General features: G+C 39.9%; 3 protein-coding genes across 3 annotated transcripts; 2 read left to right on the forward strand and 1 right to left on the reverse strand.

The window, feature by feature from the left end:
- Window positions 1-239: 239 nt before the first annotated feature.
- OTC (ornithine transcarbamylase) lies at window positions 240-36,290 on the reverse strand. The gene is made up of 11 exons (XM_058829194.1): window positions 36,192-36,290; window positions 35,201-35,280; window positions 32,240-32,384; window positions 31,570-31,651; window positions 16,433-16,520; window positions 11,057-11,210; window positions 4,048-4,170; window positions 3,326-3,379; window positions 3,071-3,220; window positions 2,429-2,566; window positions 240-414 (listed from the first exon to the last, which is right to left on the reverse strand). The coding sequence occupies exons 1-11, from the start codon at window positions 36,288-36,290 to the stop codon at window positions 355-357; spliced, it is 1,173 nt and encodes a 390-aa protein (XP_058685177.1). The 3' UTR covers window positions 240-354.
- A 2,892-nt stretch (window positions 36,291-39,182) lies between these two features.
- Window positions 39,183-77,816, forward strand: RPGR (retinitis pigmentosa GTPase regulator). The gene is made up of 15 exons (XM_058862355.1): window positions 39,183-39,242; window positions 41,503-41,628; window positions 48,565-48,657; window positions 51,201-51,263; window positions 52,784-52,942; window positions 54,392-54,541; window positions 59,511-59,669; window positions 66,602-66,757; window positions 67,299-67,423; window positions 68,534-68,713; window positions 69,624-69,789; window positions 71,059-71,165; window positions 72,900-72,965; window positions 73,575-73,622; window positions 73,963-77,816. Exons 1-15 carry the CDS (start codon window positions 39,203-39,205, stop codon window positions 76,408-76,410), a joined length of 4,086 nt encoding a protein of 1,361 aa, XP_058718338.1. The 5' UTR covers window positions 39,183-39,202; the 3' UTR covers window positions 76,411-77,816.
- An 8,214-nt stretch (window positions 77,817-86,030) lies between these two features.
- LOC131574624 (uncharacterized protein DDB_G0286299-like) lies at window positions 86,031-92,222 on the forward strand. The gene is made up of 5 exons (XM_058829208.1): window positions 86,031-86,084; window positions 87,111-87,446; window positions 87,664-87,703; window positions 88,978-89,066; window positions 90,036-92,222. Exons 1-5 carry the CDS (start codon window positions 86,031-86,033, stop codon window positions 90,255-90,257), a joined length of 741 nt encoding a protein of 246 aa, XP_058685191.1. The 3' UTR covers window positions 90,258-92,222.
- Window positions 92,223-104,911: the final 12,689 nt, after the last annotated feature.

Here is a 104,911-nt window from a genome sequence, read left to right on the forward strand (position 1 = left end):
TGTAGGCACCAATATCACACAATGCAAGCCCCACCACACCTACATGTAGACTGTATCGTGCCTATGCTGCTGGCAGACCCAACCATTAAGGTACAACCTTGGAGTGTTTTCCATGATGCTGATCCCTAAAAAGAAGGGCCAGCTTGGAACATCCAGGTGAAAAGCAGCTTCTGCAATGGTGTTTATAGTCTTGAACATTTTCACCAGTGTAATGCAATATTATACAGATAACTACATGGTTTTATTAAAAAAAATCACTCATTGCCTTGGTCCTTTCTGAAGAAGATCTATGTGTTTGCAGACCAGAATATTCTGCTGATGAGGAATATTTTTCTCCTGGCAGGAATCCAAGCATCAAAATGTGGGTTTTTGTAGCTGTGGTGAGTAATCTGTCAGCAGGGAAACCATGACAGCCTAGAGGAGGAAGAGAAGAAAAAAATCCAATCACATTGGAAACAGATACTCCATAAAAATAAATAAAGGGGAAATATTTTTCAGCTCTGAAGCCTTGTGTTGAAAGTTATTATCCTGACAAAAACGGCACACTTAGATTTATTTGCTAGAATTTCTGATGATGAATCAGGCAAGAGCTGAAAATCAGTTAGGATGTTCTGTATTGTAGCTGATAGATTTTCTCAGTGTGGACAAAATATATTAATGGACATCTTAGGAGCAATTCACAGAAGCATTTAGATCAAATGGTGAGGCCCTTTTGGCATGTTGTGATGTATTCTCAGCTACTTCTAGGAGATGGTGTAGGTACCCAGACATCACATGGGCTGGCTTCTGGATTTCAGCAGTTTCCATTAGCATCAGTGAGAGCCACACTAGAATATGGGCTCTGAAATTTATCCCAGTTTAGCTATACTCTCTATAGTGACACATGGAAAATCCTCACTGAGGTTAAAAGTGTGCCATCCACCCCTCCTGCCCTGCCTTAGGCACAGCTGTGAAATGGGAAAAATGGGACTGTCAGCTAAATAAAATGTGGTGTAGCAGCAGCTCTGCTGTCCCTCCCACGTCTGTGCCCACAACAAACCCCACGCTTGCCTGGCTTTGACAAGGCTTTACCTGGTTCACACTGCTGTGATTTCACAGCAGCAAGGTCTGACTGCACATTGTTATTTTGGCCCAGCACTGGATTTGTGAGGGCTCTCCAGGGGCTGTGATCTTGCTGCCTGTCCTTCCTTTCCCCTCATCACTGCCCAGTGTGACAGGTCACCCCAGGCACACAGAGGTGGCAGAATCACAGCTCTGCAGCCCCTCAGTGCTGCCCGTTCGTGGCTGCACTCAGCCCTGCTTGGATCTACAGCTGAGCAAATAATCTGGTCTTCAGTTTTCTCTCTGTGCTGAAAGTGGTAGAAAATACTGTATAAACAAGACCCATACATTCATTATTTTTTTAGGTTGATAAAATACAAAGATGACATTTTCCTTTCCCCGTCAGTCCCCCCCAGAAATGTGCATCTGGAACCCAAATAAAAGGGCTTCTTTTTTTAAAAAAAAAATAATTAGAAACATTGCAAAATTAAAATAAAAAATCTGAGCATTTTTTTAATTTTAAGGACAAAACTATGAATTTAACACAAATTTGTTCGTAATTTTGACTGTGTCCAGTGTCTGAGGTTTTAGCAAACATACCATTCACCCCCTTATTTCTTCACTTGGAGCTCATCTAGACTTCATCTCAGAACTGTGACAATGCCTCTCTGTTTTTCTTTTCACCCCTGAAAGTTTTCACTAGCTTTTGTCAACTTGGTGGAACTAAAGCCAAAAATAAATAATAGGCTACTGAGATCTGGCAGTGATTTTCTGAAATTCTAGGAATGCTGAGAGGGGAGTTATGGTTTATGTTAAATGCCAAGTGTCCTCTCATGGTTCCCATGGATCACACATTGTTACCCACACCATAACTTTTCAGGATCTTTCAAATCTTTGCTCTTCCAGCATTTTCTCAGGGAAAGTTCCCATTGGTGTCAGCAGCAGCTTTTCCTGAGAGAAAATAACTGGTTTTAAGTGTTTGGGAAACTGTAGTTTCTAAGAACAGATCCTGGGACCCCAGCGTTTAACAGGTTTTAATTGAGAAGTTGAATTAATCATTAGAGTAAATCCAGTGATTTAATTACCAAAAAAAAAAAAAAAAAAAAAAAAAGACAGTTTATATTGCAGATTTCACTTAGTGATAAAGCCTGGGTCAAGCAACAGCAGATTATCACCAAAATAGATCCCATTTGTGCCCAAAAGTATTTGTGCTGCAATGTTGTCTGTGTCAAAATTGTGATGTGCTCTGGGGTAAATTTGAAACATGTGTTTTAACATTCACTATTTATTGTGGAACCAGGTTGAATTCAAGCCTGTTATGTAAGGCAGAACAGAATTGACCCTAACCTCCAAATACTGTTATCTTCTTTGGGTTTTTTTTTCTTACCATAATTGTCCATTTTCTGTTTTCAGCCTCTTGGAAAACCAATGACCGTGGAGAATAGAATACTTCATCATCAACTTCTTCAGGTTTTCTGGGTAAACAATGTAAAAAAGTCCAGTTGGAAGCAGCAGATTTTGCAGTCTGTAGATTAAAAAGCATATAAAATAGAGACATATGTGAGGACATTAGTAAACTTCTTAATGTAAAAGGGTAAAAAATTTTATATTAACTCCCACTCTTGTTATTTGGATAATGAACTCAGAATTCCACGGAATTTAAAAGAATTCCTCATTTGTTAATAAGATGGGAATATCTCCATGCAAGTCTGTAAGAGTTCAATGTTGACTTCACAAAAGTCAGAAAGTCACTCCAATTTCTCTGACTTTAGAAGGGAAGTGAAGACCTCTCTGCTGTACATGCTCTGGAGCTGGATCTCATTGGGCAGCTCTGAAAGAGGCCAAGTCATGTGGAATGTATGGCATAACTCAAACTTTGTTATCTCTGTAAGTTTTTTAAGCTGGAGGGAGGTTTGCATGTGGCTTTTCCATGGCCCCACTCAACCCACAAAATCATGCTGTGTTGATGTTGATTCTTATAAATACAAACTGTAAAAATGCAAATAAAACCCAAAATCTCAGTTTTTACCTGCATTGTAATCTGATAACCTTGAAAGGCCTTTAGTCTTTCTTTTTTCTCTTCTTCTTGTCCCATGCTTATCCACGTGTCTGTAACTAAGACATTGGCACTGTCTGCAGCTTCCAAAGGGTCTGTTGTGAGAAGTAACTTGGTACCACACTAAAAGGAATAAAATAAGGAAGATCACTAAGACAAGGAACTTCATTTATAATGAAAATAAACTCTGCTCAAACTATTCTACTAGGCTGTTTCTTAGGCTCCTACCTCTTTGGAGTTCCGTTCGGTTATTTTAGTTATCCTGGGGTCTGGTTCAAAGCCCTGACAAAAGAGATGATAGGTAAGACATCATGGAGCATGTATAAGATCTTCACTAATTAAAAATAATGGTTAGAAAAATATTTATTGAACCATTGGCCATGGAAGAAGGCTATCTTTCAGAACTGTAAAACTTGAGAAAACTGTGTTAGTTTTGTTGAAAGTTTATTTTGGAGATAAAGTAGCAGAAAATGTTCTAAAAATATAAGAAAAATGTACTTTGACAGTTACAGAATTAAATGCATATATAACTTTTTTTTTTTTTTGTTCTAAACTGATTTTTAAAAATATTTTTTATTGTATTACAATGCAACATTCTAAAATGCTGCACCACTAATTTAAACAAAATGAGATGCAACACTTCCACCCAGCTGATACAGGCTTAATTTTTTTTGGATCAGGAGAGTGCATTGGATGGCTTGGTAAGGCTATATTAAATGGAACTGATTATACTCCTGTCATGTATTCCCATTTGTGATGTTGGACTCAGTAGAATCACTCCTGCTTTGCATCCAAATAACTGGATCAGGATTTTGTACCTTGGCTCTGAAAAGAGGCACTCCAGATAGATGTGGGCACCCCCAGCTGGGGCCCTTGACCAATGCCCGAGTGTTTGAGACAAGCCTGGGTGAAGTTTGCCTTCCTTTCTCCACGGGCTTGTTTCTGCTCACCCTGGGAGTGGCAATCCGCAGGTGCGCTCCCAGCTTTGCGGCGCTCGCCATGAAGGAGTGCAGGACGTTGTTGCCGTCCCCGATCCAGGCGATGGTTAGCCCCTTCAGCCCTCCATAGTGCTCCTGCCAAAGCAATCACAAGCTCTGGGGTTACATTCCAGAGGAGCTGATGGACAAGAGGGAATGATCAGAAGGGTCTGGCTGCTTTCAAATGCTACCTGCATGGAGCACACCTGGAACTACTGCTCCGACAGGATGGTCACGGAGGGAAAGCCCCCCAAGTCATACAAGAAGGCCCCAAGTGCTGCTCCTTCCCCTAGAGAAGGATACATTGGCACACGTGGCACGTGGTGAGGATCAGGCTGAAAGATTCAGCACCAGACACAAAGTGATTTTAGTATCACTGATGTACAGCTGCTCTTTGGGCCTCATAAATATCAGTGAACGTTAGAAATTATTACTTTATAGACAGTCCTAGTGCCTGGAATAGAACTCCTTCCAGCTTTCCCCCAAACTGTGAAAATATCCCTGTGGAGATTTTCTCTGGCTTGGTTGCCTCTACACACTGTTCCATGTGGCCATGGCAGTGGCCATGTCCTGGGAGTGCATCTTCACCCCACAGCTGCACAGGACAGCAAAGAGCAGCAGTGTGAAAGCAGCTGTGCCACTCATGGCCTGCAGCATTTGTTCTCCATTGTTCAGCCAAAGAGTGCAGGGATTTTTTTAAAAATGTGGATTACCCCAACTTGAAACAGCATTACAGAGTTAACTGTGGCTTTGCCTGATAGCATCCACAGCCTGGCCATGTGCAGTTACTCTGTCCTTCCACCCCAGCAGATAAGGCCTGAGGAGGGACAAGAGTAACAGGAGTTACATATTTCCAGAGCAGGACAATTTGAGGCTCCTTAATGAACCTTGTTTTAAATATGCGCGTTTATAGGCACTTAAGGTGATACCAAAACTTTTACAAAGATGTAACCATATTCTCCTATAACCCTGCTCTGCAAAACTCTACCTCTTGAAAAAATTTCTGGAGAGCTTTTTATTCTTAGTTCAAATCTGGGCCATGCTACAATTGCATTGTAGTAGCTGGAAGCCAGAGAGTATTTCAACACTTCATGTGACATGATTCAATGGCTGTCAGAGAGGATAAGCATCCACATTGTACTAAGTGGCAACCTTGCAGGCAGTTACAGAAAAGATGCCAAAAGACTGAACAGGAAAAGGGCTGGGACTACCCCCTCCTGTCCTGGCAGCAGCTTCTCCTAAACAAATAGTTTGTGAAGCTGTTCCAGAACAAAGTTATTAGCATTTCTTCCAGTGACCATAATTTTGAGTCAAAAATAGTAGTACTTGAAATATTGAATGACATTAAAATGCTGTAAACAACTAAATCTGATAGAGTCCTAGACTATTCAGGTTTAAGGGCTAAAACTATGTATCGCAAAAATATCCCTTTTTTGGCCAAAATTTGTTAACAGCAGGCTCATTGGCAGAGGTTGTATGCAAGGGCATTTACGGGAGAACAAATCAGAACTTTGTGGACATGGAAGTTATTTCAGTATAACCATTCTTCAGGGTTCCAAGAATCTTTCAAAGTCCTTCCACATCTCCTAGCAATGGTGCTCCTAGGAGAGGGCCAAACTGAAGCATTTATTTAAGGTGTTGTTTCCCCTTAGGGATTACTGATAGCTGAGATCAGAACCCACAGCTAGAAGCAAGTGAGACAGTCCTGAGTTTTTTTCATCTCACTGTTTAAAAATAGACATCTCAGCCTTAATACTCAAAGCATTGACTAGAGTCACAAATACACTGCTATGTTAAACAACTTCACCTTATTGCCAGCTGCTACTCTGCGTTAAAAGCAGCACAGTGCATACTAAGTGCTGTCCCCTGTTTTCCCAAGCTACAAGCTGTTACAGATAAAATATGGAGAACTGGATGTGTCTGTATAATGATCCCTGATATGCACTGCCAATTGCAAACCACATCTGCAGTGACTACTGTGCAGAGTGGACACAGCTGAACTGAATTTAATGGAGATGTTTTGTTAATGGAAGGAGTCATAGCAAGGCAGAATCAAGCTGTGTGTGTGCTAGTGGAGCCTGTTTTGTACCCTGGGCTAGGCTTTGTGCTGCCACTGGTGCGCTGCTGCTGTAATTCAAACCTCTTCATCTAAAGCCAGATCACTGTGACTGTGACTGTACTGCTTATAAGCAAACACACACCCTCAGCTTCCAGCAAAGATGAGGTGACTCTGTTGGTGAAAACCAGAAAATTTGCAGGTAATACAAAAGCTACAGTAAATGAGACACACTTCCCCTCCTTCCTACTCCCTCTTTTATATGTGCTTATGCAATCACTCAGGTGAAATCCTGATAAAAGTGTTTTGCCATGATAGTAACACTCTAAATTAATTGAGAGCCTTTACAATACCTGCTGATCACAAGAACCTCTGAAGATATTTCCCCTTTGCATCCCTCCCCAGTTTTTACAAGTTATGTTATATTGATGTAGGCTTTACTCCTGCATGGGTGTTCTGCAGTTTCATGCTACATTTAGAACATGACTCCTAGTAAAGCCACACACACAAAAAATAACATATTTGGAAAGTCTAGCGCTCTTCTCCCTTATGAAGCCTTTTGGCAAACTAGGAATTGCTGCTGTAGTGCCATAAAACTTGCCTGTTATTCTCATGAAAAATCCCAGCTAAATAAGTAATACCAATTTTACACTCAATTTTTTCACCCTCATGTTGTTTTTACAATGTTTCATTCTGTTCTTATCCATGGCTCTATCAGTGTAAGCAGCCCTGGGAAAAAATAAGTATGCTCAGTGGTTTGACCCTGCTGTATGTGTGGAGAAGACTGGGTTAACTAATTAGGGACGTTTGTGTCTGCCTCTGCCTGGACTTGCTTCCAGCGAGACTGAAACTCTGACACCATTATAGATTAATTCTGAAATGTTTGACCACAACTGTCATAACAGCCCTCAATTAAAACAAGCTTTTGAATAATGAATCAATAATCTGTCAAATTTTAAAATGGAATGCCAGGGACTAATCAAAGCTTTAGCCCTTTGGGAGACAGTGCAGTCCAGTAAATGAGAAACTGGACAAACTTGGATCTTCTGGCTTTCAAACTGGGCTTAAAGCAGATGCTGGGCCAGTTATCTTTCTTACTCCCACACTGCTTTTTTGTCCTGGTAATTGATACAGTATATTTTAGAGGATCAGGACAGGTCTTAGTTGGGATTTCTAATTGTTTGAATAATAAAGATGATGGTGGTGATGAATATGAAAATTGTGATAATTTCAGGTCTTGGGGTCACACAGCAAGGAGAAGTTGAGAATATACTGCAGCCCTTTTCAAGCTGGGCAACATTGCTTGTTATGCCGTTTGAAAAGAAATCACCGATGTATTTCTTATGCCAACCGTTGCTTTCTGAAAAAGAAGGTTCCCCCCAGAGCAGTGACATAAAAAGCCAGTGGCATATGGATCCACTCTAATTACCAGTGTGGCCATCCTGCAGTCAGTGACAAGTGAGCTGATTTGGCCAGTGACATTAATATCAATTGAATCAATGTCAATACCCGGGCTGTCTCTGGAATAGCAATTGTGTGATGCTGCCCTCCAGCCACGCTGAGCCGAGCAGAAGCTGAGCCACAGCTCCTGCCCAGGACACCCAGAGGCACCGGGTGGACTCAGCACGTGGCTGTTGCAGCACAAGCAGGGGAGTAAAGGGGCTCAGTGTGTGCTCACAAACCTCAGCCTTCAAAATCCCCAAACCCTCAAAGTCGGGTTCTTTACATGTTTGCAACCATTTTGAGTGGGTTATAACTCAAACACACTCCATTCAACACAACCTTTAAGAAGGAAGGTAGTGTATATATATGCTAAGAAAAAAGTTTATCTTGGCATAATAGAGGGCATTAACCCTGAACACAATATTAAAGGACAGAGCCAGCTTAGACTTCAAACATGTGAAAGGATCCAGGTTGCTCAGGAGGAAGGCACTGGGCAGGAGGATTCTGAACCTGAGGAAACTCATCCCAGTATTCATGACAGACGCACACTGCATTTCCTGAACATTTCCAGGATGAGAATTTGCCCTGAATACAGAATGAGAATTGACAGCCCTGAAAAGAAACCAGCTGCATTGTTTGGGGGGATGCAATGGACTATACTAAAATAATGATACTAAAATGCACCTGTGAACAAGAAATCAGAAACTATAAGCAAGAAAACATTTTTTCAAAACAAACTGCAATTATATAGTTTCAGACTAAAGAGAAAGTACTCCAGGAGGGTTCAAGAAGGCACACAACAAAATTAATAGGATATATAAAATGGAAGAAGAAAAATGTGCTAAGCATGAAGAGGGTCAGAGTGCATGTATAGCTCCACTGGAAAACAGAGAAGGAAAAAAAATAAAAAAAGGTACATTTTGGGTATGTACTGACAGCAGGGAGGAACAGATCCATGCAGGAAAATATTAATGGGTATAGGGAAGAGGCATTTTTTAAAGAGAAATAAGCTGCACAAAATCTGTAGTTACATTTAAATATTAGGCTAGCAGTCTGTGCCACTATTGTAGTTTGCATATGTGTATAAATCAAATAAAGTACCTTTGCATTGCGCAGAAAGAGTCTAAATGTTATATATGGACTTTCAACTCATTTAAAGAATCAGTGGTACCATTCCACATCCCTGTATTAATCTTCAAGCAGGCATAAATTTCATGACATCTTGCTGAAAATCCCAGGAGAAGCTTGAATAGGGTAAGTAGCAACTAGACCCTGTGGCTCACACCTGTTCAAGAGTTAATCTCACTTTTATGGCCTTGCAAAGTTCATTATATGATTAAAACATTGTTTCATTGCATGCCACTCCAGTCTTCTCCAACTCACTGTACAGTGTAAAGAGAAAAAAAAGGGAGCAGAGGAAGAGGTCAGAAACGGAGAGTTCAGGCAGTGCCATCAGCCACAGGGAGCTGCTGAGAGCTCTCCCCTGCCTGCCCCTCTCTCCTGGATAAGAAAGCAGGAATGGAAAGTGAGTCAGCAACCAGCAGTGCAACATGCCCTTGGCATAGCAGGGTGGCCACCCAGCTGCCCTATAAAGATCTCCTGACAAATTTTGGGCCAAGGAACATGCTGTAAAGAGTCAGGGAGAGATGGGCAGATGGAGGAAATGGTGCTCTGCTTATTGGGCTGAGTGTGAAAGTGCTGCAAATTTAAAGAAACTTCCATGTCTGTCTAAAAGCTGAGCCATTCCTTGTGATCTCTGTAAGTGCTCACTTTGTCATGACACCTTTCCACATCAAATACATCTTTTGTTTGAGCACCAGCTGCTATGGACCTGTTTCCTCATCACCAAAGTCATCCTCCCTGGTGCTTGGTGCAGCAAGGACTCCCACAGCTGTTGGTGCTGTCCTTGGCATTCAAACCAGGGAAAAGTGCAGCCTGTGGGCTCATATTCACCCGGAGCTTCTACCTATACAGGGATGCAGTGGAGGAGGAGCAGAAGGTGATCAAAGGGGCATGTTCTCATCCTGCTCTTTTCCATAGGCTTTGCCCTAAGATCAGAGGAGAAAGAGATGCATCTCCAGAAGGTGACTGAGAGACTCAGAGGTGACTGAGGTGACTCATTGGTCTCTTCATTAACTGGAGGTGGAGTAGAAGACAACTGTGAGCCTGGCTGCTGGAGCCAGTGGCCTAGACAAAACCACGTTTAGGGGCAGAGATATCCATGGTTGTGTGGGATGTGCGTCACAGATTGTTCCTGAAGAGTGTTGCTCACAAGTGATAAAATGCTAATTAATGAGGTGTTTGCAAGACAGAACACCCCACAAACACAACCAGAAGATTCTCCTGACTTATATTTGTACTGACTGTTTACAATGAAATGATGACATCATTACAGCTTACTGTTTTATGCAATTTGAACATTGAGGGTGGCTCAATGTGATCTCACAAATCTCCCTTATCCTGAGGTCTGTAAGCATTTCAGTCTCAAGTTCATCAATTTTTGCTGGTCTCTTCACTGTGAATATAAAAAATTTACAAAAAATACTTAAAATAAGTGATTTTCACCAAACACGATTCTTTCCGTATTTAAGGTTTAAAGCATGAATAATTTAATATTACTGTCACTAGATCTCTCCCACACACTGAATGTCCCATAGCAAAGTCCCCAACAGCCAAGAAACATATCTGATTGAATCAGGAAATTATTCTGCCCTACCGTTTTCAAGCAGTGTGATTTTTATTCATTCAGAAAGTAAACAAGGTCAGAGGAGTTCATCATAGTTGTCAAGCAGCCCTGCGTTATAATAATCTTTTTTATAAGCCAGATTCTCAACCAGTTGTAAACCCACATAGTCCTTCTGTTCACAGATAAACATCTGGTATTCTGTGTGTAAAATATTATCCTGCTGTCAGATCCACTATTACATTAGATAAAAATAAAAATATGATCTCTTTTAACTGTTCTGTGATGTGAGCAAAGTTTAAAGTTGTTAAAGTGCCTGAACATTAAGCATTTGTACTGGTAACATTAGCTGGCTTTTCAAAATAAATTTGTTCAGCCAATTTCCTAACATATAAATAGTGATTCCTTTTAAGTTGTCCATAGATTAGGGAGGAATCGAGAGCAAACTACTGAGTGTTTTTAAGTCAGTGGAAAAACGTCTTCTGGCTTTGCCTGAGACAGATTCTCATCTTTGTCTTAATATGTACAGCCCTCTGAACATTCTTTGAATTGCAGACTAATTCCAATGAAGAACTTAATTTTATGCTTAACTCCAGTCCCACTACAGTTGATAGGACTACATAATTGTTTTAAATTAAACAGGTCCTTAATTATATTGCTGGATGAAGATCTCTTTAAACAACAAGTGTCATGTAATTATTACTTTGAAAAACCTGGGGATAAATGGTTTTGAAGCTGACTTCCCCAAATACTTCCTAAGAATTAGCAAAAAAAAAAAAAAAAAAGTTTTTTATTTTTACCTGAAGAGTTAGGTAATCAGCTAAAATCTGAAGAGGATGGTATAAATCAGATAATCCATTGATTATTGGGATGGTGGCTTCTTTTGCCATTAGGTCCAGATCATTATGGTTATAAACTCGAGCCAAGATTGCATTTGTCATGCTGGACAGCACCCTAGAGATGGCAGAAAATACTCAAGTCAAACATAATAAATATATGCCTATTGCACTCTTCATCGTGCAATACATAAATATTAATGAGAAATGGTAATGAATCAATATTTTTCAGCTATCTGAATAATTTATCATGCCTGCAGAACAGACTCAAATGTAGTCATTTAACAAGCTGCTAATAAGTAAGAAGTTTCACTTCCTAACACAACTATAGTAAGTAAATGAAAACTGCTGCTCTATTTTATATCCTTTTCTCCTTAGCATTTCATTGTAGATGGAACATCAATACATGTTAAGCTCTCTGAACTAAGATAAGAGATTGTGTGATACTGTAACATTTGAAGAATTTGATAGCCTCAGAAGAGATAAGGTATATGATTTTTTTCAGTCTTTCAGCAAAGAACAAATGTAGCATTGACGGAATATTATAGTCTGTATGGTAGCCTGACTTTGTGAGGGTCAGCAATACAGATCTGTCTTAGATTACCACAATTATTTACAATTCTTAATAAACACAGAAACAGAACAGGCTGGGGCTGTTGGCCTGTTTTCTCCTATCTACACACCTGTGTATGGACTCACATGGTATCAGCATTCAAGTAATGCCCAAATTTCAAATTCAGTACAAGGGAAGGGGTTGCAGGAGCCCCTGTACCACTCGGGCATTAACCTCATTTGCTGAAGTGTGAAAGACACAGAGATTAGCATAGTGGATTAGCATAGTATACTCTGAATTTTTTAGATAAATTAAATATGGATTGGAGCTCTTAATTTCTCTGCATTTCTGTGTTTTAATCAAGCCCTGAAGCCTGACTTTGAAGTAGCATTTTGTGTGTTTTCATGTTATCTAAAATAGGACCTTAAAACAAAACAAGGGAAGACTGAATTAGAAATATGTGGAAAAAAATCTTTGCTGTATCTGCCTTCCTGATTAGCCATGACAAATTCTTGCATCTCCTCTTGTGGAAATAAGGCTGTTAATACCATCATCAGCAAGGTCGCTGATGAGTCAGTAACAAGTATTTTCTACTGACTCCAGACATTCCTCACACAAGCAAAGCCCTTATAAAATGTTACAAGATTGCCTGTAGAGCTCTCTCTGAAGAAAAGGCTGTCAATAGAAGCTGTAGATGAAAAGGAGGAACTGAACAAGGTATTTACTGATTACAAAGAACTGGAACAGTTGCTGTTGGTGCCATTATTTCTTAGCTCACCAGTTTCTTTCTCTGGGGGAAACCTGTTCTGTCCTGTGTGCGTGGTTCCTTTTGTCAGCCCTCTCACTGGTAGGCACCCTGAACTAGACACAGCCAGTCCCCAGAAGTCATGGGAAAGGGGCAATCACGCTGGGAAATCGTTCATTTTCCTTAGAACTCTTTTTTCATTTAGGATGTCAGGACATCTGATTTCTATTTGACACAAGCTGATCAAGAAATTAAAGAAAATGGTTCTTTCACAGGGTATGCCATTATGGAAAATTCAGTCATAATCACCAACTAGTGAAAACTGCTGGACTTTCATCTTCAGTCTGTTGATAATAGATATCAGACTTATTAGACACCTACCAGCAGGACATCAGACAATCCTTCTGCCAGCATTTCTAGATGTCATATTTTAAAGTAGGAAAATCAGCTGTAAACAGGCTTTGTTCTTTGTGAAATCAAAATAAAACTAAACAAATAACCCTCACCTGGAGGTCTCTGATTATAGGGCAGTGATTAAGTCTCCAGTAATTGAATCACTTTAAAGGAGAACATGTAAGGCTGGAATTGCATGCGGAAAAAAAGGTCCTGAATAGATGAGTCTTACCAAAGGTGAAGTTTTGGAAGCTGAGGGGCTGTAAGTACAAGTTCATCAGGTGACTACATTTAAGGTTCTTATTTTATCAACCACTAGGTCTTTCTCTCTTTTTATTCTTTTGCAAAACCGTGAGACTATGAACTTCAAAATCCCAGAGCCTGGAAATATGTTATATTGGAACACTGAGTACATTGGAACACTGCATATTTTTCTTTTTGAAGTATTTTTTATTTCTACAGAGAAAACCTGATTATTTTTTTTTTTTTTTCTCTCAACTGTATCCTCTGAGGGATCCAAAATGAAACACAGAGTATGCCTTTTTGGTATGGCAGACCTCTGAATTTGAAAATGGAGCATTTACATATATTTTGTATAGACTATTGCTATGGAAGGCAGTTTTGCTTTTGTTTTGAAAGCTTATATCCATTCAAAGGCCTTAAATTTTTGATAAAACTACTTCACTTTCACTCATAGTCTCACAGGAACAGACAGTGGATTTGTTCTCAGTAAAGTAAACCCATTCCCCATAAATGCAGAGATTGATGCTCTAATAATTCCAGTGGACTGGTAAAATCACCCTATGAGTTCTTCAGGGCTGCCACTGAACCTGATGGCCACTGAGCTTTAGTGATGCCCAGTGGAACTGCTCTACAGTGGGAAATACAGACATAGCACTTATATTTAATTTCAGGTAATATATCAGGCATGTTAAACAGCACTGAAAAGCTTAGAACTCCTTAATGGGCGGTAACTTTTTGCCACTGTGTCAGCGTAAATGTAAATGTCTTGCGAAGCATGGAAGAGCTGATTTATGAGCAGGTAATAAGTCACTGAAAATATGTTCGCAGCAGCAATGCTTTCAACCCTTACCTGCAGCAGTTCTAATAAAAACTGTGACTTTTATGGATCTGTGCCCCTTCACTTTAAGTCTCAATCTCAAGTACTTCAAAGGCCTTCAGAGCCCCAGACACATGGCTGTAAATATTTGAAATACCCTCTGGGTCTACTACAGGCATTCTTTTTTTGTTCTTACATTAACTGAATGAAGTTGGGATGTCATCTTTCATTCACGAGAAGCACCAAGGAATTAACAGTCCAATTGTTCTTTTGGGTAAACCGCTCAGCCTTGATTATGCAGCCAATGGCATTTCTGCTAATGAGAGCAGGAGAGGAGCAGAGCATGTGGGACTCTGTAAGGATTTGGGAAAACCCCCTGTCCACTGTAACTGGTGAGAGCTGTGACTCAGCAGAGGAGCAAAATCCCAGATAAGAGGGAACTTCTCGTGGAAGAGCAAGCAGTGGCAGAGAAAAGGGGGCTGAAAGTTTGCTTGGGAAGTGGCTATTGTAGGAACTTTACCCACAGAATGAGGATGCCTTCAGAAAGGCTGCAAGATTTGCTTGCTTCTATTTATTGCCTTGTTTCTTGTAGTTTACTGTTTGCCTTTTTCCTTTTTTGCTTGTGCAAATGAAGGCCATTCAGGACACTGTAAACAAAAGATTTAATGTCCCTTTATTATCACATTTGGGAAAAAGAAGAAATGCAACTGGCCTATATTAAGCGTGTCTGTGTCAGATTTGCTGTAGGGTTGGTGTCTGAATGGCAGAGAGGCTCCAGGTGACATGGCTGGTGGGACAATGCTTGTAGAGGTTATTGCAGGGAAGTGCTCTGGAAGGGCCCTGATTCATCCTCCTCCTTCCTGAAGGTTTGGCTGCTGGGGTTTGCAGCCAGCTTTGCAGTAGAGCAGATGAGGGCTGCAAGGTGATCAGAGGGAGGGAGCACCTCGCCTACAAGGAAAGGCTGAGAGAACTGGCATTATTCAGCCTGGAAAAGAAGGCTCCAGACTGACCTAATTGCAGCTTTCCAATACCTGAACAGAGCCGACACAAAAGATGGAGAGGGACGATTTACAGGAGCCTGGAGTGACAGGACAAGGGGGAATGGCTTCAAACTGACAGAGAGTAGGTTTGGACTGGATATTAGGAAGAAAATTTTTACTGTGAGGGTGGTGAGGCCCTGGCACAGGTTGCCCAGAGAAGCTGTGGATGCCCCATCCATGGCAGTGTTCAAGGCCAGCCTGGGTGGGACTCTGAACAACCTGAGATAGTGAAAAGTATCCCTGTCCATGACGGGGGAGGTTGGAACAAGATGATATTTAAAGTTTCTTCCTGCCCAAAACATTCTATGATTCTATAGTTGCAGTTCACTTTGATTCTGGCACAGTCATATATCTAGCAGAGAGTGAGAGTTAAGTACTCTCAAACCTCAAGGGACTGAGATTTATGCTTTCTACTATCAACACCCATATGTCTTCCATTTCATCAGTAAAAAAACAAGGAAGGAAAATTTCAAATGTTCAAATGTTTGATTTTTTAAAAAAAAATTCATTTGATTTCATCACAGAGAATAGCAACACACTTCTCAGTCTCTCCCACTGGCTCTGTGGTATTCAGCAGAAGCAATGGAACTCATCTGCCTGATTGCACATTTTGAATTGAGCCTGATGAGCTTGACACTGCATATCTTTCAGCAGAACAAAAAGGACCACTCAGACACTGCTAACCTTCCAACAGCTGGGCCTGACTGCATCAACCTCAGGCTGCAAAAGGGCTGCCTAGAAAGCAAGGTAATGCTAAGAGATGAAGCTTTAATAGCTGGAGTGCTGTGGAAAACTGCAGGAGCACCTGCAAAACATGACCTCATGTTCTGCCAGCTTTCTGCAACATCAGAGGCAGTCCAGTGCAGAAAAGCTCTGAGCTCAGGTCCTCCCTGCCACAGCAGTGGGGACAGGCTGCTGGCCATCCCTGCGGGTGGGACTGGGAATGACTGAGATCTTCCAGGGGTGTCAGAGAAGGGAGCCACAGCCTCCACAGCAGTCCTGACAGCGGGTACCGCTGGGAAGGAGGGTGCAGGAAATCTGAAACTGGCTACAAAGTGTTGGTCCAGTTTTGTGCTACTGAAATAGGGGGATCAGAAAGGCCCTCAGTGCCACCCTGTCACTACTACAGCAGGCTAAGACCCACCAGCAGCTGGCCTGACTAACATAAATTACATCTTTGCTTTTTGATTTTGCTCCAAGGGCAGCAGAAACAGAAGATTTGAGTCTTGCTAGAATATATGTGCTGTCATCAGTGGAATTACATGACTACTGGGGTTCATAAAATTGTTCCATTTGTAAATGTAACCCTCATTAACACTCTATATGCCAAAATAATTCTCAGTGTGGGAAGTGTAGGATAGCTTGAGAGGCTGGAATAAAGGTTGACTGAGCTAGAGATTGTGTGAGCTGATCTGTAAATATTTAAGAAATTTGGACTACGTTCTGACATTTTCCAGAAAGAAAATATCAGCTTCCAAAATTCTGCAAGACAGGTGTCAGCTCAATAAATTACCAAATGCAGTGATCAATCAAGTGACATTTTACCAACCTTGCTGTATCTGTGAGACTCTCATTAGTGCCCAGATGTATATCTTGTGTTGTAAGGAAGGAAGGATGTCCTCCAAGGAGAGCAAATCCTACAGTGAGGAAAAATTTAAAAAAAAGAGAAATTTAACATCACCACCTGATATTTACAGTCAAGATTCAAAATCTTGATACAAAACACATTTACAAAAAGAAAAGCAGAATTCAGCAGGACATGCAAATGTTAAAATGGTTAGCATTTGACACACAACATTTCAAATAAATGTGCTTTGGAATAAACCCACTCAAATGTACAGCTTACTGAAATCCTTAGCCATGAGTTCTGATCTGTGATCACAGGAACAGTCATACAAACTACAGGCTACACGTTGCCACAAGCATCACTGTTGCTCCCTGTTAAGTGCCAGGTAATCCATTCATCACACTGCATTTCTGCTTCATGGGACTCTGCATCCTAGAAGGGCCATCCGAGTCACTGCATCCTTACAGGGATCAACCTTGTCTTTCATGTGAAGTCAGGCAGAAAACCCTAGGCCGCCTCATACACTGTAACAAACTTGAATTTGGTCACAAATGACCAAGTGCCTTAAAAATGATAATGTGAGAGAGAGAAAACTGAAAGCTTTCAGGCCCTCCTTTACCCTGCAATAGTTAGGAATTTGCAAGGTAGTCTGTCGCTGCCCGCTCGGCCCCTTTTTGCCTCGGCTAGCTGTGGCCGATGTCAGCGGCAGGAGTGGGGAACCAGGCAAGCACTGCGAGGCTCAACCTGGAACCTCCAGAGCTCCTCTGCGCTCTGGCGTCGTGGCTCGCAGGGCGACACAGGTTGTGACGAAGGGAGAAAGAGTACTCAGGCTCTCCCTATTTCCCAGGAACAAGTTTATTCCAACAGGTGCAGGGCTGGGATCACAGGGGAGAGGTCTGAGCCGAGACCCTGGGCACCCCCATGCGCCAGGTTTTAAGGACCGTGGGCGGCTCGTATGGTGACCAATGGGACAACAGCCACGGAGGGGTTATGGGTGGGGATTACAATATGCAGGACCAATGGTAGGGACCCGGGGGGGGGGAAAGCAACTGTACAATCAATAGGGCGTCGAGGAAGGGATGATAGGCAAGGAAAGAACTGGAACAAAAGGTGGGGGTTCACATAGATTGACAGGGCTTAGGGGCAGGATTAGGGTGATGGATGGGGAACAATCTGGAAAAATGGGAAGGGTTTACCATGATGGGCACCTGGGGACAAACCATTCTTTATGACCGGGGAGCAACTGGGGTAAACCACCTCTGAACTTAATAAAACCAAGCAATATGGGCGGCAACATCTCCCCCTTTCCTTTTAAGAAACAGAGGAAGGCGTGGGGTCTAGGGGAGCAGAGGGTACAGCAAACCATTCAGGAGAGGGAAGAGGGAAGAGGAGGAGGAGGGGAAAGAGGGTTTACATCAACATAGTTAACTTGCCGTGGGGGGAATAACAAAGAAAGGATAAATTGAATTAAACACTTCCGCAACACCGCGAATGTACCTAAAATAAAAAAAATTACAAAAACAATCTATAATATGGTCCTTATAACAGAAGAGAGCCATCCGGAGACACCCCATCCTGCAGGAGCACGGTGGCCAGTGCGACGTTCGGGGTGGTCATCCTTCTGATGGCTCTCTAAAATTAAAGGAAAACAAATACTTCAGTTAACATAAAGGGAGAGCAAAAAATCAATAGAGAAAAGGGGTTCGAGACATTCCTCCTCCTCGTCGTCCTCGGGGGTTACTGGGGCGGCCTGCACGGACGCAGCGACATCCTCTTGCTCATCTGGTGGCCTGGTAGGATGTTTTGGGACATAAGGTTTCACCCACTTTTGTGGGATCCACCTTAGTCCCTGGGGCGAGGAGACGCAAGCGTAACCTCGCCCCCAGGTCACCAGATCGAATGGACCCAGGATCTTTTGGGTCTCTGGGTCCCGGACCAGCACTGGAGGGCGATGTTGGAGCTCGTAGTTGCTGGTGGAGTTAAAGTGCAGTGCCACTGGAGGATTGGGATTAGTATCAGTACAGTTCAGAAAATTGATAGTAAACAGCGCCTTTGATAGCCTATCCTGAGGGGCGCAACCTTTCATTGAATCCCATTGACGTTTTAGGACGCGTTTGAGCGACTGGTGGGCTCGCTCTACAATCGCTTGGCCGGTGGGGGAGTGTGGGATGCCTCTCTTATGTGTCACTCCCCAACTCTGCAGGAATTCTTCCAGTTTCCTGGAAATGTATGCTGGGCCATTATCTGTCTTTAGCTCTTTGGGGACCCCCAGCACAGAGAAAGCCTGCAAGAGGTGTTTGCAGACATGCTCGGCTTTCTCTCCTGTGTGGGCAGAAGCAAAGACTGCCCCTGAGAAAGTGTCTATGGATACATGTACGAACTTCAGCCCGCCAAATTCGGGAATGTGAGTTATATCCATCTGCCACACCTCACAGCTCCCCAGGCCTCGAGGGTTCACCCCCGCCCCTAGAGAGGGCATGACAGTGGTCTGGCAATGGGGGCATGTGGCCACAATGGCTCTGGCCTGATCCCGCCGCAGGTGGAATTGGCAGACCAGGCCAGGCACATTCTGATGGAACATTTGGTGGCTCAGCTTAGCTTGTTGGAACCGATCGGGGAGCTGAGCCATGGAAACAGGGGCAGCGAGGGAATCAGCCATCTGGTTTCCCTCGGCTACTGGGCCGGGGAGATCTGTGTGCGACCTCACATGCATCACGAAAAATGGTTGCTTCCTGTGGGAAACAGTATATATTAATTTAGAAAGCAACTCGAACAATTTTGGGTTAGAGACCTCCTTCAGGGCAGCGTGTTCCGCTCTGGCAACCACCCCTGCAACATAGGCCGAATCAGTGACTAAATTGAAAGGTTCAGAGAACCTCTCAAAGGCCCTGACGACTGCATCCAACTCAGCAACCTGTGGAGATCCCTCCACATATTGAACATCTGCTTCCCACTGCTGAGTCTCAGGATTTCTCCAAGTCACCACAGACTTGTGAGATGCCCCGGATGCGTCAGTGAACACAGTCAGGGCTTTGAGGGGCTTCCTGCTCCGTACTTCTTTTGGAATTGGTTCGAATTTGGAATTGAAAAATTTGTGGGCAGGGGCATGAACAGAGACCTGGCCCTCAAAACTATCTAAAGCAATCTGGAGTGTCTCATTTTCCCGAAGTAACTGATTAAACATCTCTTTTGTCAGCTTATTTGGGGACTCTTTGTCCCGAGACAAGCTGACTGGTACCCGAATGCATGCAAAGTCGCACCCAGCCATCTCCCGAAGCCTGGCCCGAGCTCTCCCGATGAGCTGAGCCATCAGCTCCTGTGGCTGGGTGACACTTTTGGACCTTTGATGGCTCAAGAAAACCCACTCTATGATTAAGAGGGGATCCTTTGAGCCCTGGTCCCACTGAAAAATCAGCCCACTGAGGTGTGGCATTCTCCCGAGCACAATAAACTCAAAAGGCAGGGTCGGTTCGTACCGATGCGCCTGTCTTTCAACAAGGGCCTCTTCTACTTTCTCCAGGGCTTTCCTCGCTTCTGGGGTCAGGGTCCTGGGAGAACTCAGCTCCTTCTCCCCCTTCAAAAGTGTGAAGAGGGGGGCTAGGTCTTCAGTGGAAAGGCCCAGCCAAGGCCTGACCCAGTTTAAGGTCCCACACAGCGAGTGAAGGTCTGACAAGGTTTTCGGATTGCTGTTTATTGCCAATTTTTGAGGCACAACGGTCCTCTCAGCAATCCGCAGACCCAGATACTTCCAGGGTGGCATCCGTTGAACTTTATCCTCCTGGAGTTGAAAGCCTGCAGATGTTAAAGCCTTAACCACTCGGTCAAGTGATCGGGTGAGTAGATCGTCATGGGGGGCGCACACTAGGACATCATCCATATAGTGATGGATGATGACCTCCCCCATCTCTTTGCGCACGGGAGACAGCAATGAGGAAACATACCACTGGCAGATGGTGGGTGAATTCTTCATGCCTTGTGGCAACACCCGCCAGTGGAATCTCCTCATTGGGGCTTCTCGGTTGAGGGTGGGCACCGAGAAGGCAAACCGTGGGGCGTCATCAGGGTGCAAGGGAATTTGAAAGAAGCAGTCTTTTATATCAATTACGGCCAGATCCCAATTTCGGGGGAGCATCGTTGGGGTAGGCATCCCTGGTTGGAGGGGTCCCATGTCAACAATGATCTTATTGATGGCACGAAGGTCGTGAAGGAGCCGCCACTTGTCTTTCCCCGGCTTCCGGATAACAAATACCGGGGAGTTCCAAGGGCTGGTAGTCTCTACAATATTACCTTTTAATAATTGCTCCTCCACGAGCTCGTTGAGCGCCCTTAATTTGTCTTTTCGAAGCGGCCACTGATCAATCCAGATTGCTTCATCAGTGGTCCAATCAAGTTTTTGGAAGGGGCGCTCTACAGTGGCCGCTATTAAAAATCCCGAGGGGTTTTCGGGATTTCAATCTTTACCCCCCATTGTGACATAAGGTCTCTCCCCCACAAGGGAACCTGAAAATCTGCAACGAATGGGCGCAGGTTTGCCAATTGCCCATCCGGCCCCATAATTTGCACTACGCTCCTTGATACTTGCGCTAATTGAGTACCCCCTATACCCTGAATTTTCCCTGCCACAGGTTGCAGCTCCCAATGTGACGGCCATCTCCTCTGGGGGATGATCGTCACATCTGCCCCCGTATCAAGCAGACCCTTCAGATGGACAGATTCCGCACCCTGCTTGATGCTGCAATCGATGATGGGTTTGTCCTCACCCACTATTTCTGTCCAGTAGACGCCTGGTGCGTGGTCGTCCACTGGGACTCCCTCCGGGACAGGAATATATTGGGCTATGATGTGCCCCTTCGGGAGAAAATATGGTGGGTGAATGCAGCGCGCTAAGAGGAGGAGATCTTCCGGACCCTCTGGGAAGGTGATCGGGGAGATCTCAATCTCTGGGGGTGTGTGTTTAGTGTCCCCGATGGCGATGTACTTACAGTCACATCCAGTGTTTTTCTTGCCTCCCTCCAGTGGATCCACAGCAACTACTGTCCAGTGCTGGGTTTGAAAGAGGATGTCCTTGGTGGTGGTTAGATGTCGCATCCGGTTGGGTGTCCAAGCCTGATGTAAAAAGCCCCCCTCCCCCGCAAGGCCTGCCCCATTTATCGCTTCGCGCGGGGCAGGCTCGCGCAGCTCCCCTAGTTTTTTTTTATTATTGTATTGTTTGCCCTCGCCCCCGCACTGCTCCCTTGGCTAGGATGCCCTGCCGGGCAGTCCCTAGCTAGATGTCCAGGTTGCCTGCAGCGGAAACACAGTGGTTGACGCGCTGGTGATGGTGGAAACTGCGTCACTGCTACAGTAGGCGCTCGTCTCAACTGTTGCGGTGGGATGGCTCTGGACATCCCCATCATCGGCACCTTCCTGGAGCAGGCTTCGATGAGGATGTCTAGTGTCGGGGTTGGGTAGAGAGGCAAACTGAAAATTATCTGTTTACAAATGTCATTGGCATTGGCTTTTGCCACTTCTAATACAAGCTGTTCTTGTAGATTTGCCTCTTCTACTTGCTTCTCTGCCTGGGCTTGCAATCTATTGATAAACTTATTAAAAGGTTCATTAGGGAGATGGAAAATACTCATTAAATTTATCTGGGGTCCCTCCTCAGGTAATGTATTGAAAACCTTTTCTGCGGCCTCCATGACTTTAATCAGGACAGGCTGGGGTAATACCCTGGCCTGCTCCTCTGGCTTGTCCCAATTTCCCTCACCGCACAAGTGATCTAAAGTCAGAGGGACTCCATCTATACATCCATCAATACTGTGCAAGAGGCTTGGAAGGATGGTCTCTAATGATCTCTTCCACCCCTGTTTCCACAACCTGAAGTCAGCTGTGGAGAGTAGGCAGGAAAACAACTCCTTCAGATCACTGGGCACCATTTCGTTTGCAGAAAAGGTAGCTTTTAATAGACCTTTAAAATATTCACTACCTCTCCCAAACTCCTTCTGTGCCTTGCACAGCTCCCTCTTAATTTGGAAGGAGAGGGCTTCCCATTCCCGGGACCGCCCACCCCTTCCACGAAAAGTCACCGGTGCGGCAAGGGGGATTTCTACCTGTTCCGGGTTCTGGCTTCCAGGCTTACCACCTCTAGCTCCCAAAGCATGGGAACCAGGTGTGGGACCGTGGGAACCGGAAGAAAGGGCGTGGGAACCAGGAGCCGGAGGGGGCGGGACTGGAGGACCGACTGAGGAGGAGGGCAAGGGGGAGGAGCGGCAATCAGAAAAGGCGGGGTTTAGGTGCATGACTTCAGAGGGGCCCGCCCCTGAGGAGGAGGAGGTTTTCGAGGGGAACTGGGTGGAGTTAGGGTAGGGAGAAGGGGTGGAGCTAGGGAGGAAAGGGTTGTTCATGGGGGTCTGAAAGGGATTATGGGGAGAAGAGGCACAAGGGAAGGTCCCAGCCATGTGGTCCCCGCCATTTTGTGCCCTCCGGGAGCCCTCTTGAGGATTAGGAGAGGGGTAGGGGAACACAGGGGAACACTGGAAACTGGGGGAAACTGAGGCACGGGGATCTGAGGGTGAAAACTGGGGACTTGCAACTTGGGAAATGTTTAGCTGAGGGTTTGTAACTGGGGAGACGGGGGAATGGAAAAGTGCTCTGGTAACTTGGCCAGGGCTACCAGGACAGGGGTTCTGGGAGAGACGTGGGGAGCCCGGGATCCTGTTACCCTTGGGGGAACCCTGAACAGGACAATTTGCCCTGCAGGTCGCTCCACAGGTCTCCCTCAACTCGGGATCAGGGGGAGAGGAACACGGGGATGGGAAAACTGGGGAAACTGGGGCAGTTTGTGGCGTTTGCTCCTGCATCATTTTTTTTTCTTTTATTACGGCAGACTGAATTAAGATAAACAATGTTACAAATTTGTCAGCCGATGTATCTCCTTCATTCACTAACTCTGTTAACTTTATTCCGACTTCATTCCAAAACTCTACGGTGTTTGCTCTGTCTGGGGTGAAGTTGGGGAAATGCAGGAACAGCCATCTCACAAACTGTTTCACCCTCCCACGAGAAAACCGTCTACTCTCTCCTTCAAGGGTACCCACAACTTGGTAGAAAACTCTTTTTTGCTGTGCTGACAGACGTGCGCCCATCTTTCTAACCCCAGTACAGCAGTTCCCACCACCCCCTGCAGCTAAAGGCACACGTAACAAAGTACGGGTCTGAACCGGGCTACCCCACACTCCCTCCCCGAGGGATTCTCAACACACAGCAGGGGGAGCTGCACACCAACACACAGCAGGGGGAGCTGCACACACTTGCACACCCCCTCGTCCCCCACGTGGGGCTACTCACCCAATTCCAGACCGGTGCTGCAGGAGACGTCCACAAACCCCGAGGCGATCGTCGGCACGTCGACGGTTGCCACCTCGATCCCCGGGAGCAGCACTCGACAAAAATGAGTCTGCTCTACCGGGGTAGCTGCCGCTCACAGTCTTTTGTAAAATCCACACAAGTGCGTAGATTCACCGACTTCTCCGGGGGTCTCCACGCCTCACGAGAGGCCCCGCGTTGAGCGTCATCTGTCGCTGCCCGCTCGGCCCCTTTTTGCCTCGGCTAGCTGTGGCCGATGTCAGCGGCAGGAGTGGGGAACCAGGCAAGCACTGCGAGGCTCAACCTGGAACCTCCAGAGCTCCTCTGCGCTCTGGCGTTGTGGCTCGCAGGGCGACACAGGTTGTGACGAAGGGAGAAAGAGTACTCAGGCTCTCCCTATTTCCCAGGAACAAGTTTATTCCAACAGGTGCAGGGCTGGGATCACAGGGGAGAGGTCTGAGCCGAGACCCTGGGCACCCCCATGCGCCAGGTTTTAAGGACCGTGGGCGGCTCGTATGGTGACCAATGGGACAACAGCAACGGAGGGGTTAAGGGTGGGGATTACAATATGCAGGACCAATGGTAGGGACCCGGGGGGGGGGAAAGCAACTGTACAATCAATAGGGCGTCGAGGAAGGGATGATAGGCAAGGAAAGAACTGGAACAAAAGGTGGGGGTTCACATAGATTGACAGGGCTTAGGGGCAGGATTAGGGTGATGGATGGGGAACAATCTGGAAAAATGGGAAGGGTTTACCATGATGGGCACCTGGGGACAAACCGTTCTTTATGACCGGGGAGCAACTGGGGTAAACCACCTCTGAACTTAATAAAACCAAGCAATATGGGCGGCAACAGTAGTCCAAAGAACTGGATGGATTAGGTATGAAGAATAAAATCCATTTGTGAGCAGGAGAAAGACTTGAGCATCATTGAAGAATATGAAACACTTTGGGGAACTACAAAGGTGTCTGAAGAGTGAATGAAGACATATTACATTTCAAGGGCAGCTCTCAGTTTCTCTGCTGCTTTATTTTAATTGCACCACCAATAGAAAGTTATCACAAGCAACCATCTGACAGACAGGCAAGAAACATCTTTTCACCAACATCTGAGTCTCTCTGCCTTAAACCACGCCTGGTTTAAGTCTGAAGCCTCTTTCTACTGAACCTGAGTGTAAAGTCCCTCATGGCCACACATTGGGAGGATGGGGCCTGATGGGACTGCTTTATGAACTGTCACAGATGCTTTAGCATAAGCCTAGCACAGGACACAGGGTCCCACAGCTGGGGATGTACAAAGTGCACGATTTGAACAGGTTTGTATGTGCCCCTGTAAGGCATTTTCTGTGTGATAAGAACAACTCCCCTTCAGTACAGAAATGTTCTGTAGGCAGATTTTGCCCTGTCACTCACATTTCTGATGGAGGAAATTTTCAGAGAGTTTTACTATGGAAAAAACAGCCTTGTTGAGAAAACACTGTGGGCTGTGAGTCTTTTATTGTGACAAAAATCTAAAAAGAAGCCCATCTTTATATTGCCAGGAAGAGAAAGGCTGCACATAGCACATTAAAGTAGAGACCCCCACTTTTTTTACCAAACTGTGATGTGTTGGAGATGCTGATGAATTTCATGCTGTTAGAGGAAAAAAAAAAATAAAAAGAGAGAGGAAAAAAGAGAAAAAAAGAAGTGGAAAAGGAAATTAAAATTAGAAGAAAAGGTCAAAAGCTGCTCAGGCTGGCTGCATCCATTAGATGGCACTGCCGACAGATTCAGCACTACAGCTTTAGCACAGTGGTTGTGCAGGTCTGTCATACATTACAAACTTTGTCCCACAGTTACTTTTTTAAAGAGGATTAAACCAGGACTGAACACTGAAACCTTTCACAGATAAAACCAACAGGTACAGGCAGCAGGTCTGGGCCCCACAGCTGGGCTCTTCACACAGAGCAACCCTTATTAACCACCTTTTCCTGCCAGCAGCAGGGTTGAGGTGAGGTCTTCTGCTTTACATCAGTTCAGACAGCCTCTGGAGTTTAAAATACAATAGAGAAAAAACAATACTGGCAAATCATTGTCTTTGGATGCCTCAATTTCCTTAAATGTCAGATTAAAAGTAATGATGCTCCAGGTCCCTGATGAAATGCAAATTTCTGCTCCCCTAGCCATTCATTTTATTAAATCGGCTCTTTTTAATTGCTTGTTGTTTTCTTTAAGGATTGCTCCAAATTGCAACAATATTGCAAGTCAGACACAGAAGACTTCTAAGAATGAAGGACCATTTATTCTACTATTGCTTTTTTCACCTCCCCTCTGCAGCTCAGACACAAACACTGTATTTAGAGGACTGTGTATGCAAACTACACATTACAGCCTGTTTATTCAGTGCAAATTTTTAAGTCAAGACCTCAAGGATGAACTGTTGTTGGCAGTAGCTTTTCCTTCCAAAATTCTTATATATATTTTTTGGAGTCATATACAATTATGTCAGTGATTTATTCCTGCAAGTTTCACACAATACAGCAGCTCTGCATTTTAGGATTCTAAATGCATACATTTTGGTACATGACTCACAATCCAGGCAGGCTCAAATGGACATGTTCTGTTTTCTATAAATGATACCCAGGTAAAAAATGGGAATCTGAACATTTATTCAGAATTGCCAGATGTCAGGCAGCCCAGTCAGAGCTGCCACCTGGAGTCTGTGTACATAGCAGAGCCCTGATGTGTTGGGCTTTCTGCTCATGAACCGGCCATCTGTGCAGGGCTTGGGAACATATTTCCATTGAAAACTTTCCATCTGGAAATACAGGAGCTCTATGCTCTAGTTTTGTATATAGTTGCAGAGACAGAATCGTTTCAGATTCTTTCATCCAGACTACCAGTAGAAAGGGGAAAAAAAAATGATGATTTTTGAAGGTATGCAGGCACCAATTCAGCAAATAAACACTGGAGTGCTGTGTTAAACTGGGAGATCTAATCCTCTTTGTTGTCACAACCTGGTCATATCCAAAGCCACATGCTAAATATTTATATGAATCAACAAACTACTAAATGTTCATACTGCAAATCCAGAATAGATTATTACCTCATGTCCACACTTCTCACTACTGTTAGTTTTCAAAATACGTTTTCACACCTCGTGCTGTGGCACATTATTGACCCCATTTATTCAGACTCTTTCAGACAGGACATGAGTGAAATCTTCATCCCAGGCTGTCCCTGCTATGTGGGGCAAAGAGGCCAAAAGGAATACTGTAGTTCACAGGCTGGCTACACAGTTCTGGGGCTGTCACCAGGAGACACACACAGTCATCTTCTCAGACTCAAAAGAAGGATCTTTTTCAGAATTTCAAGACATATGGATTTGCATTTATTAATTTCCTCATTGCCTGCCCAGATTTACAAAATAGAAAGTATTTTTCCATTTAGACTGATAACAAAGAACTCTCCTAGGAAGCAATTACAGAATATCCCTAAAGCAGAAACTAAAAACTGATAAGCAATTTTTAAAAGTTATTTTTAAGCTACCCTTTTAAGTGGAGAGTAAACTAAGAGTGCATTTTGGCCCTCTGTAAAGGGGCCAAGCTAAATAATACTTAGCCACTCCAACAGAAAACAGACCCTGTACCTGTGCCATGTAATACCATCCCCACTACATTAGTTCATATGCTATGATGCAATTATTTCTGTGACTCTGTGTAGCAGTCTTCAGGCATGGCCATCATGTTCCTCTCACCCCACTGTGTAGGAAGAGTGAGTTGGAAGTAATTCCACTAAAGCCAGTGGCTCTGAACCCCTGTAAGGCTGTTAAGATCTTGTATATTCCAGTGTACAACAAAAGAAGGGAGGCTGAGCTTTCCTACCTGCGCTGTTTTCTCTCCATTTCTACCCTGTGAAATATTGTCTGCATTCAGTATTTGTGAAATGGTTGGATTTATTTATGACTTATTCACTAAAACATAACTGCAGCTATATATTCTAAGAGCAATAGTGACAATCAGAATATTTTACACCAAAGCTATAACAAAAACAGAGCATTCACCTTTGTCCCATGCCTGAGGATGTTTATTTTACAAGTAATGTATGACCATGTGAATAGTTCTGTTTTCAAAAAGTACACAAGATTTTATGCAGAATGGGTATGGGATTCTGACTGTGAAGAGGTGACATTTTCCAGTGTAATAGCAGATACGTCACATTTTCCAATAAAATAGCCAGTGACAGAAATAAATCTACTAGGCTCACAGACTGGATTTACTTTGCCACTACTCTGTGGAAGTTACTTCTAGTTCTGCATTAAACTTACAACATCACTACTCATCTTAGAAATGGTAAAATTATATGGATTTCAGAAATACACATTAGAACAAGATTAAAGAGGCAATGAATTATACCTCAAGGAACCATATATTATTCAGTACAGTTGCAATGTCATTAGAATAAAACAGGATGTTGGAAAACCTTAAATATCAACTGATCTATTACAATGAGTCATAAATTAATGTTTTGATAATCTTCAATTGATCTGGACAACTGGGAGAAATGCAAAAATGTCACCCCTAAGTTAAATAAGGGCAAGAAGGAGGACTCGGAGAATACAGACTAAGCTGCCTCACCTTGATCCATGGGAAAGTGATGAAGCAATTAATCCTGGAAACCATTTCTAGGCAGATTAAGGTCAAGAAAATCATCAGGACTAGTTGGCATGGCTTCACCCAGAGGAAGTCATGCTTGAGCACCTTGATCAACCTCTATGATTCTATAACTGGCCTGGTAGATGAGGGGAGGGTGGTGGGTTTTGTCTGCCTGGACTTCATTGTGTCCACTGACAGTGTCTCTCCCAAAACATCCTCCTAGCCAAGCCCTGGATGCCTGGGCTGGATGAGCAGAACATGGAATGGGTTCAGAATTGTCCACATGGCCAGGCCTGAGAGTGGTGACCACGAAATCCAGTTGGAGACCAGTGACCTGTGGTACTTTAGGGGTCCTTTTTGTCCAGTCCTGTTTAACACCTGTGTTAAGGGCCTCAATGATCGAGTGTGGTTTCAACAAGTCTGCTGAAGACATAAAACTGGGAGGAATGGCTGGTACATCACAGGGTCATGCTGCTGTCCAGAGGGATCCTGGCAGGCTGGAAAAATGGTCTGACAGGGGCCCCATGAAGTTCAGCAAGGAGAGATGTGAAGTCCTGAACCTGAGGAAGAACAGCCTCATGCACAGGGACATGATGGGAGCCTCCCAGCTGGGAAGCAGCTTGGCAGAGAAGGACTTAGGAGTCCTGGTGGACAAATTGAACATGATCCAGCAGTGTGTGTACCTTTCCAGCAAGGGTGGTGAATGGTGTCCTGGACTGCACCAGACAAATGCTGCCAAGAGGTGGAGGGAGGTGAACCTTCCTCTTCATACGGCACTGGTGGGACCAAACCTCAAGAGTCTGAATTTGGGATCCTCAGTAAGAGAAACATGGACATACTGGATACAGCTGGTATGTCCATGTTAAGAAAGGGTCACAAAGATGGCTGAGGGACTGAAGCATATTTATTTCTATGAGAAGAAAAGCTGAGAGAGCTGGGACAGCACAGCTTAGAGAGCAGAAGGCTCAGGGGGGAATATTGCTAGTGTATATAAACACCTGAAGGGATGAGGCAAAGAAGACAGAACTAGGTGTTTTCCAGTAGTGCAGTGAGAACAAACTGGGAAGATCCCTCTGAATAGGAAATTCTATTTACTGAAAAGCTGAGTGAACAATGGCATAGGTTGCCAAAGAAGATTGTGGAATCTTCATCCTTGGAGATATTCAAAAGGCTTCTGGACATGGTCCTGGACAACTGGATCTAGAAGACCCTGCTTGAGCAGGGGATTGGACCAGATGACCTTTGGAGATTACTTCCAACTTCAACCATTCTGTTTATTTCTTTTTCAATAATGTTGTTCTTTATAGGCGCAGGGACAGTAGGAATTCTGAAAAGACTCCCATGGTGTTAATATGTCCCAACAAACTCCTAGACACTGGACAGAGAAGATTTTGTAATCAGTGCTTTCCAAGTCTCTACTCTGTAATGAAATCCACTGATTTAGCTGTTTCTGAGAGTTGTAAAGTTTGTTTAGATTAATCTCATCCCCAGGACCTTGCCCTCTCTCAAGTTATTGAAGGGTCAGCTCTTGGGAAGTGCTATTTGAGATGTCTCAGGAACTTCATAAATAAACACTTCAGTGAGTCCACTGCAATTGTCCACTTTCACTAGACATTAGAAAATTTGTATTAAATTATCTTGTTTAGCCAAAATGAACATATGTGGCCCCACATTTGTTTTGAATTAGAAATTATTGGAGGGAGTTATTCATATTAAATGCAGCGGAAATGTATAGAATTTTTGTGGACTGAAAAAACTTCAGTCTGCCTTTGAAGCAAAATCTTAGGCTTAACAGACTTAAGACCAATTAACTGAAGGTGTGAAGTTAATGCAAAGAAGCTAAACTGCATTAAACTCCCTTGTGGAAGCTCTCACTCAGAAATAAATTTGTTTTATTTCACTGAAGCTTAATTCTCTCTTGGATGAATTTATGTGCATTAACTCCCTTCCTTAACTTAATTCATTTGAACTTTCTTGAGCTTCCCCCTTCCATAAGCCTTCAAAAGCCAAGGACTAAGCAGTGTTTCCCTCAGAATACAGAAGAATGAAGGATAAACAGATCCAGAGAATTCATTACCTGGCCATATACCAGGATGGCAGGCAACAAGAAACTGGACTAAAAACTCAGGAATTAAAAGGTGGGTGGTCTTCACAGAAAGGGAATGCACAGTAGTAAGTCCTCATTATCTGAAGAAAACAGAAAGCAACAAGTCTGATTAAAGAGCAGGATCAGCAGACAAATGGCTGTGCCAGACAACACCAAGGCAAATTCAGAAATGCTTGAAGTTTACGTATCTGCTTTTTCCTTCCATTATTTTTACCTTCTCTCTTACAGCTTGTAAAGAAATGTGAATACTCAACAGGTTTCCTGTTCCTTCACTAGGGGAAAGTGAGGCATGCTGGGTCAATTTAAATGAGCGAAGAGCTTCCTTGATGCATCACCATTTCAGAGTTATTTCCTGCTATGAATGCTATGAATGTTATGAATGATGAATGATTTATTTCAGCAGTGCCACTGAATTCAGAACAACTACCATGCAAATAAAGATACCATATGTACATGTTTCAGTGTTGGCAGGACTGTAACCTAAAAGAAAAATGTTCCAGTGCCTGATATTATTAGGCTAATACCCTTGAGTTTTCATCAAGTTATCTTCCCCTGTAGGTAATCATATTAATTTTTCTCCTGAATTTATATAAAGGCATTACTGTGATTTCCAGTCTAAACACATACTTTGAAGTGTAACAATGGTAATGCATATTACATTAGGAAAATATTTATTAGAGCTTGCACAAAATTAAATTTGTGATGCTTACTGAAGTAGATGTTAGGAAATGTATATCTTGCCAGTACAACTAGGAGTTTAGACCAGAAATGCTTACTTCTGCCTGTTACTTTATTTCTGATCTACTGTGTTTTGCAAGATTTTGACAAAATTTCAGTGACCAAAGCCATGTGCTTGTGAAATTAATAATGCAAGGTGAAACACAAGTAGCCACCATTCTTTTCTAATTTTTGATTTCAAAGTTTAGGTTTCTCCTGAGTAGCAATTGCTAAATGCAAAATTATGCAGTGTTTCTTAGTACATACTCAATGTATACAGTTTCACATGAAGCCTTACTGTGCTCAGACCTACCTGTTTCTGCAGATAATCTTGTTCTTGTGCTTCTCTTCTCAAAAATCATGGCCAAAGATTTGCCTTGCATCAAAGGCAAATACTGAAACATGAAAAATGAAAGCACTTCAATTTTATAATCATTATACAGTTTAAAGTATGAAATACTTGTTGCACATTTTAATTCACCATTAAAAAAGTTGCAAAAAGTGGATTTTTTTATCTGTGGTTTTATTCTCCTGCCCTTCAATAAATTTATTAGCTGTGGAAAAGTTAAAGGCAAAGAAGGAATTCTAGGCCCAAAAGCAACTGCATTTTGGCACTCAGTTTGAGCCAGCATTAAGGAAAACTCAGACACTAATTTAATCCCATGAAGGGAATTGTCTTCTCTTTCCTATATTTAGTGCTGCATGTATGCTGTGTGTGGATGGATGAGGTTAGCTGACAACAGGGAGTTAGCTGCACAAACCTGTTTAACCTTTCCACTCACAAAGTCTTCTGAAGTGTTTAAAGAACATCTCTGCAAACTTCACAGGAAGGCTCTTTGATTTGTAGCACATGATTTACAGTATTTAAGAGCTCATGAGATTTTGTTTAGGACATGACAGCTGAAAGGCTTTCTCACAATACTCTTCAGAACAGTATTTATTTCAACATCTGAGGGACCAAAATGACAGTTAAATCATTTTACCTCTCCTTTGTGCTTTATCCTTTGTTTCAAATCTGATGCCATCCACAGCAAATACTTCAGTTCATCAGCTGTGTAGTTCTGTAGAGTAAGGAGGTCCCGACCTTTCAGATGAACATTCATTTGCGCTCGTGTCCCAGACCTTTGGCAAAAGAGCAAAAAATGTGTGTATTTTGCATTCAATGCTAAATTGTACATGTGCTAAAGCCAGTGAGCAAGCACCTGAAATCTCTCCCACTCCCCTCACATGACCCAGCTGGATCATCCTGATAGACTGTGTTAATTAGTTTAACTAACTCCTTCTGTCAGACAGACACAGCAAGCCACTGTGCACTACCTCAATGGCCACTGTAATAATGTTTCAAACTGTATTATAAAATGTAATTAGATATATTTTCTTCTGCCTTCTGAGATGCATACAACTGCATGCTGCCTGTCAAATAAAACCATTCAGAACCTGTAAAATGACTTCTTGTAGACCCCAAAGCTGCTCTTTCAGCAGACAGAATAACAGAAATGGATATCTGTGCTGTTTCTTCCTCAATGCTTTGTGCATGAGTAGATGACACATTCCAACCCCACTCTCACAAAATGTGGTATTTCTATAATTGTGTATGAAACCTCTTCATTACACTGGGGAACAGGGTATAAAAACCCAACAAAACAGCCCGTACCACACAAAAGACATTCTGGACATGTGGTGTTTATACAGTGTATTCTGTCCTCCATCCAGATTTAGGACTTCAGAATTGCCTGAAACTGGATGTTGATAATCACCCACAGAAGTTACATGATGAAATTTCCTCTAGCTTAGATGAGGCATCTTAATAAAAGTCTTGTCCAAGCCAATGTTTCACAGGCAAAAGATTAACAGGGAGTATGGCAGCTCTGTACTTGCTTTTCTCTGGCTCTTTTCTTACAGCCCACCTTAGCACTACACAGCCCACGCTGTACTCTTGCTAAGGTTTTTATGGATATGAGCAAAACATGTATTTTTATTTCAAATCAACATTTTTAGACTGATCTAATGAAATAGAGACCAAAACAGTGTGAAGAAGTGAACTGAGTGCAACTAATACTTTTCTATTTCCAATTGTATTTGTGTTTTATAGTTCCCTTTAGCTCACCATTGAGACTAGGCTCAGAGGCAGTGCCTGTTAATTGCCAAGCCCTGGAATCCACAGCCAGGGAAATTTTCCCAGATATCCCCCCATGAGGCTTTGGACACGGTCCCACGTGACAGCCTGAGCCCCACACTGCAAAGCCCTGGCTGAACAGGGCACAAACCACTGGCCAGATGGACACCAGGGACTGGTGGGCAGAGGTTCCTGCAGCTGCAGGCCAGGGAAGAGGGCTGTCCCTCAGGGCTCTTGTTCCACTTGGATTTAAGCCATTTCAGAACTGTCCAAATTCTTTGTTTCTGTCACATTCCTTTTCAGTAGATTCTGCTTTGGTTTTCAGAGTGCCACCTTCTCAGCTCAGTGCTCTTTGTGTCCTCCTTTCTCTTCTGCCTTTCTTTGCCTGCTCTGTTTCTTTCCTAGTGTCCATCTGCACCCATGGCAGTTCCAGCCAAAGAGCCTCACCACATCATTTTGCCAAGTTCACATGCTAAAGCAGCCCTTGATGAAGTTATGAAGGCTGGTCATGAGATGTCATTGTAAGATATTGCTCTGCTTGGGTTTCAGCCCTTTCAGAGCTTTGCTTTAGAGGGCAGGAACATATTTTCCATGCTGGAAGCTGGAATTCCAGACCACTGCAGTGTGTGCCATGGATCACAGAGGGGAATTCTGCAGTGCCTCGCAAGGGAGCTGTGCAGGTGACAAGGTCCTAAAGCCATGTGGACTCCCAGCGCAAATGTTTGTCTGCTGGACGTTTTCAAGCACATTCCCAGCTCAAAGCAGAGAGAAGGAGAAAATGGAAGCAAGTTTATGGGCATGATCAGGTAGTTTCACACCATGAAAAACAGTCCACGAAGATAAGCTACTGAAATCCACTCTTGAATACCAAGACACTTAGTTTATAATCATGGGGTTGGCTTTAATTTTCACTTGTATATTCTGAAGGAAAATAGTTTTATAACTGTGACTTCTTTAATTACTTTAAGTTTTCAGAACAGGGATTTGCTTTTTTAACTTGTTTGTGGGGAAAAAACTAACCTTGTCCTGCTTTAAAATCCATGCAATTGCTTGCTGCTCCCTACTGTCCTTTGCCTCCTTTTTTCCAGAACAGCTTTGGGGCTGCTCCTTGTTTTTCTCATTTCAGTCTGTAATTCCTTCCAAGGATTTAGAGATTATCTAATCTCAATTTGCCAAATAACAGCTTCTGTTGATAGGTCTTGTTTCACCATCTGGCATGACTGAGAATTGGACTGAGAAATATTCACCACTGATTTCTCCACTGGCAGATAGTGAAGCACTTAAATTGGCTACCTGAAGAGGATTTGGAATTACCATCCTTAAGTATTTTCAAGACATGGTTAAGCAAAGGCATAGCTGTTCTCATATGGTGTTTGACAGGTTGCAAGCAGAAAGTTGGACTAGAGATCTGCTCCTGGCCCCTTGAAGATTCTGTTTTATTGCTATGACCTCCAAGAAATTTGTTCCCTTCCCTGTTATCCATATCTGAAAGAGGGGCAGAAATGGAAAAAAATTCATTCCAGAGAAGGAGCATGAGACAACATACCAAAGTTAAAATGTAATGGGCAGAATTGCAAGGTCAGGCAGTTTGGGCTTCTTCCTTTCTGAGCAGGGACAGCATAACTTTGGACTATTAGCACAGACTCACAGACACTAGGATATCCTGAAGTATCAAACACAGTGTGCTTAGCTGGTTATACCCACAGACAGTGGTGATAGCTCATGCCAACATTATGCTATAATGTTAAAACACCCACCAAAAGTAACAATGCTGTGTGTGGAACTTAACAAATCAATTCTCTTCCTCAGAAAACCAGCTTTACTACAGTTGTTTTCCAAACCTGCTTTTCCATCAGCTCTGTTAACTGCAGAAATTTTCTGATTGGCTGCAGTAAAAATCCAAAATTTCTAAAAAAAATTAACATGCAGCCTTTAGGACCACTCTAAAACTGTAACAAATAAATCATAGAACTTGGAAAACATTTGGTTTTCATATGATGTAATGTAGAAATTATAAACAAAAATTACTGCATATTAGGATTCCTGTGAATGTAAAATTTATGCACGTTGTTTTATAGAACTAATCATTTGTTATATAACAAGTGTTAATTCTATTCTTATTGAAGCTGACCTAAAACAATGAGAAAACATGGAATTAAGTTTCACCTGTAAAATTTCAACCTGATTTTGGAGAAGTGACAAACCTGAGAGGCAGCTTAGTGAAATGCTGTCATATGGGTACTTTCCTGAAATCAGGGGGGACAGGCACAGTTGTGTGGGTGCAGAAAGAACCTAAAGCCAGGTCACAGAGGCAGGTCTGCCTGCTTCACTTTGAATCTCCCATCACATCATGCTTTTTCTGCGTGCCTCCAGGGTATATAGAGACACAAAATAATGAGACAGAGATTCACCTTGCAGCTTCAAGGAGAGAATTCCCTACCCAAATATATTCCCCAAATATGGCCACGATATATGTCTAAATGCAGAAAAGTTACCTATACTTTATTCATATATTTAATGGTTCCAGTACCTGCAGCACACACTGACCTCATGAATAACTATTCCTTCCTGACTTTGCAGCTAAATCTCACAGAACAAATTAATGGTATTCCACAAACACTAAAAATAGATAATACCCCAGTCTCCTGAAGTCCCAGAGCTTGCTTCCTGGTGAGGTAAAAGGACACTGAAATTGCAGGGAAACCCCTCACCCAGAGCCTTTCTCTAGAACACTCACTCCTTCACAGGATTCCGCTGCTTTTGACTCCAGGTTTCTGACCAAATACCACACACCAGATAAAATTAAAGGATAAGCTCACCAAAAATGTTGCAGCAGCTGCTTGCTGGTCCCTGCTAGTTTTGAAATGCTGGTCCCTGCTAGTTTTGAAACCCCATTCAACAGCATCTTCTGTTTGCATTAAGACTTCTCTTAACCCACAAATAAAGTTATGAGGAAGGAAGGTGTGGGAAGCAGAGAGTGAGCTGTGCTGCTGTGCAAATGAGGGAAAACCAAGAACCAAGGTATTTGTTTTGGCTGTTCCAGACAGAGCTGGGTCAGCCTGAGGCTGACCCTGAACCTTCTCTTTGGTCAAACCCTACAGATACAGAGATTTCTCCCAGGGCCCATTGCACCACTCACAGTTTGTGTTCCTCTGTGTGGGCTCATCATGTCATATCATACCTGTGTCAATACTATTTCATAGCTATTTCATGTTAAATATTTGTAGAGGAGCACATGCTGATAGAAAAAGGCAAAAGAAGACTTGAAGGATCAGCACGAGCAAGGTGGCCCCCCTAGGGATGGGACTGTGGCCAGGGGGCTCTAGCACAGCCCAGGCAGGGACTGTTGCCCCTGAGCTGAGCCAAAATGAGGCCCATGGGTACAGAACTGGGCAAGGCATAAAGACTTATTCATGCTTTTGGGGCCCTGAAAAAGATGAAATAGTCTGCATTAAAGAAATCTACATTTTCCTGTTTTTTTTGATTTTTTTTTTGTTTGGTTTGGTTTTTTGTTTTTGTTTTTTTTTTTTTTTTTGTTTGGTTGGTTTGGTTTGGTTTGGTTTTTTTTGGACCAAGTTTTCAATTATGCTGTGGTAGTGTTAAACAGTGTGGGGGCCAGAAAGTGAAATATTGCAGTCTGCCTACCTCCTTAGGCTAAACTGCTTGCTGATAATCTGAAGTAGGTCAATCACTAAATACTAAAGTGATTTCATTAAAGTCTCTACCTTCAAATATAATTGTCAGATAAGATCTTATGCCACCTGCACTGTAGGTGGCTTTGAAATATGACCATTACTTTCTCATTTCCTCCTCCCTGTAAGGAGAGATGCACTAGTGTAAATCAAGGTGATGGCATATCTGTCAGAGAGGGTGATACATTGAAATTACAATGCAAGGAACTTATAATTAAAACATAAAGAGAAAAAGTTTGACTCCGTGGGAAAGGTAGACAGTGAAAAAGCCGTGCGGGGTGATAGCTCCTGGTGGGAATTGTTCAGGACCCCTCATGCTGAACCAACCCTGAGATGCTTGGGAAATTAACCAGTTGTCAGGGGAAATGTCAAACAGAAGTAAAAATCCAAGAGAAATTAACAGTAAGGGAATGGAAGAAAGAAGAAAGAGAAGAAAGAGAAGAAAGAGAAGAGAAGAAAGAGAAGAAAGAGAAGAAAGAGAAGAAAGAGAAGAAAGAGAAGAAAGAGAAGAAAGAGAAGAAAGAGAAGAAAGAGAAGAAAGAGAAGAAAGAGAAGAAAGAGAAGAAAGAGAAGAAAGAGAAGAAAGAGAAGAAAGAGAAGAAAGCCAGGCCATGGTTCTCCTCTTGGTTGTCATCTGGCAAATGACTCCCATGACCATCAAGCCCGGCCCCTGGGGGCTGAGCTTGTGTCAATAGTGACACCCAGGAGAAAAGGCAGCAGATAAAGCAAATGTGGTCAGGGTACCAAGGCCTCCAGTCTCATCCTGCAGTCTCACAGGGAGGGGACAATGCCAATGCCTCTTTGTCATGTCACACCTTGTACCGGGCCTGGCTGAGCTGGAGTTCATTTTCCCATAGCAGCCCTCACAGTGCCAGGCTCTGCATTGGTAGCCACAAAGGTGTTGATACCACACCAATATTTTTGGGTATTGCTGAGCAGTGCTGGCATAACACCAATGCTGTCTCTCCAATTTCCCACCACCCATCAGTAGGTTGGGGGTAGACCAGATCTTGGGAGGGGACACAGCTAGGACAGCTGACCAAAACTAATCAAAGGGATATTTGATATCATGTGAGGCTGGCTCAGAGATAAAAGCTAAGGAAAGGAGGAGGAAGGGCGAGCATTTGTTATTTTACAAAATGTGCCTTCTGGAGTGAAGATGAGGTGCCTAAGTCCTGCTTCCTGGAAATTGGCTGCACATCACTTACTGATGGGAGGAAGAGAAAAAAAATTTTTTTTTTTTTGCTTTACTTTTGTGTATGCAACCTTTCATTTTTGCTTTAGTAAACTGCCTTCTCTCAACCTATGCTTCCTGTCTTATTTTCTCTCCTCTGTCCAGCTGAGAAGGGATAGAGATGAAGTGGATTGGTGGGCACCTGGTGTCCAGTGAACGCCAATCCACCACACCCCTGGACAGAGCCTGCCTGAGCCCAATTCCCATATGGACCAATTTCATGTGGAATGTTAACTGGTATAAGTGAGCTCCTTATCTTCTAGTAGCAAGAGAAATAAAAAAACCCAAAAAGTCCAGTATTGATTTGGCCAACAAGAGCCCCGGGGTCCTCAGGGGCACGACCTGGGCACTGTTTGGGTCAATTTTACAGGGAAGCTTTCCCCGGGAGCTCAGGGCCCGGTGCCGCCCCACCGCCGGCAGCCCGGGGAGGGCTGGAGCCACGTCCCTGGAGGTGTTTAAGGAACGACTGGAGTGACATCGAGTGCCATGGTGGGCTGCCCGTAGGTTGTACCCAGTGATCCCAGAGATCGTTTCCAGAGCAGTGATCTGTGCTCCGATCCCTCACCCTCCTCCAGCCCTTTCCCCGGCCAGAGCAGTGATCCGTGCTCCGATCCCTCACCCTCCTCCAGCCCTTTCCCCGGCCAGAGCAGTGATCCGTGCTCCGATCCCTCACCCTCCTCCAGCCCTTTCCCCGGCCAGAGCAGTGATCCGTGCTCCGATCCCTCACCCTCCTCCAGCCCTTTCCCCGGCCAGAGCAGTGATCCGTGCTCCGATCCCTCACCCTCCTCCAGCCCTTTCCCCCCCGCGCCCTCAGGCCCGGCCCGGGCCCGTTGCCGCCCCCGCCCGCCGCCAGGCGGCGCTGCCCGCGGCCCGGCCCGCCCGGCGCGGCCTCCTCCCGGCCGCCATGGCCGCGCCCGCCGCGGGGACCGAGCTGCCCGTGCCCGGTGAGTGCGGCCGCTCCTCCCGGCACTCGAGGGGAGCGTGCCTCTGTCTGTGCCGGCCCCTGCCCGCCTCATCCCGCAGGTCTCTCCCGGCTCTCTCCGGCTGCGGGCCCCGCGCCGGGCCGGTGCTTTGCGGCGTGTGGGGACGAACGCGTCCGCTGCCGTCAGAGCCCGGACGGGGCAGCCCCGCCAGCGGCCGGGGCAGGGGCAGCGCCGGGCACTCGCGGGGGCGCGGTTAATTCTGAGCATTAATGGTTAGTTTGTGCCGCGGTTTGGCCCACGGTAGTGTTCAAACGTTTGCTCGTTGCTGGGACAACAAACGCCTCGTGTATGTCCTGTGGGATTTAATTTACCGAGTTGATGGGATTCGGTTTCCCAACTGTTGGCAGCGCTGAAGCGCAGAATGGGTCAGGCTGGAAGGGACCGCCGCGGGATTTCTGGTCCCAGCTCCCTGCTGAAGCAGGGCCATCCCAGAGCACATGGCCCGGATTGTATCCAGCCGGTTCTGGGATTTGTCCTGTGAGGGAGACTCCACACCACGCGCGGTCACGGCGCAGGAAAGAATTTCTTCCTCTTGTTCAGGTGCAACTTCCTGAGCATCCTTTTCTGCTCGTTGTGTCTTTCCCTATTGCTCAGCAACACCGATCGGAGCCTGGCACCCCCTGGGTTTAGGTATACACATTAGTAAGGTTCCCTGTAAGCTGTCTCCTCTGGAGACTGAACAGGCCCAAATCCCCCAGCCTTTCCTCAAAAGAGAAATGTTCCTGTCCCCCAGTCATCCTTGTTGCTCCCTTCCCCCCCGGACCTGCTTTGTGAGCTCCATGTCTCGCTCCTACTGAGGAGCCCAGAACCGGGCACTGTAGTTGTGTCAAGTTGTGAAATGTTGTGGCTTAGTCAAATGAATGAGTTACAAAAGACATTGGGAAAATTATCAGCTTTTTGTATACATTGAATGAAGAACATAAAATGTTTTCATGTTAACCCTTCTGAAGGGAAAATAAATGAACCTGAGAGCTCTCTACGTGCTGAAGAGATCGCTAAGAAAATTCAGAGGTGCATGGCTGTCTGGCTGGAGATGAAAACTTAAAACAGTTTTCAGATGCTGTTTAGTTTGTCTATAGTTATGCGTGTGTCTAGGTAAAATAAGGGAAAACTCAACTCTTTCTTTAAAGAGGCTTGAGTTTGTCTGCACAAAGCTTGCTGAGAAAGTGAAAGTGAAAAAACGCAGGTGATAAGTATAATTTATACATGTCTGCTCCATCTGATACATAAAAATAACGTCTTTGCAAATAGGGGAAGCTTTTGCATAAAATAATTATTTTAAATGAAAATTAAATATACAGTTTAAGAAAGAACTTTCAGGTTTTGGAGCTGGGGTGCATCTTGATAAGATTGTTATCATTGAAAGTAAATGCACTTGGATGTCTCAGTGTAACTTTCAGAAACAGTCTACTGTTACTGTATGTATTTCCTAGCATTTGTTACATGGTAACAAAACTTACAAGGAAAAAGTTTCATTTATTCTTGGGGTTTTTTTTTTTAAATCTATGTTTATACGCAGGCTTTGACATTTTAAAATAGGAGGTTTAATTGAGCTTTTGTATCTGAGCTGATACAAAAAAAAAAAAACTGTCTGCAAGGATTTTGACAAATTATTTAACTTGTAAGTTCATTTATTTTTCTGTAGAATTAGTATTTTCTGTCAAACCACATGCCTAACCAAAAGCTGAACAAAGAGTTAACATTCTGTGTTTTGAAACAATGTTGCTAACACTTTTGAAAGTGTGAAGAATTGTGAAAAACAGGCAGACTACAAAGCCTGAAAAGCTGTTTGGACTTTATTTTGGGGTGGTTTTGTTTGGATTTTTTAGATCACGGTTTTATCACTGAAACACAGAATGGTGGTCTTGGAAGAAACCTCTGGAGACCATCTAATGCAACCCCCTTGCTAGAGCAGGTTCACCCAGAGGAGGATGCACAGGATTGTGTCCAGGCAGGTTTTGGATATCTCCAGAGATGGAGACTCCACAGCTTCCCTGGGCAGCCTGTTCCAGTGCTCTGCCACTCACACAGGAAAGAAGTTCTTCCTCCTGTTTAGGTGAAATGAGAGTTTTGCCAACTCATGGTTTGAAGGCTGAGAGAAGAAGGAAGAGAAAGATAAGAAAATAAAATGTGCCAATGAATTGATAGAACGTGTCTGTTTCAAAATATGTGAGGCAAAATTTGCTTTCACTAAAATTGACATTATCTTTTTGTGTTTCAGAATCAGGTGCTGTTTTCACATTTGGGAAAAGCAAATTTGCAGAAGATATTCCTAGCAAGTTCTGGTTCAAAAATGACAAGCCTGTACTTATATCATGTGGAGATGAACATACAGCTATTATTACAGGTCAGTATTATAAATGGAGGATATAGAATCAGAATTGTTTAGGTTGGAAGAGACCTTTAAGATTATCAAGTCCAACCATTAACCCAGAACTGCCAAGTCCATCACCAAGCCATGTCCCCAAGTGCCACATCTATACATCTTTTAAACACCTCCAGGGATGGTGACTCAGCCATTTCCATGGGTATCCTGTTCCATGTAGAAATTTTTCCCAATCTCTGGTCTAAACCCTCCCTGTCACAGTTTGAGGCTATTTCCTCACATCCTCTTGCATGTTAACTGGGAGAAGAGGCTGACCCCCACCAGGCTACAACCTCCATTCAGGAACTTGTAGGGCAATAAGGTCTTCTCTGAGCCCCCTTTTCTCCTACAGCTTCCCTGATAGGACTTGTGCTCCAGACCTTTCTGTGGTCATATTCCAGCTCCTCAATGTCTTTCTTGTAGTGAAGCTGACCTGTATGATAAAAGGTGATACATTTGAAATTTTGAAATAAAAATTTTGAATTAAATTTTGAAAGTTAGGAATCTTACTTGCATCCTGAGATAATACATTAATTCAGGTTGGGGAGAGGAGAGGAGAGAGGACTGCTGTGAAAACTGTTGGGTGCTTTTGGAGTTACTGTGAGGTTGCTCAAGGTTTTCACAGGACATGCCCAAGAACTGTGTGGAGGAAGTTTGTAGTAACTGAGTGTATGACAGGATTTAAACTAAGCATAGCTTAGTTCAGGCTGAATGTTTCTTGTGAATCTGACAATGTTTAGTATGTTAAATATATTGTATCATGGAAGTAACTGCTGAACACCAGGAGTTCACTAGAAATATTCTTGAAACAATAAATACAATTGTGTCTCTCAAGTGATGCTTGGAGTTACTGTTAACTGTCAGAGGAAAATAACCCTTGAAAGAGCAGCTCAATAAAGGATTTCAGAAAATCTTACAAAAATCAGAAATAAATGGAAAAAGTGTTCAAAGAAACTCCAGTGCAATAGAGTAAACATTATTAATGGTTTTTTTATTTTCTTGGAAATGATGGAAACGATGCTCATTAAAGAATTTGTTCATTTTATTTGATTGGAATTTGAATGGAAGGGACTATACTTCTGTGGTTGAGTATGTGTGACGAGTATATTGACAATCAACTGCTGACATATAATAATACTTTGTTGTTGAAAAAAATATATGTGTATTTTCAGGATTTTTAAAATTGGAATGTAGTTATTGCTCATCAATACCCAATTGGTCATGGCTTATTAAATAATTTCTTGAGGATTTCTTGCAATGTTTGCAACCAACATGGAAGATGCTGAATTTTTAGAAAGAACTATTCCAGGCAAGTTAAAAAAGACTATAGATTTCATGGGCTGCAGAACACCCTGAGGTGAAATTACACGATGAATTTTTCAAGCCTAACTTCACAGAAGAAGAATTATACATTAATAGTTTATTTTGAACAAAGCTTGACACTTTTTCTTGGATTGAACAAATAATATTAAATTACCTGTTGCATTAAATTAATCCAGATATAACCTGGGGCACTGTGGCATTTTCCTTTTGCATTTTCTTTCTACATATAATTTTATATGCCCACACCTGAAATAACACACTTTCAGTTCTCTGTTTAAACCAGTCAATTTAAATTGCCTCCCAGCATGTTCCTGGGCCAGCACTGTTAACCCAAATCAGCAGCAGTCCCCTAATTCCCATATTACTGTAATAGTGACCACTTAGATAAAGCTTTTGAAGAAGTCAAAAGAGATTTTCATGCAGCACCATTTCTGTACAATTTCCCCTTCTCTCCATTATTTTAGTATATGCAGCTTGTTTCAAAAGAGTCTCAGTAGCTTGCCTTAGCTGTTGTAGTGGGCAGGTACGCCACCAGGGAGGCTTCTAAATGATCAGATCTTTATTTCCTCAAAGCTTTTGCAGTCAAGGAACTGTGGAAGTATGAGAAAATTACTTCTTTGGTAGAAGAAGTTTTTCTGGATCACTGTAAAGAAAAAGCAAAAGTGAGGGTGAGGTGTGGCTGAACAACAAGCAAAGGTAGAGAAACTGCAAGAGTCGTACCAAAAAGGTGAAGAAGGGAAAGAAAAAGTTCTTCTCCCTCATTTGTTCTTCACACCAGTACATGCCCATGTGCACCTCACATTTCTGCAGTTAGATGGATTTGGATGATACAGTGGAATTAAGCCCTTGGGAATGAACCTGAGCTGCAGTAACACCTGGAATAAATGATCCAGAGGCTCATGCTGATAATGAATTTACTGAGGAGGGTACATACCATGTGGGAAACCAGGAGCTTCTTCAGGAGCTGAACCTGACCTGGAAGAGATAAAAGACAAACATCACCGAGGAAGGGAAAGTATCTCAAGCAGGTGTGTGTTAATGCATGCTTCATTTTACTTTCAGTCTTTATTTACAGGTCACAAAATTTCCCCCTCCTTTTTTTTTTTCCACACCTTGAAAGGGAATGGGAGCTATATTTGTAGGGTATAGTGGGAATATGAAGTAGATTAAAACACAGAAATATATAAATTTCACATTTAACGTGGCTCAGCAATTGTAAGTAAAATAATCATCCGAACAGATACAAATCACTCCTTAATGCTGGATTTGGGCAGGAGAGATAGCTATCACTAGCACCAAATCTTGACTGAATACTAGTGAAGAGAATGTACAAGAGCTGATATTTAGCATTCAAACAAAATATTCAGAACCTTTCAAATACATCTTTCATCTAATCCAGCATCAATATTCCCATATGACTCCTATAAAGACAAGAGTAAAGTAAATATAAAATACTCTGTCTTTTGCCTTTCTAGGTCAGGAGTTAAGAGTCAAAAATTTCATTTGCATGCTGTGGCTGCATGTTGGCATTTAAGGGACCAGTGATAGTTACTTGCTGACTTTGAGTTGGCTTGCAGAGCTAATGGAAAAAATGTTTTCTTCTCCAGGGAGGAAGTTTGGGGTTGAAATTTGTGTTTCTTTATTCTTTTGCTGTCTACCATTGGCATAACCTTGATTAAAATGTCCAAGCAGGAATTTTTTTAAGCAGTGATTTTCTTTAGGTCTTTAATGCAGTCATGATCAATATATATTCCAGCATCACTTGTAATATGTTTCATAATGGCTCTTGCCTCATTTCTGTGTTTTTTGGCCCAAGAATACTAATAGTCCATTCTCTGCATCTTCTATAACTGAAGGCTTTGGAAAGCAATTAATTCATCCTCATGGGAGCTAATGTGAAGAAGTATGAATATGCATACTTTTAAGAATCTCCTTCCAATTCCTGTATATTAAATTTTCTTTCCTACAAAACTCTTAAAGTTAACAGCTGTCTTATTGTTTATTTGCCTTGATTAGAGTGTCCTAGGCAGCTTAACCACATTTAGTCAAAGAGACTGATCCTGTTCACAAGGGGGAAAATGCTGATGAATGAAGACACTTATTCTGAACTCAGTGCTCTGGAGAGAATTGAAGCCCCCAACACAAGAAGGAAGAAGGAAAGAAAGAAGTATCAATTATAAAAGTGGGAGTGAAAAGAGGTGCATATGGAACCACAAGAAGATAGTGTACTCCTAATTTCAGGTTTTGTAAGGCATTAAATATTCAAAGAAACCTTGGAATCTCTCCAGATGTTTTGTCACCAGTTTTCTTCTATTCATTCTGCTTACCAGTGGGTCATCAGAACATGGCACAGTATCTTTTGTATCAACTGCAAGGGAAGGATGAGAAAGATTAGTACACGTTTGTATTGATGTATATGAGCAAACAACGTACAGTGCTGGTTTTGCTTGTGTGATGCCAAATGTCATAAACATTACTGTTATTGTTGCTCAATAAAGTTTCTGAGAACATCATGACTTGCCTGGCAAAACTGATGCCACTCCTATTTCCCTGGGATGTATTTGACTTCTATATGAGTTTTAAATCAACTGTCAACATAATTTATTCGCTAAATAGCTCAAATAAAAATAATTTTAAAAAATAGTTGTGGTGCCTTGGCATTTGCTACTCTGTACAAAATACTACCTTTTATGTCTTATTCAGATACAGTTTCTCAGAAGGATCTTGTAGTAAATATTCAAAGACTGTACATCACTTCCCCATCTTATTTCTCTCCCACACTCATATAATTTAAAAAGAAAAGGGGGGAATATGTAAAAGATACCTTTAAACATAGGTAATTAGAGTACTTGGCTGCCTGCTATAACAAAGCATATGGGATTTCCTCTGATATTTCCTAGCTGCCCAATGAATGCCTTTAGAAGCACTTCATGAACCAGAAGTGCACATGACTGATGGGGTTGCCAGGAATCACAGCTATGATAGCAACTATTCATGAGAAATGAGGTGGGAGACAATCTCTTGCTGAAGTGTTTCACAAAATCTCTATTGCTACACATGGAAGTGCCTTGTGGCTTCCTTGGTAGCCCTGAATTGCTGTTGGTGAAACATCTGCTGGTGTACCTGCCAATGAACACATACTTGGGAGAAATACTTCAGTTTTGCATCAGGATAAGGGTGGAGACTCCTGTTGGAAGCGTGTTTTCATCACCAAAACAGTCTGAGTAGACATTTTCATTATATCCTGTTGTTCCCCTCCTGCCCAGAGTCATAATCTTATCTGCTGGACCTGTCTTGTGCAGCCATTCTACCTGGCAGATGGCCCCAATCTGGATAACAGCACCAAAGTTGAAGCAAAAGCCCAAGAGCAATTTGAGTTTACAAAATTTTGCAATTTGACCCTTGCCTATTTGTCTGCTGTTGGATTCAGTGCATCTGTGTGATGGCTAGGATATCGCAGTATGCAGTTGTGAAATTGGGCCTTTTGCATGCAAAATTATATTGGATTTCTTGGCCGGCTTAGATTGAATCATGTCTGTTCTGAAACTTGATTTGCTGTACAGACTGAGAAACATTGCTTCATTACAGGCATTTGTTTAGGTTTCTCTGCAGTGCCTATTAATTCTCATTCTCTTTCTAAATTAACTGCTTCCCAGATTTTTTATTTGCTGTTATACTCCTAGGAAACCTGAAGTTATAAAAGGCTGTCACTTAGTTGTAAAAGAATGTGAAAAAATTCCTCTCATCTATTAAGCTCCTTGACTTACAAAGCAATGCCTGAGAATTTAAAGACTGATATAAAACCCAGCAGATTATAGGATGAAAAGCATGACCTTGTTTGAATTTTGCATGGATAAAAGAGAATGTGCTTAAATTGAATTAGGGCAGCTTGGCATCATACTCCCACAGAAATACTGCTGTCTTAGGAAAGCAGTTGGAAAGTGTAAAGCAAGGATACAAGGAAGCCATACCACTACAGGATAGATGTCATTTGCTGATAAAAATCCTTTCTGTTATGGTGTGTTTGCTGTCAGGGACAGCTCTGCATGTGTTTGACATGATTACATTATCAAAATTAGGATGGAGATGTAAATGCTGTTAGTAGAACACTGTGAGCATGAATTTGACCTCTGTCTTTCTTCCCTTCCAGCTTTCTTGGAAAGATATAATATTGACACATAGCCCCACGTGCCAAGAATTGTAAAATCTAAAAATTTGATCAGGATTTTAGACACCAGTTAAGCATTGGTGTGTTTTTTTTCTTTTTAACTATGCGCTTATATTTAAGACAATGAATGGATATTTTTATTAGAATAGGATTTTTTTTGAGTAATATTTAAAGCATTGCAATATTGTATTTCAAAGTCTCTGTAAATCACAATCAGAACCTTTACTGGGAACAGCCATATTATTTTGACATTATTATATGAAATTGCTATTATAGATTGTGGTTGTGGTAATTGTAGATGAAGAGGGTGACAAGCTCTATGACCAAATTTTTGTTTAGGATGACAACATGTTGGAGTCCAACACACAAAGCTCTGCAGACCTTCAGAAGTAAACAAAGTCCTTTTAATTGATGCAAAAAGGTGGAGTTTTGGGGAGAGGATGTTGTCTCGTTGTGGGTTTTTTTGATAAATCAGTTTCTATTTTGCAGATTTCTGTTGGAACAAGGGTTTTATTTTCCAGTGGGAACTTTACAGCTTTACAAGATGTGATAGTTTAAAAAAGGAAATTAAATTAGTTCTTTTTAAGGTATTGTCAGTAGTCAGTTTTGGCTAATTTTCATCCCAGATGACAAAATTCTCATCTTCATATACCATCCTCAGAAAAAACACTGGTTGTTCAGAATTATAACAGTTCATTGTTTGCAATGAACTGCAAGTCCAGTGACACATCATAGGAATTTCTGAAAGGTGATTCTAGCATTGTCCCTGTTCAACATTTGTAACCTAATGTTTGCATTTAGGTTTACAAAACTATATGACTGCATGGTGGATTTATACATTCTGTCTTTATATTCAGAACAACAAATTAATACAGTTTGTGAAAATTTATCAGAAATGACAATTGATAGAAATGTATATTTGTAAATAATTTTAAGACATTTAGCAATAAAAGAAATATCCCACTCTAAACAATCAAATAAGCCAAATATTACAAATCAGTACTTGTATTTATCACATAGCTGCGTTATTCATTTATGTCTTTGGGGTAAAGGATGGGGGTGCTCAGTTAGATGTGCTGTTCTTTTATAAGGGGGCCAATGGATACTATGGTTTCTGAACTGCAGGGTCTGTCCAAAAGTACATCTTGTTTTCTGAAGCTGTTTTCACAGCTTCATCTGTGCTGTGATTAAAGATGAGGATGTTTCTTCTTCTGGCTGGGGATTTCTTACTTAAACAATGCAGCTACTATTTTTGAACTGTAAAATCACAAGGATAGTTACTGTTTACACTTATGTATTGAATTGCCTAAACTTAAACCTTACTTTAAAAAGGAAGTAATAAGTTCATTGTGAGTGCATGATCATCTTGTCTTGAATGAGATATTCTAACATATGAATGGATTCTGTCTATGATTTTTTTTTTTCAGGGAAAGGTAAACTATACATGTTTGGCAGTAACGACTGGGGCCAGTTAGGACTAGGATCAAAGAACACTGTCAGCAAACCAACGTGTGTTAAAGGTTTGTGTAATTTTTCTTTTTTCTTTTTTTTTAGATTTTATTTTATGAAAGGAGACCCTTGCCAAAAGGTACTTCATAGGATGCAATCCCAAAATAACCGATTCTTTATTCATCATGTGTGCACATTACTGCACAAGATCGTGAAGATAGCTTGAAAGGATCCCTTATTGATTTTCCATTACTTCAGATTCTGAGTCCTTTTGCATCTAGATTACTTCAGATACATAGAATCCAGTCATTTTTGAGGGCTCTGACTTCATGTAGTATTTGCCTGTTCTGACAAGCCACATCTTCATTTTTTACTGCAGACAATAATCAGATGCTTGGTCGCTGCATTGTCTATGTGTTAGAAACAAGAATTCCAATAGCATTGTGTAACCTCTGTGTCACTGCTTTCTTAGCAACTTTGTAAGTGAAAAAAATCTATCAGAAACTTTTCACAAGTACTGCTACATTTTTAACAAGTATAAGAAATGCCCAAGGGGGCATAAATGTTAATACATTTTTATGAGGCAGTAAAATAAATTCCTACGTGTAGGAAAATATGTTTTCATTACACTGTGATCTTCTTGATCTTTCCTAGCTGTTTTTATCTTGTCAAACAAAGCTAAGTCAATACTTTTTCCTATCCCTTTACTTATGTCAAGTCAGATCTATCCCATTACACATTTCTTTTTACTATTAAATGTTTATCTTCACTCTTTCTGCCAGCAGATCGATCTGTTAGCTTATTGTTAAAAACAAATTATCCTGCTTGTTCAAACTCTGTTCTTCCTGATTTAGTTTATTCTACTGTCCTTTATTTGCTCCTGCCTCCATCTCTCTTCAAATTGAGAATGCATCTGCTCTCAGGTACACATCTTCTGTCAGCCATGTGAGAGATTGATTCTTACCTTGGCTTGAATACATTTGGTTTCAAGTTTTGGGTCTGCTGTCAAATTGCAATGGAGAAAAAAAGATGAAGAAAAGATGACAGCAATTCAAACCACACCTGGCATCCATTGAAAAAAGTCACAAGGGGGGTGTCTTTTTTCTCTTGGCAGTAAGACAGCAGGAGGAATTCCTGGAGCTTTTCTCACTAGCCTTTGGTCATCCCTTTGCTTTGGGAGTGGGGTTGCAAGGACACTTTTCAGTTTCTGCTTGGAGCCAAATGCTTGTGTCTGCATGTTTTCTGAGAAATTATCTTCTGGGTGTTGGTTAGAGATTAATGAAATTGGTTATGAAAAGTCACCATCAACATTATAAATATAACATCTCTCATAACATACAATTGGTTAAGCTAAGTGGGAGGAAGTTTAGGGAGCACAGGCTTCAGAAGAGCTGACTAAGATTATCTCTGAAGCTGAAGAGTGTTGGAATATAAAGATTGTAGGAAGAAGCCACCATTGGAAATGTTATGGTTCCAGCCTGATGGTAGTGGTAGGTAGGTGTTGGATAGAAGATGCAGGAACCTGAATTTGGAAAAATTAAGTTTGCATCTGTGTGACAGACCAGGGGCAGTTCACACTTAAGTTGATAGATACGTTTGGTGACTTGGTAGAAGGGACCTTAATCTGGGTGTTAAAGAGCTGATGAAAGTTGATCTGGAAGGGCTGAAAAAGGGATTGTGAAAGGGATGATTGTTGTTGGCTTTGTTATGGACTAGTGCAGTGGAAAAGCAATTAAAGATTTATTATGTAAAAATAATCCTGGTTTAGAGCATTATATAGGGTATGGGGACATGACTGAGAGAAGATAATTTGTTGACAATGAACAGTAACTGGAGCAAGGATGGAAAAGTCAGGGAGACATTTTTCCTCTCTATTTCAGAAATGGAGTGCACTTGTCATAAGAGAAGAGGAACCTCTGTATTTTCTCTTTCCCACCAAAATAACTCCCGACTCCCCTCACATACATTCCCAGTCTTTCAAAGTGAGCAGACTGCAGAGAAGTGTGTGCCATGGCACTCTCATTGGTGGTAACTCAGCTGAAATTGAGATGGCATGACACATGTAAAAAAATGCAGGCACTAGTCCAGGTAGGGCTGCCCTTGGCAATTGAGATCAGTCATCAGGAAGTGATCACAACAGAGCAGAGCAGAAAAGGGATGTGAGCACAACCAAGGGAGGTAGGGATGGTAAGACAAAGGAACAGGATTTCAAAGATTTACAATAGTAGGGAAAGTCTAAGAGGGAAGTAACAATAGCACTTTTAATGAAAACTGAAGACAGCTTAAATTATTAATTTTACACTGCAACTTAATATATGCTTTGAGGGGTATCCTGTAAATGGTAAATTCCAGGGACTGTGGCATTGGGATGAAGTAACCATCATCAAGCTAAGTGTTTTAAATTTTTAAGGTCTGACCTATTTTCTTATCTTGGGGGAATACTGATTTGATAAGTCATGTGCTAGACTCAAATGGGCAATGAAACTTGAAATAATTCTGTTGGTAAAAATGTGGAAAGAAGAAATCAGAGCTCCCTCTAGAGCATAGAACATTTTGTTGTTGAACCAGCTATCAGCCTGTTTGTAACTTTCTCTCCTCTGGTTTTAATTCTTAGCTTTAAAACCAGAAAAACCAAAACTTGCTGTTTGTGGAAGAAACCACACTTTAGTTTACACAGGTAAGTAACCTCTATTTCATACATATTCAAGATAGGTTTCTTCCTTTGCTTTCATGAAAAATTGCATGAATAACCCCAGAAATGTTGAAGAAGGAAAAAAAAAAAGAAAATGGGTCATCTAAAACTTAGGGATTTGACATCCAGTTCTTAGAATTCAGAATTTTTTAGATTTTTTTAATTTATTCTGAGCAAATGCATTTATAAACTAATGTTAGATAGTAGTTTCCTAGTAATAGACATATAGAAAAATTTCTTGCTGACATTTGAAGTTAACAATTACGAATATTTCCTTTAAAACTTGTAAAGATCTATTGTATTTTTTATATGCATCTGTACTCAAATTTACCTTTGACAAATAATCTTTACTAGTGTGAAGTTATATATTTGAATAAATATAATAGAACTGAACGTTTTCAGGTCTTCAAATTTTGTTGCATATTTGGTTATACAAAATAATCTGCTATTTCAATGACAAGTTGCTTTATTAAGCTATAAATAAATAAACTGTAAATTTAAACTTAAATTTGTGGAGACACAGCATACAGAGAATTTATGAAGATTCTTGTCATGCTTCTATGATTTATGTAATGGAATAGCCATCTCTGTGGTTGCAATCCTTTAGCTTTCAGTAATGTAAAGAGGATTGTTTGATTATTAGGAGGTTTATATATGTGGAGACCCTGAACACTGTAAATAAGACTGTTAGAATAAAATGGAACATATTAATAACAATCAAGTATGCAAGACTGCACAGGGTAAATATTAGTCACCTTTGGTGTACACACTGGCTAGATAATTTGTGGCCATTTATAAATTACATGTCAGTTTATTTATCACATTTCTGTCTGGGTTTGTGTTAATAATAAGCTGTATCTGTTTCTTCATAGATAAGCACTTTAGATGTGAAACATACTAAAATTAAAAATATAAATCTTGAAGTTCTTTAAAGTTGAAGATATCTGTCATCAGCGTTAAATTCAAGATTACCTGGTTAATTAAATTGGAAGTTATTTAAATATTAAAATAAGTAAAATATTTCTAATAAAAAACTAAGTAGAAATATATTTCATTCACAGTACTCAAAATTATCAAGTTATTAATTTCTTTAATTTATGTACTAATACAGCTTCATTTTTTCTTGTATGTGACATCTTGCACCCTTTTCCTCCCGCTTTATCTCAAAATACACATTATTTGTGGAAGAAGCTGCTTTTAGCTGCCAGGGCTACTGGTAGTCATTTTCTCAGAGCTCTTGCAGAAGTTCCAATCACATTTATTTTTACATCAGTCTCCAGAATAGTGGGAAATGCAGTCTAAATACGTGTAAGGCCTTTAGGAAGTTCTACTCCAAGTGTGTGCAGGAAAACCTTGCTAGCTACAACAGAAACTGCTAATTTCAGTTGGAGGGTGTTTCAGGGCAATAGACCCTAACATTTTTTGTGATGTTTTTTCCATTGAAAATTAAATTACTTGCTCTGGTTTCTTCTTTCTGTGTATTACCTGTGCTTTTCTGTATGCAGAAAAAGGAAATGTTTATGCTGCTGGAGGTAACAGTGAAGGCCAGTTGGGGTTAGGTGACACAGAAGAAAGGACCACGTTTCATTTAATTAGCTTTTTTACCAAGCAGCACAAGATCAAGCAACTATCAGCTGGATCATACACCTCAGCAGCAGTAACTGGTGAGAACAATTGCTAATAAAATATATTTATGTGTGTCCAAGCTGGTTCCAGGAAGATATTTAATCCAGCATTCTGTCTGAATATGTGGGTGCATTTTCTATCCTCACTATTAGCCACAGTCATTTTTTGACAGGCAATTGTGTCTTTTAGCAGTCTGGTAAGGGTTGTGTGTCTCATTAACTTAGTTTTTGTGGAAGTTTAGTAGAAATACTTACAGAGGAGGAACAGTATGAATACCCTCAAAATGGAAAAAAAAAAATCTTCAGTTTATTTCCAGGGAAAGCAGTTACAAAGCATGAATCCTATGAAAACTGAGCATCTCTAATTCCACTTGTTGCTGCAACTATTGCAGCCCACTGGTACAGGCTGCACAGCTGTGTCATTCCTTACAAATTTTGGGAGAGGTTGGGCTTCCCACCTATGTCTCAGGTGGAAGAATTATGCCAATTATATGCCACAACGTGCTGAAATCCACACAGTTACAATACTTCCAGTCACTGGGTGGATGGTCCTTTATTACCCTATAATGCAATTTTTCAAGTCTTGCTGTAAAGCAGTTTTTTCTGTACCTGTTTAGGGTAAATTATTGAGGCTGTAATTTCAGAACTTGAGAGAGATGCTAGTCTGCTTGTTTGATTTTTGGGTTTTTTTATGCCAATTGCTGACATTCTCCTGAAATTTTTAGATCTTTAGGACAATTTTGAATTATTTTAGCTCCTAATACCACCTCAGTAAAACTGTAGGTGGTACATTTTTATTCACAACTTATTTCATACCAATAAGAAATACACATAGAGAAGACCTTATCTCTTCTAGAAGAATCTAGAGACTTTTCATGTTGTTCACCACCTTTTTTGGTGTTTTTGTTGTTGTTTTTACTGTTGCCATTGGTCTTTGTTTCAATAGAAGCTGGTCTTAATAAACCTGGAACATCTGCTGTTGTAGTTCAAGGAAAGCAAAGTGAAGCTGGTCAATACAACCACCTGTGAGGAGAACTGAAAGATAAGGCATGAATTAGTGGGATGCCTACCAAAGTCAGAACAGAGAATAAGTTTGGAAGAATGAGAAAGGGGTGACTTGCACCTAGAAATGAGAAGATGCCTTAAATTCACTGTAATATTTTCATACTGACCTAAGGCAACTGAATTATCTCACTCAGTCTTCTTCTTTCTGAAGGAATGTTTTTTCCATAGTACTTTTTCTGTTGGTATTTACGGCCTAACATCGGTTGATGTGCAACTGTTCTGGGTCACTTTTGAAAAGCTTAAGGAAAACCCTCTTATTTCCAATTCCTTTTTTGCATTGTGCTAAGCTATCATTTTATACCCTCGAGATCATGACATTCAGTGGTATCATATAAAGAGTTTCTGAAGTACTCTTCAAGAAATTGATTAATTTTTAATTAGTTTTTGTTTTAAATCTATTAACTATCCATATCTTCATTTTAGAGGATGGGAAGCTCTTTGTGTGGGGTGATAATTCAGAAGGTCAGATTGGCCTGGCCAGTGAAGCCTCTGTCAGTGTCCCCTGTAAAGTGGATATTGGAAAACCTGTTTCCTTTGTATCCTGTGGATATTATCATTCTGCCTTGATTACAGGTAAGAGAACGGGAATAGAGGTTAGTGGAGACAAAACAGTGGTTCTGAAATAGTTGTTTGAAGCTTGATACCCTACAGTTGTTAAAAACTGCCATGTGATTGAAAGTCTCCTATGTAGCTTTTTATCACACACAGAGAAAAAACTTGCAGTTAATTTTATGCATTTGTGCATTGCTGTGCAAAAGTATATTAGAAAGAATGAAATATCAGTTTGTTTTCATAAAGATTATTGCATATATTGTGGATTAAAAGTATGGCTTCAAAATACCAACTTTTCTGAGGTTATTTGTTTTTATGATCAAATAATAAACTTCATCTTCTCTGGAAATATCAGTATTGAACTGAGTTGCTATGTTATGAGAAAAATTTAGTCTTGTTCAAAGTAAAAGATTGTTGTCCAAGTTTGTTGTTTGGTCTTAAAATTTAAGTTTTGAAGTCAGTTAAACTGACAGTACTTGATATGAGGAGAAGCAATACTACTGTGAGCTGTTGTCTGAGCTCCAAACCAAACCACCTCCCTATTGCTTTCCACCTCTTTCTTCCCAACTCTCTATTGGTTTCCAAAGTGAAGATTCCACTCATCTTTTAATAATGCCAATATGGATGAATTATCAGGCAGTATTGATGGCATTATGTATGAGCAGCTATGAATTCCTCTCAGCCATATAGATTTACATTATTAAACTTTACTGTTTGGTCCCCTTAGAGTAATTAAAGATTTCAAAGGATCGATAGTTTTGATTGTAAAGCTTTTAAGGGGTACCTAGGAGCTATTCCATCAGATACCTTTCCCAGATTACTTGATAAATGTTACTTTTCCACATACAGTACCTGTATTGCTCTCTGAGAACATGCTATTAACAGAATGAGAGCTTGCTAGAGTTGACAAATATTAATTAGGTGTTATGCTAGTAGTGTGCAACTTTTATTACAGATGCTTTATTACAGTAAATGAATTCAGTGTCTGGGACTGATCAGGACCTCAGCACCTGTTAGGAAAAATATAGCTTCCTGGACTCAAAAAAAAATGAGGGGGAAAAAAAGATGTAGTAGTAATGTGTGTATCTCTGCCTTCAAGCCAAAAGCTGAAGGTCCAGGAGTGTAGCAGGATATCACAAAAGTTCTCATTAGTAGAAGGGTTGAGGACAGACATCTAAGAGTAAAGAGAAAACAGTGTGTGCCAAGTCCCCTAAGGAAGTGGAAACTTTTAATGGAAGGGGATAAGAAAAAAAGACTTAGGCTTGTACCTGGTAAAGAAAAATGGAGCTTCTTTAAATATTAATAGGAAGAATTAACTGGTTATCACCTATGACAATGAGTTGTTGAACCTGCTACTACTTAAACAGGCCTGAGATGGAAAATCTTAATTTTCAGACTTAATATAATATCTGCAAGTCCTGCATGAATTGGGCTCAGTCTGTCACTGAAGCTACTAACACACACGTGACCTTCTTTGTGTGAAGGCATACATTTTTTTATTACTTTCCTTTGGCTCCTTGCCAACAGTTTTCTTTGACTGATACTTCAGCTACTGTAAACATTTAGTATTGGACATCCAAGTACTTTTGTAGAATTGATTTTTTGTTGCACTACCATCAGTGTGTATCCACACAGTGTTTAAAAATTAACTTTATACATTTTTTCTGAATATACCATAGTCACAGGATGTGTTACCAGTTATTAGAATACTATAGAATTACCACATTTTGGTTTTTAGACATCAAATAATACACTGTCTTTAACAGTGTAACATACTTGCAGGATTTAAGACTTGGTAAATGCTGTCAGACTGAACTGATGAGCACAGCACCATCTGGCTCCCTTTCTTAATATGTTTACTTTTGACATAAGGTGTGCACTGGCTGAAAAACCTGTTGAGAACACAGGCATATCTAACTAAAACTGAAAACTAAAAGGTGGCTCATGAGGACATAGAAAACATAGTGTGGACACAGAGTGCCCTCTCCAGGGCAGGATGTTCATTAATAAGAGAGTATTGAATAAAAAAGTGGTGAAGTATGGATTCCAGGTTGTTTTTTTTCTTCTTCTGAAGTTTTTATTTCTTTGACATTGCTGGGTTTTCGAAGATTTTTTAGTAGACTTTTATCTTTAAGGTGTTTAACTGCTATAAAGCCAAGAGCAATGCCTCTTATAGTTCCAAAAGTATGATGCTGTCACCCTTCTTCCTTCTGCTTTCTAGGAGGCCTTCTTTGCAGACAATAATTTAACTGCTGAATATGTGTCACCTGTATTCTGCCATGTACACATGGAATCCACTAATGCCAAACTGGTTGTGGAATAGAAGAACAGAATAAATCCTGAATGTTTTAAATAAAAAAACCCCACTTCTGAAATTTAGACTAGGCACATGCACAGGCAATGGCTTATTCAATTCCATATGCAAATTAGGAACTAGACTGATTACTCAGTTCATATTTGAAAGATGATTGTTTGCTCCCTTTTGCTCTCCTTTGCATTCATCAAAAAGTTCCATTAAAAAGAAGTTCTTAGTCTGTAGCTTCCAGCTCTCTTCAAGATTTTTTCATAGTGTGTTTTCCTTCCTTTTTGCAGGCTTTGGACATTGTGTGCCACTATTAGGGCTATGTCTCAAGCAAATCAACAGAGAAATAAACTGCTGGGAGAGTGTAGCAACAATTTTGAGCACTTACACAGATCTTCACTTGCCTTTCATTTGACTACACACTCAGGAGGGGACAATTTTTCAGGAAGCATTAAGCTTGCAGGCATGTACAGCTCATTTGTTCACTGCAGGAGAGGGAGAGCAGGGAAAGCTGATGTATCTCACCACTGCCCTGGGTTCTGCAGCAGAATTAGGTTTTCGGAGACAGAAAGGAATTGAATATATTAGACCCCTTCTAGTGTTTCCCCTGCCTGAATTGCAACTGTAATCAACATCAAGATAGATTCTTATTGAGACGATGTCTTTTCATAGTTTTTCAGGTTCCTTGAATTCTTTTTTTTTTATGTATTCTGTCATTATTTTAAAGGACTGGTTTAAGAATCATTCATCCCACAAACACTTCCATGCTCTGAATTTCACTGTTTGAGAGTTTTAAACAATTTGGTCTCAAGAAATATTTATTTTTTTCTTCTTCATTTATTCAAGAAATTCTAGTGTTATCCAATTCTTCTGTTCACTCATTTTTGTCTCACATTTACCACCAGCCAGGTCTCTTATCTACTCTCAAATGCACATTTGCCTTTGAGGGACATTTTCCATTCACTTGTCCATTTTCTTGATATGCTCCTGTGATTTGAAGTTTTGTGATACAGAAGATGTGCCACATTAGGGAAAATTCAACATGTGAGAATGTGACTCATATCAGAGGAGAAAATTAAATAACCAGGTTTTGTTGTGAACAGAGTGTCCTTAAAATTCAGGTGTACTGTGCACAGTACATCATGTCCTCAGCATGCAGATGTACTGCACACATACTGCACTCAAAATTTATCTGGGTTTGACTGGGTTCTGTTTATGCTTGATTGCTATTTTTCATAGTCTTTAGACCACTATTTGCCTAAAAGGGATGTGTAATGTATTCAAAAATTGCTTTGGTAAATGGTTTTATCTTTGTTAGCTGGATTATTAAGTGGAAAAAATGTAATGAACTTGATTAGTTTGGGAGGCTTGGCCATTTGAATCTCTAATCCTCTTAATTAGATAGATTGGATTAATTTTTTCAGTGCAATAGTGTTTAAAAAGAACTGCTGGTCTCTTCAAAGAGAGCTGCATAAGTAGTTATCTCCCAAGTGCTTTTGGGTTTTTTTAAATTTGTTTTTTGAAATATATGGCTGATCTAAGAGTATTGAAAAAATACTTACCTTCCGAAAAATAAGGGGTTCGTTTTGTTGTTGTTTTTACTTGTTTGTTTGTTTTTTCTTTCTTTCCACTTAGAATGCTTAATAAAATCTCTTTTTGTCAGCAAAATGTTTTGGTTACAGAAAACCTCACATTGCAGTTGATTTTTATCTTTTTAATTGGGCCACTGTTTTCGAACAGAAAATGGATACTGATGCAAATACCAGCAAAGCATCAGCCTGTTCAGAGTATTTCTGCACACAGATGTAAGAACAAAATCTGAATTAAAACAGGAAATCAAACTGAACAGAGAAGCCTAAACATGGTCCATAGGTTTGAAATTAAATTAAATACACTTTTTTGCAGCTGATGTAATTTCCTTGTTCTTAAGAAGCACACACAGATTGAAATGACTGAAAAAAAAAACCTCTTAGAAAAGAGGTATAGAAGAATGTAAGAAAGCCTTGTGAAGATGAGGCTAAGGGAGGATCTCATTTCTGTGTGTCAGTGTCTGCAGGGAGGGGACAGGGGATGGAGCAGGCTCTGCTCCCTGGTCCCAGCAATGGGACAGGAGGAACAGGCATGACTTGATGGCCAGAAAGTTCCACCTGAACATGAGGAAGAAATTATTCACTGTGCAGAGACTGAGAACTGGAACTGATTACCCAGAGAGGGTGTGGAGCCTCCCTCACTGGAGATGTTCCAGAAATGACTGGACACAATTCTGTGACATGTTCAGGGATGACCCTACTTGAGCAGGCTGATTTTCCATCAAAATTCCATGCAAAATTATTTTCTGTTTCAGTTCAAATTCTTACAAGCACCTTCAGTTGACTTAAATACTGATTACAGAGGGAATTGCCACCTCACAGGATGTATATGATTTTGTTTTTCCCATGGCTACATTCCTTGCAGGCTAAATATTGTGATAAATATCTGAATTTGGAGGGGACTAAAATCTAGCACCTGTGTGTCCCATCAAAGCAGAGTGCTTTTCACAGTTGTTTGGGCATTATGCAAATATGTTCAGCTCTCCTGTAATGTTCATACACTTTTCTATCTTTATAATATGTGTCTGCAGCAGCCTTGACAACCCATCCTTCTCTGGAGTGTGTGAAGGAAACAATTCTGTGTTCTGTATTTTCACAGGAGATGGTGAGCTCTATACTTTTGGAGAACCTGTGAATGGGAAGCTGGGATTATTCCCTGAACAGCTGAAGAACAATAGAGTCCCACAGCCTGTACTTGGAATTATGGAAAAGGTTAATAAGGTTGCTTGTGGTGGAGAACACACTGTGGTGCTGACAGGTATGCAATTTAACTGGCTTTTCTTAAAATGTAATTTAAACTCCATTGACTAAAGAATTTACATCTCACTGAAATACTGGATGCTGATCCTGGAAGAGCATTGTATACCAAGGAGGTAGAAATCCATGTGCCAGCCAGCCAAGGCAGGCCTGTGCTGCACTGCCCATGTCCCTTGGCTACAGGATGAACTTGGCCAGGTGATTTTAACAGAGGGGCTTCCAGGCAGCTCCTGGTTGACATCACTTGCCTGTCCTTGCTTTTATTTGAAACTTTGGCAGCAAGTTCCCATGTGAATATTTTTCAATATAAAATGCAGAATTTTTCAGTATAAATGATGTACAAAGTGGTTTTGGATGTAAGAGAATCCTGTAAGAGCTCAGACTGAGGTAACCTTCCATGGATAGGATCTGTACAGCATCCTGGGGTGCTTTTCAATTCCACATAGCTCAGGATTCCCAGCCTCTGATAGGAGAGAAGGTTATTGATCCTGTGTTCTTTTTCTTTATGGTCTTAGCTCCAATAAATAACATTTTAAGAGAACTTTACATAGGCTGAGTGCATTTCTTACTGGAATTGTAATAAACCAGCACCACCTGGTACAACACAGATGATTGATGTTTCTTTCCTCTAAGGAGCTCAAAATTGTTATTGCAGTGAGAGGGAAATTCTAGAGGAGAGCTTCTATTCTGTAGTAAATTTAAATGCTCCTGAATATTTAGGAAGGTATGCAGGAAGTCACTTTTCAAGTAGCTTCACTATCTACTGCATGCTTGAATGAATTAAATATCTCTTATTGTGATACAGATTTTGCTTGTGCCTTTGAACAGAATTTTTAGCATAACTATGAAACTAGTACATTTGACATATTGTACAGGTTATGAAAATCAGCAACTACAACTGTTACGTATTAGTTTACAGGGTATATATATATATATATATATATATATAAAAAATATGTAGTACTTGGAAAATGTTGTGTTGCTGAACTGTTAAATAGTTGTCTGTCAGTGGTTACTTAGCTTTTCCAAGGTATACATGCAAAGCTGTGCCAGCCATTTCTTTCCACAAATTCTATCCTGACCTAGAGTGATGTAGAATCAGGAAAGGTAAGTTCAGCTTTGCTGAAGATAGTTCCAAAAATATCAGCTTCAGCTTGTAATGAATATAATATGTGCAAAACTGTATGGCCTGTAATTTTTTTTCTGCCAAAATGAAAAAGCTGTAAAGCCAAGTTGCATGTATAGGTATCAGTCCTTAAATCTGTATTCTGAAGGTTCTCTATTAGTTGTCATATATATTTCTCTTGACAGTCTTGTGATGTGCCTTCAAGGTTATGCAGCCAAACTTTCTAAAATATGAATTGAAAATCCAGCTGAGGGAGATTGTGAGTAATATGATTTGGTGTTGTACTGCAAGCCATTGGAAGGCTGGGAAGGATTATGTGTAGTGAGTCAAGCTGCAAGACTCTGGGTTGGTTAAAACTCCTTTGGGAAAACTGTGAGGAGGAAATAGCATTAGCCAATTCAGGAAATAATGTAAACATTTGTCTACATTTCAATGCCTTTGTCTCCCTTCTTCCACCAACATACAGTCTTACCCTGGCAGTATTCTATGTCCCAAAATAAATTTCTTTAGGTGAAATCAGGTAATCATGATTTGTGAAAAAACTGCCATAAATTTGGGACCAACAAACATATAAATCACAGCATTATTATTTATAATGTGAAGTTTTGTAGAAAGAATTTGATTATCATTACTGATTATTTTTAACCATAAATCTGCATTCAACCAATAGATATTTTAACTTAATGGCATTTCATGTGATAAAAAATCGTTATAACTAAAGGCTGTTAGAGAGATTTTGAAGAAAGATACAGACCTGGATGCCATCATCATTATAGTGAAATCTGTACAATAACTAGAACAAAAAGAGGAATATAATTGCCATAGAAAAAATGCAATGAAGAAAATACTGTAATAAGTATGTATGTATGTAATATTTACTTGCTAATGGAAATAAATTCTTTAGTCAAAGGTAACTAAGAAATTTAGTACTGGCTGAGCTGGCAGCTGATGATCAAAGTGTTGAGTGCTAGATGACCTAGTTGAGTCACAAAAAGAGGAAAACTATATTCCACCCAAAAAATACATTTCCTAAAGATTAATAACTGTGATAAGAGTGAAAAGTCAGATTTTTTAAAATGTAATTCAGGTGTTATTAAATAGGTGACAGATGTGAACTTCTGACTAAGACCATTTGAGTGAAAACGTAGAGGACAGTAGAAATACTGTCTCAAATGAAAGACATTTTCAGTAGTCAGAAGTGTTTTCATAGAGAAAATTTTCTGACTCCAAGAAAAATTTGAGGAAAAAGTTGTGAAAAAATGTAGATATGTATACTAAAAATTTGAAGTGTGTGACATACACACATTAATGGCTTTGCACCAGAAACTTCGCTTGAAATGAGTCCTAAATTGCATCTTGAGGTGAAGTGCTGTGACCAGAAACTGAGAATTCTGATGTTATATCTTTAAAGAGGAGAAGAGACATTTACATTTAATTTACATGCAAATGAGCTTTTAAGCTCATTTTTATAAATTAAGAAAGTAATACAATTTTGAAGAAACTCTGAATCTGAAGTGTCATCCTCCATGAATATGGGTGCTGCTTGCCTTTAGTAACACAATATATACTGATGTGGTTTATAGCCTTTCAGGGTCTTTCCAGTTTTTAAGGACATGACATTTCAGTCTTAGGAAATGAGAGTTGAGTGTGTGACTATTGAATATTCCTCTGCTTCATCTATCTCATTTAACATCATGAAAACACAAGAGAAAATGTCATACAGAAAAAACTGTTGCACATCTTGGCTCATTTCTTGACATCATTTCTACTTAGAGTTTATCAAATTAGAAGAAAGCATAATTCAGTTATCTTACAGAGTACAAGGCCAGTTTCTTCCTGACTCTCCTGTGTGATTAGTATATTCCAAAGCACTTCATTTGATTTCTTTTTTATGACAGTTACTTATTCTAGTGGCAATTTTGTATGGTGACGACCGCTGTTATCTGGGTTAATTTATCAAGATACTGTTTTTGGAATCTGTACAAGTATCAGAGTAAAAGGGAGAAAGTGTATATTAAAATAATTCTTTGAGTTTTTTTCTCTGAAATTTCAAAATTATAAACTCAAGTATTTTTTCCAGAGAACAAGAATTAAATTGTAGAGAGCAATAATTTAGGGAAAAGCCCAATTTTTAAAAGATTGGTTTTAGAAATGTTGAATGTTGTATTGGAAACCATCTTCTTTACAAGCTTTATTGCTACTTCTTCCTTTAATATTTACAGTTGTTCTAGACAATAAACAGAATTACATTTAAAAATTCTATCATGTAAAATCTTGATAGCACAAAGCCATTCATTCCATGGCAGTCAGTCAGCCAGTCCAAGATCCTGTCCTCATCCCAGACAAGTTCTCTCAGAGACTGAAAGAAATGCACTGACTACCCCCAATGCTTGCAAGTGCTTTCTGCTGCAAGTGAAAGCTGTTGGTGTCATCACTTTCAAGTGAAATATGGGACAGCAACATTGCCAATTTGTGTGCTTTTTTCAATAAGGTGTTTTAAAAGGTAGAAAAATAATAAATGTGGATCTAGAAATTGAAGAAGAAACAGATGATTTGGAGTGGCCTTAATATCTTGCAGGTTTTTTTCAGATGACGACAGATCCTCTGGGAATAATTTTTTCTGTAGAAGGATATATTACTTCCTTTCATTCTCTGAAAAGAAGGAAAGCAAAGATAACTCTTCAAAGGAAAAAGTGAAGCGGGTCTTTGGGAATAGAACATTTGACATAAGAACATTAGTGCATTAGTATGTAAAATTTTTCATCTTCTGTCTCAAGGTCTTTTAAAAAGAAAAGAAAACCAAGGCACCCTTTTGAAAGAGGACAAAAAGGATGTAAAACCTCTACCTTTTTCTGGCAGAACTCACAATTCAGACCATATAGGATTATTAGATTTTTCAAACCATTCTTAAGTCTGTATACTATTTATACAGAAATCCCCAAATCCAGTTACTAACTCTGGTAATACTGAACATTGTGTTGACAGTTGATTTTTTACAGTAACATTTTTCAGCATAAGCTGTTTAAAAATAAAGCTATTGTGAGAGTGAATAGTTCATTGGCATAATAGAGCAGAAGTAATAATAATAATATTAATAATAATAATAATGTTCAAGGGAAATCAAGAGCCTGAAGTGACAGGACAAGGGGGAATGGCTTCAAACTGACAGAGAGTAGGTTTGGATTGGATATTAGGAGGAAATTCTTTGCTGTGAGGGTGGTGAGGTCCTGGCACAGGTTCCCCAGAGAAGCTGTGGATGCCCCATCCATGGCAGTGTTCAAGGCCAGGCTGGATGGGACTCTGAGCAACCTGGGATGGTGAAAAGTATCCATGTTGCCCATGGCAAGAGGTCAGAACCAGATGATCCTTAAGGTCTCTTCCAACCCAAACCATTCTATGTTCCTATGGTATAAGCTTACCTTTCTGCTTCCTTTTTAGTTCTATGGACTTTTTAACTTCATCTGCAGCCTTAGATACATAGCAGGGAATACATGATTCTGAAAAACATTCTTTGAGCTCACACAGTTCTGTCAGCAATGACATGTTTTAAAAAATAATACAAAAGCTATATAGCTTTTTGCCTAGAACTATTTTATTGAGAGTGCAAATGGTCACGGAGATGAATTACAAAAGATGCCTGGAAAGATGGAGGATAACACAGTTCCAGGGAAATATTCCTGTTCTTCCAAAAAGGGAAATAGGAAGTAAAGAGGCAGCTCTTCCAGTGCTCGAGTGCTGGAGGTCACCTGGAAGAGCAAAACCATTGTCTTCTGTGCAAGCTCTGAAACCATTTCTCTTCATCCTTCAAGGGCCCTCTCGTGGGCTGCTGCTGTGTTCAGAATGATGAAATTCACCCCTGTCATTTTATCAATAAGTGTGTGAAGTTGCTTTTCCATACACTTCTCTTTTCAGGCATTTATAAAGACAGATTGGGGAAAATTCCTCATTTCTACTAAAGGGAGTTATTAGTGAGGTTTGACCTCACTTCTGCACCAGAGTGATGAATCATTTAAGAAAGGTGTAAGGTTTTTTTACTTCCTCTACCCTGATAATTCACTAAGAAAGCAAATTTAGGAGGAGGAACATTTAGATGTCCCTGGTGTATAAAGGCAGAAGAAGAAATTATTAGTCATATAAAGGCACTCTAACCTGATTTGAGATTGGTCTTTTTCCTCATTTTCTGTAGAAACACAGGGAAGAAAAAATTCTGTGCACTTTTTAAGTTAACATTTGAGAACATCTCCCTCTCAACACAAATGCAGAAGATGTAGCATGTTTCATGCTAGGATTAAAGGAAAAAAACCTCATAGTTCACTCAAAGTAATTATGTTACTCAGATGAAACCATGTTGTTAAAATTTCTGCCAGTTTCCAAAGAATTGTTAAAGACAAATGCTGTACTTCTAAACAGAATTTTTGGAATCAGCCATAATGAGAAAGCAGTTTATTAAAATAAAGATGAGATTTTTTTTTTTGCTTAGAGAAAGCTCCTGTCTTTCAGGTGTAGTTTCTAGATTCTTATGTGGGAAGTCTAAATATTACAGGAAAATTCTTACTACTTCTTTTACTTTATAAAGCCCTCTAGAAGGTTTTACTTTCTTGCACTAAAATTTCCAGCAGAGGGAGCTTTACTATTACATTTAGTAAGAATACAGATTTACTCAATATTTTTCATTTACAATTTAAAAAAAGTGTGAGACCACTGGGCTTTTTTTTTATAGTATGAATTCATGACATCTTAGTATGGAACAATTTATAAGAAATTTATAAGAAACAATTAAAGACTTTCCTAGAAAGAACATTTCCATATGTAATGTTACTATTTCATTACAGTTCCTTTAAAATTGGAAAGTTCTTCTTTTAACTTAACATGGAATATTTTTTATTAATTCATAATCTTTCCCGTTTTTGCATAACAATTTTTCAAGTGCTTTATGTAGAATTTCTCTCACTTTTCCTTTGTTGCCTACATGCAAAAAAAAGGGGGCTGGAAATGAAATTCTAGGAAACCTTCTTTTTTTCCCAAAAATCTTCTCTGTTCAACCATGATCTCATCAAGATTTCCAAGCTTCACAATCTTCCCCTGTTGTGATGGAGTGCCAGGGATGGACACAACAAGAATCTTTATTGCTTTGGAGAAGCTCTTATTCTTTTTCCTGGCACAGACAGTCCATTAAACATACAAAATATAAATGTGGAAAGATGATTATTCTGTCACAAGATAACACAATTATAGTATTCTCTGTATTTATTGCAGGACTGATTTGGTAGCTGAACAGAATACTGAAATATATTCTGTTACTGTTTCAGTCTCTTCATACATACAAATTATGAGGTCTTGTCTATTAAATTTAGGGTCATATAATGTTCATGGAGCTAATGAGAAATTAGGATGAGGCTATTGTGAAAATGCATATATATGTATAAATATTGTGATCTGGAATTGATTACAGTACGTAAATTCCCATTCATTTCTTTTAACCTTGCTTTGTGTACATATGATCAGTGGATTATTTTACATTTATGCTAGAAAATATATCACACATTGAACCATTTAAAATTCTTTTCTGTGTATACTTTAGTGCTTCGATTCCTGATTTTTTTATTTTGTTGCACACTAATTGGTAAATGTAATGGATTAATTGGCACATTTTTTAATTGATTAAACTATTTTTATGATGTTTATGTTAGTGGCCTTCCATTTGGCGAATGGAACATAGGTTACTATGTAAATAAAGAAAGAAAGAAATAAACTTATCAGCATAAGTTAACTTTATTATTACATTAACTTTGCCTATATAATTTCAGAGACAGATGTTTACACTTTTGGACTTGGACAATATGGGCAGCTGGGACATGGAACTTTTGTGTTTGAAAGTTCAGTACCGAAGCCTGTGAAACACTTGAGGAGGCATAAAATATGTAACATTGCATGTGGGGAAAATCACACTGCTGTGATAGCAGGTATGGGAGTGCAAAATTCTGGAACCACTTCTAGCAACTCTCTGCTCTACTGTAAAATCTTTCCTTGTGCAATGAACAGTAGGAGACATATCCATGACTGGTTCTAAGGGTGAAATGAGCCAGTGAGAAAGGTGGGCTCAATAGGAATTTCTGACTCACAGCCATGCCATGCATAACTCTGTGTCTTCTGGGGAATTATAACCTCTTAATTATGCCTTGCTAACAAATATTTTTGTTTAGAAGCGTTTGTTTTTCTGTACAATTAAAATCTTTTGTTGGGGTGTTTTTTTTACAACTTATCTAGACCAACATCTCAGACAAATGAAATAATGAAAATATGAATATGAATATGAATAAGAATATGAAAAAATGCATTTTTTTAATAACATTCATCTTTGAAGATCTAAAAATAATTGTTCAGGTTTTGCTTTTGGAAGGGAAATATTCCTTATTTTCATGGGCTGTTACTATGTTTGTAATGGTTCTGTCCTGGTTTTGTATTGAATCTTTGCTTTAACATTCTTTTTATTCCCACATGCAGAGAATGGCCTCATGTTTACTTTTGGAGATGGACGACATGGCAAGCTAGGATTTGGAGAAGAGAGTTTTACAAATCTCTTTGATCCCACTCTGTGTTACAATTTCTTGAAGTTCACGGTCCTTTTGGTAAAACTTTTCTTCACTCTTTTCAGACACCAAGATATTTATCTTTTTATGAAACACATTAATAAAGAAAGCTGAAATTATTTCTTTCTATAACATTTAAATAGTGGACAACATAAACTGAAGGAAAGAGGAAATTATATAGCTTAGCAGTGTTCATTTAGTTTAGAATGTCTTTGACTTGGGCTACACATAGAGATTGCTCTCTAGGGTTTTATTCAGTACTTTTGTGCCACATTGTTTTGGTCTTTAGAGCTTATAGACTGAATTATTTATTGCTCTTGGATGGTTGGAAGTATTGGGAAATTTATATATTTTCTGTGAATACTAGAAAGCCATCTTTTCAATTTTGGCAATTTTTGTACAGTAGGATATCTTTAATTCTTAAGAAAAATTGAGGTGTTAGTTTTTTTAAATCCAAATTGGATAAGAAACCAGGAACAGTCTTTTCTTTTGAGAATTGTGGAAGGGAAGTTTTTTCATCTGCTTCCTGAGCTGTGGAAGAAACAAATGTCACAGAATTGTCAGCATCAAAATTGCTCACATGACTCAGGATTGAACAAAATTTGGGACAAAAGTCTATTTTCACTTCTGTTTGCTGGAATTACAGGTGAAGGAAGTTTTACTGGAAACAGTGATTTTTTTAAACCTTTTAAAAAGTGAAACCTCCAATCTTTATGTAAAAATATTTTGTCTACTGGAGGGTATCAAATTTGTTTTGCATTTTGCTGATTTTGTGATAAAACATTTAGGTTTGAGTCACTGAAACTATCAGTATTGTTCTCATTTGACATGTATCAAAATCATTAGCTAAAATCTCCTGAAAATCAGTGGAAATATCTTTGCTATCTTTTGTATCAAAAATTTGATAGACCTATCTTTTGTTCTGTTCAATACAAATACATTGTATTTAACTAAGAAGATCACTAGTCATTAATAAACATAATTAAATACTTTTATCTTGCTGGTAATTAGGAACTAAATTTGAAGCCATTTGGGATGTCTTACTTTTACTACATTTTTTCTTATAATCTAAGCCCCTAGAGATAATTGTAACAACAGTGCATCCTTGATACTTGCAAATGTAGTAATCAGTCCTTTTTTGAGCTGCAGGTTGCTTGTGGGGGTTGTCACATGCTGGTTTTTGCTGCTCCAAGACCTAAAGGATCTGAGGTAATCTTGGAAGATTTATGTGAGCCTCGTTTGACTGCTACTCTCCCTAAAATGAGTGGGGACTTTGTACTAGCAAACACTTTGCAATTATCAGCAGCACGGATACGACGTCGAGAGAGGGTAAGATTTAGAGTTGGCACACTTCTTTCAGGAAACAAAATCACTTTTAAAGCAGAAGTCACAGCATATACCAAGCAGTTAAATATATCTTCCTAAATTAAGTGTTTAATTTTAAGGTATAATATGAAAAAATATATACTTACCATGGTCCCAAAAATTGGTGCTGGACAAAAAAAAATAGGAATTGGTCAGATTTTGCTTATTTATTTCTGTGAAATAGATTCAAATTGAGTTTGTAATTTTTTTTTTTGTTCTAAAATGTAGAACATTTTACTAAACTAAAACTAAAATGCAGTTTCTTTGCATTTTTTAAACTGTCTTAGAAATATTTTTTTAAAATATAGTAAGAATATGGCTCTTTCGCTGTTCCCTTTGTGTTCTTGAATTTATTAAATAATTTCATAATTTATAAAATACCAAAGGAGAAGATTAGATGTAGCTACTTAAAATAATATTTTCTGCTCTTTTATCTCCATTACACATTCCATGTGGTTTCCTTAAAAAGCACAATGAATTGGATCATTTCACTTACATGTCTGAGAAGTAACTCTACCAAAACCTGAGTTTATTCTGTAAAAATGTATTGATGTTGTGGATTAAATACCTTGATGTTATTTGAGAGATTAGTTTTTCATTTTAAATTGCAAAAAAAAAAAAAGTTATTTTTCTCCTTTGTATTTTAGGATTGCTTGGAATCATTGCATAGAGGTGATCTTAAAAATCCCATTGTGCACTTGCCCACTTTCTAGTCCTACAAATAATTAAGATTTTAAAGATATTTGTTTCTGCTTATTAAGTTGCAACACTGTATCCCCAGCTAAAAGCAAATACCACTGATTAGCAGGAGAGATTGCTTACATTTTGTTCTTCTACCCTTTTCCTCAATCTCTTGTTTTTCACTCTTCTAAAGGAAAGGTCACCAGAGCAGTTTGTTCGAATGGCACAAACTCTGCCTCCAATGGGGGAAAGCTCCTTAAAATCTTCGTTGCCTGTGACAAGCAACACCAGCCCATTCTGGTTTTCTGCAAAAAGTCATCCTAAAGCTGAATCTGTAAGGGATGGAGACCATGAAAAAGGTGAAGTGTCCCCCCATCTTGCTGCTGTTTGCTGATAAGAATGGTTTAACTCTCATCATTCATAAACAAATGTTCTGTTTGAACCTGAAAGAAGGTTCAGTCTCAGATCTCAGGAGAGTCTTGCAGCATAGAGACATGAAAGCTGAGAAAGGCAGACAAAAATTGCCTCAACTGTTCTTGTTTGCAAAAGAAGTTTAAAGATATAGAGGGGCTTGAGTGAAAGAAAAACAACTTATAAATTATACCTGTGGTTCCTTAAACCTTTAGAAATAAGATTTCATGAAAATACTGCAAGAAAATTAACTGCTTACTTTTCAGAAAAAAAAGAAAGAAGGAATTACAGACAAAAAAAGTTAGGAAAAGTCTTAAAGACATGGGTAAGCCCACAAGGAATTTGGATAAGGAAAGATAAGAAAACTCATTCTTACAGGAACTTTCTTCTTCACTTGGAAATGCAAAAGTACTCTTCACTCTTTGTTATCTAAGTTGATAAGAATTTATATTATTCTAGCTAATGGAAAAGTCTGGATAACCATAATACAGCACTGGACTTTGGCACAGGTTCTCTAGAGCTGTTCTGGACTTATCTGGGTTTGTGGACATGTGTAATTTCCTGGGAAGAACAATGCTGAAAGTGTGGAATGTAATAGCTCAGATTTACTGGACAGACAAATCTAATTTGAAAATAATCAATTCATAGAGTGAAGATGATTGTTTTTAAATCTGCCAGCATGCCCATTATAATTTCTAGTTCCAGGAGAGTAATGCAGTGAAATTTGAATTTCCTTTAAAGTCTTCTTAGGCCTAAAACCTTGTGTTTTGTGCTGTTCAAAATGGTCATAGACCTGATGAGCTTAATGATGTTATGATGCTGCATTAAACTCCCTGTCTCTCCAGCCATTATATAGGTAATGTGCAATGGAGATAACATGACTGCAGCTGATTTGGTCTAATGGTTACCCTACTATTAAAGAGATAATCCAAAAGAATCTTTGTTTCATGTAATATTTAGACTTTGAAAGCCTGCAGAAATGGTCAGAGATCTATGCTGAGATCAGATTGCTGAGCTACCTCTGTTGTTGATACTGATGAAAGGAGATGGAAGTGGTTTTGCTGTGTCTTGGGCTGGGGAAATGAAGAATCTGTGGATTTCAGTTCTATGCTAGTAAAACAGGAATAATGTCTGTTTTATACGAGTGGGGTGTTCTGTTTTCTATACAATGCTTGTTCCTATGACATTTATTTATTTCCCCTTATTTTACCTTGTAGAAAATAACCATCAAAAAGATAAACCTGGTGAAGTCTCTTCAGATCTAGATTCAGATAATGAAAATATTGACAGAAACCTTGGGGATACAACTGACATCCTAAATATGGTAATAAATTCCAGTAATGGATCTGTAATTCAGTAATTTTTGTGCAGGGGGAGACAAAGAAGCTAAATCGTGTTTCAGGCTCTAATACAGAATTCCTGACCAGCCCAGATCATGTGTGACACTGAGAGGTACTGACACACTGTTAAATGAGCATGCATTTTATATCATCATTACCCTATGCTAAAATATGTTTTAATTTTCCAAGTAATATTGTGATATGAGATTGAAGAAGTCCAAGTAGTGCAGTGCCTCCACATGCTTTAGCTCTGGAAAGCAGAAAGAAAAGGTAAAAGATGCTGGAGGCCACATGGTGATCTCTATCTCTGACCTTGCTTTTCTTGATGTCTTCCAACAGAGAATTGCAGGAAATGAAGCAGGAGAGCATCTTTTCCTGTTTTGAGAAGAGGTTTTTTAATACAGGTGGATCATATTAAAGGGAAGGCCAAAATCCAGACATTCTGATTATTTGGTGATCCCCCAGCTTGTTCCTACATATTTCTTTTATTTAAAAAATATGTTCACCTTATCACTTGTACAACTTTCCAAAACATTTTGTACTCTCGGCTGAAAGGAGCATGGCCTGGCCTTAACACAGCCACAGTTATGCTAGAGGGATTGAACATCTTACAGGAATTATTTGTTTGCATTGAAAAGTACTTAGTAATTTAACAGTCTGTTTATGCATGCCATTTATTTAACATTATAAAACTTTCTTTTGATTTTTGATTCTTCACACACAAAGAAAAAAGTGTGATCAGATATAATGCACAGCATAGCCTTCATTAATTTACTGAAGCACTAATTGAGTGTTGCACGCTTTATGTGCTAGACTTCCTTCTCCTTCTCAGTTTTATACCTATCGTGAATCAATTTTAAAACATTTTAAAAAATTCTAAGCATAAATTTGAAAAAAAGCCCATCAGGCAAACTTGTCAAAGTACAGAACAAATGGTTACTCTTCTTGGATCTGAATGAAAACAATCTGTTACAACACAGGTTTTTTTCAATTTTTCTAGACTGTGGCAACATACATCTTATTGACACACGTGATAAGAGGAGGAAAAAACCTTTTGTGTCATGTTGTTGATACAAATTACTGGGAGTCTGAAACCAGAACTGTTCATGCTCTCTGTATTAAAAAAGAATATAGTGGTTAAATGATGAGTAGTTAACAATCAGCAGCAGACAATATTATTATATTGATATTTAGAATATAGGGCAAGGGATGAGTGAAATTTCATTATATATTCCCACCTAGTAATATTCTATGTTGCCTTTTGGTTTCTTGCTTTATGTGGAAGAGATAAAGGCATTAGATTCCAAGGAAAAACTCTGCTGTGTAGCGTTTCTTTGAAGATGTTCTTTCAAGGCCGTGGTACCAAACGGGATGTTGAGTTCAAGGCTGTGATGAGAAAGGAGTAAGGTTATATTTGTAAACTCACAGTGAGTGGAAGGTGGATCTCAAACATGCCTGTGGGCTCTAAGAAAGGTCAGGGTAGTGCTCAGTCTCTACAGACAGTTTAGGTGTTGACATTTATTCACCACTCTCTGCATGAGCAGTAAATGATGGAGTGGAAGTGGATGAGCTGAATGATCACACAGGTGTGTCTCACCCTGACTGTGCAAAAATATTAAAATGTTCATAAAACAGCTTTGTTTAGTAGAATTGGGATTTGATGCTACTTTCTGTATTAAATTTATTTATTTTTTTAATAGAGATCTTATTTTTTGCAGACACATGCAATGAAGTTGAATCCTGGTGACTGGTCCTTAAAATTATCACCACTCCAAAAACAGAAGGTACTGTAACTAGTTATATATTTGTATATTGATAGTGATGTTTAAAAAAAATCTGCAATTCTTGCATTGTCCTAGTACTCAGTTATTTTGCTTTGAGTTTTTAAAAAGTCAGGCAAATTTTGCAGACATCCTCTTGCTAATTTTCTGAATATCCGTGACCTAAAATTCTAAGAAGCTGCATGAAGGCAGAGAGAATTTGGGCAGGCACCTAGAACTCCACATATCCAATGCAGTTTGAAATGGGTATATAATATTTCACCAGTTTAAGGAGCGAGAGATTATCATATACACCTTGTAACTTCAGGTGATAACATATATTTCTACTGATTTGTTGCTAAGAAAATATTTCGGGGCACAGTGTGAATAAAGATTTTATTTACAGATATTCACCATGAAGTATATTTAAAGGAGCAATAATACTGGTCTTAATTATGAAATTAAAGTACTTTTTAATACCTTTCTATTTCACTCTTAAAGTGATCCCAGCTTTTCAGCACTTTTTTATATTTCATTAAAATTTTGGTTTAGATTTTTAAAGTTTTTAATCATAATTCGTTACATTAGTGTAAAATGTAAAGCAGAAAGACAATAGATTTTCAAACTTCTTAGGAAGGGCATAACAGTGAGCACATCAGAAGATTTCCAAAAGAGGAAGGTGTAAGAGAATGTATTAATTTCCTTCTGCTTGCACAGCCTCATGCATTGCTCCTGCTCTGGTTTATGGGATGTGGTACTGGCTATTCTTACTGAATTTCCTTGGATAGTGAGAAAAGTGTGCACTACACTGATCATTAAGAAGATGTCACATTCTTCTAATATGTGCACTTGTAAATTCATTTTATGTGAAATATTCTACCTTTTATGCTGTCTTTTAGTCCCCTCTCACAAATTGTTTCTTTTCTTGTTCAGATGCTTTTGTAACCTTTTTCTTTTGCTGTCATTTGTCTTTAATGCTTTTTTTCTTTCTTTTTAATTTTCTGCTTCTCATGTGGAATAGAAGAACAATAAAAATGTGAAACTGAAAAGAGATGGTAAGGGTGGGCTGGAAAACAAGGATTCTGATTTCACAAAGGAGGGCTCAGTGTCAGAGTCTGTATCTTTACAAAAGCAACCTTCACTTTCAGAGTCACCTGGACAAGATTTAGAAAACACTAGTGCCTTTATAGGGAAGCTTGTGGCCAGAAAAAGTATAAAGAAAGGTAAATCTGAGCATGCACAAAGTGATACTACTTTGAAAAGTGGTGCTCAAGAAATTACTGATGAAAAAAGCATATTAGTGAAAACGGAAAAAGAGTGTGTGGAAAATCCTGAAATTTTCAGAGAGGATGGGACATATAATCTTCCCACTGAAAATCAAATTCTGACTGAAAAAATAAATTCTTCCAATAAAAAGCCAAAAGCTGTTAAATCTAAGCAATCCCTTAAAATAGAGGTAGTTCCTTCTGCTCCCAGGGATCAGCCCCAGACTGATTCATTAATTGTACAAGAATACATTCCTGTTAAAAAGCAAGGGAGTCAGAAAACAACAGAAAGTCAAAACAAATTAAAGGATGGTATTGAAAAATCTGACAAGTGCGAAAGAATAAATGTCACAGGAGAAGAAAGTGGTGCAGAACAGAAGGAGCTTAAAAAAACCCATCAGTTTCTGAAACAAATATCTGTAACTTCATCTTCAACTGAGGAAAGTACTAATGATATCCAAAAATACATACTTAAGGAAGAGGTCCACTATGAACACAGAGTTGTCCAGAGGGCAAGGAGAACAGTGACACATCTGGACTTAGAGAAAGACAGTGAGATTGAGGAGATGAAAGCTACAAACAGTGAGAAACAATGTGTAGAACAGACTGATTTAAAAAGCCTGAATGAGGAAGAAACAAGCTCTGATGCTAAATCTGATGAAGACAGGCCATTAGAAATTAAGAATGAGGAGGAATCTGATCAGGAGCAGGAGAGTGAAGCCAGTGAAAAGAACGAAGACAGGCCATTAGAAATTAAGAATGAGGAGGAATCTGATCAGGAGGAGGAGAACGAGGGCAGTGAAAAGGGTGAAAGTGGAAAAGAAAAACTGGATGAAACAATTGACAGTGAAGGTAAACTAGGGGAGGAAGAAGAGAGTGAGGTTAAAAAAGATAGAGATGAAGTTTCGGTAGAAAAAGATGAAGAGGGAAAAGATAATGAGGAAGAAAATGAAGAATCACAGGCTGAAAGAGACAGTGGAAATGAGGGTGCAGAGGAGGTTGAAGAGGTCAGCCTGCAAGATGGCAAAGATCAAGGAGATGAGCAAGGCAGGTTGATAGAGAAAGAAGAAATGTTGAGTGAGGGAGAAAATGAGGATATGGAGGAGAAGCATGAGAAAGAGGAAGGCACTGAAAAAGAAAAAGAGCAGGTCAAAAGTGAGGGAAGAGATGAGAGTGAGGAAGAAGGGGAAGATACAGAGGAAGAGGAAGAAAAAGAGGTAGAAGCAGAAGAGGAAGGAGAAGATGAAAAGGATGAAGGAAAAAACAAAGAAAAGGAGAATGTAAAAGACAAAAAGGGTGAAGAGGAGGATTTGGGAGAATCGTTGTCAGGGAGGGAAGAAGAGGTATCTGAAGAAGAACAGTATGAGAAAGATGCAAATACAAAAACTAGGGAAGTGGGTGAGGAAGGAGTGGAAGAAGAAAAAGATGGGGAGGATGAAGTGGAAGAGGGAACAGAGGATGAGAAAGAGGAAGGAACAGAGGCAGAAGCAGAAGGGGAGGAGGGGGAAGATGATGAAAAGGAAGAAGGGGAGGAAAATGAAGAGGAAGGGGAAAATGAAGAGGGAGAAGGAGAGGAAGAAGATGAGGGAGTAGGGGAGGAAGAAGAGACTGTTGGAGAAGATGAGGGAGAACAGGGATTGGAAGAGGAAGAGGAAGATGAGGAAGAAGGAGTGGAAGCAGAGGCAGCGGAAGAAGAGGGGGATGAGGAAACAGTAGAGGAAGAAGAAGAGGTAGAGGAGGGAGAAAAGGGAGGGCAGGAAGAAGAAGGGGAAGAGGGGGTAGAAGAGGAAGAGGGTGAAGAGGAAGAAGAAGAAGATGAAGAGGGGGAAGAAGAAAACGGAGAAGAGGGCGAGGAGGAAGAAGAAGAGGGAGAAGGGGGAGAAGGTGAAGAGGAAGAGGGGGAAGAAGATGAAGAGGAAGAGGATGTAGGAGAGGAGGAAGAAGAGGATGAGGGAGAAGAAGATGAGGGTGAGGAGGAAGAAGGAGAAGAAGAGGAAAAAGCAAAATATAAAAAGAAAAACTATAGTAGCAAACTTCAAGAAAAGAAAAGCAAACCCAGGAAGCCAGAAAAGTTGGGAAGAAGTACTGCTTTACCAAACAGCTCTAAACAAAACACAAAATCCAAACATCGTGTAGCAAATGGTTTACATAATTCAGAACAATTTTGGAACAATGTACTACCTCATTATTTAACTCTAAAGTAGCAGAGACTACTGGAGATGCATTTTAAGCCTATTCAGGAAACAGATTTATATTACTTAAACTTTTCAAGGAATCAAAGCATACTATGATGCATATAATGTAAGTGCCAATTTCTTGAAAAAGATTGAAGAAAATGTTTAGATTTAGGATACTTTTATGAGAGAAATCATACTTTATTGATACAATAATTTTCACAATCATGTTTATCAAGTAGGATATATAAAAAAATTAATTGCTGAGAAGGTAAACTGTGTTTGCCTATTAATCAAAGTGTAATGTCATGCTGACAAATGAATTATACATTTTAACAGTATAATCTTTGCCTTTGAATCAGCAATACACCAATTATAGTTGCAGGACAGTTTACTCGATAATGTGCCTTACATAAAAGGAGTTTCAATAAATTAGCAAATGTACCTATTTATTAATTTATTATTAATTTATTCCCCCTACTTTTTTTCTGCTCATACACTGGTAAAATGTTCAAGTATTTAAATTAAAAGAAAGGACAAGTTGCCAAATTTACATGGGGCAGCAGATGGGAGGTAAAGAAATGCAGGCCTGAGTAAGTGATGGCCTAGGACTTTTCAAGGGCTTTAAGGCTGACTTCTTATTTTGGTATCAGCACACAACTCTGTGTAAAAAGACACACACAGATCTCAGAATCTGGCATAGATTACATGAGAATGCAGGGATAATTTTTGATCATTACACTTGATGATTAGATAGAACTAAGAATTTGAAATGAACACCTCTAAAACTTTTTTTATTTGTTTGTACTGTGCAATACACAAAAGATTCTATATCTGCCTATGAAAGACTACATCACATTAGTCCTCTAACTCTCAGCTACTCCAGGAGGGGGAATATATATTGTTGCTGTGTGAAATACATATGTTTTCAGGTTCAGAGCCAAAGCTCCTCCTCAGTGGAGGAGATTTATGGTTTTCTGTCCTAAAAAAATCCTGTCTGTAATCTCCAAAAAGAGGTAAAACCCAACAAGTCAGACGGAATAGTAAAGAAAGTGGCAAAAAAGTCTGAATTCTATTTGGAAAAGACAAAGTTAACACTTTTAGAGTTTGCTTAAAATACACAAACAAATCTTACAAATTATTTTTAGACGATAATGTATCACTCTTTCAACTATTAGGAACTGAACTGGCAAATGAAGAGATAGGGACTCATCATGCAGTATTGCTACTTGAATATTATGCCAACAGGTAGTCTGAGAAATGTTTGTAAAAAGAGCTCAGTAGATATTCTCTAGAAGAATAGTTATTTAAAGCCCACTTGAAAATGAGGAGAGAAGAAGAAAGGACTCAAAATGAGTAAATGTCATTCAATAAAAATGTGAATAGAATCAATACATATGTTGAGATTATGCAATATTTTAATTTTTTTTTGTAAGATACTGGCATTAAACAATCTTTGACACAACGTCTCCAGAATTTATTTTCTAAAAAGCCTGTAGTAGATCAGTAGTTTGCCAGTAAATCCTAGTTCCAAGTGCAACCTTCCTTCCTCACTCACGCCTTCTATACTGCATTTGAAGGTAAGATCACTTCAGTCACGTGCTGTGCCTAACTACAGCAAAAAGTTACCCCAGTGACTTTATTTTGTCCCTGTGAAATTTGTTTCAAACTTTGGAATTCTCTGGAACACATTGTCTTGACATCAGCATGTGTCTTTGGAGCAGGGTAAGTATCCTCATATTCTGTTAGAGAATATTTTATCAGTTAAATGCCTTTCCCAAGAAATCAGATCTCTCTAACAATGGAGTCATCAGATGTTTTGACAGAGTGCTGTGTTATCACTCAACTCCTCTAAAAACACTTCCCTTTGAAACTAAGCAGAACTCTGATGTGTTATTTTATCTTTCTTAGGGAAAATTAGGATGTTACTGTAATTAAACTTAGAGTAGTATTGAAAAGTATTTTTATAGGCCTAAAACTGGGTTTCTTGGATATGACATCTACTTCTTTGTGGTTCTAGAATTCATCCTTGGAAGAAAACTGGGCTGTGAAGAATGAAACAACCCTGTTATTTCTAGTGAAAAATATTTCCTAGAGAGAGGGAGAGAGAAAAAAGAGAGCATTTTAGAGCAAGAAATTTCCAATTCCACATAGAAATAGCTTTTCATTTACTCTTTGGTTGCAGCATTTAGTGTTAATTCTTAGGCAAATGAGGCCTATTTGTTGTTTCTCTCTGAACATATGCTGATAGCAGAAAGCTTTCCAAGAGAGTGAAGGAAGCCAATTTATGGGCATCTCTTCTTTGTTTTGTCTGGATGAAAATTCATTGATTTGAGAACTGATTTTATGTAGTTTTGTGGATCATTCCTGTGGTAGGGAAAATCAGAGCTTTACTCCAGCACTTCTAAGGGTTTTCCACAGACTCGTTACATAAATTGTGCTCTGTGCCAGCATTTCTGGGCTTTGAGGGGACTTTGGAACTCCGTTAGCATAACGAGTGGAATTTTATTTAGTTTGACTCATTCTGGTTTATAAAGTTTGCTACTAGTGGTTTTGTGAAAATTCAGTATATCCTTGGTATTTATTACAGCACACAAAGAGATTTATATGCAGTACTGAAGAAACATGACAGAAATAGTCCAGAATTAGTTTTTAATAGAGAAAAAAAATCCTGCATTAAGGAGAGAAGACAACAGACAATTGCTCAGACCAAAGATCTGTCCATCTTTTTTCTACCAGTGGCAACTGGTCAGTGCCTGGAAAAAAAAAAAATAGAATATTAGAGTAGCACAAACATGTGGTGTTACTTTGCCTTTGTTACTTTTCAGTATAATGAATATATTCAACATTTTCTCTAATTTGTGGTTCAGCAGATACATGTATTGCATTTAACATCCATTTTCTTCACATGAATTTCTTTCAATCAATTTCTAACCTTTTTAGCATGTTTTGGAAAATAATTCTTAGATTTCTTTACACATTGTTTGGAGAAGTAACTCCTCTTTTTTATTTGCCTCATTTGATGTCTTTGTATTCTTGTCCTAGAAAAAAGAGCATTTATTCCCTCTTCATTATTTATTCCCTAATGATTGTCATGTGGAAGAACTGTTCAGTTCTGTGGTTTAAGTCTAGCATAAGTGGTTTATTGATTAATTAATTACAGTTAACCAGCAATCAACTGCCTACATGTTTTCAGTCAAGAGCAGCAGTTGACAGCAACACTGGACATCCTTAAAGTGTTAATAAGCAGCTGTGAATTTCTAGGCACTCCCTGCAGCTCATCTCAGAAGTTTGAATCCCCTGCACAGTCCCCCAGACATTCACAGAATTTCAGATGCAGGTATCCAATCCCAACACCTCTGGCTCTCAGAGGGGTGAGGTGCAGGTCTGCTGCTGCCTCACAGCTCTGGCCAGAGGGGAGGGTGCCTTGGAATATTCTGTAGCACAGCTCTTCTCTTGTGCCTGCAAAATTCCAGCAGATAAGTTTCTCCATTATAGCTGAACATATCAAACCATTTATTCAGGTAGTAGATCCCTTTGCATAATTGATGCTGAATAACAAAAACATCCTTCTCCAAACTACAAAAAATGTCCAGGTTTCACTCATTATTTTTTGTTCCAGTTTCTTATCTGGATGAGTATGTGGATATTTTTTAGAATAAGGCCTTTCAGAATCATGCAGGACATGTAGTTTTTGTTTTTATTTCTCTTAGGGTTTTTTCCCTCCTAGCTTTCCTTACCTTTACGCATCTATTAATATAAATTTTAGCTTATTTTCCCCCAAGATGACACTACCTTCTAGATCCTATCTCTCATAAAACATTAAGGATCTGTAAAAAGGCCAAAAAAGGGCAAAGTAAATGTGAAAGGGTAATTTTTGATCTAATTTCTAATTGTGGAAGTGGCAGTGTTTAGTACTGTGGCATTCTAGGAGCAACTGAGCAAATTCTTTGCTTGCACAAATGGCAAACCCACAGTATTGTGCTCAGTAAAGTTCTGAGCATGTTTGGAATCCAGAGTCACTCACTGAGCTGGAACATTCTTATACACTTATTTATGTTTTAATGGAGACAGGAGAGGTTAACTTTTTGCATATTGAAAGGATTTTGGAGAGACAACATTGGCATCAGAAAATTGCATTGCAGGGAGCGACAGAGGTTTTATTTTTCTATTGCCAAAAGGAGAAGCAAGTACACTTAATCGCTCTTTTTTTTTAAAGGATTTATGATAGTCCTCGTTGCTTTTTTACTTGTCAATCTCACACTATAATAATTTAAACAAATATTAATACCATTATCTCAAACCCCCATGCATAGTTATAATAATAATTCTTATTAGGACCCTGAAATGTCTAGTATAAAAATATTTACCATTGTGGTTTTCTTATTTCTCCATCATTGGAGAATGACTCAGAAATTACTCTTTTGGTCTGTGGTGGGTTGCAGGGCATCCTGCTGGAGTGACCCAGGTTCAGTGATATGGATTTAGAGCCTTGGAATTTGCAAAGGTGGCTCTAAAAAGAATTTTATGTTAAATAAAGCCTTTATCTGAACCCTTTTTGTAAGGATATAGACCACAGTAATATTGAAGAGTAATATTTCAAATCCCCTGTGTACTAATGTTAGTACAAGAGCCTGTTCTGTTTGACTGGAAAGTGAACAATAAATACCAGCCTAAAAGGAGCTTGTGAGCCACCCTGGCAGAGCCTGGCTGTCTTACAGGAAATATAAAATACTTCACTTTCATTCTATCCAGCATCTTTCCAAGGCACAAAACTACTTTCATAATTAGAAACACAGCAGCAGAACTGCTGCAAAATTTAACCTCTTTTACAAGGCACTTCATTATCACCTGTGAGGAGAAAAAGAACAAAGCAAACCTGTATGTGTCCTGTATCAAGGGTACAGAAAAGTCAAGCTGTGCTTTAAAGCCAGCCCTGCAGTGGCTGAGGGAGAACTTCCACAAGTGCTGGCATGACGTGGGGAACAATTCCACGGGGAAGCTGGTGGCTCTTGCATTACTGAGTTGGTTGTGCCTTGAAAAATCTATGAAATGAGAATGGGCTTAAAGATCTGTGATGGTTGTGGGAAAATTACCACTTTTACATCAGAGTATTTAGAAATGGGGGCTCTCCTCTGAGACCCAGTCTTGCAGTCTGTGGAGGTTTTAGCAATGACTCATGGACCAGCTCTTTGAGCAATGTACAGAGTCACAGAATCTCAAAAAACCTCCCTGCCTGCTTTGGTGCTTTAGCAAAAATTTGCCTTTACCAGTGTTTTTATCAAATAACTGAATAAAACCCAGCATGATTAAGGAAGGATTTTAATGAAAAGTACAGGATTTGGGAGAGACATGCAGTACTCTAAGCTATGTGCACAATAAAAGCAAAAAGAAGTGACTGTCCTCATTCACTTGCAAATATGTGGGAGCTGCATGACAAACTCCAGACACTAAAATTTTTTCTATAAGGATTTGGAAAATATGCACAATCTGCATCCAAGTGTGGGCCAATATTCCCAAGTAGTTTTTTTTCTCTGTGTCTGTTAGCATTAAGAATTCATTTTATACAGCATAATATCTTCCAGAGACACAGTAAGTTTTTCAGATAACACCAACATAATCTGGAGTTGCTCATTATATGTCTTCAGTTTTGGTTAAATACTCAGTAGTTATTTTGGTATGCTATTTCTGAGCGGCTGAATATTAGAAGGTATTTATGTTACTGTGTAAAATACTTCATAAGAGATTATACTTGATGTAAACAGTCTCTAACTTGTTTTATGGTTTTCACAAAACACCTTAAAAATTCTTTCTTGTTCTATAGAAGTTTTTTTTTTCTCTTTTTGCTTGGAGATTTATATTTTCTATTTGTTCTCCAAAGAAAGAAAACTTTTATGAGAAGGTAACTGTTTTGTATATGAAAGTTGTAGTAGATCTGAGCTATTTCAGATGTTGATTTATCTTGGGGAATAAACAAAAAATATGTTCTGAGTTGCTGGGAGGAGAAACCTTTAGATAACTCTATTTAAATGTGCAGTGAAAAACTGAAAATACAAATACTTCTTCAGAATGTAGTTTTAAATTACAATTTTATACTTTGGTAAGTAGTTCTTTTTATTTGCAGGGGAATGCAGAGATCTATCTTTCTCCAGATACACCTACAGCAGCAAGCTGGCAAACTGCAGAATAATTACACCAAAGCCAACTGAAACAATCTTTAAGAAAGTGCCCTCAAAAATAACTGGCTACTCTGTGTAATAAATGCCAGTGTGCAGTCTCAGGATGACACCTAAAGACTTGGTTAAAAAATGTAATCCAGTGAATCCTCTTAATGCAAAGTATGTGCACTGCCAGCCTGTGACAAATGTGCATGGGTCTGTGGAGACTTACAGCTTGTTGTGTTCAGCTTTTAGTAAATAAAATATGTTGTAGCAAAGTATGGGCCAAAAAAAAAACCTTAATGGAAAATGAGTCTGTTCAGTCAGTCTCTACCAACATCATTTTCAGCTGTGGATTCACTATTTCATCCCAGGGTGATGCCATCCTGTTGGAGAGCACTGTTGTGGTAATTAGTCACCACATGCCCAGGGTAATCAGTGTATCACTACGTGGCAACCTCCTTCAATATGTTTTCTTCCATCATATTTACAAGAAGCAAAACTATCTTGAAAGTTCAGTTTTTGACATTTAACAATGGAAACTCCCATCTGGCATAAAACTGGTTTCCAGTGGTTTCACTGCACTGTGTGCCTGAAACTACAAGTGCAGCATTGCCTTAGTTTTCCAGGATACTCACACAGCAGCAGCATTAAGGGAGTGGAACAAGTATCAGTTATCCATGTTAAGTGCTCTTTACACAAAACTGTTATTAGGAAACCAATGTAGCCTAGCAGAAGCCTAGGTGTTAACTTTTAGACAAGTTATGGTGGCAAGCTCAGCTTTTTACTGGAAATTCTTCTAAGTGTATTTAGCTGAGCTTTTCTGTTTGTCTCTGTGAAAATATATAAGGAAAGCTTAGTTTGGCTGCCTTATTGCTTGTAAGTGGAAGGATAAGCTGCTAAATCTCTCATTTGAGTACTCATGTATTTGAATTTTGTCAGTCTTTAAACTGGACAGCTTTCTTTAATAATCATTAAAGTGAAGGATATTTCTCTAAGGCTTAGAGTAGCTGAGCTAATAATTAATAGCTACTAAATGAAAGCCAATTCAAATACCTGATGATAAGTGGCTAACACTGTGTGGACTTGAAGGTGTTAAGCTGTTTTTGGAACTGCTTAGTAAGAAACTACGTGTATGAATCTTAGCCTTGCTAACACTTTTGTCAGGCAGTATTTCCAGTCACTTCACATCAGATGCCTTGACACCCTGATCAGTATCAAGAAAATGTTAATGTTTACCCATCCATGTACCTCCAACACACAAACAGTAACCTGAGTTTGGTTTTGGGGTTTTTGTCACTCACCTGTATGTAAGATCAGGGTTGGTATTGTTACTTTCCATGCTCTTCTAGTAAAATGTTAACCCAGTGCATTTTCTGAGCATGGGCAGTTTGGGAGTGACATGGATGTGCAGTAGGTATTTGGAGAGCAGAATGACAGCTAGCATATGATTCTTCTACCTATTGCTCTTCAGTCCTGCATCAAAGCAAGAAGATAGTCTGTAGAATGTGCTTTGTGCTTGTCTTTACTAGTGCTCCAGAAAGGGAGCACTGCTCAGGCTCATATGAAGCAGTATGCCCATTGTCCAACTTCCTTGGACCTAACACCATCTACTCAGAGCCTTCTGCTTCATTCCTGCTTGGTATTTGTACCATTCATTTATCCTGTGGACATGTGAAAGGGCCATGAGAATGCTTTTGGGCATGTCAAGCTAATGAGCTGGGCAGGCAATGGAGAAATCTGTTCCTTAAATGATTAAAAACTCTGCTAAGCAATTGCTGGTTTATGGCTGCTTGGCAGAACACCACACAGGGACAGACATGTAGCTACCTACCTCATTCTCAACTCTCTTTAATAACCTTCTCTGTGGATTTTAAACAGTTGCCAAGGCAACTGGAAATAGAAACATCTCTGTAAAGCAGAGCTTCCTAGAACTCTCCACTTCAAGTGGTACACACAGCAATTACAGCTTTCTCTTCATCACTGAGCTTTCACCAGATTTTTAAAAGATCTGCAACTAAATTTGTCCCATCATTGGCTTCGAGATTTTCTTCCCTAAAAATATAAAATGGTGGTGGCAAACATTATTTTGAGTTCTTGAGGAGATGTGGAAAGATACCATAAGCCTTCCCTTCTGAAATGCTAATTATGAGCAGCCCATCTGCCAGAGCTGTTTCCATAAACTAAGCAGGAGGGTCCACAATGAAACAATTACAGAAATACAGAGAAACCTAGTTTGCAGCTGTTGTTTGAGCAAGGTCTACCATGAGATATATCGCACCATGTGAGACAGCAGTACAGAAGAGTGAAGTTTTTTCCCTTCTCTCCTGTGGACATAGGACTGCATTTTTATAGAGCATTCAGGAAAGAAATGTCTTTTTTCTCTATTAACCTGCCCAAAGAAAAGCCAGCTGCAGCCAGTTTAGCAAAAGACAGTTATACCTACTGAATTATACTCACTAAGGCAATACTTTTGCCAAAACCAGTGCAAGTAAGGTCAGTTGTCCCTATAAACTTGAAAACAGCAAATTTATGTTTAAGAATGTCTAGTTATGAAGGTCTGGATTTATAGGAAAACAAGAATAAATGCATGAAAAAAAAGACAGCTCTACAGAAATTGTGTAGTGTGTTAAATCTGCAAGGTTATATTTTCTAGACTACTGTTCTGCTGTACTGATTTATTAGACTAGAGGTACAAAATGTTTAAGGCTGTTTCGTAGTAACAACCATGGTTTTGACCTTGAAGAAACTGGAACCTCAAGCCTAAATGAAACGGGTTTGAAATATTTCACTTGTATGCTGTCTACTACTTTTGACTTTCTGTGTGTGAGCTTGGCCTAGACAGCTTCTCTGTGTCTCTGCTTTAGAGGTATTGAAGGTATTCTTTCAGCATTATCTTTATATGAAAAAGGAATTTAGAGTGAAATAAGAAAGTAAACCCCCTAAAGCATGATGAAAGAGAATAATGAAGAGATTATAGGTTTAGATATAATATATGCATATAGCATATACATATAATACATATATATACACATATATGTACTTTAATTAGTAGCCTAGATTCTTAGATTTTTAAATTCTTCAGATATAAGTTTGAATGGTCAGGTGATTCATCCTTTAAGGTAAAAGCATATCTGTAGTATGACATTCTCAGATCACTCCCTACCACTGGTAAAATCTCCAAAACACGCCTATTAACGGGCAAGGAGAAGTAAAAGTAATAAAACTGTGCTATCAGAGTTATGATGTAAAATGTGCTATTTTAGGAATTGAACAGATGAGGTGACAGCCAGAGGCACCTGTGAAAAGCTGCAGTAGTTAAAAAGGGGTCAGTCTGGGAAGTTGTTCAGTTAAACAGGTGGCTTCCTTGGAGTAAAAGGAGTGTCTCTCTCCTCCATCTTTTTTATTTTGGATGAGAAACATGGCTCAGTTGCTGAAATAATTTCATCTAGTGTGATTTTAGGTGCTGTAGGCTGTCAGCTGGGGTACAGAATGATGCAGGTCTCCATAGGTCCCCTGTCAGGATGTCTCAGATTGCTGGGATATGTGAGTTGGGCTTAGCAAAGGAGTTTTACCAAAGGTCTGTGTTTCAGCCTCTAGAAACATCCACTGGTGGTCTCCACTTCACCAGCAAGTTACCTTCTAATGGCCATGAGAACAGCTGGGAGAAAACAGGCAAAAATCCAAAGGAGTAAGAGAGAATAGGGAAAACCTTAACAAAAGATAGGAGACAACATTTGGAACGAGGTGTAGGAAGGAGTTCAGTGTAAGGCTCATTACCAGACTTCCAAAAGTGTGCAGATGCTTCCCACCAGTTACCACCGTGACATTGGCTCCAGGGGAACAGAAATGTTCTCCTTCTGGGAGAACAGGGATGTGCCTTCACTTGATTTGACCTTGGTTTAGGCCCTTATATATCTGCAATGAGAAGGAGAATGTTTCTTATTTAAATATTGTATTTTATGCTGTTATAAGTACATACTGGCATAATAATGACAGTCTGATTGAAGGAAGTTCGTTTTTCTACACATTTTACGAAAATAACATTTGTTCTTTTAAATATTTCATAATGTCCTTGGCCATTTTATTTTTACTATATTGGAGTTTTATCTTAGGCTGAAAATAACTTAAATTCAAATTATAATGTCTTTATTGAGTCACATGAGTCAAAGAATTGTATCTGACATTTCTTCATTAATTCTCTTGAGAAACAGATTTGAATTTTTTTTTTTTTCAGTTTTGGAATTACTATGGCTTGTGTCAATTATATAATGTGTCAAACATTTAAAAGAGATATTTTCGTTCCAAAAAGAAGTTGTTTTCATTGCTTTTCCTTTAAGGAGGCACATGTTAGCAAAACATAAGTCAGCTGCACACCTAATGTTCTCTGGAGGTCAGTTTGAAAAAAATATATTAAAATTAGCATACTTTGATTGAGGTCTCCTTGTCTATCCTATTCTTATTCTATCTACTCCTTAGAACATTCCCTTTTGAGTTTTCTCATTCTTAGTCAAATTCTTAGTCAAATGTGTGATGAACTGGTGTTGGATGATGATCATGATCATTGTATAGCCTGAGTTTCAAAATTATGTTTTGGCAATTCTGTCCAAGGAACAAAACTTGTCTGGAGATGAAGAAATAGATGATGATGAGGAAGAAGAAACAGAAGAAGAAGAAAAAGAAGAAGAAGAAGAAACAGAAGAAGAAGAAGAAGAAGAAGAAAAAGAAGAAGAAGAAGAAAAAGAAGAAAAAGAAGAAATAGTAGAAGTAAAAGGAAAAGAAGAAACAGAAGGAGATAAAGCAAAAGAAGGAACAGAGAAAGAAGAGGGAAAAAAAGGAAAAGAAAAGGATCGTAAACCACCGGAGGGAGAGACAAGCAGTAGTAGTAGCACTTTGGAAACTGGAGAGGTAAAGGCCTATTAAGTTACTGATCTCTAAAAGAATTTGGTTCTATAACTAACTTCAGTTTGATATGTGTGTAGCTATCCTATAAATGCAAAGTAGTTGTTTGGGGTGGCTTTGGTAGAGGGAGAAGATGTAGGTATTAAGTTAAACATCTTTTTTTTAAACAATTCTGAAAGAGGTTTTTGGTTTGTTTATTTTTTTTTTTTTTTTTTGTCTATAGACAGAGGAAACTACTCAGAAAGAGCCCATTGTTCAGCATGGTAAGAATACAGCTCCTAAGAATTGGACATTCTAAAGACAGATAAAAGTTTTGTAAACAATATTATAAAAATACTGGACAACACAGTTCTTGTTCATAGTTAGTAAAGCAGTTGTTGACAGGTAATTTGAGTGGCAAACCCCCATTATTAATTGTTAATGATTTGAAAGAAATAAATACTTTTCCCAGTTACATTCTGGAGGAAGTCCACAAGAAGGACTTTGTCTTAGCAAGACTGCATCCTGCTAAGAGCAGTTCTGGTTGTGCTGTGCCAAAGTCATTGTAATTTTATTATCTCTCAGGCAACTTCTTTAGGTGCCCTGTGCCCCACTTCAATCAAAAAGCTTCTCAGTATTTTTCCCCCATCTTTTTCAGCTGACATTTCCTCATTCCATTCATAAAGAGATTATTTTAGGTGAAATGTGATAATTGTTGAACACTGCTCAGGATCATGAAGGTGTAAGTGAAGAATCTCCTTGCAGTTTTGATGGCAGCTTATGAGAATGTATACCCTTAGAAAAGCTGGGGAACATGAAGTTGGGTGCCCTATATGTGTAGGACTTCTTTTATTTTAGAAATTTTGCAATAATCTGGAATGGTTCTCTTGAAAAAAAAATAACAAGTGTGGTATAAAACAGACCACAGCCGTTATAATGAAGAAGCTATGCCATTTATTTTCAATATTATAATGAAAATAGCTTGTGCAGAAGGGATGCTTAAATATTTTTCCATTACCCAGATGATCTGGAAGTTTTGATATTAAGTTTGAAATTGATATGATTCATACAGGGAGTATAGGAAAATTTAAACACAGGAACATCAACTGAGATGGAAAATCTTTCCTTTCCCAGAATTGAATTTATTCTATGGAATAAAATTCATGCTGAACTGTAACTCCTGTCCTAAAAGTCAGCTTTACCAATTAGAATATATTTGCAAGTAAGTGTGCAAGACATTGTCTCCTGTAAGCAAGAGGAAACTGTGAGTGTCAAGTAAAAATATTTTATATATTGTCACTGCCATTACTGTTCTGTTCCTAAAAACTGAGCATCTGGAGAGTAATATCAGGACATTACATGGAGAGATTAAAAGATAAAAATAGTCTATTCAGGCTGGGCATCAAGTTTTGCTGAATATTCTGATTGATTTTAAGTTTTATTTAGTGACCTTTACTTCAAAAATAATCTGAAGAGAAATTTTTTCTGCCTTTCTGTGATATTTTTCTGATTTGCATGAATCAGATGAAAGTTAATATAAATGTTTGTATTATTGTAGAGGAGGAAAGCACTGACAGTCACACTGTGAAGAATTCATCAGAGAACACTGATGACCAAAAAACTGGAGGAATTGTGGGGAGAATAAAGGTTTGTGGCCTGATGGTTCTTTCTAGCTTTGCCAGTGACCAAGAAGCCAGTGGGCAGTTACCAAAGCAAAGTTACTGACATGAACTGCATAATTAAACTGCTGAGAAACCTATTCCTTCTGTTTAAGACTTGATTTTACTTTTTGATAAAATAACTTGAAGTTGTCAAAATAATAGAAATTAGTTAAAACCCTTTATGACCTCTTCATGGACAGCATGTCCCTGAAAGAGAGATTGTTTATCACATCACACACTAGTGAGGTGAAAACTTAGGACTTCATTCCTATTGGACATTATCTATAAAGATTTCCCCCCCATTTGTCTCTGAAAGCAGCAGCTGAGCTCATTGATCTTGCATTTATTTGCAACATGCACTGATTTTGTGATCATAGATATCTCTAGATAGGCGTATGAGCATGTTGAGGAGTACCTGATACGGAATTTCTTACAGGTTTTAGGATCCAGAGGCTTCTGCAGAGGCTGCTGAGTTTCCTCCTGAGTTGACCAAAGACCCTAAGCATCAGTTAACTGACACGTGTGTGGTCTCACTGAGCACAAGCACTGTCACTAATGGCAGTACACATCTTTATCAGGAGCATAGTAAGCACTTACTGCTCTGGGGCTTTATTTTTGGACCTTGCCTCAGGCTCTTATTCAAAAGAAACCCAAATAAATGCAGCACTTACAGCATTTTGTACAAACTGTACAATGTGTAATTTGACAAAATACAACCACTTTAACTTTTCTGATTTCCATGTGCTATTTTACAACATTTCAAATATTGCAAATGTTTCTGGTTAACATTTTTTAGACATTTTGTTTGGAAAAAAAATAAATCATTTTACCAAGAAGAAATCTGCCAACCTCATTTAATTTTGGTATATACAAAAGGGTTTGTGGTTTTTTTTTTTTAAATCTTGAATTTCACTGCTGTTTCTGTCATATCCTTTACCTGTTTTTTTCACTTCAGTTTTCCCTGTTTAAGAGAAAACCACTGACAAGCCAGAAGATTGAATGTAGCAGAAAGGAAGACAGCCCTGAAAAGCCATTGCAGAGTGAAGAAAAAGAAAAGGAAGATTTATCTGGTGAAGACAGTAAGGATGAAAATCAGAATCATACACCAGAGAATTCCAGTGAAACTGTGACTAACCAGAACAGAAGGGTGAAAGTTAATACATGTATATTGCTGTAACACTGTTACAATATATGAGAATGTGACAGTCTTAAAGCACATAAGTGCAATTCTTACTTGAAAACATTTCAAGTTATGACTTGAGATGTTGATGGCTGCTTTTGTTTTGATTGATTTGATTGCTGTAATTTTAAATAGGCAGATGATTTTTTTTGTATTTATTGGTAATTTTAATAGCTCAAAATGATACGCTTATCAGCACTTTGCTGGAGTTTGGTGGCCTTACCTGTTGATGTTCTAAGGCAAAATATGGGTTTTTTAAATGTGAAAATCGAATACAGGAATTTTATGGGTTTTTGCTAAGTTTATTGTTTCTGTCTACAGAGTACCACTTCCAGCATGATACTCTTGCAAAATTATAATATTTGATGTAAGATATTATTTGGTTTAACAACCTAGTTAAAAATATTGAAGGTACTCACTTACTTGGAAGTATACATGTTTCTTTCTGTTTTGACATAGAAAAAATAGCAGTAAAACTTTCAAGTTAACCTGTAGGCCATTATTGAAGAAGTTACTCGAGTATGTGCCTAATTTCATGCATGGCAGCAGACCCAGTGGAAACAGTGTAAGTATAGAAATACCCTGCCAAACTGTGACAGGGAGAAAGCTTTTATTTCTGAGAGGTGCTGAAAACCTTTGCTCCTGCTGAAATTGGCATAAGCTGATGGACCTCTCTCCTCACTGAATCAGGCCCAGTAAAAACTGGACACTCTCACTCTTGCTTCACTTGGATTCTAATCATGTATTCTCTGAACATCCACACCTTAATGAGTCTCCAGTGAAGCTTTTCTTACAGGAAAATAATGCAACCAGAGGCACTGTGACGACAGTATGACAAACTGATCTTTATGGGATAAATATTCATGTTTTTCTCAGGCAGAGTCACTTTTCTTCAGATGGCCACTTAGCAGGAGGAGCCAGAAATCAGTACAAATAAAAACTGGTTAACACCACTGTAGCATTAAGAAGCAGGAATTCTTTATTCAGCAGATGCTCAAGGGGATATCTCCTCCAAAATAATGTGCAGGCTGAGTACAGAAAAAGCTCCTGTTTATATATTTTACATACATAGTCATTGATTTTCCCATAGTAAGCATACACATGATAAATAATTTCCGTGAAATCATTAATATCTTTTCCCTTCCCTTTACATGCATTCTTCTGTCCTGGAGGTCTCTTTGCTGGTCCCTGGTGGTTGGTGACCCCAGAGTCATCCCTGAGCACACAGTGAACTGGTAAAAGGTGGAACAACTGGGCTGGTCGCTTTCCAATTCTTCCTTCATTTTTTCCTAGTTTTAAAGTTGCTTAAATTTTATATAATAAGCCAGAAGTGTCCAGAGCTGATTTCAACCAGAGTTGGTTCACCTGAATGCTTTGTCCTTGTAAGTATAGCAGGTGCCCAGATTCTTTCACAGGGCCTCCTCTGCTACCATAATCATCATACTAAAAAGCTGGATGCTGGAGTCATTCTTTGCCAGAGTTAATTAGGATCCTTTTGTGTCTTTTGTTTTCCTTTGGGCTACTCCTGGGTTCTGCAGTGAACCTTACATGAGGGGGTTTTCTCCTCCATTATATCTATCTATTTTCTTATTTTTCTGAATGCCACATGTGGTTTCTGTTCTACTTGGATACTGTTAAGAAGAGTGAAGTGGAAAAGGAGAAATAAAGTAAATGGCTCTCTCATTAATTTAAATAGGTTTTAATTATTTTTTTAAGGGGAGATCAGTGAGAAATTTTTACTGTAATGACAATTTCTTTTTTTAAAGGTGAACAAATCTAGTGAGAAATATTACTTTAAAATGGGAATTACCCTCTAATCTAACACTACAGAAGTTTATGTAATGGACTGTAAACTGCTGTATGTCTGATCAGTTTCAGGGATAGGTACATTTATCTTGTTCACACACTATGCTCAACAAGAAGCAGGTACATATTTACCCATTCCAATGTCTTTTTTACATGTCTTCATTTTTAATAAAAAGATTAAACAAATAAAACAATTTACATGTGTACGTGTATTAACTTTTAGGGTGTTTTAACAAGTTCACTAGATTTATGACAAAAATGAGAAGGTTTTTTATTACTGAAATATTTTCATGAACAGATGAGTAGCAAAAAAAAATCTAGAAACATTTATAGTACATCTTTCTCTGTTTTCTTCTTACTTTCCCAAAGATTAAATGTATCAGTTTAAGCTGATATTTTTCATTTTTATAGTCCTGCCATACAACTGAGATTGTGCTTTAGAATTGTTGGGTTTCTAAAATTTCACCACTGAACCTATCACTAGGTGGAGTTTGTGCTCTTCGAAGGTGTAATCAGCCCCCAGAGCCAGAAATTCTCCTTCTCATGGCCCCTGAAAGAAGTTAAAGATACTCATTCTGTATCATATTTTCTGTTTCCAAATTCTCAGAAAACTTTATGTTTTCTGGCATATTGCTTTTGGCATTAAAGTACTCTGATACCTTTGTGTATTTATATAGTGCATTTTGAAAGTTCTATACTGTGTGCACTTGTAAAAATATAAAGATAAAAAAATACAATTACTCATTTATTTCTAGGTATACAGTGGTCAAGTTCTGATAAATAAATGGAAGGCTAGATATATATGTTTGATTTAAATTGAAATGCCGTTAGTGTGCCTTGCATACACAGATATACATGTATGTGCACTGAGACATACATGTACATATTTATAGACAGACATATGCAGACGTGTGTGTGTATGTGTGCACGTGGATGATCAAACATGTGCCTGACCTCCTGAAATTTCCATTTAATCCATATATTTACACATGCAATTTTACTGATTTCCATTTATGCAGCTGCTGTTCCTATGCAAGTTTGTGGTGATAGAAATTTAAAAAGGAGAGGACATGCTGTTTAGACACTATTTTATACACCCAAAGTTAATAATCATAGTCATAATTAACTTTGTGCAACTTTTTCCTTTTTCTTCCAGGTATTACTTGTACAATAAGCAAAATATATTCAGTCTTTGTCCCTGAGGAATATTTTAAGTCACACTGTTGACATTAGGGTAGTTGAAGTAAACTGAATCCATATCATGATGCTAAACCACTGTAAGTCCTGATAATCAAGAATACAGAAGCTAATCCTGCATGACTGTTGAGAGACTAAGTATGGGTTCACTTAAAATGTACTCAAACTACTTTAGCTCTTTAAAATATAAATACACCATCTCTAAATTCCCTCACAGTGCTTTTAGGAGCTATATTATTTATACTACTCACTACTTAGAGGAGTTACAACATTTTCACTCTCTGTTATGTCTAAATTCCTTTAAGGACCTAAATAATGTTTTCATTAAGTGTAATGAGACCACCATCAGTAGCAAGAATTGGAGACATAAATGTTTTGGTAGTAATTCTGCTTTGCTCAGTATCTCATAGTGATGAGCTCTAAAGTTAACACCTATTTGCCTTCCAAGACTGTTCTGGAATTACATTTTATTCATGCTGTGTAATTAACACTGTCTTTTTCAGGACCAGATTTTAATGACTCAGCAAAAGTCTTGCAAAATCTAAATCTGGCTAAACTGTAGTTATTTGTACACAAAGAAGTCTTTTTTTTTTTCCAAGACCATTTTCATTTAATGTCAAAACAGTTTAGACACAGCTGTTTCCAGTCACACTCATCAAAAACTGAAGAGCTATTAACAGTTAGAATTTTAAGGGATGTTAGGAGCATCAAAAAAAAAAAAAAAAGAGATTTTGTTCTTTGGTATATCTGTTAAACATGAGACCATGTTTAATCTGCTGATTTACCACATACTGATGCATCAGTCAGTGTCTAACTGGGAATGCAGTATTGTCTTCCCCCCAGAATTTTCTGTTTTGCTGGCAGCCCAAGACACACCAACCCTGCCAGATGGAATGGAAAAAGGCAACTGGTGTTCTCCAAGACTTGCTACGTGTGTACTCCATGGGTGTGCCTGACCCAGACTTTCAGGGTGAAGTTTTCCACAGCAAGGGTTTTGGCAGTGGAGAGACTGAGGGAATCCAAATTTGACCCTCACCATCTCCTTTGTGCCATTGCTGGGAGGAAGGGCATGAGGCCACCTTTAACTGAGAAAAGCCCAGGAGATTTCTTCCAATCACTGGCATAGGGAGCAGGAAAGTGCTCAGGGATGGGACACACAGCCAGAGGCTGCTGCCCTGCAGAACATTTCATTTCCCTAAAATACACTATTTTTACAGTCAGGGCAGTATCTTATATTTTTGACAAGGAGTGTGCCATTGAGGTTTAGGTGTGACCTAGGAAAGAAAGTTATTAGGATATAACTTAAGTTTATTATTTCACACAAGAAACTATGTGATCATCATCTCTGTTATTTAAGCTTCCAGAACAAGAATTTCCATTGATGTACCTCTTACCAACATTTTCAGCCAATGCTGTCCTCTCATAAGCTGGCCTCTAGTGTTTCTTTCCTTTCATTTAAGGAAAAGCAGCTTTCTGTTAACAAACATTAATATATCACTTAAAAATGCAAAATGAGCCCAGTGCCTCTGACAGGCATGTGCAGGGTAGATGCCTTTTGAAAACTGCAAGTGTTGCTGCCATTAAGCATCGTGAGAATGTAATAATCAGCTCCAAGAATTCTAGGAATTATACAGAAGAAATGCATTATTCTGATTATTATATTTTAAGACTGTCTATTTCTGCAGATATTTACAAGAGCAATTCTAAGTATCAGAGTATTTGCATTCAGCCAGGCAATTCACCGGGCTAAAAGTGAGTGGTGTGGATTGGAGCCCTATTTGTCATTCTCTTATGATTAATTAGACCTTATTCAGGGATTTCAAAACTTCATTACACACAGTTGGATTGTTTAGGTATTGTTTTTATTTCCTTACTATTCTTTTACTATTTGGAGAAAAATTACTAGATTGTTAAACATTTTAACAATTTAATTAATTTCACCTCTCCATCAAAAGCTGTATTTTTATTATCACTGTAACTGCAGTTGTTACAGCTACTCTGGCACAGCACAATAAAATTATACTTCTGAACTGCTATTAAAAAAACAGAAAAGAAAAATTATGTTTTTATATTAACTTTTTGACATAACAAGAATTTTTTTTAAGTCTCCAAGAGCACTTAACTTTGCTTTGGGCTTAATTTTTCTATTCAACCAAGACATTTTCACACATTTTAGTCCTCTAGTGTTGCTTTATTTCAGTCTTGAAAATTTTCTTTTACCTCTGAACAGTCAAAACCTGAATTTTCCATGAAAAGCAGACTGGTTAATTCTTCTGTAATGCCAGGAGTGCCAGGAATTCCAACTAACCCCAAGCTTAAATAGTTTGGAACTTTTTCTATGAAACTTAAAAGCTGAACTGGGAGAAAAAAAAAATGGACAGTGCCTTCAAATTCAATATATGTGACATTTGTTTAATTCAGTTCCACACGCTTCCTCCTATTAAAAGGTCCCTTAAGAAAACTACAAAAATCTAATTTTTTATTAGGAATTCAATTTTTTTTTTTAAGTTGTCTTGAATTTGCCTTTCAAGCCCCAGTCTTTTGGGTGATTTCACACTGCTGTCATTCTGACAGACATGAAGAATGAGTGTTACGTTGCACAGAGAAACACAGAGCAAACTGGAGTCTGGATGAATGGACTCAGCACTGGCAGTTTTCCAAGGCTTATTTCAAACAGGCCATGAAGGATGCATTCCCACTGCTACTTATGCTCGCACTTGTGTCTAAATTTGAGTTGTAAATTGCAGACTGTGTTAGCCCTTAAATCTCTTGCCTTTTTCAGGGCAGTTCGGATGTTCCAGGAGCTGGATGTCAGGGGAAAAGCAGCGTCTCACAGTGCCCACTGCAAGAACCCTGTGCAGCGGACAGGCAAGACAAAGTAAAAATCCTGCCAACTCCTTTCGTTACGTTGTTTGAGCAGATGGAATTGCACATGCACAATCAGGAGCTACAGGAAAGCAGTCTGAGGTCCCACTGATTCCAGGGAATCAAACAGGATTCTTGCCTGTACCAACTCGGACACCACAGCTGCAGTCACCGGTGGCACCTACTACTGACACCTTCTCTCACACTGAGGAGACAAGCCAGCAGGGAGGATTTGTCACCACAATCACCACATTTCTGCACTGTGGCCACACTGCTTGAAATGGCTCAAAAAGGCTGCCCAGGAGAGAGGCTGTGACCTATGGACAGGGTGGTGTTGGGACAGCTGGTGGAGAAGCTGCAGCTGCATTCACACTTCTGCTGGCAGTGGCTTCTTGTACAATGCTCTCATACCAGTACAGACCTCAACTCACAGAAATACCTAAATGAAGGCCAGTGTTTTGGAAAACTGGGCCGCTACAAGAACAATACAAGAGATACCTGATCTGCTTCAGGTACCTTTATTGCTCCAGTACATTGGAATGCTGAGCACGGAAAAACTACAGCAATTATCACTATCAGATTAAAGCACTGCTTTTCCTGATGTTCTTCTTAAAACAGACTAAAAATCTCTTTACGTGCGGAAATCAAAGAATTCCTTAGGCTGTTAAACTGAAGTTGCTCTGATGAAACTGCCATTTGTTACCATCTTTCTTTTTCATTTTTTTGGCAGAAAAGTTCAAAGCAGATCATTGAGCCCAAGCTCAATGCCCAAGTACTGTACTTAGGCAGAGCAACTTGGAGAAGAGTTTGTGCTCAGGTCCCAGCACCCACCCAACTATACCAGGATTTTTACTCCAGAGGAGCTCTAGCCTGGCCTCGGGGATGCAGGAGGTGCACTCACTGGTGTGCACATCTCAGTCTCAGACAGCAAATTAGGGAATCCAGGTGGGGAGGTAACCAGAGGCACTCCTGAGCCAAAGGAAAGGTCAGATTAGAAAAAAATGCTTTGGAGAAAGCTCCCAAACACAGCACCCACACAGAATTTTCATTTTAATTACCAACAAGATCACATTTTTCTTAGGCCACTTTGGTATAGCCAGCCTCAAAGTGTGAGAGAATTGTCACCCTCTTCTGTTTCCAGACTAACATTTCCCCGTGAAATGACTCTCCTTCCTCTGCAATTCTGTGTCCCTTATTTCTAAAGAAGTATTCATTTCCTGAATAGATGGTATTTCCCTATTTGTCCGGGAAACAGCACAGAATGTGGGAGGGACCCTCAGAACTCCCTGGGCTCCCTCCCCTGTACTACCCCAGCACACAAACTGGCAGGGGCTACGGCGTTTCCCACACCTTTGCCAGTTTAGGTCGTACATTAAATTCGCATGGTAGAAGTGCTAAAAGAAAGAAACCCCAAATCTACCTGTGGTCAAGCTGCAGGGTAGACAGATGTGAAATCAAAAGGAACATAGGATGCTCTGCCTGAAGCCTCTGCCTCTGTAGGCTTGGAGTGTCCAGGGAATTTACATTCATGTGAAAGGCAGGGAAAAAAGCCTCCAGTCTTTGTGGTTATGGAACGAAGCCTTAAAATGTAACTCCACAACACCCCGGCAGCTCAAAAAGTTAATGAGAAATGTGATGACTTTGTTTTCTTACTCTCATGACTTAGGGCAGGCACTGCGGGATGGAACGGGACGGCAGCCGGCAGCATGACACTTCCCCAGAGATGTCCCACCGTGCCAGAAAAGTTACCGGAGGGAGCACGAGGGGCTCATCCTCCCTATCCCAGATAAGGGACCCTCGGTCACCGGGAGCCTCCCTGCCTCGGTGCCTGCCCTGGCGGGACGGATGGAAGGACATGGGTGGCAGACACACTGACAGACAGTCCGGGCCAGCTCTGTGCTCTGGCTGAGCACCGGGCTCATGGCACCGAGCCGGGACCCCACACCTGGGCTGCATCAACAGCGGCGTGGGCAGCAGGTCCAGAGAGGGGATCCTGCCCCTCTGCTCTGCTGAGACCCCACCTTGAATAAGGCATCCAGTTCTGGGGACACCAGCAGAGGAAAGTGTTGGGGCGACTCCAGCGGAGGCGGTGGGGGTGAGGGTGGAACGAGGCGATCTTTGCGGACCCTTCGAACACAAACCATTCTGATTCCGTGATTCTGTGACCCTCTCCGGGCCAGGGCGGGCCCGGAGGGCAGCGGGCAGCAGGAGCCCCTCGGGAGGGACAACACCCGGCACAGGCCACAGCGCAGCCCCCGCAGGTCCCACACGCCCGAGCGCCTTCCCGGGAGGCGAGGCGGGGCCGGGCAGCGGGAGGAGGAGACTCGGCCGGCGGCCGGGAGCCGCTCGGAGAATTGTCCCCGTCCCACTCCTCCTCCCCCTGCTGCTGCTGCTGCTGTCCCTGTCCCTTCGCAGCCCCGGGCCGGGCGGGGCCGCCGTGTGGAGCATGGGGAGCTGCTGGCTGCGCCTCGCCGCGCTGCTCGCCCTGGGCGCCCGGGCCAGCCTGGAGTACGAGGGTGAGGAAGGGGCGGGGGGCCGGGGAGCGGGGCCGGGCCGGGGGCGGCGGGAGCGCCGCGCTGTCCGCGGCAGCCTGAGGGGCCGGGGCCCGTCCTGCTCGCTCGCTGCCGCCCGCAGCGCTTTGTGTCTCGCTCTGTGTCTGGTCCAGCCCTGTCAGCGCGGATGAAGCCGCTCTCTGGCTCTGGCCGGGTTATTACCGGAGTGGGTGCGAGTAAAGCTTCCAGCCGTGCCGGGTTTAATCGCTGCCGAGTGCGGGGCGTTCTCACACCGGGTGTCACCTCTGCACCTCCGTGCCGCCACCTTGGCACTCGGAGAGAGGAGGTGACACCCGCTCTAAGCTGCTGAAGGAGAAGAGGGGCTCCGTGTTGTCCCTGAGTGTCGAGTGTAAGTCCGATGGGCCAGCCCTGCCTCTTGAACCGCGGCACTTGGAGCCTTGCAGCAGTGTTTGGTGCCCGGGTGAGAGACTGCAAGCAGCAAGGTAATCTCAGTTTTCAGTGTGAAAAATGAATGGGTGAATCTGCCTGGCTTTTTTAGGCACCTAATAAATAAATAAATAAATAATGCATGCTGATGCTATTTCACTTCTAATTATTTGCATTTCCTGTAGCGAAATTTGAAATGAGCTTAAATATAGGTTCCATTTCCAAGCAGAGGGAAATGGGTATGTGGGTTCTACCTGCTCTAAAGCAGCTGCGTCTTGGCTGGTTAAACACTTCTGATTTGGCAGACATTGCAAGCAAAGCCAGTGTAAACTGGCATGCCCTGGTGGTGGTTAAACAAGTGTAGTCCATGAGAATTTGTGGTCAGAACAAGCGGGTATTGCTTCAAACTGAGGTGACTTTCTGAGTTGAAAGGGAAGGGTGGCAGTGAACAGGTGAGAAAGGTGTCTAATACAACTTGCTGCAATGTGTTGGGATACCTGTTTTTTGTTTCCTGAAGCTATCCCTACTTAATATGTACTTCTGTCCATGGAGGGGTGTAAAATGGCATAATGGTGGTATTTGTGAGCTGAGGTTTAGCTTTCCTTATTTTCATTGGCGAGTTCTAGGTGGCTTCTTTCCAAGATGAAAGATGTTGGAACACAAGTTTATGCACTTTCTTTACCAAATGCTATGGTATTGGACACATCATTTGCTAAATCAACAAAGACAACACAAGTTCCTGTCCTGGCATTTCTCTGAAGATTATTGTACTGCCAAACTCTCTTTATTTTCTTAGGAAGATGAGTGAATGCTTTAGTTTGTGGTTCATGTGAATGTTAGTCCTCAAGTAGCTTACAGAGGATGCTAATATCCTATCCTCTGTTTTCCTAGAAGGCCAAATGTAGCCTCTCTAATCTCAAAAGTTTAATTTTTGCTTGTAATCTTCAAGTTGGCTGCACAAAAGCCTGCTTGTTTCATCTTTCACTCATTTGAAAGTCCAATTTCCTTATTATGCTTAGTGTCAAAGGTTCCAAAGACCTTAAATCATCAGCAGTTGTAATTGTAAACCCTAATATTAAGTTAATGTTTCATGTTACTTTTCTTCTGTTTGTTTTTAGCAGAGAAATATGATACTTTTTCAGACCTTATTCCTAGTATGAAATCTAGTAAAACTGTTTATAGATATTTTCTCTAATGGTACTGTGTTGGTATGCAACCATGCACATTAGGTACAGAATGCCATTAAGTAAACTAAAATAGACTTTTTTTAAAAAAATAAATCTCTACAGCATGTGTGTTTGGGGCCCTCTTGATTATACAGGCACAAACTTTCTGAACCCTTACCAAAATGTTGACACTGGATTACTTTGTAGACAGAGCCAAGCAGTCTGTTTTGGTTTCATGCAAAATGCTTGTATTCAATAGTAGATTGTTCTCTAAACATCAGGAATAGTCTAATCAGCTCTTAAAGTCATAATTTGGTAACACTAAAGTTTTTGGTGTAGGACATTAGTGCTCCACAATTCCAAAGACTATGTTAAACACCACACTAAATAGTTGTAATTTTCTTGACCTAAGAATTTTGCTATCAATTTTTTGATGGCAGATGAGTAGAAATCAAGCCAGTATTCCATTTGTGAAGATGTAATTGAACTAATTATCTTCTCAGCATAAAGAAGAAAACTAAATAGTCCAAATAATTAAAATTCTTACAATACTTAAAAGCTTTTGAAGCAGCAGGTGTTTTAACTGTAACTGTATTTTCAGATTTTGAAAGGATGCTGTGATATTCTCACATTGGTTCATTCAAAGCTAATGAGGCACTGACAAAATCTCTTTGGTGGCACTACTCAGAGGAAAGTCTGTCTTCTCTTCAAGAACAGTTTAAAGACACACCTTTTGGAAGTTAAAACAAGCATAAAACCTTTACCCTAAGGACTGAAAAGGGAGATGTGATCTTGGAGCTCTTCATTGACTTTCTGTGCCGTTGGGGAGGGTACAGCTGTCCATATGTACATACATACATACATATGGAGATCACTTGTTCAGTATTTGGGGGATGTGAAGGTGAAGTCAAGTGGCACTGTATGATGTAAGCCTGTGATACTTTTGTCTTACACTTTTGGTAGATGAGAAGAAAATCTTATTTATGATAGAATGAATGGGAGCTGTGCATTGGAACAAGGTACTGGTGTGAAGGGGCTATGAACCTTGAGAGAAACGTCACTAAAATCACTTGAAAACCATGTAATATTATGGAACTATTTTCAAAAGCTGTGTGAGATTTAATTCAAAGAAAACAATATATACACAAGTGTCATGTTTATAACCTATGTATATTAAATATATGTGGATTAAATATGAGTAGATGGAAGTCAGGTTGTGGAAAGGGTAGTTCTTCTCAAAGCTGTGTGCTAGATCAAGGGGTGCATCTGTGACTGACACTTCTGAGTGCTTCAGCCCTTCAGAGAGAGGCAGTCCTTCCCCAGTAGAGTTTATACTATAAACAGACAGAGGATAGGAGAAAAAAACGGAAGGAAGAAAGGATTTAAGATTGCTTAAAGTCAAATGGCAGGCTTTAAAAAAATCTGGCATCACAATAAATGGATTCCTACTTGTATCTCCTCTCCATTGGACCAAGCTGCAGAATGGTCAAGAAGCAATCTCCAAGGGCCCTGAGCAGCCGGTGCTCTGCAGTGCCAGGGGTGGAGCCTGTTGTGTCAGCTGAGGGTTCTTTTGTTGTGTTTCTCTTTTAAACACAGTTTGCTGGCTGCCTTGTCAATTCTGGGTGGCAGTTTGTATGTACAGGCTCCACGTGTGCAGCTGCGGGCGCTCATGAGCTGTGGTGCGCACAGACCTGGGCGTGTTGTGTGCTGGCCAGATACAGCACACAGCCCAGCATGGGAATGAATGCTCTGAGGAAAGGTGACCCTGTCCACAGCAGGGGGCTTGGAACTAGATCAGCTTTAAGACCTCTTCCAATCCAGGCAGTTCTGTGATGCTCTGAATGCAAGCAGATAAGTGTGTTTTAAGGCATGGCTTCATACACAGTTAAAGAGTTTGGCTCTGTCTAAACAAGCTCCAGTTATCTGGATAGTTGCATATGAGTAAGACTTCCAGCAACAGACAAGCCTAATAGAAATTACATTCTCAGGTGACCTCAGGCATAACAGGTATGTCATGTTAATATCAATCAATAATGTTAACTCATCTCCTGACACTGCTTTCATATATTCCTGTGTGAAGTGGACCGTTTTCATGGGCTGTAGTAATTCCCTACTGAAAACTCCTTGTGGCATTATAATCATTACCAAAGCAGTACATTTCCTCCTGAGTGGTCCTTAAATAATCAGGTCATTGCATCCTGTCTGCTCAGCCTGCTCACTCTTCAGCAGCACCTGGGGGCTTCACTGCAACAGAAATCTCTGGGGTGAGATCACATAGAGAGTGAAATTAAGGATATTTCAATGAACTGTCCTTTTTCTCACAGTGAAATACACCTTGCCAGAAAGCACAGACAAACTAACTGCATTTAATGCCTTGGGTAGCTAATTCTGAGCAAGCATTGGATGCGGTCCAGGATGTGCCGTAGAACCATCAATGAGTTTTTTTCATGCCTGAAAATTGGTGTATCCCTTATCTTCTTGGTCCACTGCAGCAGTAAGTGCTGGCATGACGAGCTTGCCAAACATCTACACTGTAAAAAACAGTGTTTATAAAATCTTGCACTTGAGATAGCCATCAGTGTGTGTGAGGTTCTTTCAGTACAAAGTATGAATGTGCTTATAATTTGGTTTATCAAAAACATTGATTCTAAAAGTAATGTAGAAATGTTGATTTGTGTTTTACTTTTGTCTCCTTGTCTGACAGTTGAAATGAGTAGTTAGAAATGAACATCACTGAGATACAGTTTTATTCTCTCACTCTAGAGCTATGAACAGAATGGGTATTGATTGGTCAAATTTGTGGCTGATGAAGGTGCAGGGAGCAAGATTTGTCAAGTTCTTGTGTTGGCATTCAGTTTGAATAAGCCACTGGTTTGAAAATTGACACTCCATACACATTTTACATGGCAAGCTGCTTGGACTCACTTTGCACTTTGGAGATGGGCATGGGCTTAAGCCCACACTGAGCCATTTTGATGTTTGTTGATAAACAGGAGTATCTTTGGTGGGAGAGACTGCTCCCAAGGCACGGATCCCCAGTCCAGCATTGTGATTGTTTGGAGTGGAAAACAGTGAAGAGGCAACCAAAACCTGTCCCTCCCTGCACCCCGTCACACTACTCATTTTTTGTTCAAAAAGCATATCAGTAGTCTAATACTTCATGAAATTCTAATATGTAGTGCATTTAATACAGTCTCTGATTTAATATTGTCAATCTTTCCTGGTACTTACATGAAACTTCTGAAACTGTGTTTTTTCATAACTGGGGTAACAAGTTACATGTTCCTCTACATACTTGGCTAATTTTTCGGCTTCCAAAATGGCTGTGTTTTGATTGTTTTGAGTTTTTTCTTTGAATTTACTGTTTCAAGGTATGTGAAAAATTACAATGCATTTGTCTCACCCATTTCACAAGGCATTCGCTTATTTTTTTTTAACACAGTAAATGAAGGACAGCATAGAGGACATGGCTGGCTGGCTGGCACTTCTCTGCCACTGTTTGTAACTATTGATTGTATCTAAAGGGCACTGGTTAAGTTTGTTCAAACTGAAAATTTGTGCTGCAATAGATTAAAAATGGCTCCAAATGGTGGGTTTTAAGTTTATTTTGATATTTTCTGTAACTTGAAATAGCCACTTAAGATATCTGCCTGAGTTTGAAAGCACTTTGACTTGTCATTTGGCACAAGAGAACAGGAACAGAGAAGGGATTTTTGTATTTCTTGAGAGATCCAAGGAAAAAATTAGGTTTCCCCAAGTTAATACATATTTGCAAGCACAGCTTTGCCAGTATTTTCCATTGATTTGCCTGAACAATCTTGACAAGATTTTGTTGTGCCTGAGGAAATAAATGATATGTACATAACACAGAAATGTGAAAGGAGTAGTTACACAGAGAGTAAATCTCTATCACATGCAGCATCAAGATGATAAGAAATCCTTCCCCATCCCACCATCACCTCTAAATGGTGTTTCTTGGCAGCTGCAGGAATTCTTCCTGAGAGAAATGTCTGAAATTACACTTCTTCATTTCTCTGAAGATGGAGGGACAATGCATTTGGCATGGGAGCACGTTAAGAGTGTGCTAGTAGCTTGCAAAAGTGAGTCTGTCCAAACATCCTGATGCTGGACTACTGTTCAAATGAATTTTTTCTGCTGAAAGAGTTACTTGGAGAAAAAGTGTTGCTCGTGACTTTTGGCTTGTTTCCTAAACACAGGATACTGGACTGGCTGGCTGGCCCTTATCATCAGCCCTTTTGATTTTATTTTTAGTACTGTTTTTGTGCTTTTCCTCTAGCACTTAGCAGATGCTACCTTGAAAAAGCAGCTGCTTTGCCTTCCTTCACCCTGTCATTCTTCTCAGCAGTACCTCTTAAATATTTTCCTCCAGGAAACATTAGGCAGCTGTGGCCTGTTGCTGATCCTGTGGACTCCGTATCCTCCCCATGGCTGTCCTGGGCCTCCTCCTACCCAGGCCTATTGCCTCATTCCTGGCCTACAAGACCTTGGGCAGGATCCTTTGCCTCAGTCTCTGTTCAGGTGCAGGGACCAGGTCTGGACCTTGGCCAGGGCTCCCAGACATGTCTGCAGTGTGGGGGAGATTTCCAAAATAGCTTTCTCCAAACCTATTTTGCACTGCTGGAAACATCCCCTCTTCTCTCACCTGGGCAGCAGTTTT

Source organism: Poecile atricapillus, chromosome 1 (assembly GCF_030490865.1).
Source record: "Poecile atricapillus isolate bPoeAtr1 chromosome 1, bPoeAtr1.hap1, whole genome shotgun sequence".
In the NCBI taxonomy this organism is placed as follows: Eukaryota; Metazoa; Chordata; class Aves; order Passeriformes; family Paridae; genus Poecile; species Poecile atricapillus.

What these genes read in the sequence shown, in the direction of transcription:
- LOC131574624 (XM_058829208.1), top strand. Translation starts at nt 86,031, where the DNA reads ATGATGCAGGTCTCCATAGGTCCCCTGTCAGGATGTCTCAGATTGCTG. An exon ending in GTCTCAGATTGCTGGGATAT is followed by an intron (nt 86,085 to 87,110) that starts GTGAGTTGGGCT and finishes ATCATTGTATAG; the next exon opens with CCTGAGTTTCAAAATTATGT. An exon ending in AGAGCCCATTGTTCAGCATG is followed by an intron (nt 87,704 to 88,977) that starts GTAAGAATACAG and finishes GTATTATTGTAG; the next exon opens with AGGAGGAAAGCACTGACAGT.
- RPGR (XM_058862355.1), top strand. Translation starts at nt 39,203, where the DNA reads ATGGCCGCGCCCGCCGCGGGGACCGAGCTGCCCGTGCCCG. An exon ending in CCACACTTTAGTTTACACAG is followed by an intron (nt 51,264 to 52,783) that starts GTAAGTAACCTC and finishes TTCTGTATGCAG; the next exon opens with AAAAAGGAAATGTTTATGCT. An exon ending in CAACTGACATCCTAAATATG is followed by an intron (nt 71,166 to 72,899) that starts GTAATAAATTCC and finishes TATTTTTTGCAG; the next exon opens with ACACATGCAATGAAGTTGAA.
- OTC (XM_058829194.1), bottom strand. Translation starts at nt 36,290, where the DNA reads ATGCAAACAGAAGATGCTGTTGAATGGGGTTTCAAAACTAGCAGGGAC. An exon ending in CAGCTGCTGCAACATTTTTG is followed by an intron (nt 35,281 to 36,191) that starts GTGAGCTTATCC and finishes AATTTTTTTTAG; the next exon opens with AAATTTTGGATTTTTACTGC. An exon ending in AAGATTATCTGCAGAAACAG is followed by an intron (nt 16,521 to 31,569) that starts GTAGGTCTGAGC and finishes TCCTCACTGTAG; the next exon opens with GATTTGCTCTCCTTGGAGGA.